This window comes from Oncorhynchus clarkii, chromosome 10, assembly GCF_045791955.1.
Source record: "Oncorhynchus clarkii lewisi isolate Uvic-CL-2024 chromosome 10, UVic_Ocla_1.0, whole genome shotgun sequence".
In the NCBI taxonomy this organism is placed as follows: domain Eukaryota; kingdom Metazoa; phylum Chordata; class Actinopteri; order Salmoniformes; family Salmonidae; genus Oncorhynchus; species Oncorhynchus clarkii.
This window is the reverse complement of record NC_092156.1, coordinates 60,497,586-60,633,950: the sequence shown is the minus strand read 5'-3', so window position 1 is coordinate 60,633,950 and position 136,365 is coordinate 60,497,586. Positions and strand designations below refer to the sequence as shown.

The 136,365-nt window shown below is 43.4% G+C and overlaps 10 protein-coding genes across 16 annotated transcripts in view; 5 read left to right on the top strand and 5 right to left on the bottom strand.

Moving 5' to 3' along the window:
- LOC139419696 (T-cell surface glycoprotein CD5-like) overlaps positions 1-4,024 on the bottom strand; it is a 4,898-nt gene extending 874 nt beyond the window's left edge. The window contains exons 1-4 of the mRNA XM_071169681.1: positions 3,894-4,024; positions 963-1,391; positions 557-673; positions 1-50 (exon numbers count right to left, since the gene is read on the bottom strand). The exon at positions 1-50 is cut by the window's left edge and continues 1 nt beyond it. Coding sequence (XP_071025782.1) covers positions 1-50; positions 557-673; positions 963-1,391; positions 3,894-3,945 — 648 coding nt within the window. The 5' untranslated portion in view covers positions 3,946-4,024. The remainder of the gene's footprint in view (positions 51-556; positions 674-962; positions 1,392-3,893) is intronic.
- A 3,655-nt stretch (positions 4,025-7,679) lies between these two features.
- Positions 7,680-17,247, bottom strand: LOC139418878 (vacuolar protein sorting-associated protein 37C-like). Of its 4 annotated transcripts, none has more exons than XM_071168644.1 (5): positions 17,193-17,247; positions 15,143-15,251; positions 13,621-13,792; positions 10,924-11,006; positions 7,680-10,621 (listed from the first exon to the last, which is right to left on the bottom strand). In XM_071168644.1, the coding sequence occupies exons 2-5, from the start codon at positions 15,233-15,235 to the stop codon at positions 9,914-9,916; spliced, it is 1,056 nt and encodes a 351-aa protein (XP_071024745.1). In that variant the 5' UTR covers positions 15,236-15,251; positions 17,193-17,247; the 3' UTR covers positions 7,680-9,913. The 4 variants fall into 4 exon arrangements, with proteins under 4 accessions (XP_071024745.1, XP_071024744.1, XP_071024743.1 ...); XM_071168643.1 differs by lacking the exon at positions 17,193-17,247 and adding an exon at positions 16,837-17,079; XM_071168642.1 differs by lacking the exon at positions 17,193-17,247 and adding an exon at positions 16,860-17,077.
- A 14,027-nt stretch (positions 17,248-31,274) lies between these two features.
- Positions 31,275-40,813, top strand: LOC139418879 (transmembrane protein 176). The gene is made up of 7 exons (XM_071168645.1): positions 31,275-31,512; positions 31,688-31,838; positions 32,307-32,417; positions 32,636-32,692; positions 36,373-36,543; positions 39,155-39,271; positions 40,470-40,813. Exons 2-7 carry the CDS (start codon positions 31,713-31,715, stop codon positions 40,527-40,529), a joined length of 642 nt encoding a protein of 213 aa, XP_071024746.1. The 5' UTR covers positions 31,275-31,512; positions 31,688-31,712; the 3' UTR covers positions 40,530-40,813.
- Positions 40,814-43,239: 2,426 nt separating this feature from the next.
- LOC139419305 (L-asparaginase) lies at positions 43,240-44,371 on the top strand. Its single transcript, XM_071169251.1, has 3 exons — positions 43,240-43,447; positions 43,628-43,790; positions 44,219-44,371. The coding sequence occupies exons 1-3, from the start codon at positions 43,311-43,313 to the stop codon at positions 44,369-44,371; spliced, it is 453 nt and encodes a 150-aa protein (XP_071025352.1). The 5' UTR covers positions 43,240-43,310.
- A 1,633-nt stretch (positions 44,372-46,004) lies between these two features.
- On the top strand, positions 46,005-48,966 carry LOC139419695 (transmembrane protein 109). The gene is made up of 3 exons (XM_071169680.1): positions 46,005-46,416; positions 46,634-46,736; positions 47,506-48,966. The coding sequence occupies exons 1-3, from the start codon at positions 46,216-46,218 to the stop codon at positions 47,880-47,882; spliced, it is 681 nt and encodes a 226-aa protein (XP_071025781.1). The 5' UTR covers positions 46,005-46,215; the 3' UTR covers positions 47,883-48,966.
- Positions 48,967-56,888: 7,922 nt separating this feature from the next.
- On the top strand, positions 56,889-64,029 carry LOC139419694 (pre-mRNA-processing factor 19-like). The gene is made up of 16 exons (XM_071169678.1): positions 56,889-57,116; positions 57,440-57,589; positions 57,806-57,882; positions 57,971-58,112; positions 58,403-58,473; positions 58,707-58,775; positions 58,977-59,018; positions 59,274-59,348; positions 59,555-59,630; positions 59,862-59,971; positions 60,125-60,280; positions 60,427-60,496; positions 61,201-61,374; positions 62,300-62,382; positions 62,737-62,842; positions 63,117-64,029. The coding sequence occupies exons 1-16, from the start codon at positions 57,098-57,100 to the stop codon at positions 63,212-63,214; spliced, it is 1,518 nt and encodes a 505-aa protein (XP_071025779.1). The 5' UTR covers positions 56,889-57,097; the 3' UTR covers positions 63,215-64,029.
- A 5,986-nt stretch (positions 64,030-70,015) lies between these two features.
- LOC139419304 (T cell immune regulator 1, ATPase H+ transporting V0 subunit a3a) lies at positions 70,016-77,155 on the top strand. Its single transcript, XM_071169250.1, is given in 13 exon segments — positions 70,016-70,132; positions 70,766-70,844; positions 71,091-71,239; positions 71,458-71,553; positions 72,139-72,203; positions 72,377-72,434; positions 73,897-73,976; positions 74,130-74,226; positions 74,577-74,783; positions 76,388-76,541; positions 76,649-76,788; positions 76,996-77,129; positions 77,131-77,155. Coding segments are annotated over 13 exon segments (1,401 nt in total).
- A 1,312-nt stretch (positions 77,156-78,467) lies between these two features.
- On the bottom strand, positions 78,468-99,077 carry LOC139418877 (lysine-specific demethylase 2A-like). Of its 4 annotated transcripts, none has more exons than XM_071168637.1 (22): positions 98,925-99,077; positions 93,375-93,513; positions 93,082-93,160; positions 92,895-92,941; positions 89,897-90,075; positions 89,622-89,728; positions 89,368-89,461; positions 89,082-89,235; positions 88,771-88,886; positions 88,488-88,614; positions 87,918-88,150; positions 87,670-87,747; positions 85,490-85,741; positions 85,064-85,198; positions 84,509-84,592; positions 84,120-84,419; positions 83,614-83,646; positions 82,275-83,452; positions 81,403-81,566; positions 81,035-81,181; positions 80,554-80,769; positions 78,468-80,384 (listed from the first exon to the last, which is right to left on the bottom strand). In XM_071168637.1, exons 1-22 carry the CDS (start codon positions 99,075-99,077, stop codon positions 80,203-80,205), a joined length of 4,197 nt encoding a protein of 1,398 aa, XP_071024738.1. In that variant the 3' UTR covers positions 78,468-80,202. The 4 variants fall into 4 exon arrangements, with proteins under 4 accessions (XP_071024738.1, XP_071024739.1, XP_071024740.1 ...); XM_071168638.1 differs by lacking the exon at positions 98,925-99,077 and adding an exon at positions 97,524-98,513; XM_071168639.1 differs by lacking the exons at positions 84,120-84,419; positions 98,925-99,077 and adding an exon at positions 97,524-98,539.
- A 201-nt stretch (positions 99,078-99,278) lies between these two features.
- On the bottom strand, positions 99,279-105,146 carry LOC139419693 (syntaxin-3-like). Its single transcript, XM_071169677.1, has 10 exons — positions 104,851-105,146; positions 104,147-104,221; positions 103,966-104,065; positions 103,708-103,782; positions 103,404-103,474; positions 103,128-103,236; positions 102,561-102,634; positions 101,824-101,958; positions 101,594-101,704; positions 99,279-101,037 (listed from the first exon to the last, which is right to left on the bottom strand). Exons 1-10 carry the CDS (start codon positions 104,878-104,880, stop codon positions 100,960-100,962), a joined length of 858 nt encoding a protein of 285 aa, XP_071025778.1. The 5' UTR covers positions 104,881-105,146; the 3' UTR covers positions 99,279-100,959.
- A 4,627-nt stretch (positions 105,147-109,773) lies between these two features.
- Positions 109,774-119,241, bottom strand: LOC139419692 (GTP-binding nuclear protein Ran-like). The gene is made up of 7 exons (XM_071169676.1): positions 118,993-119,241; positions 117,319-117,377; positions 114,174-114,258; positions 113,459-113,584; positions 113,065-113,252; positions 110,314-110,484; positions 109,774-110,099 (listed from the first exon to the last, which is right to left on the bottom strand). The coding sequence occupies exons 2-7, from the start codon at positions 117,343-117,345 to the stop codon at positions 110,055-110,057; spliced, it is 642 nt and encodes a 213-aa protein (XP_071025777.1). The 5' UTR covers positions 117,346-117,377; positions 118,993-119,241; the 3' UTR covers positions 109,774-110,054.
- Positions 119,242-136,365: the final 17,124 nt, after the last annotated feature.

The following is a 136,365-nucleotide window of genomic DNA, read 5'->3' as shown; positions in this document are numbered from 1 at the left end:
ACTTTGGCTCTGCGTAGGTCCGATCCACCGACTCTGTCTCTTGTCTGACACTGAATCACAGACATTAACATGTTGATTAAAGATCATTTTATAATGTTATATTACCAACACACAACACCAAGATAACATGTCTCAATGACACAGTTGTGACAAAAAAAAAACTTGATCCATAACTAACTTAATATGAATAAAATAAATGCCACATGCCACAATAACAATAACAACCCTGGTATCAATATCCTTTTCTTTTCTGAAATGACCTTCTGAGACATTATTTGATCAAACGCTATTGGACTGGTCCAAGTACTGGGGACTTTTGTCTTTAAGTACTTTATTGCAGTAATTGAAGTACTTTGTTGTCATCCTAAATGTGCGTTCATGTGTTTCGTGTTTAGATCTGGGCCCATTACCACACAGCGTCTCAGAGTAGATGTGCTGATCTAGGATCAGTTTGGCCTTTTAGATCATCGTGTATATGAGTATATGGACAAGTCCTAGATCAGCAGTCCTACTCTGCGGCCCTTTGTGGATACAGGCCCAGGTCTCTAGGACTCACATCTCTTACGGAGGGCCTTGAGGGAGGGCTGCCCGAAACGCACCATCAGCACCACCAGCACCAGAAAACACAGCAGTCCAGTCACCACCTTATAGCCTACTAACTGATCTGGGACGACTGGAGTGGAGAGGAGATGAGATTCAAATTTAACCACGACTTTACTAGGCTGGTCCCAGATCTGTTTTTTTCTTCTGTCTTACCAACTCTTATGGTCATTTGGCAAGACAGCCTAAACATGGAAACCAGGCTATTGTTTTATAGCACCTTATAAAACATTTACAAAAATATATAAAAAGTGTATTTACAAAGACATTCATGTACTTGTATGCATGTGTGGCATTTCAACCCACGGTCAGTCACTTAGAGGAATATATACAGGAAGAACGCACAAACATACAGGACTCACCTTCGCATTGGATCCTCAGTGTTGTACAGGAGTTATTGGTAACCCTTCCATCCCTATCGATCTGGTAACCCTCAGAGCTAGCAGGGGTCTTAGTCCACTTTGCGGAGCCCCCGCAGCCCTTCCTCTCACACGATTCTGCCAGTTCAAGGCTAAGATTGGCCCAACTGTTAAAGCAGAGTGGTAAGGAATGGGTGGAGAGACAGGTGTCTCCACCCAAGAGGAGACACAGGTGTATGTCCCCCTTACAGGACTTTGCTTGCCATTTGATCTTGACAACGGCCAGCGCAGGTGGCGGAGACTCGGGCTTGGTCGGAGGGGAACAGGAAGTGGAGATATTACACACACAGGAAGTGGTGGGAGCGGGGGTAGCAGGAGTGGAGTCGGATGGTGTGAGAGGTTGGGAGGTGGATGTCGTGTTTTCAAAGGTTACTGTATGAGAGAGAGAGAGAGAGAGAGAGAGAGAGAGAGAGAGAGAGAGAGAGAGAGAGAGGAGAGAGAGAGAGAGAGAGAGAGGGGGGATGCGTCATACCACGGAAACAGCAGCAGATAAAGTAAATTGGTATCTTGGAATCTATATTTACCAAAAATATTTTATTTGATTTTTTAAAATCAATATTACATGTCATGCGGTAGTCACTAATCACAGAGGCAGTTTTTCAAAAGACTAACGGTCAATGTTTGGCCGCCTGCAGTGAGGACTAAAACTGGCCTGGATTAGATTAAACCCTCTCTAATCTAACAATTAATCCAACACATTAAGGAAACAGAAATGCTCACCCTCTACCGAGAGAGGAGGTCATAAGGGTAATTATCAGATCAATGGATGATATTCAAAGGTTGATCACAGTTGTTAGTACTACTACTACTACTACTACTACTACTACTACTACTACTACTACTACTACTACTACTACTACTACTACTACTACTACTACTACTACTACTACTACTACTACTACTACTACTACAACAAATAGTATCCTATTCCTTATAGTGAACTACCTTTAAGCAGGGCCCATAGGGAACAGGGATGGGCAAAAATGACAAAATACAATAAAAAAAAATACCATAAACATCAATGTATCAAAATAAACTGCAAAATACTTGTGTTTTGAAAAAGTATTTCATTAAAATACACGTGCTTTGTATTTTAAAATACAGAAATACATTTGCAAGTAGCCGGCATGAACAGTAACAGCATGAACAGTAACAGTTACAGAAATGTTTTACGTGACTGTGATCCTGTTGCCTATTCACTCTACCTGTATGTACGTAGTTACAGTGCATACGGAAAGTATTCAGACCCTTTCCCTTTATCCACATTTTGCTACGTTTACAGCCCTATTCTAAAATGGATTAAATAAATGAAAATCCTCATCAATCTACACACAATATTCCATAATGACAAAGCGAAAACAGTTTTTTTAGAAATGTTTGCAAATGTAGGGACTGGGAGACTAGTCAGGATCGAGGGAAAGATGAACGAGGGAAAGAATGATCCTTGATTAAAAACCTGCTCCAGAGCCCTCAGGACCTCAGGACCGTTCTGTTGGAAGGTTCATCTTCCAACAGAACAACGACCCTAAACACACAGCCAAGACAACGCAGGAGTGGTTCAGGACAAGTCCCCGAATGTCCTTGAGCGGCCTAGCCAAAGCCCAGACTTGATCCCGATTGAAGATCTATGGAGAGACCTGAAAATAGCTGTGCAGCAACGCTCTCCATTCAACCTGACAGCGCTTGAGAGGATCTTCAGGGAAGAATGTGAGAAACCCCCCCAAATACAGGTGTGCCAAGCTTGTAGCGTCATACCCAAGAAGACTTGAGGCTGTAATCACTGCCAAATGTGCTTCGACAAAGTACTGAGTAAAGGGTCTGAATACTTATGTAAACGTGATATTTGTGTGTAGATTGATGGGGGGAAAAATATTTTTACGCCATTTTAGAATAAGGCTGTAACGTAACAACATTAAAAGTCAAGGGGTCTGAATAGTTTCCGAATGCTCTGTTTCTCAACTGCCTCGTACCACCTGCACATCGACTCAGTACTGGTACTCCCTGTATGTAGCCACGATAAAAAAAAATTACTTGTTATTGTTATTCATTATTCACTGTGTACATATTCCTCGTGTCACTCTTTATATTTTTTATTTATATATATTTTTCATCTTTAACTCTGCCTTGTCGGAAAAGGACCCGTAAGTAAGCATTTCACTGTTAGTCTACACCTGATTGTTTACGAAGCGTGACAAATACACATTTATTTCCTTTGATATGTTGCCGTTTATCTACTTTAGTTGAATGTACTGACTGTAAGTCACTCTGTATAAGGGTGTCTGCTCAATTACCAAACTATAAATACATGTGTGAAAATTAACATAACAAAATGACCTGCAAAGTACACCTGGTATTATTATTGGCCTTGTTTTGGGTTGGACTTCATTATAATAATACTCAGCATCCTTTGCAATTGTACAATTTTACATGTATATTTAATTAATCTAGCAGATGCTCTTAGTACACCATAGTGCCATCAATCTTCTGATACCAATGCAGGGAGAAAGGGGGGCAAAAAATGATGTACCGCTAAATATAAATCAAATTGTATCCAAAAGTATTTCAAGAATACAAATTACAGCTCTCGAAAGTATCTTGTTAGAAAACACATTGGAGTTTAGCCCAGTGTAATACCATTTTTTTTTTTTTTTAACTCAGAAGTAATTGAAATGCGTATTTCAAATACATGTAACAGAAATACTGCCCCTCTCTGAGAGGGAATAGGGAGTCATTTTTGGACGCAACAAATGACTACAATTCTGCTGCTTCAAGTTCAACTGTCGTTGTCAGTAAAGCATATCAGAACATGAGAACATTGTGTATCGTAATGGACTCGCTCGAAAAACACCGGACTGCATTTAAATCAAGACTTACCAACATTCTTGACACACAGGACCAGGATGGTAAGAACTAGCCTTCCATCCATTCTGGAGATGAACAGGTTGAGAAAAACTGGGGAGAGAAGAAGAGAAGAGAGACAACGCGCGCAAAGAAAAACCGGCAGAAAGACTGAAGAGAGAGGAAACGGTACAGAAGTCTAAACTCCTCGCTCTCCTTTCTCCCCACCCTCTCTTGTTCTATCCATACAGCCTTCTCTTCATCTTTGGCGTTTGCTGCTTTCTGTCTGCAAGAGCTTCTGCAAACTTCCTCACTTCAAAGACAGTTACAAAAAGAGTGAGAGAGAAAAATAAAAGAAAGAAGTGAAATGAAATGAAGAAGAGTGGAGGATAAGTGGGAGGGAGAGGCGGAAAGAAAAATTTGAATCTTTCATATTTAAACATTTTGGTTGAGTCAATCATGAGCCTGATTTTCACACACCTTCCAACAGTGAAGTGTGTGTTTGTGTGCCTGTGTGTGTGTGTGTGTGTGCTTTCACGTCCGTGTGTTTTTGCGCGCTTGTGTGTATGTGTTCTCCAATAGGTCATGGTACACACCACTGCCAGGTACACCAGTTGTTTGCAGCAAGATCCCTATTATGAGTTGGATTCCTGTATAGGCCTCATCTACAGGTAACTGCCAAAATGAAGGAAACACCAACATAAAGGGTTAATAGGGCGTTGGGCCACCACGAGCCGGCAGAACAGCTTCAACGCACCTTGGCATAGATTCTGTCTGGAACTGGAGGGATGCGACACCATCCTTAGACCATAAATTCCATCATTCTGTGTTTTGTTGATGGTGGTGGAAAATGCTGTCTCAGGCACCGCGCCAGAATCTCCCATAAGTGTTCAATTGGGTTGAGATCTGGTGAGTGACTGACACACACACACTTTCAACCCCCTACAGCATGCTTCTTTGAGACCCCTCTTTTTCAAAGTCACGGAGATCTATTCTTCTAGCCATGGTAGCCAAAATATTTGGGCAACTGGGCATTTTAATAAATGACGCTAAGCATGATAGGATGTTAACTGCTTATAATACTCAGGAAGCATCCTGCGTGGAAGCACCTGCTTTCAATATGCTTTGTATTCCCTCATTTACTCAAGTGTTTCCTTTAATTTGGCAGTTACCCGTACACTATGTATTAATTATTGCTTGGGAATTTAGAGAATTTAAGGGGGATATTATAAATCTGTTGTTAGTTTGTGGATATTGTTGTGTACAACCTTACTTTTTAACTGTAACTTCATACATTGGCTGTGGATTAAAGCGTCTGCTAAATGACCATATTATCTTACTTAATATTCTATTTAATAACCATATTATTATTATTATTATTATTATTATTATTATATTGTTTATTATCCTACAGTGCCTTCAGAAAGTATTTATACCCCTTGACTTGTTTCGCATTTTGTTGTGTTACCTCAGAAATTCTAAGCTGATGACTTTTCAGCCATCTACACAAAATACCCTATACGGACAAAGTGAGAATTTTTGGGTTTGAAATTGTTGCTAATTTATTGAAAATTAAATACAAAAATGCACATAAAATTCACACCCCTGAGTCAATACTTTGTAAAAAGCACATTTGGCAGCGATTACAGCTGAGAGTCTTTCTGGGTAAGTCTCTAAGAGCTTTCCACACCTTGTTTGTGAAACCTTTGCCCATTATTCTTTTCAAAATTCTTCAAGCTGTCTACTTGGTTGTTGATCATTGCTAGACAACCGTTTTCAGGTCGTGCCATAGATTTTCAAGTAGATTTAAGTGAAAACTGTAACGGTCACTCAGGAACATTCACTGTCTTCTTGGTAAAACGACTCTAGTGTAGATTTGGCCTTGTGTTTTTAGGTTATTGTCCTGATGAAAGGGGAATTCATCTCCCAGTGTCTGGTGGAAAGCAGACTGAATCAGGTTTTCCTCTAGGATTTTGCCTGTGCTTAGCTCCATTCCGTTTATTTTTTATCCTGAAAAACTCCCCAGTCCTTAACAATTACAAGCATACCCATAATACGATGCAGCCACCACTATGCTTGAAAATATGGGGAGTGGTACTCAGTAATGTGTTGTACTGACTTTGTATTCAGGACAAAAAGTGAATTGCTTTGCCATTCTTCTTTTTTCAATATTACTTTAGTGCCTTGTTGCAAACAGGATGTATGTTTTGAACTATTTGTATTCTGTAGAGGCTTCCTTCTTTTCACTCTGTCAATTAAGTTAGTATTGTGGAGCAACTACAAGGTTAATCCATCATCAGTTTTCACCTATCACCGACATTCAACCCTGTAACTGAGTTAGGAAGAACGCCTGTATCTGTGTAGTGACTCAGTGTGTTGATACACCATCCAAAGTGTAATTAATAACTTCACCCTGCTCAAAGGGATATTCCGTGTCTGCTTTTAATTATATATTTTTTACCCATCTACCAACAGGTACCCTGCTTTGCAAGGCATTGGAATACCTCCCTGGTCTTTGTGGTCGAATATGTGTTTGAAATTCACTGCCCGATAATTGAATGTGTGGGGGACAGAGATTAAGTAGTAATTCAAAAATCATGTCAAAGACTATTATTGCACACAGAGTGAGTCAGTGCAACCCATGTGACTTGCTAAGAGCATTTTTACTCCTGAACTTGTTTAACTTGTTGGTCATAACAAAGGGGTTGAATATTTATTGACACAAGACATTTCAGATTTTTATTTTTTTTTTTTACTAATTGCCCCCCCCCAAAAGAAAAACATTATTCTATTTTTACATTATGGGGTATTGTGTGTAGGCTAGTGACAAAAAAAGTCAAAAATGTTATCCATTTACATTTCTGTCTGTAACACAAAAAAAATGAGGAAAAAGTAATGGGGTTATGAGTACTTTCTGGAGGCGCTGTACTTAATTCATGTTTACTTTTCTTTTCTTAATTCAACCATTACTCAACTTTTCTGTTCGTTCACTCACACCCGTCCACTCCCACCCTCTATCGCTCTCGTTTTCTCTCATCTTTAGTATCTGGTTTACCGAGCCGTAGATGTGTAGAAAGCCCCGTAAAAATGATCCTCCACCCCCTTTCTCTCTCTATGAGACACTTCTCTCCGTACTTTGAATATACGAAGCAACTTAGGACCATCCCGCTTTCCCCGCACAACCAGTTGTTTGACACAAAAAAATATATAAATTCTCAAATTGTATAAACCGTTCTGTTAACAGTATGGATTTGAGATTATATGTATTCTTCATTTGTCTATCAGTAACTGTACCATTAAGCCTACATGCACCTACTGTACTGTTTGGTAGATTAGTGACTACTACACTTTAACTGACTTCACATACATTATAGGCTACAGAAATCGTTCCACAACAATTGATTGATCAAAATAATCACTGAGGTGGAATATTTGATAGGTTATGTGGGAGTTTTTCCTCCAGTGCCCTCCTTCCCCCCAGGGGTCCGTCGCTCTCTCTTCTGTGTCATCTCCCTGGTTCGGTCTTCTCGGCCCACATCAGAAAAAGATAATCACAATCAGAGAGCGAGAAGGAAGACCTGATAGTAAGCTCTGTTTGAGACAACACAAAGCAAAGCCCACACCTTTCAGATCAAATCAATTAAACTCAATCAAGTTCTATCCGACTTGAATCGTCCTTGATGCAATTGGAGTAAGAACAGTCAAAACTAACTGTAGCATGAGACAGCTACCGTGGTATTTTTATTTTCTCCCGACACGAGAGAAAATAAAAAAGACAAGTAGACAAGTAAATATTTCTAATTACGAGTCAGAACATAGCTCTTAGATCAAGTTCAGTGTTTAATAATATTCACACAAAAAAATAAGAAACTTAAAACAAGCTCCAAGCTTGTGTTTTTATTTCCCCCTTATTAATGCTGCGTATCTCCGTTGGGCTTCTAAATTTCTGACTCATCTTTTCCTTCTTTTAGTCACGTCCCAAACAGAACCATATTCCCTGCCCATAGGGCTCTGGTCAAAAGTAGTGCATTCAGTAGGGGGTAGGGTGCCATTTGGAACAGTAGTAGTGTGATAATACCAGTAAGACACTGCCCCCTGGTCGTAGACCAGTCATTCCAACCAGTTAACCTGATGAAGAGGCCCTACATAGGCGCTACATAACGCCTTCATAGAGCATGATGGCAACCAATGTAGTAACACTCAGTTTAAGACCACTGACTAGGGTTGAAGAGCTCATGACTAAGATGACATAAGTGTCTATGAATGCTGTATGAGCTGTCATGAAGGCGGTATGAATCGCTGTAGTACCCCCGTCACAGCTCTCTCATCCTGTGCTTTCTGAGCTAAAGCAGGCAGATCAGTCACAAATGGCACCCACTCCCCCTATATAGTGCACTACTTTTGACCAGAGGCCTAAGGGAATAGGCTTCCATTTTGGGTGCAGACCATTAGTCCCTTGTTATCAACAACATCTCTTTAATCATTTATACAAATCACATATTCTCACTGGAAGTGAACTTACAGAAATAAACAATTTCCTCATTTGCAATCATTGTCAAGCATCAATCAGTTCATGTCAACAGGCAGATGTTGGAGAAGGAGGGAGAGGGTGAAAGAGAGAGAGTTGAGAGGGAAGGAGAGAAAGACGAGAGGTGAGTTTAACGCCAAGTCAGCCCTCAGGGACGGGGGACGAAACGGAGTGTGAAGTTGTAGCGTGTGGGAGGGAAAGAAAAACGGAGATACCAGAGAAACAGGCATGATCCTCGTCAGAGAATACAGATATGATTCTGTAAACAACGACATCATTGTCAATAGGCATCACAATACCTAAACAACCAACCAAAACATTCTGCCAAGAAAGAAAAGACTTGGAAGCTAAACTTGTAGGACATACAGATGTAGGATCTTAATTTGATCACCCTGCACAGCAGAAAATGCAAACTTGTAGTGTATTCAAGGTTGAAAAAATAATTTTAAAGTTTGTAACTTCAGACTTGATTCGCCCTGACAATTTTTTATATTTTAAAAAAAATCAACCCTTAAAAAAAACCTCCATGAATTATAATCCACGCAATAATTCACATCCTTTTGCTGCAGGATTATTTTCCTGCTGTGAAAAACTGGTCAGATTAAGATCCTCCACCTGTAAAGATGTCCAGATTTGGCTAAGAAACAAACATCATACATGCACAGCCAGGTGAATAAGAAAGAAGACAGGGTTATTGAAGTCTCCAAAAGGACCACTGATCAGGGCCCGCATTCATAAAGCCTCTCAGACTAAGAGTGCTGATATTGGAACAGTTTAGCCTTTTAGATCATAATGAATACAATTACATGGTCAGATCCTAGAGTAGCTATGACTTCCTAGGATTTTCCTTCTTTAGTATTGTCTTAAGTACTTTCTAACCAGAACGAAGAGCAAGAAAGAGTTTACAGAACAGAATTCCTGAACAAAACTTTGGGTGGGTATTAAGTTATCATCATATACGAACGAATATGATCAACACATGTAATCTGACATCGGTGTAGAATGATATGGGTGTTAGAACAAGTCAAATGTACTCTAATGCATATACCGAACACAGTGCCACAATGGACTTGTGCTACAGGGTGAAACCATTGATAAGGAATACATGATGTGTAGATATATTTTATGTAAAACATGGCTCTCTGACATGTCGAATAAAGAGTCACGTCAGCTCCATTTCTATCTGAAACGTACATGGCCAAGGTCTTTTTGATTGGCTCAGTATTCCACAAAGGGAGGGAGAAGAGTAAAAAGGCTGACAGCCAATAGGAGGAGAGAGGAGAGCGAGAGAGAGACAGAGAAGGGGCCGACAGCCAATGGGAGAGTGTTTCTAACACATTGGAGCACAAGGGGAGGTCCTGAGACAGTTATGCACTTGGAAGAGAGAAAGAGAGAGAAAGAGAGAAAGAGAAAGAGAAAGAGAGAGAGAGAGAGAGAGAGAGAGAGAGAGAGAGAGAGAGAGAGAGAGAGAGAGAGACTGGAGAATGTGTGGTGGGAGAGGAGTGATGGGGTGAGAGCAGAGGGAGGTTCAGGAGTAGGGCTGTGGCACTCCAAACCCGGGCCTGTACTGCGGCCTGCCTGTGGGGGACTGAGAGTTGGGCAGAGCAGGGCCCGTGGGGTAGCTATACCCCCCAACCCCACCGTAGGTGTACGCAGAGGGGTAGGGGGCGGTGTTAGGGGCACTGTATTGCCCGAAAGCAGACCCTGAGCCGGGGACACCAGGGAACGTTGGCTGGGTGGGGTATGGGCAGGCAGTGGCCGGAGGCCCAAAAGCAGGACGGGCTGAGTAGCCCGCCGCTGAGGTGAAAGGTGAGCCGGGACTGGGGTAGGGTGGAAATTGACCTGGGGGAATGGACGGGACTGGGCCTGATACTGCAGAGGTGGCTGTCGGGTTAGGAGGGGAGACGGGGTAAGGGGTGTAAGGTAGGGTGGAACCGGGGCCGTTTTGGAAACCAGCGTGGTTGTTGGGATTGGAATTCTGCTGCGGTTGTTGTTGCTGAGGATGATGATTCCATGGCGATGACTGTGTCGTCGCCGGGTCTTGATTGGCGCTCGTTTGTGACGTCACGGAGCCGGCGGAGGCGTCGCCCGCGGCGGTCTCCTTCTTCTGCCGCAGGATGTCCTGCAGTTTCTCTATCCGCACCCGTCTCTTGTGAGCGAGGGAGCGGAGGGAGAGGAAACGGTCGAGGAACGAGTCCAGAGACAGCCGGCCGTCCAGAAACTCATCTGCCAGAGACTGACGGAGAGAGAGATGGAAGAGAGAGAAAGAGAGACAGAGCGAGAGTTAAAGAAGGGGAGAGAGGGATGTGGGTAAATACGGACACACTTTATTGACAACACATTATTTATTTATTATCATCGTCTTATTTCCAACTGCTGGTCCTCTGTACGGCGTTGAATAGAGTAAGAGACGAGTTGATCATTTTGTCGTCGTCGGTCCTGTGTTTTTAGGACGGATACACATCTCCCATACTCGTCCTCAATATCATCCGTCGGTTTCATTGTCCGCCTGAGAAGTGTGTCGCCGCGGCCTCTCACCTCTGACTCCGTCTCCGTGCTGGCGCCCTCTGTCTGAAGCCTGGAGAACAACCCCTCCGGTGATGCCTGCCCCATGATGCCATCTGGGGGGGGAAGTGAGGCAGAGAATGAAAGAGAGGGAGAGCAAGAGAATGAAAGAGGGGGCAGAAATAAACACCTCCCACACGCCAATGTCACGCCAAGCTTCTAAGTCCCAGTAGACACCGACAGCACAATGCTTCACGCCTGTTATTAAACACTAGGCTTGGGCGGTATACTGTATGGGTCTGACGTACACCGGGCTATTTGGAGAAAAAAAAATTATATATTTTTTTTATACCATGAAAACTATGTATTTTATGTTTTTTTTTAAGTAAATACCTGCAGTCAACTTGTGCAATACGTTAGGAGATAAAGCTGACTGCGTTCTTCATTTCACCTGTCACCTTATTTTACATTATGAAGTTTACCGTAGTTCCCCAGAACTGTGTAGCCAGTCACGTGTTTGTTTATATATAGCACAATGGGAGAAAGCGAGCTAGTGAGTCCGTAGCGTTCGTTATCTATAGGCGAATCTCAGTTATGTGGCACACAAGAGGTGAGGAAGTTACAATTGTACGCAATTCATGACTAAATGTTTGACATTTCTTTCCCCCGTGTGCTTCCTACTATAGTTTTTCCTTGTCCTCTGCTCTTCTCCCATCTACTCCATGTACACATGCTGCTCTTCCATCAGAAAAGCATGCAGCGCAACTTGGTCCATTTGAACAATTTCTCTCATAAAATGTCCACACTCTCCAAAAAAACGACATTCGATAGTTACCAACTACGCTTGTATAACTTTATGAGCTGGATTTGCAACAAGGTTTGCCGTTAGCTTGTTAGCATTTAGCTAACAGCGTCTATGTGATTTCACTATTAGTTTGTGCTCGTTTTGTTAGCATTCCGGTAATTGCGTTCTTAGCGCCCCCTTCTGTGCCATGCAGGTAACACCGTAAATCCCAGGACGAGATAAGGATGGTATGAAAATCTGGATACCGCCCAAGCCTATTAAACACATTTAAAAATGAGAACAAAGTAATCTCATGAAGCTCAGCCATGAAGCTCAATGTTGGATAAACATGGATACACACGCAACAGGACAATCTACTTTCAAGCATCTTCAAATACCTCTGGTAGACTTCTCATTGAAGGCAAGCTCCCACAATTATGCTGGTTGAGTAAAGGTTAATACCCAGTAAAGGTGAATCACTAGGACTGATTTAGGGGTGAAATAACAATGCATTTCATATTACCGTAATTTCCGGACTATAAGCCGCTACTTTTTTCCCACGCGTTGAAATTTGCGGTTTATACAATGACGCGGCTAATTTATGGATTTTTCCCGCTTTCACAAGATTCATGCCGACAAAAAACTGAGCACCGTCACATAATGTGACGTAAATCGAGCGCGCTCAAACGTCTCATCATTCTGATTACGGTAGTCATTTTGTCACCCTAATCATGGCAAAGACACGGAGAAATGCAGCTTTCAAGTTGAAGGCAATCGATCTGGCTGTTGGAAAAGGAAATAGAGCTGCTGACAGCGTGGAGCATTGTCAAAAAATCCACTATCATCAACGGGTTTCGAAAGGCTGGACTGCTGCGTGTTGAAGAGGGCAGCGATCCAACATCGGATGAAGCAATTCTGAGGCTATTCAACTCCGACACCGAAGGAGATGACTTCAGTGGTTTCAGTGCACAGGAGGAGGAAGATAGTGACCAATGACTTTCTTGGTACTGTTTAATCTTTGTTACAAGCCGTGTTTCGTTAAAGCCTATTTATTTTTGTTACAAGCCGTGTTTCGTTTAAAGGCTGTGTAAAGTTAATTTGTTTCAATGTTCCGGTAGGCACCTGCGGCTTATAGACATGTGCGGCTTATTTATGTACAAAATACATATTTTTTAATAATTCAGTGGGTGCGGTTTATATTCAGGTGCGCTTAATAGTCCAGCAATTACGGTACCTAATCACCTTCAGGAAAAACACATGACATAACTATAATAGCAGACTTTACAACAGGTGCGCACATTCAAACAGACACCAACTCCAGCCCTGCAAACGGAGACCATCACAAACACAGTTTCTCATGAAAAGCGTACAAAACAAGGCTGCAGGAGCACATGTACACAGATCACACGGCCTGTTCTACTTCCTGACAAAGCGCTGACGGCAGTGGAATGGGAGCTGATGCGATGGTATCCAGGGAGACCCTGGCAGAGACAGACAGACACACAGGCCAGATCTGGAAGCCTGGAGGGGGGGGGGCTCTGTCTGTCTGTCTGTCTGACCAGTAGAGACCAAGTCTTAGTACCAAATGGCACCCTATACTACCTAAGTAGTGCACTATATAGGTGAGAGAGCGCTTTTGGGACACAGACAGTGTTTGACTAGTAGAGACCAACTGAGTGTCCAGGATCTGAACAGGCCACACGACATCTACCCATACACTACAAACTCCCTCTCCAAAATCTGTTCCTGCCACATCTGCCATCTGTCTGTGTCTCCCTCCCTCTCATCTCTCCATCTTGTTATTTCTATTTCCATATCCTCTCGCTCTCTTCCTCTATTAGGTTGCTTTTCTTCATCTGTCGCTCTATTATCCATCAATAACCTCCCATCTCATCCCTGGTCACAAGTGTTGTCTGTAGGTCTCTATGACTCCCTCCATCCCTCACCTTTCTGGTCACAGTGTTGTCTGTAGGTATCTCTGACTCCCTCCAGTTCAGAGTATCTCTCCACTAGATGTTCTCTCTGTCTCTCCAGGCGAGGCTTCATGTCCAGGTTCTGTTCTGCCAGGTTACGGTTGGAGGCCAGTGCCATCTCCCTCTCCAGCTGGATGTTCTGAATCTATAGACGAGGAAGAAGAGGAGTCAATAATACATCATTTTTTTCATTTTTATGTATTTTTGACCGTGACCACGAACAACAGATATTGTAGTGACCGGACGTTAACTTACATAGCTAGCTAATTCTCATAACAACCTTAGCCTTGATCAGCATGTTAAGATCTTTGGTATAACGCTATTAGGATTGTGGATAGTGCGTTCGTCTTGGGGTCAGGAGACCTGGGTTCAAGTCCTGCTTAGGGCACTACTCTCTCCTCCTCTACGTGACTCTATGATTGGTATATCATGGCAATACGTATCAGTCTGTGTTTGACAGAAGCTGCCAGGTCCTCCCTTCTGAGACCAGTGTCCCGGCCATGCTAACGTAACGGAGATCAGAACGTGCCGTGAGCTGAATCCGCAGCTAGCTTGAAATGTTGCCGACAGTGCTATCCAATTGGATCCTTCTCTATAGCTCGACTGGTTCGTACGTTGTCAAGCTGGCGTTCACGTGTGTTGGCGAGGGAGAGGTTCAAGCCCAGTCAGAGGGTAGTGCAGGGAGGCAACGCTATATGCTAAGCTAGCACACAGACAGCGTTTACACTACGATAAGGACAGGTTCGCCTGTTGATGCGTTTCTCTCTATCAATGCTTTTTCTTTCAACTTTACTTAACAAGGAAGTCTCCTGCTTGAGATAAGGTGTCTTTTTAAAAAAAATTTAGGCAGACCTGGCTAGCCAAGACAGCAGCAAATGAACACGGCTTAACTAACAAGACGAGTTGGCCAGGAACAGGTCATTTTTGCATCTAGCGAACATAACTCCCCACGTGAAGAGTGAAGACAAACAAATGAACCTCAATGGTTAGTGTTTTGGACCTATGGACAAAGGTAGAAGAGAAGTGAGTCAATATGACCTTGTAAAAAAAACAACTGCTGATGGCAGGATGAGCCTGGACATTGCTACTGGTCAGAGTGAGATGAGACCTAGATGTCCATCCTCAAATCAATCATTAATCTACGGCTTACATTGAGTAATAGCCAAGTCGTGTGACCTGACAGAAAAAGCCAGGTCTCAGCTCAGAGATAGGCCTATAGACAAGCTTGGCTATTCATTATCCCATTACTCAGGTACAAAACACACGAGGCATTTCCGTAAGAGCGGCGCATCTCGACTAGCCTGGTCCCAGATCGGTTTTTAATGCCGTCTTGCAAACTCCTGTGGTGAGTGTCATTCCTAACATGGCGTATGACAATAATAAATGACAACAGAAGTTGGTTAGAGCACAAACAGATCTGGGACCAGGCTACATCTCAATCTAGATAAGACACAATAGACAGACAATGAGACAAAGCAAAGACGTGATTGCTTACCTCATCAGATTCCAATGCCATGGACTCCACCCGCTCTGTATTGTCCAGCAAATCCTCCAACTCGGATTGGCTGAGGTCCTGAAGCTTGTCCATTGATTTGCCAGGACCGCTGTCAATCATATGGAGGGAAAAGTGAGCTGTCAATGTCAAATGTCATCAGTTTACTGACCATAGATCATTTGAGAAAAAAATGTACTTGAAACTGACAGGATACAAAATAGATCCACACAAAATGATAAATGAACAGGCAGGCTGATCAAATATTAAATGGGAAATCATTTTCTAGACTATAATCTAGCGTTATCATACAAGACAGAATTGACAGTTATATGTGAGCACTAACATCGCATTGTTCCGCCATGATAATACATACTAGATCTGGGGACAAAAATCCATATCGCAATAAATTGCCTGAATTGATGCGATAACGATGAATAGAACAATAAGTTTATAACATTGTGCACCACAGTTTTTATTTAAAAAACTATCCTTTCAACTACTACTAGTTCAATGATTGTAGCAAATCAATTGTCCCATTATATTAAGCCATATTAGCAAACGTATGTAATTTCAAACGTCACATTCCTCTAGAATAGGCTACTTATCGTAATGAACGGTATCAGCAAAATGCCTGCGATAAGTGATCGGTACGGCCGGTGTTAAACTGTGATATGTCTCGGATTATTGGCCGAGGTCTACTACATACATTTTAGGCTTTGATACACCAGACTCGAGCTAAATTCCGATCAGGCCTAAATTACTTCAGCTGCTTGCTATCTTGGCTACATCTTTGCCTAGTCATTAAACATGGGCCACATTCAGTAGGCAAACGTTGTGGAACGTTGCAGTTAGAAATATCAATAGATCTATTCATTTTTTAAACATTTTAGTCATTTTGCAGATGCTCTTATCCAGAGAGACTTACAATTATCTTAAGATAGTTAGGTGAGACAACACACCACAGTCATAGTAAGTACATTTTCCCTCAATAAAGTAGTTATAAAACAAAGTCAGTGCTAGTAGAAAAAGACTATTGCAGGGAATTGTTTTCTTATTTAAGATACTCTTGATGAGGTAGGGTTTCAAATAAATGTAAAAAAAAATGGGCAGGGACTCCGCTGTCCTGACATTAGGGGGAAGCTTGTTCCACCAGTGTGGTCCCAGGACAGAGAGAGCTTTGACTGGGCTGAGTGGGAGCTGACCCCCTGTTGATATCTGTCGTCGGGGTTCCTTATTCTACATGTCAGAGAGGCATGTTTGTAACGTTCCACAACATTGTGCCCTGCTGAACGAACCCTGGCTATCTTGATTGATGGCTTGCCATCAGCTAACCAACACTAATACTGTTGTCAACCAGCTATAGTTAGCCACAGCACGCAGACTGGCTATCACATTATAAAGCAAGTTAGCGGGCAAAATTAATTACGTTATGCTGCTAGCAAATCAAGAAATTCGTTGCGACACTGCACACAACATTGACGGGCATCAACCTATGTGTGGATGACGTAAAACGGGCACGGGAGCCCTGACCCCAATATACAAACAAGGCAATCTGGTTGAGTGAAAACAGCCGGTAAAAGAAGAATCCAACGTAATTTTACGGGCTGGCTAGCCTTAACGGGTTGTTCAAGTTCCGTGTAGAGATGACAACAACAATCGTTATGATCACATTCAATGAAAGGCACTCTTGCTACCGTCAACTTTGAGGAAAGCCCACCGTTCGCGATCTCCAAATCCTCAAAAAATAAACGTCATTCGATCGTGTTGCTTGGCGTCGGGTACAGCAGTAGTCCAACAACAATTTCTTCAATATCTGTTCGACGATAATCCTCAAAATGGATTAAAGAATAGCTATGTTTATCGGCAATATTTGGAAAGTTTCACTTCACACTACCAGAAACCGCTGCCATTTTTGGAATTACCCATTTTCTGCTTCCGTGGGGGGGTTAGTAAATGCAGTGTCAATAATTGAATGACCTTTCTAACTAAAGAAAATGAAAATATATTGTGATCGAGCTGCTTTCACAAGAGACATTTGAATTTCTTGAACCTGAAAGCAAATCTTTAGATAGCATGAACAGTTTTCTTTGACAGTTGATCCACTTCTTGGGGCAATGGTTTCATCCAGCGCGCATCTGATTTGAAGGGAAACCCATACGTGACACGATTATTCCATGAATGCCAGCAGGGACAGGCCGACAGGGAGGTACCCAGTAAAGTACACGAAGTCTGGTTGGAAAAAGTGGAACATTATGTCAATGGCCAATATCTGTCCTCATGACTCTCACTATAAACGCTTACTAATAAAACATATTGGCAGCACTATATGTAGCCAAAAGTAATGACTAACCACAAGTGAAACAGTACGGAAAGAATATGTTGTTCCTGATATTTATAGGTTATTATGAAAAGCCAGCAGTGACCTTACACTGAACACACAACACTCAATCTAAATAAGCCTCAGAAGTCCAGAGTTTATACAAATTATTTTATTAGGTTTATCAAAAAATGGTAAGCCTGTAAAGCTGGAAAGGAATAAACAAACCCATGAAAAAAACAAACATGAACTTGAACAAGTTAAAGGAAATGTGGTCTCTGATAAAAATATGATAAAACAGATTAATATTTTTCTAAAATAGGTTTTTCAACTAGCATCAATTGGTTAATCAGTTTGACTAATTGATCATTCGGCACAGTCCCACTCTGAGTCCCTTGAGTGCAGACAAAGAGAGGAGAGAGTGGAGGATAAGAGCCCCCAGGTCATAAACGATGAGTAGGACTGTGACACTCCTGAAGAACCCCTGGGACCGAGAAAAAGACAAGGAAGGATAAACAACAACACACAAAAAAAACAGTGCCACACACAATACAGGGCACTAAAATAGCATAGCGGCAAACAAGACAAACTGTCCACAGACACACCCACACTCATCAACCACCCACAAATCAGTCCTTACCTCCAGGTACTCTCCTGGGCACTTTTGTGCAGCCCCTGCATACAGGTCGATGCTTGGCAGAGTGCAGGGTTCAGCAGTGCCCTGGACGGAGTGTAGGGAGACACTGTACATACACAGAGCCAGTAGGCCCGCCAACAGGCTGGCCACGTTAGTGTAGGCACAGCCCGTCAGCTGGGGAGAAAGACACAACATGGAAGATAGAGTAAGTAGAGACAGGAAAATCTCCTGGCCCCAAAGATGAAACTGTTCCTAAGAGAAAAAAGGTCTTGGACCTGAATGTTGCTATATAATGGATGTACAGTGCCTTGCGAAAGTATTCGGCCCCCTTGAACTTTGCGACCTTTTGCCACATTTCAGGCTTCAAACATAAAGATATAAAACTGTATTTTTTTGTGAAGAATCAACAACAAGTGGGACACAATCATGAAGTGGAACTTATTGGATATTTCAAACTTTTTTAACAAATCAAAAACTGAAAAATTGGGCGTGCAAAATTATTCAGCCCCCTTAAGTTAATACTTTGTAGCGCCACCTTTTGCTGCGATTACAGCTGTAAGTCGCTTGGGGTATGTCTATCAGTTTTGCACATCGAGAGACTGAAATTTTTTCCCATTCCTCCTTGCAAAACAGCTCGAGCTCAGGGAGGTTGGATGGAGAGCATTTGTGAACAGCAGTTTTCAGTTCTTTCCACAGATTCTCGATTGGATTCAGGTCTGGACTTTGACTTGGCCATTCTAACACCTGGATATGTTTATTTTTGAACCATTCCATTGTAGATTTTGCTTTATGTTTTGGATCATTGTCTTGTTGGAAGACAAATCTCTGTCCCAGTCTCAGGTGTTTTGCAGACTGCATCAGGTTTTCTTCCAGAATGGTCCTGTATTTGGCTCCATCCATCTTCCCATCAATTTTAACCATCTTCCCTGTCCCTGCTGAAGAAAAGCAGGCCCAAACCATGATGCTGCCACCACCATGTTTGACAGTGGGGATGGTGTGTTCAGCTGTGTTGCTTTTACGCCAAACATAACGTTTTGCATTGTTGCCAAAAAGTTCAATTTTGGTTTCATCTGACCAGAGCACCTTCTTCCACATGTTTGGTGTGTCTCCCAGGTGGCTTGTGGCAAACTTTAAACAACACTTTTTATGGATATCTTTAAGAAATGGCTTTCTTGCCACTCTTCCATAAAGGCCAGATTTGTGCAATATACAACTGATTGTTGTCCTATGGACAGAGTCTCCCACCTCAGCTGTAGATCTCTGCAGTTCATCCAGAGTGATCATGGGCCTCTTGGCTGCATCTCTGATCAGTCTTCTCCTTGTATGAGCTGAAAGTTTAGAGGGACGGCCAGGTCTTGGTAGATTTGCAGTGGTCTGATACTCCTTCCATTTCAATATTATCGCTTGCACAGTGCTCCTTGGGACGTTTAAAGCTTGGGAAATCTTTTTGTTTCCAAATCCGGCTTTAAACTTCTTCACAACAGTATCTCGGACCAGCCTGGTGTGTTCCTTGTTCTTCATGATGCTCTCTACGCTTTTAACGGACCTCTGAGACTATCACAGTGCAGGTGCATTTATACGGAGACTTGATTACACACAGGTGGATTGTATTTATCATCATTAGTCATTTAGGTCAACATTGGATCATTCAGAGATCCTCACTGAACTTCTGGAGAGAGTTTGCTGCACTGAAAGTAAAGGGGCTGAATAATTTTGCACGCCCAATTTTTCAGTTTTTGATTTGTTTTTCAATGTCGTTCCACTTCATGATTGTGTCCCACTTGTTGTTGATTCTTCACAAAAAAATACAGTTTTATATCTTTATGTTTGAAGCCTGAAATGTGGCAAAAGGTCGCAAAGTTCAAGGGGGCCGAATACTTTCGCAAGGCACTGTATCTTCTCATGCACGCAATAGGGTATATACATTGCACAGTAGCCCATGGGCAACATGTTCAGCCCAATATGTGGACTACTGTACAGGTAGACCCAGGTGGACATTTGAATAATGGAATCGATTACACCCGTTTGTTTAGAGCAGTGTATATTCCAATGCAACACGTGACTGTTGTAATGTCTTACTAGCTGTCTGCTGGGAGACTTCTCACAGGCGAAGGCGAACGACCCTGCAGTCACAAACTTTAAAAGAAAGTAGAAACAATATCTGTTGTTTCAATTGCTACAGATGTGAAAAAAGAAAACCAAACCCTCCAATGATGCACACAATATAACATATGTGCATATATGCATATAAACAGAAGCCAGAGGAAGCTTGGACACCTTAATTGGGGAGGATGGGTTCATGGTAATGGCTGGAGCAGAATTGGTAGAATGGTATCAAATATATCAAACACATGGTCACCCTTCAATGTTGTGATGCAAAAATATTGGCTAAATGTATTGCTGATAGAATAAACAAGGTCCAACTGGACATTATTCATCACAATCAGACAGGATTGTTAAAGGAAGATATATTGGAGACAACATTAGGCAACTACTAGAAATAATGGAAAACAAAAAAAAAAAATGGAAAACTAAAACGATCATTTTAGCAATTTTGAGAAAGCATCTGATAACAGTCCCTGGATTTTTTAACTCTCTCATAGGATGGGTAAAAGTCATGCATAACAATCCTTTATGTGAAATAATAAATAACAGTTACTTCTCTGAGAACTTTGGATTGTCAAGAGGTGTAAAACAAGGTTGCCCTCTGTCACCATACCTCTTTATTATGGCCATTGAATGGAACATAATATTTTGTGTAATTTTGGAGTCACTTTTATATTGTAAATAATAATATAATATGTTTCTAAACACTTATGCATTAATGTCGATGCTATCATAATTATGGATAATCCTGAATTAATCGTGAATAATGATGAGTGGGGAAGTTACAAAAGCACAAATATCATTCCCCCCCAAAAGTACTAACCTCCCATGTCTTGGGGTTATTATATTTGTACATCTGTAACATTAATGTAGAAGTGTTCAGAAACATGTTCTATTCTTATTTACAATATACATTATTTACCATTCATTTATATTGGGCACAAACAAATCTGAAACAGAACCAAAAACAAACTGCAAATATATCCAACAAATTTGTAGTCACAAGCTTGATGTAGTCATTACGTGCTATGAATAATTGGACCAATGACTTTTTACTACTTTAATACATACAGTGGGGGAAAAAACATATTTAGTCAGCCACCAATTGTGCAAGTTCACCCACTTAAGAAGATGAGAGAGGCCTGTAATTTTCATCATAGGTACACTTCAAATATGACAGACAAAACGAGAAAAAAAATCCAGAAAATCACATTGTAGGACTTTTAATGAATTTATTTGCAAATTATGGTGGAAAATAGGTATTTGGTCACCTACAAACAAGCAAGATTTCTGGCTCTCACAGACCTGTAACTTCTTCTTTAAGAGGCTCCTCTGTCCTCCACTCGTTACCTGTATTAATGGCACCTGTTTGAACTTGTTATCAGTATAAAAGACACCTGTCCACAACCTCCAACAGTCACACTCCAAACTCCACTATGGCCAAGACCAAAGAGCTGTCAAAGGACACCAGAAACAAAATTGTAAACCTGCACCAGGCTGGGAAGACTGAATCTGCAATAGGTAAGCAGCTTGGTTTGAAGAAATCAACTGTGGGAGCAATTATTAGGAAATGGAAGACATACAAGACCACTGATAATCTCCCTCGATCTGGGGCTCCACGCAAGATCTCACCCCGTGTGGTCAAAATGATCACAAGAACGGTGAGCAAAAATCCCAAACCACACGGGGGGACCTAGTGAATGACCTGCAGAGAGCTGGGACCAAAGTAACAAAGCCTACCATCAGCAAGGGCATTGAAGATGAAACGTGGCTGGGTCTTTCAGCATGACAATGATCCCAAACACACCACCCGGGCAACGAAGGAGTGGCTTCGTAAGAAGCATTTCAAGGTCCTGGAGTGGCCTATCCAGTCTCCAGATCTCAACCCCGTAGAAAATCTTTGGAGGGAGTTGAAAGTCCGTGTTGCCCAGCAACAGCCCCAAAACATCACTGCTCTAGAGGAGATCTGCATGGAGGAATGGGCCAAAATACCAGCAACAGTGTGTGAAAAACTTGTGAAGACTTACAGAAAACGTTTGACCTCTGTCATTGCCAACAAAGGGTATATAACAAAGTATTGAGATAAACTTTTGTTATTGACCAAATACTTATTTTCCACCATAATTTGCAAATAAATTCATTAAAAATCCTACAATGTGATTTTCTGGATTTTTCCCCCCTCATTTTTCTGTCATAGTTGAAGTGTACCTATGATGAAAATTACAGGCCTCTCTCATCTTTTTAAGTGGGAGAACTTGCACAATTGGTGGCTGACTAAATACTTTTTTGCCCCACTGTATGTATGCGAGAGCTGTGTATGCATCTCTGTGTGTGCGTCTCTGTGTTCCTCAAGAAAAGAGGTAAAACAGAAAGCTTGCCTGAATTAAAGTTCCTGGCCACTAGGAGCACCGCTTCTTGATGAGCATTTTCTTGTTTGCGGTCTTAGTGCCAGCATCGGTTTGTGGTGGTAAATAGACGGCTACGAATAATATAGATTATAACTCTCTTGGTAGATAGTGTGGTCTACAGCTTATCATAAAGTACTCTACCTCAGGCGAGCAGTACCTTGAGACTTCTTTAATATTAGACATCGCACACCAGCTGTTATTGACAAATAAACACCCACCCCATTCTCTGTAAATGCCGATGCATGGAAAATACCACCAGCTCTATATTATCCGTGTTGTCGTTCAACCACGACTCGGTGAAACATAAGATATTACAGTTTTTAACGTCACGTTAGTATGGTAGTCTTGATTGTATATCATCCATTTTGTTTTCCAATGATTGCACGTTGGCAAATAGAACAGATGGTAGTGGGGGTTTACTCACTCGCCTACGAATTCCCAGAAGGCAGCCCGACCTCCGCCCCCTTTTTCTCTGTCTTTTCTTCACGCAAATGACGGGGATTTGGGCTCATTCCCGAGGAAGCAGTATATCCTTTGCATTGGACTCGTTAAAGAAAAAATCTTTGCCCAGTTTGAGGTGAGTAATCGCTGTTCTGATGTCCAGAAGTTATTTTCGGTCATAAGAGATGGTAGGAGCAACATTATGTACAAAATAAGTTAAAATATAAGTTACAAACAATGCGCAAAAACAAACAAAATAGCACAGTTGGTTAGGAGCCCGTAAAACAGCAACCCTCCGGCGCTATTCAAAGCTGTCATCAAGGCAAAGGGTGGCTACTTTTAAGAATCTCAAATATAAAATATATTTTGATTTGTTTGACACTTTTTTGGTTACTGCATGATTCCCTATGTGTTATTTTATAGTTTCGTCATTGTGTCACTTCTAATCCAAAGTGCTGGAGTACAGAGCCAAAACAACAACAAAAATATGTCACCGCCCCAATACTTTTGGAGCTCACTGTATTGCCTAATTAAATAAAGGTTAAATTAAAAAATGTAAAAAATAAAACCACAATTGACACATCATTCCCTTCACTTCAATTTAAGCTATTATATAAATACTTGCTACAAAATGAATGCTCAATACAGTATATGGGGCATTGAACAGTCAGCCTTGTTCAGATTCTGCCACGAGGAAACAGAATCAATAGAATATATTTTCTGGTACTGTCCATCGTGGCTCACTTTTTTAATCAGGTCCAGGAATGGTTGTTATGTCATAATATCAGGGTTCAGATGGAACTACAAAATGTACTGTTATGGGATCTGAAAAAAACGATCAGTCAATGGGAAATATCATTATACTCTTGAGCAAAGCATGTATTTTTAGGGCAATATCGGTAGAAATGTAACAAATAGATAGGTTCAGGACCCTCGTAAGACCCTCATAGTCAAATGGAGGGATGTATTGCAAAAGAAAATAGCAAAATGGAATTATACTGAGAAAGATGGGTTAATCTGTGGATATCGGAAGGTATGAGTTAAGATCAGAATGAATGGTGGATTGGCCAATGTGAGTGAAAATCCAGCACTTGAACAAATGTGGAATATGTGTATCATTTTTCAACTACAGGTACTGTAAATGTGAGTGAAATAGCTTTAAGTAGCAGTAGAACTATTGTTGTCCATTAGTTTACTCCAATTAGAGTAGAGATGGTATGGCAAGGGGGAAAAAGTATAGAGAAAAATAAAACAACATGGTTTCCATGTCTTTGATGCCATTCCATTTGCTCCGTTCCAGACATTATTATGAACTGTCTTCCCCTCAGCAGCCTCCTGTGACAGAAACAAAGTTATTTATGGCTTTATTAAATTAGGATCTTACCAAGAAGCCTATAAATAAAGGGAGCATAAGTTGTAGTTTGGGTAAGCCAATGTCCATGTAGTACAGAGGCACAGCCAACAGCACCTGGAATAGACCCAGCAGTATCGCCACCACCTGGTGGAGAAAAGAGAGAAATGCATCTAAAGGAACTGTGACGATGATTACATAACTCAGCTCTGTGGTCCGATTCTAGCCTTCTCCCAGTTCCATTCATTCTTGCTCATGAGAAATGACTAGTGCAAAAAGTATGATGAGGACAATCGGTCCTTCTAGCCCTTGCTTTCACCAGTCCAATGCGTTTAAGTCCATGAGGAGGAAGTAAGCAAGTGCGTACTCCGTGGAGCAAGTGTCTGATGCATGGTGACAAGATAGATATATGAATTCCACTATTAAAAGACAATTGAATGGTACAATAAGGAGGGAAAGAGCAGTCTGGTAGATGTATTGACTATCTATATGTATGAGTGTTTAGTAATCATTCAATTCATGTCCATTACTCATTCAATTATCTTACCGCTACAACCTCTGGGTCAAACTTGATGAAGAGGCGATGTAGTTTAGGACCACCTGTTCCTGACTCAGTGGATGACATCATCCTGAATTAAAGGGTTTGGTCCAGGAGAGAGGAGAGGAAAGAGAAAAGAGAGAGAAAGAAAATGAAGAGGAGAGAAGAGAAAGGAGAGAGGAGAGGAGACATGCTTATCAGAATCAATCACAAAATGTAACCAATGCAAGGCCCTAAAAATTGTACATTGACTCTGCACCGGTACCCCGCCCTGTATATAGTCTCGCTATTGTTATTTTACTGTTGCTCTTTAATTACTTGTCACTTTTATTTCTTCTTCGTATCTGTCTTTCTTAAAACTGCATTGGTGGTTAGGGGCTCGTAAAGTAAGCATTTCACCTGTAAGGTCTACGACCTGTTGTATTTGGCGCATGTGACTAATAACATTTGATTTGATTTGACAAACACAAAATGTAATCACAGGCACTGGAACGCAGATAAACGGTAGAATGCATGTTTGCAATTTTGGGTTCTCAAAGGTTTGATTGGTGATTCACACAGAGTTCTATGCTTCCAGCATGATATTTGAACTCTGCTTAAATAAAGGGATACTTCGGGATTTTGGCAACGAGTACCTCTTTTGATTGATTTAATTTATTTGGCAATTTGTTAAATCAATACATAGCTGGTGACGCCTCCACATACAATTTAAGAAAATCATCAAGGATGACACAATAAAGCTTAACAGCCTATTTCCAGTGTGGTCCTTTTGAAGAGGTAAAGGGGAAGTGGGAATACCACTAGGTTAGGCAGCGATTGTAATGACAACAGACAATGACAGACACAATTGTTGTTTGTTTCACAACATCCGATAATTAATGACATTTCCGTTCCAAATAAACAACTATGGACAGGTACATCTTCCTTGTCTCACATACCCTTAATATACAGTGCCTTGCGAAAGTATTCGGCCCCCTTGAACTTTGCGACCTTTTGCCACATTTCAGGCTTCAAACATAAAGATATAAAACTGTATTTTTTTGTGAAGAATCAACAACAAGCGGGACACAATCATGAAGTGGAACGACATTTATTGGATATTTCAAACTTTTTTAACAAATCAAAAACTGAAAAATTGGGCGTGCAAAATTATTCAGCCCCCTTAAGTTAATACTTTGTAGCGCCACCTTTTGCTGCGATTACAGCTGTAAGTCGCTTGGGGTATGTCTCTATCAGTTTTGCACATCGAGAGACTGAAATTTTTTCCCATTCCTCCTTGCAAAACAGCTCGAGCTCAGTGAGGTTGGATGGAGAGCATTTGTGAACAGCAGTTTTCAGTTCTTTCCACATATTCTCGATTGGATTCAGGTCTGGACTTTGACTTGGCCATTCTAACACCTGGATATGTTTATTTTTGAACCATTCCATTGTAGATTTTGCTTTATGTTTTGGATCATTGTCTTGTTGGAAGACAAATCTCTGTCCCAGTCTCAGGTCTTTTGCAGACTCCATGTTTTCTTCCAGAATGGTCCTGTATTTGGCTCCATCCATCTTCCCATCAATTTTAACCATCTTCCCTGTCCCTGCTGAAGAAAATCAGGCCCAAACCATGATGCTGCCACCACCATGTTTGACAGTGGGGATGGTGTGTTCAGCTGTGTTGCTTTTACGCCAAACATAACGTTTTGCATTGTTGCCAAAAAGTTCAATTTTGGTTTCATCTGACCAGAGCACCTTCTTCCACATGTTTGGTGTGTCTCCCAGGTGGCTTGTGGCAAACTTTAAACAACACTTTTTATGGATATCTTTAAGAAATGGCTTTCTTCTTGCCACTCTTCCATAAAGGCCAGATTTGTGCAATATACGACTGATTGTTGTCCTATGGACAGAGTCTCCCACCTCATCTGTAGATCTCTGCAGTTCATCCAGAGTGATCATGGGCCTCTTGGCTGCATCTCTGATCAGTCTTCTCCTTGTATGAGCTGAAAGTTTAGAGGGACGGCCAGGTCTTGGTAGATTTGCAGTGGTCTGATACTCCTTCCATTTCAATATTATCGCTTGCACAGTGCTCCTTGGGACGTTTAAAGCTTGGGAAATCTTTTTGTTTCCAAATCCGGCTTTAAACTTCTTCACAACAGTATCTCGGCCCAGCCTGGTGTGTTCCTTGTTCTTCATGATGCTCTCTGCGCTTTTAACGGACCTCTGAGACTATCACAGTGCAGGTGCATTTATACGGAGACTTGATTACACACAGGTGGATTGTATTTATCATCATTAGTCATTTAGGTCAACATTGGATCATTCAGAGATCCTCACTGAACTTCTGGAGAGAGTTTGCTGCACTGAAAGTAAAGGGGCTGAATAATTTTGCACGCCCAATTTTTCAGCTTTTGATTTGTTAAAAAAGTTTGAAATATCCAATAAATGTCGTTCCACTTCATGATTGTGTCCCACTTGTTGTTGATTCTTCACAAAAAAATACAGTTTTATATCTTTATGTTTGAAGCCTGAAATGTGGCAAAAGGTCGCAAAGTTCAAGGGGGCCGAATACTTTCGCAAGGCACTGTATAATCAATCAATCCCAAATATATATATATACATACACACACACACACACACACACACACACACACACACACACACACACACACACACACACACACACAAGACACAAGACAATCACAACATAATTAACAACACTTTTGAGACATGCTACTATTTAGCCATTTTTTTCAGTGAGAACTTGAAACTACCTATGGAGGTTGTACGTTTCCAATTCTTTGGAAGATTATTCCAAATAATGGCAGCCGAGTATACAAATGTTTTCTTTCCCCATACCACTATTACATCTAAAAGGAACAGTGTCAGTTTCACTCCTTCTCGTTGAATAGTTATGGTTATCCCTTACTAAGTTAAAGTAGTTGCATAAGTATCTGGGGACCAGACTGTGGACAATCGGATGTACAAGACACAATTTTATCTCTCCTCCACTTTAAGCCATCGAAGGCTTTCAAAGTGGGAAGAGTCGAGATGCTGGAAAGTTTAAGAATCATCCTGATTCATTTTGTTCTGAGATGTCTGCAATGTATTTTGCAATATCCTGGGGGCACTACTGTAACAGGAAGAGCATGCATAGTCGAAGTGTCACTGAACAAGAGCCCCTGCCAATGTCCCCATTGCATTCTTATCCAGATATTTGGAGGTTCTAGCCAGGAATCTAATTTGATGGTTCACTTCGGCGATAACATTTCGTGCCATGCTCCCTTTTAGATCTAGCACACATCCAAGATACTTAACAGAGGATTTTGCTGCGACTACATGTCACTTACTTCCACCTTCAAATCTGGGGATTTCCTCAGTTTCACTTTGTACCCGAACAACATGGACTCTGTTTTTCCAAGGTGAAGTGACAGCTTATTGTCACATAGCCATTTACCGAGGGCTTTCTCAACCACATTTTTTGTCTTTGTGGGAAAACAACAGTGCAGAATCATCTGCATACAGTGGGGCAAAAAAGTATTTAGTCAGTATAAGTATAAAAGACACCTGTCCACAACCTCCAACAGTCACACTCCAAACTCCACTATGGCCAAGACCAAAGAGCTGTCAAAGGACACCAGAAACAAAATTGTAAACATGCACCAGGCTGGGAAGACTGAATCTGCAATAGGTAAGCAGCTTGGTTTGAAGAAATCAACTGTGGGAGCAATTATTAGGAAATGGAAGACATACAAGACCACTGATAATCTCCCTCGATCTGGGGCTCCACGCAAGATCTCACCCCGTGTGGTCAAAATGATCACAAGAACGGTGAGCAAAAATCCCAAAACCACACGGGGGGACCTAGTGAATGACCTGCAGAGAGCTGGAACCAAAGTAACAAAGCCTACCATCAGCAAGGGCATTGAAGATGAAACGTGGCTGGGTCTTTCAGCATGACAATGATCCCAAACACACCGCCCGGGCAACGAAGGAGTGGCTTCGTAAGAAGCATTTCAAGGTCCTGGAGTGGCCTAGCCAGTCTCCAGATCTCAACCCCATAGAAAATCTTTGGAGGGAGTTGAAAGTCCATGTTGCCCAGCAACAGCCCCAAAACATCACTGCTCTAGAGGAGATCTGCATGGAGGAATGGGCCAAAATACCAGCAACAGTGTGTGAAAACCTTGTGAAGACTTACAGAAAACGTTTGACCTCTGTCAAGTATTGAGATAAACTTTTGTTATTGACCAAATACTTATTTTCCACCATAATTTGCAAATAAATTCATTAAAAATCCTACAATGTGATTTTCTGGATTATTTCCCTCATTTCGTCTGTCATAGTTGAAGTGTACCTATGATGAAAATTACAGGCCTCTCTCATCTTTTTAAGTGGGAGAACTTGCACAATTGGTGGCTGACTAAATACTTTTTTGCCCCACTGTATAGGAAAAGGTCACAGGTATGGGTAGATTTCAGATCATTTATATGCAATAAAAATAAAAGTGGACCCTGCACACTCCCTTGGGGTACTCTGCAGTTCAACATTTTGGGTTTAGACAGGGTCTCATCCACATCCACCATCTGTTTTCTTTCTTGCAGGTAAGAGCTGACCCATTTTACTGCTAAGTTGTTAAAGCCCATGGCTCTTAGTTTGATTAACAGAATCTCATGATTCACTGTATCGAACGCCTTTTGTAGATCTAACATGACCATAACACAAAATGTCCCTCCGTCTACTTCCTTCCTTATGCTGTGAGTCAGATATAGTAGGCAGGTGGTCAGTGGAATGGGATTTCATAAAGCCAGATTGGAGCTCATAGAATAGGTTATGTAAAGAAATATAACTGTCAATCTGCTTGAACATAATCTTTTCCATGACCTCCGAATAAAGCCCACAGGATTGAGAGAGGCCGATAGTTTCCATGATCTAACTTATTCCCTTTTTTTATATACAGGAATGACCCTTGCAAATTTTAGTCCACTGGGAAAACAGCCTAGTTCAATAAACAGATTCACAATGTGAGTTACACAGGGGGTGATAATTACCGCAGCATCCTATAGAAATATAGGATATAGCACAGTTGACTCAGACACCTTTTCAAATGAAAAATCATCTTCATGAATCCCCTGCTGTGAGTAAAACATCTGGACCTGACTCTCCCCATAGCAACCTTCCTCGAATGTCCAAGCTAAGAGGATCTACTTCACCGGAGTCATTGCCAAAATCCCGAAGTATCCCTTTAAGCATGTGCATGTTTATGTTGAGCTGTAACTGCAAGAGGGGCGAGGTTCATTTGACCTAGCAAGGACTTGGATTGTGGTGATGAGTTGTGTGAATGACTGGATGAGAGAGAGCGAGAGAGAGAGAGAGAGAAAAAAAAATAAGAGGGAGGGAGGGAGGGAAGGTGGAGAGGGAAAGAAGCACGGAGGGAGGGGGAGAGAGAGTCCGAGAGAGAATAAGATAAAAAAGGAGAGGGGAGAGAGGCAGGGGGGGGTCTGACAGAGAGAATGAAAACCACATGTCTGAGTTGGCCTAGTCCCTATTGGATATAGTGGAATGTTGCTGCTCGATGAAAAACAGATGTGCACAGTGGGCTTAGGGAGAGACGGGGGCGGGGGGAGATGTATTACAATGAAATCAAGATATGGGGCATGGGAACATTTCATTTCCAGACCAGCTTCACCAAACATTATTCTAGAGCGTAGAACGCTGTTCAAACACAGACCTCACTGCATGCACTATGCACTCTACTGTATTCGAAGTGGGGAAGGGTTTGCTTGTTTAGGCCAGCAAACGAAATAAGAGGAGGGGAGAGAGGGAAGAAAACAAAACAGGGGAAAGAGCAATGAACTACGGTACATTACCACGGTCCAGCCGACTGGTCTGAACTGTATTGACGCAACATGAAGTTCAAGGACAAGTGAATGTGAGGGGGGCTTGGGCAGAGCACCATGCACACATATCCGCCATAATAGAAAGATAGTCTTCTTTTATTTATTTAATTAGCCTACATTTTATTAAACCTTTATTTAAAGATACAGGTCAGTTAAAAACAAATCTAGAACGCCTATTTACCATTCTTATTTCTCAATCATCTTGTTCTGTTGCCTACACATCAGGACTAAACTGCCATGTTCTCTCGATTCCCCCTGAAGATCAGCGCAACTTCATCCACCATTTATGTAAATAAATAAAAATTAAACGGACTTTTTTTTTAAAAACGGACTTACCTTGAGGAAAACCGCCCCTGTTGTATGCACACGGTCCTTTATTTTGTTGCAAAATGACCGTGTAGGTCCAGGCTGTCACAAAAACGGTTGCTACGAATGTTTATATTGACTATTGTATCACTGTCTACCAAGACGAGGGGGTGACAGTGGGCTATGGGTGGAGGCTTCGCACCAGTGAAAGTAAGCTAATCCTACTCATGTTTCGTTCGTGCCAAGAACGGGCGGAGACACAAAAAGTTAAGGGAACGGACTCGGACTGGCTATGTTGCGAAATCAATTTTTCTAATTCGTGGATTCGGCAACAAGAAGTTGAGTTTGTGGAATTAGGCATACTAGTGATTTTGTATCTGAAAGGAAAAGGTAAGATGCGTCGATTGTCCTAATAGGTATTTTGATTGTTTAACGGTACACCCTGGAGGTTTCACTATTGTTGTATAATTAATCATAATTTAAATAAAAGTGTTGGTAAAGTGAATCTCTTTAATAGCATAACAATTGAACACACATTGCGTGTGTCCTTTTCCTGGACCCCCAGTGCCAAAGGACTCCAGAGCGCAAGGATGGCTGTGTCGGTCTCAAGGGACCTGTCAGTGAGCGTGACCACGGACATCAACTCGGATAAACTGACCGACAAACAGCAGGCTCTGCGCGAGAGCATCCAGAAAGGCGAGCCGAAGGCTTTGGGGGTGAGCGTCAGATGTCAAAGACTATTTTTACTTATTTTTTTTTATAGATGGAGATGCTACAATAGGGGTGGTTATTATTGCATGTTGTGTTCAGCCCTGTGCATTTAATGTCCTGTTTTTATTTTTTTTCTCATTATGTTTGACTGATGCATTTAAGAATGAAATACAGTATGTATTTGTACATGACTCATTATATTTACTGTCTCTATAAAGATGTCAGACATTGATTTGTGGTGAACGCCTGGAACCTAATGTGTTTGTGTCAATAAGACAATCATATTATAAAACCCTTTTTACATCAGCAGTTCCCACCAAGTGCATTTACAGTAAACCGGCCTGTATGTGTGTGCTTGCATCTGTCTGTGTGTGTGATTGTGTGTTCTATCTATCTATCTATCTATCTATCTATCTATCTATCTATCTATCTATCTATCTATCTATCTATCTATCTATCTATCTATCTGTCAGGTGTCCCAGATAATGATTGGGTTGATGGTGATGTCCTACTCCATCCCCCTCCTCTCCACTGAGTTCACAGAGGTCGTGACCTTTGGGGTGCCCTGGTGGAGTGGCCTATCGGTAACCTAGTAACCTAACCTTCACTCATACTCACTCTCTGTACTGAATGGTTACATAAGTTATTCTATCAAATTTGTTATTGTGATTACCAGTTGTTTTTTTTTAAGTGTTGCCATTCAATTTCATTATTGTTTTATCAGCTAATGCACTCATTCTTTTAATCATTGTTTATGATATTTGATTGACAATTGGGAGTTGTTTAAATCTGCTGTGTCTAGTTCATAGCAGCAGGAGTCGTTGCCATAGTGATGGAGAAACACAGCAGTATGAAATCGGTGAGTATGAATACCATCACACGGTATGCTTGCGTACACACACTCACACTAGTGATCTCATAACCCGCAATCCCCATGGTTATATCCGCGGGCCGTCCAGGTTTAGGGCAATGATGTATATAAACTCTGGATTGCTAATTCTATGTATTGGCCAATGAGAGGCTTTGAAGCCACTGGTCGGCAATATTAGCACTCCCCAGAAAATCAGTCCTCCATAGAGAGAAATAGTAATGGCGTCTTTTTGTAGGCACTAACTCCGCCATGGTTCATTGGACAAAGCCTATTGGGAAAATGAATGGCGTTTTTGTAGTTTTTTTTGTTTAAAACCTCTTAAGGGTTGCAGCCTTTTTTTTCCAATTTCCACCTAAAATGAAATCTAATTGCCTGTAGCTCAAGACCTGAAGCAAGGATATGTATATTCTTGATAGTTTTTGAATGGAAACACTTTGAAGTTTGTGGAAATATGAAATGAATGTAGGAGAATATAACACATTAGATCTGGTAAAAGATAACAGAAATAAAAAACAAGAGGTTTCTCAAAAATAATTGTTGCATCATCTTTGAAATGCAAGAGAAGGCCAAGACAGTGAAGTAGGATTCTAGGTGTCATTTAGACGTTGTCCACAAGATGGCAGCAGTTTGTGTGCAACGTTTCAGACTGATCCAGTGAACAATTACATCACTACACAATATTTTGTATTAATTCTGTCAGGAGTTTGCCCAAATGTGCCGAATTGGTCAATTTAAGGATGTTCAAGTACATTCAACCTTTATTTAACTAAGCAAGTCAGTTAAGAACAAATTCTTATTTTACAATGAAAGAGTACCACGGCCAAACCCTCCCCTAACCCGGATGACGCTGGGCCAATTGTGCGCCGCCCTATGGGACTCCCGATCACAGCCGGGTGTGATACAGCCCGGGATCGAACCAGGGTCTGTAATGACACCTCTAGCACTGAGATGCAGTGCCTTAGACCGCTGCACAACTCAGGAGCCTAACATTACCTTACATAACTATAGAGAACATACAAAAATCCTATGGCAATAAAACATTTAAGTTTACACACTGCCAGAAATGTCATATATGATGGATCATTAGCTTCCCCACAGAAAAGACAGCAGGTGTGGGGTGTGTCAAACTGTAGAACCCAGTTCCTACATTTGAATATAAAAATGGATTTTATCAAACAAAACTACGCAGCATTTTATGGGACCCTTAGGATGACAAATCAGATAAAGATTACTGAGTGTAAGTACATTATTTACCTTCAGAGGTGAATGTATCAAACCATGTTCTGTGATAGAAGTGTTTTGTTGTTGTGCACTATCCTCAAACAATAGCATGGTATTTTTTCACTGTAATAACTACTGTAAATTGGACACTGTGGTTAGATTAACAATAAGACATGTCTATGTCCTAGAAAGTTGGCTGTTGTTTACAACGTCATTTTAGTCACATTATCGCATATTGAGCAACAATTGTCCCGATTTAGGGACACCGATCCCATAGAGGTTATTAAACGCCCAAAATAAGGTTTGTAGTAAACACAGGCTTAGGAGATCTTATACGTTTAGTTCTATGAGATAATCTTCATCAGCTAACATCACCTTTTGTGAATTTTGAAGAATTTATGTAATTAAAAAAAGCACATTAAGCACTTCATAATAAAGGCTTCATAATTCATAAAGGTCATGTTAACTGACTCCTATCATCTCATAGAACAAAACTTATAAGATCTCCTAAACCTGTGTTAACCTCTGACCTTATTGTGGGTGTTCATTTTTCGCATAGGGATGGCTGAATGAACCAGCGGTAACTGATTTCCGGGTTTTAGGGCTACAAGCTGGCAAGTTCTATAGGATTGAATGGAATTCGACATTATTTCATTTAAATGTTTCAAGGACAAAATTGGATGTATTTAAGTATTTTTGTTGTTTTAGTGGGGACAGTAACATTAATACTTTCAAAAAATTATACTTTAAGGAAAATGTTTTTAGGTATTGCTTTATTTGTATGTTTAGCTCATATCGTATCATTTAAAAGTATGCATTAAGGTGTCTGTAATAGAATAAACATGGCAATAGCTTCCAAAATATATATTTTTTTACAATGGTGTTGCGGTGCCAAGATGGAGGCACGGTGGGTTCAAAACAGTGCCCCCTATCATCTAGTGTTTATATATACATCATTGGTTTAGGATTATGAAATATTATGCAAATGAAGGGCGGGTAGGTGGCAGTTGGGTTGAATAAAGAGAAAATAATACATACAAAAATCTATACATGTATCATTGTTGTGCAATTTATATCTAGGCCTATAGACTACATTTAGGGTTTTCTTTAATGTTTTTTGCATTAGTGCGAAAGCCTAAACTTTGGGGCCTAACTTTACGCGCGCCAACACCAAACGCTTTTGGGAAACACACATCGAACCACTGAGGCAAAAAGGACAATACCGGAGTTTAATTCAATAAGAAAAAGCTGCGAAATAGAGAGTTGAAAATACAGAGACGGGAGGGCCATAAAAGTAATGTTGGGAAAGATTTGGTGAAGTGGTAAAAGAGGATGATAACAGTGCATATATTATGTGTGAAGATTACGAATAAGCTATACGACAGTCACAAGATGGGGACTTCAAATAGGCCTGTGACACGTCAAGGGAACTGTAGCCTACTGTTCAGGTGGGTTTAATTGAAACTGAAATCTGGACACTAACCTCTCACATAGCCTTAATATGAACTCCTGCAGAATTAAGCATTTCTAGGGTAAAATTATACACCAAATGTACATTTTGACTCGGGAACAGGAGTAGAGAAATATTATTTATTTCAGAATCTTGAGAGAATGTGAATGCACAGTTAGGGACCGGCTGTAGAGCTGCGATCTATCAGCGTCATAAAAGCTGATAGTATTTCAACCGCATAAATACGCATCCAAGCCAAACTCAAATCTTATCAGAAACATGTTGGGTCATTTTCACAGCTTTCAATTTCCTTACAACTGGTCAAACAGATTCTGGTGAGCAAGGGTTTATTTCGTTTTCTAGGAAACATATAATGACAGAAGAGAAGCTGCATGTATCCAATAATAGACAAGTTGACTCACAAATAGCCTAGCAAAATTATAAGCAGAAACATATCTAAAATAGACACACACAAAAAATCCAGCACCCCCTGTCAAAAGAAATTCTGCCATCTCTGACTCTAGCCTACAGCGCATTTATTTATTTATTTGTAGGTCGGGTGCGAGCCTCAGATTTTCACTTTATCACAGATATACACACACACACACACACACACACACACACACACACACACACACACACACACACACACACACACACACACACACACACACACACACACACACACACCCTACATTATAAAAATGTACACTATAATCAATGAGGTCTGGCCCCTGACTCCCACCCCTATCAATTCAATTCAAGGGGATTTATTGGCATGGGAAACATGTGTTAACATTGCCAAAGCATTTGAGGTAGATAATATACAGAAGTGAAATAAACAAAAATGAACAGCAAACATGACACATACAGAAGTTTCAAAACAATAAAGACATTACAAATGTCATATTACGTATATATACAGTGTTGTAACGATGTACAAATCTCTTCCTCCCTCTCTCTCTCTCTCTCTTTCTCTCTTCCTCTGTCCCTCTAGCTGAGTGTGTGTATGGTGGTGACACTGGTGGCCATTTTGGTTTCTCTCCTGGCCCTCATCATCTACTTCATTGATCTCCACAACAACCCAGAGGCACCGTGTAACCACCCCCTGGCCCCCACAACACAGGACAGGCAGGAGTATGAATGTAACCACCAGCACTATGCCACTGTTAGTACCTCTTTCATCATTGGTCTGTTTGTGTGTGTGTGTGTGTGTGTGTGTGTGTGTGTGTGTGTGTGTGTGTGTGTGTGTGTGTGCGTGCGTGCGTGCGTGCGTGTGTCGCCAGTATCCAGTATCAGTCAAAAGTTTGGACACACCTACTCGTTCAAGGGTTTTTCTTTATTTTTACTATTTTCTACATTGTAGAATAATAGTGAAGACATCAAAACTATGAAATCACACATATGGATTCATGTAGTAACCAAAAAAGTGTTAAACAAATCAAAATATATTTGAGATTCTTCAAAGTAGCCACCCTTTTCCTTGTTGACAGCTTTGCACACTCTTGGCATTCTCTCAACCAACTTCATGAGGTAGTCACCTGGAATGCTTTTAAATTAACAGGCGAGCCTTGTTAAAAGTTAATTTGCAGAATTTCTTTCCTTCTTAATGTGTTTGAGCCAATCAGTTGTGTTGTGATAAGGTAGGATTGGTATACAAAAGATAACCCTATTTGGTAAAATACCAATTCCATATTATGGCAAGAACAGCTCAAATAAGCAAAGAGAAATAACATTCCATCATTACTTTAAGACATGAAGGTCAGTCAATACAGAACATTTATTCAAGTTCAGTCGCAAAAACCATCAAGCGCTATGAAGAAATTGGCTCTCATGAGGACCGCCACAGGAAAGGAAGACTCAGAGTTACCTCTGCTGCAGAGGTAATAAAAAGAAGAGACTTGTTTCAGTCAAAGCTTAAAGCTTGGTCGCAAATGGGTCTTGCAAATGGAAAGTGACCCCAAGCATACTTCCAAAGTTGTGGCAAAATGGCTTCTGGACAACAAAGTCAAGGTATTGGAGTGGCCATCACAAAGCCCTGACCTCAATCCTATGGAACATTTGTGGGCAGAACTGAATAAGTGTGTGCGAGCAAGGAGGCCTACAAACCTGACTCAGTTACACCAGCTCTGTGAGGAAGAATGGGCTAAAATCCACCCAAACGTATTGTGGGAAGGTTGTGGAAGGCTACCCGAAACGTTTGACCCAAGTTAAACAATTTAAAGGCAATGATAGCTACCAAATACTAATTGAGTGTATGTAAACTTCTGACCCACCGTGAATGTGATTAAATAAATAAAAGCTGAAATAAATCATTCTCTCTAATATTATTCTGACATTTCACATTCTTAAAATAAAGTGGTGATCCTAACTGACCTAAGACAGGGAATTTTTACTAGTATTAAATGTCAGGAATTGTGAAAAACTGAATTTAAATGTATTTGTCTAAGGTGTATGTAAACTTCCGACTTCAACTGTATATACTGTATTCTATTCTATTCTACTGTATCTTAGTCTATGCCGCTCTGACATTGCTCATCCATATATTTATATATATTCTTAATTACATTCCTTTACTTAGATTTGTGTGTATCGGATATAAGTTGTGACATTTTTAGATATTACTTGTTAGATATTACTGCACTGTTGTAGTAGAAACACAAGCATTTCGCTACACCCGCAATAACATCTGCTAAACACATGTATGTGACCAATAAAATTTGATGTGATGGTCGAATTTCTGCAAAGAAAACATTAATAGTCAGAATAATAATAATAAGAAGAGACTTGCTTGGGCCAAGAAACACGAGCAATGGACATTATACCGGTTGAAATCTGTCCTTTGGTCTGATGAGTCCAAATTTGAGATTTTTGGTTCCAATCGCCTTGTCTTTGTGAGACGCAGAGTAGGTGAACAAATGATCTCCACATGTGTGGTTCCCACAGTGAAGCATGGAGGAGGAGGTGTGATGGTGATTTGCGGGTGACACTGTCTGTGATTTATTTAGAATTCAAGGCACACTTACCCAGCATGGCTACCACAGCATTCTGCAGCAATATGCCATCTCATATGGTTTGCGCTTAGTGGGACTATCATTTGTTTTTCAACAGGACAATGACCCAACACACCTCCAGGCTATGTAACGGCTATTTGACCAAGAAGGAGAGTGATGGAATGCTGCATCAGATGACCTGACCTCCACAATCACCTGACCTCAACCCAATTGAGATGGTTTGGGATGAGTTGGACTGCAGAGTGAAGGAAAAGCAGCCAACAAGTGCTCAGCATATGTGGGAACTCCTTCAAGACTGTTGGAAAAGCATTCCTCATGAAGCTGGTTGAGAGAATGCCAACAGTGTGCAAAGCTGTTATCAAGGCAAAGGGTGGCTACTTTGAAGAATCTAGAATATAAAATATATTTCGATTTGTTTAACCCTTTTTTGGTTACTAGATGATTCCATATGTGTTAGTGCATAGTTTTGATGTCTTCACTATTATTCTACAATGTAGAAAATAGTAAAAAATTAAGAAAAACCCTTGAATGAGTAGGCGTGTCCAAACTTTTAACTGGTACTGTACGTTGTTACCCCAACGTGTTTGTAATGCATCATGTCTAAGACTCATTGAGAAATTATATTTAATCTGAAATGATAAATCTCTCATATTCAAATGATCTGTTTCGTCACAATGCAATATCACAAACGATGTGTGACAAATGTTCTTACAAATGACTTGCTCTCAGTTTAACTTTAGCTCTCTCTCTCTCTCTTTACCTCAGGTGTTCAGTTATGGAGTAAAGTCGTCCCTCCTTCTCTTCACCATCATCCAGATCACCATCTCCTCAACGCTCTCTTACATCATGTACAAAAAGAGGAGGAGTTTTGGACCATACTCAGTAAGACAGACAGGAAAATACATTAAAGGGGAACTTTAGTATTTGATTCAATTAACAGTTGTATATTACAAGATTACCATGAACATTATATATTTAGTATTTATTAGGATCCCCATTCTGCAGCTACTCTTCCTGGGGTCCAAACAGGGTTTAAACAATTACATCACAGTAAAACACAACAGCCTACATCATAAATAAAACAATACATCATAAAATACATTATTACTCTATTATTGCAAATGTACAATATAAAGTCCACACTACCACAACATTACAATGTGTATGTGTGTGTGTAGAGTACATGCAGATTACAGATTACAGTGTCTCCTGGCCCATAGACTACTTTCCGGGTTAGGAACCATCGAACCATCTAGGCCGTCATTGTAAATAAGAATTTGTTAGTAACTGACTTGCCTAGTTAAATAAAGGTTGAATAAAATAAAATTTAAAAAATGGTAAAATACTTCCCCTTTAATATTTTGTTTATCACTGTAATATTCGTTATTATCTGGGGTATTATTGCTGAATTACCATGATCATATTCATGATAGGATGTGGTGGGAATAGATATTTACATTTTTTAACTTGGATTTATTTGCGGGTATGTTCAGTCTAAATGTTATTATTATATGTCTATTGTTTATGATCACAACATATGCTTGCCATATTGAAAACAAGAGTGCTGGCAATGAGGAATACTATTTCAAGACAGAATCCAAACAAAATGAAAGGGGGATAAAAACAACGCCTATTTTTTCAGAGAGATTTTTACCGTACAAATAAAATATTTACAAGATTGTGTAAATACACAGGGCAATAGAGTAGTGACAATAGAGTAGTGGCAATAGAGTAGTGACAATAGAGTAGTGGCAATAGAGTAGTGGCAATAGAGTAGTGACAATAGAGTAGTGACAATAGAGTAGTGGCAATAGAGTAGTGGCAATAGAGTAGTGGCAATTGAGTAGTGGCAATAGAGTAGTGACAATAGAGTAGTGACAATAGAGTAGTGGCAATAGAGTAGCGGCAATAGAGTAGTGGCAATAGAGTAGTGACAATAGAGTAGTGACAATAGAGTAGTGACAATAGAGTAGTGCCGTGAAAATTACCGCCAGGGACACCTGAAGTCAATGTAAAATGTTCCTTCACATTAGTTAATCTATTTTTCTACTCTCCCTTTTTCTTTCTTTCTCTCTTCCAGTCTCTCAATCAAGATGTTCCCACGACTCCCATACTGGTCACTGCCCCCGACTTCAACTGACCAATCACATCTCCAGACAGATTTCCACCAATTCCCCTGTTATGATACTGATGATTTGTCTGCCACTGATGGTTTGTTTAAGTTTCTACCATTGTGGCTTTATGTTATGTCTTTGAATGTGTAACGTGAAGCTGTGGAATTGATTTGGGTGTGATTCCATAGTATGCAGTGTTTTACTACCATGCAGTGTTAAATAATGGTTTCATTTTCCCTAAATTCCTCATTTGTTTTGTATATTATCACCTAAATAAAATCATTTGTATCAAAAATACTGTTCTTCAAAATGCATTTGAAAAAATGACCTCCATCTGTTCTGATATTAAGTCCCGCTCATCTTCTCTCCGGATAGTCAGGACAAAGTGTTCTCTCTCTCTAGAACACAAGTAAGCCTTGTCCGAGCCAGAACGGCCCATAGGGGCTGGAGCCTATCGCCTGTTTCTGCAGCGTGAGGCAGCGTGATGTACAAGTACACCTCATGGACAGGACGCTAGAATGCCTAGAATGACAGAACAACATGAAGAAGATTTAGTCAGCAATGTCATCAAAAATGTCCTCTTAAGATTCTCCAGGAAGTGTTTCTGTCACTAGGTTATGGATGTGCTCTGGGAGCCAGATTAAACCTCCAGTGAATGGATGGAACTGAATGGAACCATTTGGAACAGTTGACTTCATTTTGGTTGGCTCCCATGTACAGTACACTTCCTGGTATCGTTCGAATCAAAGCCTTTTCTCCCATTCTAGGCACTAGGCCAGAGAGATTCCACTCTCGTCTCTATCCATTCAAAACACACACACACACACACACACACACACACACACACACACACACACACACACACACACACACAATGTGACTGGGCCGTCCAGCTGCCGACCTCCTGACCTCCCTCATCTCTTCCTGTTCTGTTCCCTCACAGTCTCTCCTTTCAGAGACATGGAATGTGGCCCAAATGGCACCCTATTCACTATATAGTGCACTACTGGTCAAAAGTAGTGCACTGTATAGGGTATAGGGTGCCATTTGGGAGGGAGGCAGGGTTACAGGGTAGTGGAGTGGCTGAGCCGTTCACTGCTTTGATGGAGTCTTGACTCCAGATTATTCAAAAAACTCATTGTTTTGTTTATTTCTGGCCCCCTCTTCCATTCCATCCCACACTCTCCCTCCCACACACAATCCACCCCTCTCTTTTTCCATCCACCCTCCTCACCTCCTTTTTTTCTATATCCTTCTTTCTCGCTCTTTACATTTACTTATTCACTGCATTATTACATTTGTTTTTTATTTACGAGGGACATATTAAATATTAAAAGCTCTTTATAAATAAATATACATGATTATTTTCTCTCCCTCCCTATTTTTCCCTCTCTCTGAACATCTCCCTGGTATCAGAAGGGAAGACGTCTTTATTTGTAATTTGAGTAGCCTAGTTACATATCTCTGTTCTTTCTGCCAAGGAATTTTCAGTACACGGAAGACTTCTGTCCAACGGCCACAAATATCCCATTGCTTTCACTGACAATTGACAGCAACAGGGTGTACTTTTCTTTTCTTGCCTAAACAACCCAAGATCTTTACAAATAGTGAATTGAATCTACTGTATCTGGTCGAAGAACAAGTGTATGCACATTTGTCATTTTGCGCCACCAAAAGAGGTTCGTATTTAGATCAATATATGGCTTTGCTACCACCTAGTGGACATGACCAGTTGTAAAACAAAAGCAACAAAATAACCTGGCCATTCATTTCGCGCGCCCTCCAACGGTTGTGTTGGTTTGTTGACAAGCTCTAATACCTTAATGAGCAAACTAGTTTGCTTACATGAACTAACTGATCAATGTTTGTAAAGTAACGTGATACTATAGAAAGGTAGTAAGCTACTTTAGTTAGTTCACCACTTCAATGTGCAGGAGAGAGAAGATAGCTAAGTGCTGCAATTAGCTAGCTACCTGAACTTGATGTGCTAGCTAGCTACTAGTAACGTTAGCAGAGTAGCTAGATAGCTCGGTAGCTTTGATATTTGACCCATTCTGCGTGTTTATCTATCGTAACACACACCACATGCTCTTTGTCACAGCTATGGAGAAAACCCAAGCGAGGGATCTCAGCCTAAAACCGATCGTGATTGCAGGCCCTGTGATCAGGGACAAGAAGTTTCTGCAATGGCTGGGCAAGGTCCTAGAGCTCAGCTGGCTGCGGAACAAGGACATAGAGGCAAGGCCATATGAGTTCACCTATAATTTGGATAGGCCCATTTGTCCATTTATTAGTGATGTTACACCTGACTTGCACACCTACTCCATGATGATAAATACCTGGTTCAACTCTTTGTGTTTCCTTCAGGAGCGCAAGGGGCTGTTGGGAGAGTTGCTTCCCTCCTTCGCTAACGGAGCTGTCGAGAGCAACGACTTCCTCTCCCTCCAGGAGATCCTAGAAAATGTCTGCAGTAGTGTGTGTGTGTCTGTGTTTTCTTTATTTGGGTACAGTTTCTTCTCTCTCACACACACACGTGTCTTGCATATACCCCCCCCAGATGGATGTGAACTGTGGGGACTATGACGGCACCAAACCACTGCTGAAGGCCTGTGAGATCGGTAACCTGGACATGGTCAAGTACCTGCTGGCCAAAGGAGCCTCCCAGCATTTGAAAGACCGCTTCGGAAACACACCCCTACGCCTGGCCATTATCAACAGGTAGCCCACTAACCCTGCTCTGCTTTGTCAAAGCGTCGTTGTAAGTAGCCTACCTGGAATAAGTCTAGAAGTGGACTAATAAAGCAACAATGAAAGCACACACACTAAAGCCAGATAATGGTGGCTCACATTTGCATGTCAGGCATTATGACGTCATCAAGTTCCTGAGGATGAGAGAGGGGTCACTGGCTATGCCCGCAGTGAGGATCAGCGTGGAGCTGCTGCAGTGAGTAACTGCTTATTCATTAACATGAATCATTTTGAGTCGTGCTTTCATTATTCAAAAATAAGATGCCACTCTTGTTATAGAAATATTGACCCACGTCTCTCTCTCCCCCTCCTCCCATTTCCCACCATCTCCCTCCCTCTCCCACCCCCCTCCCTCCCCCACCCCCCTCCCTCTCAGGGCGGTGGCCAAGAAAGACTACCAGCTGCTTCATGCCTGGGCGCTGTCTGGAGTGGACATGGACTCTAAGGACTACAATGGACGCACGGCCATGCACCTGGCTGTCAAGATGAGGGACACAGTCATGGTCCGCAGGCTGCTGGAGTATGGGGCAACCCCGCTGGTAAGAACTAGGGTCATGTTCACTCACTTGGCACTAAACGGAAGCAAACAGGCTGAAACAGGGAGGTAGTATCTAAACTTGTCCTTTAAGAAACACGTTTTCCGTTGCACAATGTTTTGAAAGGTTTTGCTACAGTGCGACCCTGCTCATCTCAGGGTGGAGTAGGAGAGGTAAAAGAGGGTAGTAGTTTAATCTTCACCAAAGTAGCAACTGGGCCGTTATGCCACCTAAGTGTTTTTACTCTACAGTTAGAGTTTCAGCAGCATCCTCAACATACCACCACTACATCTGACAATTGAAATGAATGTCTTTTTTCCAAATTCACCTTCGAAGTCCGATCCACTCCCCCACCTTACCTCACCTCTCTTCTCGTGTCCTTTCCTCTCCTGCCCTTCCTCCTCTCTTTCCTCTCCTCCCCTCCCACCCAGGAGATAGATATCTGGGGCCAGACTCCGGTGGACGAGGCCCGTAAAGGCAACATGTTGAGGATCATGCTGGCGTTCCACCCCCTCTTCACTGAGCAGCTCACCACCAAGCTGGCCTACCTGACCTGCAAGGCCCAAGCCCAGAGGAACAAGTAATGGAAGAAGACCCTGAAATGTGTCCCACTCTATTGCCTATATAGTGCACTACTTTTGACCAGGACCATAGGGAATAAAATAAACACCGGGGCCCATGATAACACTTTAAGAAATAAACTTTAATTTGACTTATTTTGGTCAGACTTTTATTTTAGCTATTTTGTGTATAGTACTACTACATATTTTTAATTGGTCGAGCAAATAGACAACAACAGGAGATGAGGGTATGAAAATAAAGGTTGGTATAAAATAAAATACATTTGGGGCCGTCAACTGCCAAACGTTGTCGAACGTTGCAGATAGAAATGACATGAACAGAGCTAATGTGAATCCTTATGATTCATGTCAGAGGAGCATGTCTGCTCTACATGGCCTATTTCAATCGGGAACGTTCTAAAAACGTTGCGACCTGCAGGGTAAGCTATTTAATGTCGACTTGACAGTAGGTGGCGAGCGTGCCCTGCTTCCTTTTTTTCTACCAGGGGGGCAGGTTTTACGGCGTCTACGTTTCAGGAATTCCATCCAGTCTACGCAAATCCTAATTTAAATTGCAAATAGAAGGCTAGGGAAGGTTAACTTGATTTTAGCCTGATCGAAGAAAAATCAACAGTGGTGTGAAGAATATAATGAGGGAATAATAGTCGATCAATATTAGTAATCAGTTGTATTATTGTATTGCAGTGTATACAGATGGTTCAAAGGATACGATGAATGGGAAGACGGGGAGCAAGTGTATTTATTCTTGAGTTCGATGTTAATCTATGCAAGTCTAACAAATTATTTGTCTGTATATTCAACAGAAATGTTTGCGATAATTGTTGGATTGCAATGGATAGAGGAGGTGCAACCAAGAAGAGTAGTAATATGTTCGAACTCTGCATCGGTTTTATGTAGTTTAAGATCTGGAAAGTCAGAACGCGATGATTTATGGTTAGAAGTAATGATGCAGGTATTGGGATTACAAAGAAATTACATTGACATTTAGTTCGGTTGGATTCCGGCTCATGCAGGAGTTTATGGAAATAATATAGTAGATATAACAGCAAAAGGAGCAGTGAAAAGCACTATTGTGGATATACAGGTGCAGTTGGGTAGAGGAGAATTTAAAACATTCATTCGAAAAAATGGGTTAGATTGCTGGCAGAGACAATGGGATGAAAGTAGGAAGGGCAGACATTTGTATAGTACAAGGACATCTTTACGGGAGATAGTGTCATTGAATGAGAACAGAAGGAAACTAGATTAGGGCATACGGGATTGAATTCATCTTTGAAATTGATAGGAAACATGGTACTAGAATGTGTAATGGCTGTATGGTAGAGGAAACGATTGAACGTGTATTATTATTTTGTGAAATGTGTGTAGAAAGGGAGAGGTTGTTTGACAGGGTCAGAGGTTGGACGGGAGTGGGTGGGGATGATGTGAGTGGTGAGGTTTGCACGGAGTTATTTTATTTTATTAGAAATCCAGGGTTAGTCAAGAGAATATACTGTAGTGGTATAGATAGGTCGTCACACTCCAGTACAGTAGGTGGCGGTGTATGCACTTGTCAGTTGATTGCGATTTGCCAATTAAACTTAAAGATGAAGAAGGGCAACGCAACTACTGTAGTACATTTTGTGTTGGCCTGCCTACTTTCTATATCCTGGAAACTGTAGTTAGACGATGTTTTTTTTTCTTTCCATATGTAAGACATAGGCTACACTGTAGCCAATATGTTTCTGTCTGTAGAGTGACCAGTTTAGATTGTTGTAGCATATGGTTATGCAGTGAAACCATATTCAACTAAATCTAAAGACGTTGGATGTTTTAATCTTTTGACTTTACATAAGGCGTCTGAAACAATGAAAGTGTGTTTCGTCTTGTGTGTGCTGAGCACCGTGGTAGTTTCTTGTTCGGGAGAATATAGTCGCTTCGAGAAGTCATTTAACAATTCCCCGGGAATGATGCAAGTCCTCCGGGAGACGCTCACGGATTTGTCCCAGGAGGCGCACAGTTACCTGGTCCACCTTGTTGGGGCGCGGTCTGTTGAAACTGCACAGAAGGTGAGGCACAAAGAATAGCCTGCTCTAAATTCAATTTAACAGTAGTATGTATCATAAAATCTTAGTCTAATGATGTCAGTTCTTTTGTCGAATTAGGTAGGTGCGAGTAGCAACAAGTCGGCCTGTACGGGAACCCTTGCTTGTTTTATTTCCGTATTTAGTGACCCGTGTGTTTGCCTCAAACATAACCCTATATCAACTCTCTCTCTCCTGTCAGTGTTTCTTTCGGTTGGTCAAGTATCTGGCTGCGGTAGCGGCCAGTGGCGCAAATGTGGTTATGAAGTACCTCACCCAGTTCCTGAGGGCAGCAGGAGTTGATGGTAAACACCTGCTCTAGGATCATTCATTATTTATCATTTTAATATTAAAGGCAACACTGATGCTAAATCAGCACTCCTATTCCCACTTTATGAATATCAGGCCCAGAAAGCTAATGCAATACTCCAGTCAGTCACCGATACTGTTCCCAGAGAGCTAAAGCATGTCATGTGCAGGACTTTTGTTTCAGCCCAGCACTAACACACCTAATCAATGTCTTGATGAGCAGTTGACTAGTTGGATCTGGTATGTTAGAGCTGGGCTGGAGCAAAAACAAACTGTACAACCTGTAGCTCTCCAGGACCAGGGCTGATAACCATTCAATAATGGAACAGACAGTTGTCAATACAAAAATAATAATTTCAAGTAAATCATTCTTATGTCATCTGTTGATTGATCCCATATTGTGCAACATCTCAACACACAACCCATGTACAGTACTAGACACTCTCACATTGTAATTTACTGTCATTGTTCTCTGTAGACACACACACACACACAACACAACACAACTGGATGAAAGTCTCACCTGCCAAGGGAGCCCTTTATCCACTGACAGACATGCCCTGGATTAGGTGTGTGTGCCAGAAGAACAAACCTCTTTTTCCACAATGCCAAAAGTAACCTACCGGTACAATAATTACATAGCAACACACTGCTAAGACTATGTTTTTGCCACATCTTAGAATGGAGACAAGGAAGTATTTTTAAGAATACTAGGCCAGAAAATGCACTAAGATCATGTTGTATCTCTCTCTTTCTCTCCTCCAGTTCAAATGCCTGTTAACAGTATCACCCCAGATGCTGTGGTCTATATCGGTCAGTGGCTTCTGCTGGCTCTCATTGGCTACTGGCTGCTGTCCCTGGCCTTCCGCTTGGTGGCATCCACTTTGAGGCGGGTCCTGTGGCTACTGAAGCTGGGTGTGGTTTTAGGACTGTTTGGCCTGATCCTAAGTGACCGCAGCGCTGAAACAGAGACTACGGCGCTGCGATTGGCCGGCCTGGTGAGCGTCTGCGTCCTATTGGGTATAGGGCATTCTGGCACCGGCGGCAACAAAACCGACCTGGAGGATCAAGTGAGGGTGCTAGAGAGACAAGTGAGAGAAATGGAGAGGAGGAGGAGTGAGGGATGGATGGATGGGAATTGAAAGGCCTTGTTTTGAACATAATCTAGGTCTAGGATCGTAATCACGACATTGTACATAATGTTTTGTTTGCAAATGTTTTGGTATCGTTTTGCAATAATAAAGCATTTGCCTTTTTTCTTAAAGATCCTATAGTTATTTTGCGTGTGAAACAGAACTGACAGCTGATTAGCTTGTTTTCAAGGAGACAGACAACGTAATTTCTGTTTATTAAGGTGGATATGTGCATTTCCCACTATTCTGCTATAAATGCTATTGATATTTGTAGAATAGAAACATTCCATAAGGTCTGACGATATGGCGTTGGAAATCATTTTCTTCCTCACTCCTCTCCAGTTATGGCGGCACACAACACAAACAAGTTCTCTAATAAAACAAATACATACTTCCTATTATCTACATTACAGATCTGTCCATTCCTTTAAAGTGTGTGTGTCATGGGATGAGACGGTGAGAAAAGCAGTTCTGGAAAAACGTTTTAAAAGTGACTCCAAGAGCTTGAGCTTGAGCTTGATCAAGTGGCATCTGACCTTCTCCAATTGAGATTCTCCCCTTGACCAACTAGGGCCAGGAGTTTTTCCAATTCTGCTTACATGGTCTGGAAATGCCCTGTCCCTGAATATAATCATGTAGAATTAATTTTCCTCACCCCTTGACCCGACCAGGGGTACATTCATTAGGAACCTAAAGGAAGCAACCAGGTTGAAATGGGTAGGGACTAACTGAATTTGTCCCCAAAATAAACGTTTGCTTCATTGTGCACTTATGAATACACCCCCAGGACAATCTCCCTTTGGTAGAGGAGATGAAGGCACCGGGTGCGTTTGCGCGGTGAGGCTTAAGCAAATGACTAGATGAAATCCGAGGAGTGAAATCGGGGGAGGAGCAACTGCGAAAGCCAAAAGTTGGACACGTGGTTTTACAACAAATAGCAGTGTGCCATTGTTATAAAAGTATTTCTTTGTCTCCAACTCTCATATCACACAATCATAATTTGTAATCAAATGTGTGTACTTTGTACAAACAATGAGAGAGACATATCACATTCATTTTGTATATATCCACTGTATATATAAATCGAGGCAAAGTTGGTTCCTGTTTCAGTCATGTCTTTGGTCATGTTCGTGTGGGTCAAACAAAAACAGCCTAATGATTGGTGGACAACAGAGCCTCCCGCAATGCAGGTGATGGCTGCAGGGTGAAGAGCAAGTGCAGAAACGTGCAGTCAAAACTTCACAACCTTTGATCACATGGTTTTTGTAAAGTTCACGCAGTCGGCATGTCGGCACAAGTGGGATCATTTGTGTCCCCATATTTCAACGTACTTTGAAAGGTGACCAACGACGGTCACCGACTTGACAAAAGTGATCCGCTCGAATGGGTCCCACTGTCTGTAAAACCTTCAGGAGTGCATCATTATATAAAAGACATTAAATATGATAAATAGGATTTTATGCAGACGATTCAACATCTTAATAAAATAGAACCCTTCCAATGTATTAATAAGCTGCCTAAAAGTTATTTAACTCTACAAACCCTGTTGAAATGACATTAGTTTCATATGTAGTACTAAAATGGTGCACCATGCATATAATAACAAGCAGCTATACTTTGGCATGGAAAGGCATTTCTGTTCATATTTGCATATATACTGTATACACTGTTTAAATATACACAACAGGAAGTAGCTACCGGCAATTAGCTACCTACCCGACAGGCGGAGAGGTTTGCTTGGTCTATCTTGAGGGGATGATGAGTTTTCCTAGTGGCTTCTGATTGTATGATTAGGTGTGATGTGGGTTCTGATTGGATAATGAAAATCTAAGGGAAAAAAAATGATTCCAAGAAGGTTCTTTAGCTGTCTCCATTTTTGGTTCCAGGTAGAGCCCTGAAAGGCAGTTATCGGTTGTGTTCCTCTCCTCAGACGTTGCTGACGAATGCCAGTTCTTACAACTCTTGGATAGCTATTTTACGTATCAGCTAACCCTATGTTATAGCTATCGGGTGCCCGACGGCAGTCGCTGACGTGCCACGCAACCATTGGTTGATGCATGCAACGTCTCAGCAGGGGAACACGACCAGAGTGTTTGATCGATACCATCTTCACCGTTGAGTTTGAAAAAAGACACGTTACAAAACTGTAAGGCCACACCATAGAGAGAGAGGACTCATCTTTGTATATGTGCCATTCGAGCATCCGTGACAGCATGGGCTGCGCCATTGAGGCAATTCCATTTTGAAGTAGTCAGTTCTATTCTTCACGATTGGCTGAATTACAAACAGGCCCCGTGGTTTAACAGGGGTAATCTAACTACGGCCTTGTAAAAGGTACAATACAATGTCTTATGTCAGAAAAATAAACAGTGGATAGGTGATCTGAGGGGCAATGTCATCTAGCTCACAGCTACATCAACAACATACTGCTTCCTCTCCAACCCATATAACAGCCACTGAGCCGTACCGGCCCGGAGCCGTGGCTACATTAACCGATTGGACCGATTCTACAGGAAGTTGGCGGGGGAGTTTTTTTCCTGTGTCCATGTTGAACAGGAAGGCTCCGTCTGTGGAGTGCAGGGCGTCAGAGGCGGGCGGGGAGACGGGCGCGATGGGCGATGAGGCCTGGGGGGGGAGGAGGGAGGAACAATGTCAGAGGGTGTGCATATATGTGTGTGAGAGGGTGTGTGTGTGTGTGTATGAGAGGGTGAGTGAGGACTGACCTAGGGTGGTGGACGGGCAAGGAGGGGGATCAGCTTGAAACATGTTCTCCACCTCCTTCCCGGAGGGGGCGCTGTACATCACTGGAGCATACCCCTCACACACACACACCCTTTCTGCAGAGGGTTGTACATGGAACGCAAAAGGGTTCTACCTGAAACCAAAAAGGGCTCTCGTATAGGGACCTTCAAAGAACCCTTTTGGAACCCATTTTTCTAAGAGTGTAGAGTAGGGTAGAATAGAGTAGAGAAGAGTATAAAGCCCTACCATCCGAGGAGCCCCAGGAATGTACTGGCTGGTTGGGCGGGGGGGCCACTCCACTGTGGGGGCTGAAGCACTGAAACAAAACACTGTCACACACTTCTCTTCCTTGTTTCTTCTCCTGAGGATTTCCACACCTGACAGGAGGACTACGAGGGTTTCCTAACAAGAACCATACCAGACACCGATATAATGAACAGAAGGAGAGAGAGAGAGATACAGTGGGGCAAAAAAGTATTTAGTCAGCCACCAATTGTGCAAGTTCTCCCACTTAAAAAGATGAGAGAGGCCTGTAATTTTCATCATAGATACACTTCAACTATGACTATGATAAATTCATTAAAAATCCTACAATGTGATTTTCAGAATTTCTTTTCTCATTTTGTCTGTCAGGCCTCTCTCATCTTTTTAAGTGGGAGAACTTGCACAATTGGTGGCTGACTAAATACTTTTTTTCCCCCACTGTATACACACACACACACACACACACACACACACACACACACACACACAGAATCGCTATTGACTCCAATTACATACAAAACACAAGGCATGCAAAAACCAACACACCACAGTATGTAGTTAAATTAATAATAATAAATGGTTAATATACCATGATAGAACGTCTGCAATAACCACAGAAAAACACGTCACGTTATCACCGTTCAACTACAAAACAGGCATCAGCGCAACAATGTCATTATTATAGTAGTACAGCATGGGAGACAGATTAGAGGGGGGAACCTAAAGGCAACTTCTACAAGGGATTTGTCCCAAATGGCACCATATTCCCAAGTGAACTCGTTTTGACCAAAGACCTACAGAATAGCGAGAATCGGGTGCCATTTGGTAGCCAAGCCACCATCTAACTATCCCTCACCGGGACACCAGGTCCAGGGGACACCCCTCCTCCGGGCATGTTGTAGCCTGGAGGGGGGTGCAGAGTCTCGGGGTTGTCCAGTTAGATATCGGTGGTGTTGGGGATTTGTTCTTGAAGATCTCCTTCCGGCAACAGAAGCAGACACTGGCAGGGATACCGAGCATGAGGAGGAGGGCCAGGAGGGGTTTGCCTGCTTCATTCTCATGTTTGTCTGGAGGGGGATAGGGGGACGAGGAGGCGACAGAGGGAGGTGGAGAGGAGAAAGAGGGAGGCGAGGGAGTTCATTTGGGAGAGATTGCAGAGCAATAAGGGGAACAGGAGGGGGTGATTGACAGATGACATGTGTTTCACTCTTAGCATGTTGTGTTCTATCCCCCCTAACATCCCTCTCACCCCACCCCCCTCCTTCCCACAGCTTACTGAGCAGCCCTGTAGTCCTACAAATATCCAACTAATTAGTGACAAACAGAGACGTATGAGCCGCGAGTCAAACACGGTGTGTCCCAATGGCACCCTATTCCCCAATGGGCCCGAGTCAAAAGTAGTGCACTATATAGGGAATAGGGTGCCATTTGGAACAAAGGGCCGGTAAACCAACCCGCTGGGAAGGGATCCTGATGCTGTGTCTATTTCCATGACGTACTCACACTTCAACATGACCTAACAGAGGTAACTGAATTATATACAGCCAACACCACTTCTCTATGCAGCACCATATTGTATCTCTGACTACTTACAAGGTGTTACTACTATGTACTAAGCATACTTGGATATTTATGGTCTATGTTTTGACCAGAGCCCAGTGTACTAAATAGGGTGTTTATTAGATATGCTGCGGCTACTGTTAATAATCTATCCTGTTGCCTAGTCACTTTATCCCTACCTATACGTATTTAGACCATTTTACTTTTTCCACATTTTGTTACGTTACAGTCTTAGTCTAAAAATGATTCAATTGTCCCCCCATCAATCTACACACAATTCCCTATAATGACAAAGCAAAACAGGTTATTTGAAATTTGTGCAATTTTTTAAATGTATTTTTTATTTTTTACAAATATCTGAAATATCAGATTTACATAAGTATTCAGACCCTTTACTCAGTACTTTGTTGAAACACCTTTAGCAGCAATTACAGCCTTAAGTCTTCTTGGGTATGATGCTACATGTTTGGCACACCTGTATTTGGGGAGTTTCTCCCATTCTTCTCTGCAGATCCTCTCAAGCTCTGTCAGATTGGATGGGGAGCATCGCTGCACAGCTATTTTCAGGTCTCTCCAGAGATGTTCAATCGGGTTCAAGTCCGGGCTCTGGCTGGGCTACTCAAGGACATTCAGAGACTTGTCTCGAGCTACTGCGTTGTATTTGCTGTGTGCTTAGGGTCATTGTCATTGTTGGAGGTGAACCTTAGCCTCAGTGTGGTCCTGAGCACTCTGTTGCAGGTTTTCATTAAGGAATTCTCTCTTGCTCCGTTCATCTTTCCTTCGATCCTGACTAGCCTCCCAGTCGTGGCCAAAAGTTGAGAATGACACAAAAATACATTTTCACAAAGTTTGCTGCCTCAGTTTGTATGATGGCAATTTGCATATACTCCAGAATGTTATGAAGAGTGATCAGATGAATTGCAATTAATTGCAAAGTCCCTCTTTGCCATGCAAAGGAACTGAATCCCCAAAAAACATTTCCACTGCATTTCAGCCCTGCCACAAAAGCACCAGCTGACTTCATGTCAGTGATTCCCTCGTTAACACAGGTGTGAGTGTTAATGAGGACAAGGCTGGTGATCACTCTGTCATGCTGATTGAGTTCGAATAACAGACTTGAAGCTTCAAAAGGAGGGGGGTGCTTGGAATCATTGTTCTTCCTCTGTCAAACATGGTTACCTGCAAGGAAACATGTGCCGTCATCATTGCTTTGCACAAAAAAAGGGCTTCACAGGCAAGGATATTGCTGCCAGTAAGATTGCACCTAAATCAACCATTTATCGGATCATCAAGAACTTCAAGGAGAGCGGTTCAATTGTTGTGAAGAAGGCTGCAGGGCGACCAAGAAAGTCCAGCAAGCGCCAGGACTGTCTTCTAAAGTTGATTATAGAGGTCGACCGATTATGATTTTTCAACGCCGATACCGATACCAATTATTGGAGGACCAAAAAAGCCGATACCGATTAATCGGCCGATTTTTTTAATATATTTTTTTATTTGAAATAATGACAATTACAACAATACTGAATTAACACTTATTTTAACTTAATATAAAACATCAATAAAATCAATTTAGCCTTAAATAAATAATGAAACATGTTCAATTTGATTTAAATAATGCAAAATAATGCAAAAACAAAGTGTTGGAGAAGGAGGTGTCAGTGTAATAGTCCGGTGGCCATTTGATTAATTGTTCAGCAGTCTTGGGGGTAGAAGCTGTTAAGGAGCCTTTTGGTCTTAGACTTGCCGCTCCGGTACTGCTTGCCGTGCGGTATCAGAGAAAACAGTCTATGACTTGGGTGACTGGAGTCTCTGACAATTTTATGGGCTTTCCTCTGACACTGCCTATTATATAGGTCCTGGATTGCAGGAAGCTTGGCCCCAGTGATGTACTGGGCCGTACGCACTGTAGCGCCTTACGGTCAGATGCTGAGCAGTTGCCATACCAGGCGGTGATGCAACCGGTCAGGATGCTCTCGATGGTGCAGCTGTTGAACTTTTTGAGGATCTGGGGACCCATGCCAAATCTTTTCAGTCTCCTGAGGGGGAAAAGGTTTTGTCGTGCCCTCTGGGGGCCTGTTCGGCTCACATTTTCCTGTAGTCCATGATCAGCTCCTTTGTCTTGCTCTCATTGAGGGAGAAGTTGTTGTCCTGGCACCACACTGCCAGTTCTCTGACCTCCTCCCTATAGGCCGTCTCATTGTTGTCGGTGATCAGGCTGTTGTGTCGTCAGCAAACTTAATGATGGTGTTGGAGTTGTGTTTTGCCACGCAGTCGTGGATGAACAGGGAGTGCAGGAGGGGACTAAGTACACACAGTACCCAGTGTTGAGGATCAGCGTGGAAGACGTGTTGTTGCCTACCCTTACCATCTGGGGGCAGCCCGTCAGGAAGTCCTGTATCCAGATGCAGAGGGAGGTATTTAGTCCCAGGGCCCTTAGCTTAGTGATGAGCTTCGTGGGTGCTATGGTGTTGAACGCTGAGCTGTAATCAATAAACAGCATTCTAACATAGGTGTTCCTTTTGTCCAGGTGGGAAAGGGCAGTGTGGAGTGCGATTGAGATTGTGTCATCTGTGGATCTGTTGGGGCAGTATGCGAATTGGAGTGGGTCTAGGGTATCTGGGATGATGCTGTTGATGTGAGCCATGACCAGCCTTTCAAAGCTCTTCATGGCTACCGACATGAGTACTAAGGGGCGGTAATCATTTAGGCAGGTTACCTTCGCTTCCTTGGGCACAGGGACTATGGTGGTCTGCTTGAAACATGTAGGTATTACAGACTCAGTCAGGGAGAGGTTGAAAATGTCAGTGAAGACACTTGCCAGTTGGTCTGCGCATGCTTTGAGTACACGTTCTGGTAATCCATCTGGCCCCGTGGATTTGTGAATGTGTAAAGGTCTTGCTCAGGTCGGCTACCGAGAGCGTTTTCACACAGTCATCCGGAACAGCTGGTGCTCTCATGCATGCTCTCGTGCATGCTTCAGTGTTGCTTGCCTCGAAGCGAGCATAAAAGGCATTTAGCCGTCTGGTAGGCTCGCGTCACTGGGCAGCTCGAGTCTGGGTTTCCCTTTGTAGTCCGTAATAGTTTTCAAGCCCTGCCACATCCGACGAGCATCAGAGCCGGTGTAGTAGGATTCAATCTAAATCCTGTATTGACGCTTTGCTTGTTTGATGTTTCGTCTGAGGGCATAGCAGGATTTCTTATAGGCGTCCGGATTAGTGTCCCGCTAGCCTTTAGCTCGATGTTGCCTGTAATCCATGGCTTCTGGTTGGGATATGTAGGTATGGTCACTGTGGGGACGACGTCATTGATGCACTTATTGATTAAGCCGATGACTGAGGTGGTATACTCCTCAATGTCATTGAATGAATACCGGAACATATTCCAGTCTGTGCTAGCAAAACAGTCCTGTAGCGTAGCATCCGTGCCATCTGACCACTTCCGCATTGAGCGAGTCACTGGTATTTCCTGCTTTAGTTTTTGCTTGTAAGCAGGAATGAGGAGTATAGAATTATGGTCAGATTTGCCAAATGGAGGGCGGGGGAGAGCTTTGTATGCATCTCTGTGTGTGGAGTAAAGGTGGTCTATAGAGTTTTTTCCCCCTCTGGCTGCACATGTGACATGCTGGTAAAACTGATTTAAGTTGGCCATTAAAGTCCCCGGCCACTAGGAGCGCTGCTTCTGGGTAAGCATTTTCTTGTTTGCTTATGGTCTTATGGAGTTGGTTGAGTGCCAGCATCGGTCTGTGGTGATAAATAGACGGCTACAAATAATATAGATGAGAACTGTCTCGGTAGATAGTGTGGTCTACAGCTTATCATAAGGTACTCTACCTCAGGCGAGCAATACCTCAAGACTTCTTTAATATTAGGCATTGCGCACCAGCCGTTATTGACAAGAAGACACGTACCAGGTTTTGATGCAGCTCGACAATATGCTCTTGATGGTGCTCCTGTAGAACACTGTGAGGGCCCTCGAGAACAGGCCAAATTTCTTCAGTCTCCTGAGGTTGAAGAGTTTCTGTCGTGACTTCTTCACCACGGTGTCCGTGCTGTTTGACCGTTTCAGCTCATCGGAGTGCTGAGGAACATTATGTTTTTGACCGTCTCCATGGCAGACCTGTTGATGAGGAAGGGGGTGTGCCCAACCTGGTTTTATTTAAAGTACTAGCCTTCTTGTCTAGACTATAAGTCTACTTCTTCTGAGTTGCCATGAATGGTGAAAGCAGATTCACACACGTTTCAGCGCTGCCTTTGACACATCTCTTGTTGGTCCTTGTTATCCGGGATCTTTGGGGTGCCCTTACCCCCATTGAAGTTGACATTCAAAATGGTTAAGGTTTAGGGTACGAGTGTCCCAAGGATTTTGAATAGCACTATAGTTTGTTGGGGACCTCAGACTAGGGGCGGGGTCGGAGGACTCATGCTATCCCAGCATGCAATAGACGGAGCTTCACCCGAAACGCGCAGCCGCGGACCAACGTGCGTGAATCCGGAAAGAAAAATTAACAAATGAAAATGTAATTTAGCCGGATTATTATTGTATTACAATCAACACAAAAATAAGCAACAGTTGGATCCGAAGAACATTAATTTATCTGTACTGATACGGTGATCTTGGAGGGAACGAACGACCGAGAGTTTAGCTAGCTACTGAAAATGTCCCTGGTTTGTGCAAGTAAGTTCAAATGAATGAATGAATGAGTCGAGTTGCCCTTCCGGAACGTTAGCGGTACACAGACCGAAAATATCACGTATGTTTGTGTATAATAATGTCTCTAGAACCTTCCCTTATTATTTTTAGCATATGCATGTTATGCATTTCAATTAGCAAGCAACCCTTTTCAAGCATTGTGGATCAGCTTGACATCGGTGTTATATCTGCAGAGTACAGTTAAACGGTAATGTGTCCTTCCATCTTCTGACTAGAGTTGCGTTTGCCGTATTTATATTGTAATTGCGGGCATGCACATTTACTCTCTCGCTCTACCGTCCATCCAGTATCAAATGAGGTCCCGGAGCACCCGTGTGTGTCGCCGGTGTCTAACCAGGTGTTCGAGCGGCGGCTGATTGAGAAGTACATAGCTGAGAATGGAGCAGACCCTATGAATGGGCAGCCTCTGTCAGAGGAACAGCTGATAGACATTAAAGGTGAGGGATACATGGAGGAGAGTGTGTTCAGATCTGATGCTGAGCTGAAGTCAACACAGTAAGGGTAATCCATATGATTTGACTTCCAACTATTCCTGCATGGTGCCTGGTAATCTCTAGGCTAGAGTGTATTCTGCCACTTCAACAACAATGGTAACCCCACTAGTCAGGGGATATCTCACTACATTAAGCTATCTTTGTCTCCTCCTGCCTCAGTCTCTCACCCCATCAGACCCAAAGCTCCCTCATCCACTAGCATCCCAGCCATCCTCAAAGCTCTGCAGGACGAGTGGGTGAGTCCATGTATACTCAGCTACACTCCCCTTCGCTGTGTCTGAACTGAGACACACACACACTCTTCTAAAACGATCTCTCTCTTAGGATGCGGTGATGCTCCACAGTTTCACCTTGAGGCAGCAGCTGCAGACAACGCGTCAAGAACTAAGCCACGCCCTCTACCAGCACGACGCCGCCTGCAGGGTCATCGCCCGTCTCACCAAGGAGGTCACTGCCGCCAGAGAGGGTGAGAGATATATACATACGTACACACACACATTCTGCACTTATATACACACGCTTGTGCACACACACACACACACATTATGCACTTACATACACACACATGCTTGTACACTCAACACATGATTATACATTCTAACACACACACACACACAGTATTATAGACAGACACACAGGCAAGCATACTTGCACACACTCTTATGTTAATCTGGAAACAGCTTTGGATGTTAGTGGCCATGGGGCGTCACTTCTCATTTCTCCTCTGCTATGTTTTACCCTTCTCTCTCCCTGTAGCTCTGGCCACTCTGAAGCCACAGGCAGGATTGGTGGTGGCTCAGGCAGTCGCTTCCCAGCCCCATGTCACGGTCAGTGATTGGCTCAAAGCCCTCAGTCAATATTTTTAAATTGATAGTTAACTGGTTCGCATGAGCTCAAAGTCTGTTTCTTGATTGAAGTCTTCGGTCTAAGTGAGACCTGTGAAGTTGTAGTATCTATATGTTCATATAAAAATGATTTTTAACAGCTGATGCAAATACACATTTTCTAATAAGGAATGTACAATTCTCGTTTGTTATTGATTCTGTGTTTATTCTCGCAGGCTGGAGGTGCAGGAGAGCCCATGGAGGTCAGTGAGCAGGTGGGAATGATACCAGAGATCATACAGAAGGTAAGAGATGTCCTCACATACATTCACATCCACAGTACAAGAGGAATGATACCACCCTGTTTTACTAGACTATCATGTGCGTTCATTGCAAATAGTACCATATAAGGCTGCGATGTATCAAACCTTGAAATAACCAATCAACTATGCTGTCACACTATACAGCACAGTGTCCTATACTAAGATGTCCACCTCTCTCCACAGCTGCAAGACAAGGCCACGGTCCTGACCACGGAGAGAAAGAAGGTAACTATTCAAACGCCAAAGAAGTCCCTATCAAGCAACCTCCCTGTTGTTATTCATAGAAGAACCTACCTAATGTCCAACCAGTTGTCAGCTTAGTATAGGCTATGGGCTGTGTCTCCAATGGAGTACAATGGCGCCCTACTCCCTACATAGGGCACTACTTTTGAACGGGGGCCATAGGGTGACATTTGGGACATAGCCATGCTAGGATACATTTTTGTCCACACTTCACCTCTACCGTCTTTCTTCCCACAGAGAGGAAAGACAGTTCCAGAAGAGCTGGTCCGAACGGAGGACCTCAGCAAGTACAGACAAGTCGCTACCCATGCTGTGAGTACGTGTGTGTGTGTGTGTGTGTGACCTCTAGCTATGGCTGGTGTTGGAACACTTTATTCTTCAAACCTTGGGCAAGTTCAGAAAGGTTCCTCCCTGTTTCAGATCATTTTTCTTCCATTTCATTCCTACTGAACACAGCCCTAAATTATGTTTATGTATCTGTCTCTCTCTTTCTGTCTCTCTGTGTGTCTGTCTGTCAGGGTCTCCACAGTGCCAGTGTGCCTGGGATCCTGTCTCTGGACCTGTGTCCCTCCGACACCAACAAAGTGCTCACTGGTGAGTCACACACACACACAGTCTACGGCCCATTGTAGATATAGACACACATTGTTTCTGTGTGAATTCCATCAAAATGCTTCCTCCCTCCCTTGAGGAAACAAAAAATACTATGGCACACCCTACATTTTCCTATATAGTGCACTGCTCTTGACCAGAAGGCTGACGTTTGGGACGCAGACCCTGGCCAGACCAAGATACAACCCCTAACCTCTCTGTCTCCCTCTACAGGCGGGGCTGATAAGAACGTGGTGGTGTTTGATAAGAAGGAGGAGCAGATCATCGCAACCCTGAAAGGACATACCAAGAAGGTCACCTCTGTCATCTACCACCCCTCTCAGGTGAGACGCACACACTTCCTTTCCTTTTCTCTCCGTTGACATAGTCCGCAGCAATGTCTTGCACTGGAATTACTCTAACTCTAATATCCCTTACCTCAACAATTTCTCTCTCTCCCCTTTCCCTCTCTGCGCACTCTCCTCCTCTCCCTCCAGTCGGTAGTGTTCTCAGCCTCTCCAGACAGCACTATCCGCGTGTGGTCCATTACCGGGGGCAACTGTGTCCAGGTGGTGCGGGCTCACGAGGCGAGCGTCACCGGGCTCTCCCTCCACGCCACCGGAGACTACCTGCTCAGCTCCTCCGAGGATCAGGTAACACACACACACACACACACACACAAAACATATGTACTCACACATGGATTTGGATGTCAAGAACATTATGTAAAGACTATTTTTATCTACTGTCTCCCCCTCTTTCTCTACTTTCTATCGCTTCCCTTTTCTCTCTCCGTCAGTACTGGGCCTTCTCTGACATCCAAACAGGTCGTGTTCTCACCAAGGTCACTGATGAGGCTGCAGGATGTGGTGAGTGCTTCTCTCTCCCGCTCTTTATTATTTTTATTGAGGAGATCGGAGTAAGTAAGTAGCCTTGTCCAAGCCAGTACAGCCCATAGGGCAGGAGCATATATCCTGTTTCTGTGGTGTGAGACAGCTTGATGTATAGGTGCACCCCCTAGACAGGACACTAGTCTACCACAGGTTGGGAGGGGGGAGTGAAAGGGCAGTGGACTGGATTCGAACCATGGCGATTGTGGCAGCTCTAATCGCTGGACCACACTGTTGGACCTCTCTCTCTCTCTCTTTGTCTTCCCAGACATTTTATTGACCACATGTTGCTAGGGACAATACATTTTATTGACCACATGTTGCTAGGGACAATACATTTTATTGACCACATGTTGCTAGGGACAAGACGTTTTATTGACCACATGTTGCTAGGGACCAGCTTCCTCTAATAGTCTGTCAGTATCCAAAAGTAGCATTTCCTAACTGTGGGGTCAGCCCACCAAATAGTTTCCCACAAAGCAAGCCCCTTAAATGCCAGGTTGTCTTTCCTAAAACAATAACATTTAATCAATCTCCCCCCCCTGTGAATTGACGGACCTAGTACCTAACTGGAGTAACTGAAATAAAATACAGTATTTCCAACCACCCCGTCCCCTGTACTCTCTGAAAGCACACGGATACATTGCAAATACATGTTCTTTACACGTCCTGTACCCCTCCAGCTCTGACCTGTGCCCAGTTCCACCCTGACGGTCTGATCTTCGGGACGGGGACGGCCGACTCTCAGATCAAGATCTGGGACCTGAAGGAGCGCACCAACGTGGCCAACTTCCCTGGCCACATCGGCCCTGTCACCTCCATCGCCTTCTCTGAGAACGGATACTACCTGGCTACAGGTGAGATTGCTGTGTGTTTGTGAGAGAGAGGACTCTGTGTGTGTGTGTATATGTGTGAGCGCACACGTGAGAGAGAAGATTAGCTTTGTGTGTGTGTCAGTCTCTGTTACACTCTTTGTGATTGAGTGACTGTGTGTGAAGTTGTCTTTATTCCTTTGTGTAAACACTGTTAGACATTACTGCTCACCTCCAGTGGTGATTTTAGCATGTAAATCTTGGTGGGGCAAACTCCCCCTCATTTTTTGGGATGCAGGCCAGAGAAGCCACAAAACAACACTAAACAATACATTAAGTGCACTTTTGCGGTGACAAAATCTGCCCACAAACGGTTAGGGCCTGCATAAATCTGTCTCAACAGCTGAGCTTTCTGTTCAGCACCATGGAGGGAATCCTTACCACCGCTACACCTGTCTATTAGCAGAGCCTTGTCTGGCAGCAAAACTGCCTTTAAAAAAAAACTGATATGGGTGACTTGCTTAAACAAATGTGGTTACTACTGACAATTGAGATGTACAAACTATGGCATAAGGGGACGACGAGCGGATAAGAGGCCATCCGTAATGTAGATTAAGACATTAATGAGCGAGCTAGGACGGACGTAGTCAATATAACTATTTGTTCAGCACTTCTGAAATGTACACATTTTGGTTAAGACTCTGGTCACAAATAAAATGTAACAATATACCACTACTTCTTACTAGTCCTACATTTATTGTTTTTTTAGAAACATTACAAAGCATGCTCATCTGTTTTTTTTTCATGTTTTGTTGGTGTAATTATTGCGAACCAAGATATTTTGGCTGGTTAAAAAAAAATCTAGTGGCTGGTAGGTTTTTTTTTTTTTATCTACTTGACACAGTGGCTGGTGGATCAAAAAGTACATGTTTGGCCCTGCTCACCTCACCCTCCTCTCTCATGTCTCCAGGTGCACAGGACAGCTCAGTGAAGCTCTGGGATCTGAGGAAGCTGAAGAATTTCAAAACCATCACCCTGGACAACAACTATGAGGTAAGTAGTGCACGTCTGTAATGACCTCTATTCCCTACACTACTTTTGGCCAGAGCCAAGTGCACTATCTAAGAAATCCGCTGCTATTTGAGAGACAGTCGTTGTAGACTGTACACTGGACATTCAGAAGCTAGTCGTGCTACAATCTAGCCTGGTCCCACATCTGTTTGTGCTCTTGCCATCTCCATTTCCGTCACTGGCATGAAAATTCCATAAGGAGTTTGCAAGAGACCAGAAACCGACTGGCACCCAGGCTAACAACGGTCTGCTCTGTATGAATACTGTAATCTCCTGGTACTGAACTACCCTGTAAATTTAGATAAATGATACGTGAGTCTCTTTCCACTACCTCAGGTGAAGTCCCTGGTGTTTGACCAGAGTGGGACGTACCTGGCTGTGGGTGGCACTGACATCAGGGTCTACATCTGTAAGCAGTGGTCCGAGGTCCTCAACTTCACAGGTAAGAGAATGCACTGTGTGTGTCATACTGCTAGAGATGCAATGGCGAGTGGTGATGAGTTAGCTTGGGACAGAAACAGATGTCTAGAGGTGGGTCTTCAAAGTGCCTGGCTGGATGACTATAATAGCAAGTGTGTATATAGAGTACCCTATGAAATATATATTTCAGGTTTACTATTTTGTTTATCAGCACCTCCCCAACTTTATTTGGTGTGCGTCAACTCATTCTTTTGAGTTGATTTCAAGTCAAAACATTTTTGTTTTTCTTTACCCAGAACACACTGGGGTGGTGACAGGCGTGGCTTTCGGGGAGCACGCCCAGTTCCTCACCTCCACTGGAATGGACAGGAGCCTCAAGTTCTACAGCCTGTAACAACACGGATCATATGAGCAGAGTGATGGATGTCTCTGATTGGCTGGCCTCTCTGAGGTCACGCTGAGGATGTATGCATGGGAAGAGACTTTGGCTGTGTCCCAAATGGCACCCTAGGGAAAAGGATTCCATCTGGGGGGGGACAGACCCTGCAGCAGTTGATCAGAAGGGACATGCAGCTTGATTGGATAATAAACTGAGGCTAGAATGTTAGAATGGATTTTTAACTGATATGCTCTTAATAATAAGGATCGGACCCTTTTCAATTTTCGCCTCAAATTACCTCCCTAAATCTAACTGCCTGTAGTTCAGGAACTGAAGCAAGGATATGCATATTCTTGATACCATTTGAAAGGAAACACTTGAAGTTTATGGAAATGTGAAATTAATGTAAGAGAATATAACACATTAGATTTACAAAAGAATACCAAAAAAAACATCAGCTTTGAAATGCAAGAGAAAGGCCACAATGTATTATTGCAGTTTAGGTGCAATTTAGATTTTGGAGTGTATGTGCAAAGTTTTAGACTGATCCAATGAACCATTGCATTAATGTTCAAAATGTTGTATGAAGTCTGCCCAAATGTGTCTAGTTGGTCTATTGATACATTTTCGGTACATAACTGTGCACTCTCCTAAAACAATAGCATGGTATTCTTAGCTACTGTAAATTGGACAGTGCAGTTAGATTAACAACCTGCCCAGGGACTGCAGTTGAAAATTAGCTGGCTGGCTAAAACCGGCACTTATACTGAAACGTTGATTATTGTGCACTGTCCTTGTAAAAAAATAAATAAACTCAAACAAGAATTCAAGCTTTCTGCCCATATCAGATATGTCTTTGTCCTGGGAAATGTTCTTGTTACTTACAAACTCATGCTAATCGCATTAGCGCGCCCGTCCCGTGGGGAGGGACACCAATCCCGTAGAGGTTTTAACAATGGTGAAACGGAGCATATCAGTTTGGATTCCACCCAAAATATGTCATACAGCAATCCTATTGTATATGGCTCATACTATGTTATTGTTGTATTTTACCTTTAACTAAATCAAAGTTTATTTGTCACGTGCGCCGAACACAACAGGTGTAGACCTGACAGTGAAATGCTTACTTACAGGCTCTAACCAATAGTGTGAAAAAAAAGTGTGTGTGTAGGTAAAGAAATAAAACGACAGTAAAACGACATTTGAAAATAAGAGGAGCAAGGCTATATACAGACACCAGTTAGTCAGGCTTATTGAGGTAGTGTGTACATGTAGGTATGGTTAAAGTGACTATGCATATATGATGAACAGAGAGTAGCAGTAGCGTAAAAAGGGGTTGGCGGGTGGTGGGACACATTGCAGATAGCCCAGTTAGCCAATGTGCGGGAGCACTGGTTGGTCGGGCCAATTGAGGTAGTGTGTACATGAACGTATAGTTAAAGTGACTAGGCAAGTCAGTTAAGAACAAACTCTTATTTACAATGACGGCCTAGGAACAGTGGGTTAACTGCCTTGTTCAGGGGCAGAACGACAGATTTTTACCTTGTCAGCTCCGGGGATTCGATCTAGCAATCTTTCGGTTATTGGCCCAACACTCTAACCACTGGGCCGAGAGCCATGGTATGTGTCCCAAATGACACCTTATTCCCTATATAGTGCTGCACTACTTTTGAAAGGGGCCCTGGTCGAAGGTTGTACACAATAAAGGGAATAGGGTGCCATTCAGGACTTGGGCATTGACTGAATCACACCAAGAGCCATACAAGCATATTGTAGACCATGTCCTTTCATCAATGTGTATATAGTACCTTGTAAGACCACCCATACCACACACACAAGGGAGCACAAACACAGAGGTGACTTCAGAGTGAACATTGTTGTTGTAGATATATACACTGCTCAAAACAAAGGGAACACTAAAATAACACATCCTAGATCTGAATGAATGAAATATTCTTATTAAATACTTTTTTCTTTACATAGTTGAATGTGCTGACAATGAAATCACACAAAAATGATCAATGGAAATCAAATGTATCAACCCATGGAGGTCTGGATTTGGAGTGACACTCAAAATTAAAGTGGAAAACCACACTACAGGCTGATCCAACTTTGATGTAATGTCCTTAAATTAAGTCAAAATGAGGCTCAGTAGTGTGTGTGGCCTCCACGTGCCTGTATGACCTCCCTACACCGCCTGGGCATGCTCCTGATGAGGTGGCGGATGGTCTCCTGAGGGATCTCCTCCCAGACCTGGACTAAAGCATCCGCCAACTCCTGGACAGTCTGTGGTTCAACGTGGCGTTGGTGGATGGAGCGAGACATGATGTCCCAGATGTGCTCAATTGGATTCAGGACTGGGGAATGGGCGGGCCAGTCCATAGCATCAATGCCTTCCTCTTGCAGTAACTGCTGACACACTCCAGCCACATGAGGTCTAGCACGTGCTCAGTGTGAACCTGCTTTCATCTGTGAAGAGCACAGGGCGCCAGTGGCGAATTTGCCAATCTTGGTGTTCTCTGGCAAATGCCAAACGTCCTGCACGGTGTTGGGCTGTAAGCACAACCCCCACCTGTGGACGTCGGGCCCTCATGCCACCCTCATGGAGTCTGTTTCTGACCGTTTGAGCAGACACATGCACATTTGTGGCCTGCTGGAGGTCATTTTGCAGGGCTCTGGCAGTGCTCCTCCTGCTCCTTGAACAAAGGCGGAGGTTGCGGTCCTGCTGCTGGGTTGTTGCCCTCCTACGGCTTCCTCCACGTCTCCTGATGTACTGGCCTGTCTCCTGGTAGCGCCTCCATGCTCTGGACACTAGAGAAGTGGTCTGTGATTACCACCTGCAGAACCACTCCTTTATTGGGGGTGTCTTGCTAATTGCCTATAATTTCCACCTGTTGTCTATTCTTTGTCAATCAGTGTTGCTTCCTAAGTGGACAGTTTGATTTCACAGAAGTGTTCCCTTTATTTTTTTGAGCAGTGTATATATTTTTGAAACTCAGTGCCATCTTATTTTGATTAATATCGTAACAGTATCAGAATGTGGTCTTAGTCTTTACAGCTTGTGGATTTCATGTTGATTTCATGCCTTCTATTCTCCATTTCCGCGTTTAAAAAAAAACGCGGAAATGTTTATTGTACAATGTGAATGATTTTGATTAGTTGGTAAGTGATGCCATTGATTTGATGAAATTCTAATATTTGTACATTTTTAAACCCTAGGTTCCATTTCACAGTTTTTTCCCTTATCTTTATTTCCTTATCCTATTGTCCTTAATTTCTCTCTTCATGAAATTCCTGTTTTATGCATTTTTCTTTTACACATCTTTTGCCAGGTGAAGACTTTGTTTGTTTTTTGGATCATCAATCAATAAACATCAAAATAATCCAATCCGCTCTCATTGTGTGGTCTGTTACATGCTTATTACACATGCCCTCTTGTTATACAACTCAATTACCGGTGTGTGAGAACACCTGTCCCAAATAGGACGACAGTTCCAGAACGGTTGGAGACGTCACGTGAGTTTGATAGTGGAACAGTGTGACACAGAAGACAATGGAAAAAAACGACCTCAAATAGTTTCAGCCATCTTAACTTCGTTATCTAGCGTGCATCTGTACTGTAGTCCCTTTGTTTACATCTCTGCAGAGTGCACGTTGCACCATCCCAATTGCTAGAGGGAGAAATGCTGGGATAACGTTCCCCACAGCTAACAGATCGCTATCCGGCGAGCTAGCTAGATAACGGTAAATTACAGAAGTTCATTTTCGTTTCACGTAGCTAGCTATCACCCTACGATGAAGACATGTCGATGAAATCTCCATTTGATGGGCATGTATACAGTTATGCTAGCCAACGTCAGCTAGCTTCTCTTTATTAGCTAGGTTATTGCTAGATGTTTTGATGCTGATGACAGCTAGCCAGCTTAGCGTCTCCTACAGCAACGATTCGGGACATTGCTGCATGACTCAAAAGAGAGTAGTTAGCGAAATTGCCTTGTGGTGAGTAATTGTATCCTCCTAGCATCGTATCCCAGCTAGCTATGCTGAATCCGGTTAAACTTAAACTAGCTCATCACTGGCCCTAGGATTTCAGAGCTCTAGAGTCTAGTCCCAGCTTTGATGCACATGCCCTGTCTCTGCCATCTAGATGGTAGCAAGGTGAACAGGCCATGGCTCGGGTGGCTGAGGTCCTTGATGATCTTCTTGGCCTTCCTGTGACACCGGGTGCTGTAGATGTCCTGGAGGGCAGGCAGTGCGCCCCAGCTTCTGGAGAGCCCTGCTGTTGTGGGCGGTGCAATTGCTGTACCAGGCGGTGATATAGCCCTACAGGATGCACTCACTGGTGCATCTGTAGAAGTTTATGAGGGCCTTAGGGGCCAAACCTAATTCCTTCAGCCTCCTGAGGTTGAAGAGGCACTGTGCGCCTTCACCACGCTATCTGTGTGAAGGGACTATATCAAATCAAATTGTGTTTGTCACATACGCCGAACACACCAGGTGTAGACTTTACCGTGAAATGCTTAATTAAGAACCCTTTCCCAACAATGCAGAGTTAAAAAAGAAAGAAAATCACCACACAAAAAAAATAGTAAAACAATAACAATAAACCTGGCTATATACAAGGAGTACCTGTACCTGTCAATGTGCAGGGGTACGAGGTAGTTAAGGTAATATGTACATGTAGGTAGGGGTAAAAGTGACTAGGCAGGATAGATAATAAAGTGTAGTAGGAGCGTATGTGAAGAATGTGAAAGTGTGTGCGTGTGTTTTGTGTGTGTGAGCATATGTAAGTGTGCGTGTGTGTGTTGGAGTGTCAGTATATGTATATGTGAGTGTGTGGGTAGAGTCCAGTGAGTGGGCATAGAGTCAATGATAGTGGAACAAAAAGGGTAAATGAAATTTCAGGTAGTCATTTGATTAACTGTTCAGCAGTCTTATGGCTTGGGGGTAGAAGCTTTACAGGATCCTTTTGGTCCCACACTTGCTGTGCAGTAGCAGAGAGAACAGTCTATAGCTTCGGTGGCAGATTTGTTTGACAATTTCACAGGCATTCCTCTGGATGGCAGGGAGCTTGGCCCCAGTGATGTACTGGGCCATCCGCACTACCCTCTGTAGCGCCTTGCAGTCTGATGCCAAGCAGTTGCCATACCAAGCCGTGATGCAGCCAGTCAAGATGCTCTCAGTTGTAAAGCTGTAGAGCTTGTTGAGGATCTGAGGGCCCATGCCATTTCAGGTTGTCAGTGACGTGAACACAGAGGAACTTGAAACTTTTGACCCTCTCCACTGCGGCCTGTCAATGTGGATGGAGGCGTCCTCTCTCTGCTGTCTCCTGTAGTACACGATCAGCTCCTATGTTGTGTTGAGGGAGAGGTTATTTTCCTGGCACCACTCCGACCAGGGCTCTCACCTCCTCCCCGAAGGCTGCCTCGTCGCTGTTGGTAGTCAGACCTACCACTGTTGTGTCGTCAGCAAACTTGATGATTGAGTTGGAGATATGCGCCACGCAGTCATGGGTGAACAGGGAGTACAGGAGAGAGCTGAGCACGCACCCCTGTGGGGCCCCCGTGTTGAGGATCAGCATGACGGAGGTGTAGTTTCCGACAGTCAGGAAGTCCAGGACCCAGTTGCACAGGGAGGGCTTCAGACCCAGGGCCCTGAGCTTAGTGATGAGCTTGGAGGGCACTATGGCGTTGAAAGCAGAGCTGTAGTCGATGAACAGCATTCTTACATATGTATTTCTCATGCCCAGGTGGGATAGGGCAGTGTGCAGAGCAATGGCGATTGTATCGTTCGTGGATCTGATATGCAAACTGAAGTGGGTCTAGGGTGGCATGATCCTTGGTGATATGATCCTTGACTAGCCTCTCAAAGCACTTCATGATGACAGAAGTGAGTTCTACGGGGCGATAGTCGTTTAGTTAAGTCACCTTTGCTTTCTTGGGTACAGGAACAATGGTGGCCATCTTGACGCAAGTAGGGACAACAGACTGAAATATGGAGAGATGGAATATGTCCGTAAACACTCCAGCCAGCTGGTCTGCACATGCTCTGAAGACGCGGCTTGGGATGCCGTCCGAGCCGGCAGCCTTGCGAGGGTTTACACGCTAAACTACTTACTCACGTCGTCCACAGGGAACGACAGCACACAGTCCTCGTGAGCGTCCATCACTATTTAATACAGCCAATGTATCTTTGCTTTGTCTCCCTCTATGTAGGTCTGAATACTTCATTATAACAATGTAATTAGATGCTATATTAGTAGTGATAGTACTTCCATATATACTAAAGTGTACTGCAGCTCTCTGATTTCCTTTTCTTATTTGCAGTACATACTGACTTTGATTTAGGTTTGAGTGACTGTAGTATTTTATCAGTCTCTCTCTCTCTCTCTCTCTCTCTCTCATTACCATCTCTCACACACTCATCCTGTTCTCTTCCCCTCGTCCTAAACTCATTTACTGTCAGGCCATCCGTCCCGGAGTCACATATCGAGAACTGAACTTTTCTGTGTTCAGTAGCTCGCTACACCTAGCCCTCCTTTCTCTCCATCTTTCCATCTTTCTCTTGATGCTTACAATGCTCTCCGGACTGTCTGTATTAGCTAGGTAAAATGGAGAAGATACACCTTTTCTTTTTAGCCTGGTCCCAGATCTGTTTGTGCTCTTGCGAACTCCATTGCTGTCAGTGTCAAGCCAAACATGACACTCATGCTATTCTCTTTTTACAATAATGAATCTATCTGAAATTTTTAACAGGTAATTTCTAATATCTTTTAAAAGTTGATTGTTTATTTGACACTCATATCTACAGGTCGCCATGGGCGCGTTCTTTCGGAGCGAGGAGGTGTGTCTTGTGCAGCTCTTTCTCCAATCAGGGTCAGCCTACAACTGCGTCAGCGAGCTTGGAGAGCTGGGTCTGGTCGAATTCAGAGACGTGAGTTGTTCACTTTGACATTTTAGTATTGAACATCTATTGTAATGCTGATAATAGACTAAATAGACAATAAGCTTACTTGGCTCATAAATGTATAATTAAAGTCCATACCATAGATATCCTATTAAATTACTAGAGGGCCTATGCCATCAATCCTCAAAGTTCTAGAATGGGGTGAAAATGGCGGCCATTGTGGTCAGGGAGAAATCCAAGCCAGTCAAATTGGAATGAATGGTAGTAAATGCATAGGTGATGCATTTCCTGCTTCTACTTAAGGCATGTAGAATAACATAAATTGTCTAAGTCCTAGCATTAACTGATTTCAGCCAGTGTATGGCTGTGGATGGACTGCATTGTTTGAATGGACTGTTGGCATATTGGCAGTTAATTTGAAAAAACAATGGAATCATTCCTCTTAGACTGTATGGTTAGCTAGCTAACAAACATACAGGGCAGATAATCTTCACATTCATTGTTTTACACAATTATCTTATTACATCACTGGCAAACTATGGTTGGCCAATGCCCTTACCAACATGGCTGACCGTTTAATCTGTCATAAGAAGCTTCACATTCATTCTAGTATTCTAATTCTTCTCCTCTTCCTCCTTCCTCTCTTCCTCTCCACTCCAGTTGAACCCCAATGTCAACTCGTTCCAGAGGAAGTTTGTGAACGAGGTGCGGCGCTGTGAGGAGATGGAGAAGTCCTTCAGTGAGTCTCTGACCTCTGACCTTCACACCATACGATCAGAGAGCACTCTCATATGGGATATTCATCAAGCCTCCTCCTCTACACATCTCCTCTACACATACAAATCTGCATCTGATATCCACTTGCTCCCTCATTCCTCTTCCACTCTCCTTTCCTGCACATCTTCTATTCCTTCGCAATCCCTTCACCCACCCTTCGTTCATCTCCCCACCTCACCTTTCCTTCTCTTCATCCCCCTCTCCCCAGCGTACCTGGAGCAGGAGATTGGCCGGTCCCTGTTCCCCCCGCTGGCGGGTCCTCTCCCCACCCCCAGCCCTGTGCCCTCCGCTCCCCAGCCCAGAGAACTCATGGCCATCGAGGAGGAGAGCGAGAGGCTGGCCAGGGAGCTACGAGAGGTGAAGACGGGGAGGTAGAGAAGCGAGGAGGGGGAAGGAAACGGGAGAGGAGTGAGGGGGAGAGAAGAGGGAAAGATACTGAGAAGGGGAGAGGCACTGTTTTTGCAATTTACACTACAGGACCATATACAACTGTATTCCAGGCTGTTTGTATTCCTTTCATTGTCTGGGCTATTCATACTCTGACCACTGTTCTGCTGTGCTGCTGTCTGATCCAGGTGTCCAGGAACAGAGACAGCCTGATGAACCAGCTGATCCAGCTCAGCCAATACAGAGGGGTTTTGATCCAGACACAGTCCCTCACAGTCTCACAGGTATGAACTACAGATCCCACCATGGTCTCTAACCACCTCACAGCTATGAACTACAGATCCCGGCATGGTCTCAAACCAAGTCACAGGTATGAACTACAGATCCCGGCATGGTCTCAAACCACCTCACAGGTATGAACTACATATCCCAGTATTCTCTCTGCTGCTCTGGGGTCGGCCATTGTTGCACTCACACGCTCTTGGAATTATGAGTTTCCAATGTCAAAAACAATTCAAGTAAACCTCTTAAGTTATTTTCAAACGGGATGGGCTAAGTTTCCTAGGAACTCATGAACACAGCAGATGTGTATGGAAAAGCATGGATTTCTTTACCTGAAGCTTTCATTCTGATGAAGGCCATTGACGGCCGAAACATCAGGATTTTACCTCGAATTAGATAAAGGATAAAGATTTGAATTTTAAGCGAGTGTTGCACCTATTCCTTCCAAACGTTCTTATAATTTTTGGTTGTACTTAGTCTCTCATTGGTTGAGCGCCTTGTACTTAGTCTCATTGGTTGAGCGCCTTGACTTAGTCTCTCATTGGTTGAGCGCCTTCTACTCTTCTCCTATCGCCCTCTCCCGTCAGGCTCCGCCTCCCTCTTCTCTGGAGACTGCTGCCTTACTGGACAACAGACAAGACATCAGGCTGAGGTGACAGGTGACATGTATATCAGAGGAGGCTGGTGGGATGAGCTATAGGAGGACAGGCTCATTGTAAAGACTGGAATTGAATTAATTGAACGGTATCAAACATATGGAAACCACGTTTGACTCCGTTCCTTGAATTCCATTCCAGCCATTACAATGAGTCCGTCCTCATATAGCTCCTCTCACCAGCCTTCTCTGATATCAATGGCTTCATTGTCAATGGCCGCGTCTCAAGTAGCACCCTGTTTCCTATACAGTGGTCTGGCTCTGGTCACAAGTAATGCACTATAAAGGCAATTGGGGGCCATAGGGTGCCATTTAGGAAGAACACAATATCAATGGACTTTCCCTACTGGCATGACAAGCAGATGTCATATAGTTTGCATTGCAATATATAAAAGAGAATATGTGATAAGCGATAGTGGTTGCGTCCCAAGTGGCATCCTATTCCCTAAGGGCCCTGGTCAAAACAAGTACACTATATACTGGGGCGGCAGGTAGTCTAGTGGTTAGAGCGTTGGACTAGTAACTGAAAGGTTGCTAGATCGAATCCCTAAGCTGACAAGTAACCGTTGGACTAGTAACCGAAAGGTCGCTAGATCGAATCCCTGAGCTGACAAGGTAAAAATCTGTCGTTCTGCCCCTGAACAAGGCAGTTAACCCACTGTTCCCTGTTTTTTTACATTTTAATTTAACCAGGTAGGCTAGTTGAGAACAAGTTCTCATTTGCAACTGCGACCTGGCCAAGATAAAGCATAGCAATTCGACACATACAACAACACAGAGTTACACATGGAATAAACATAACATAGTCAATAATACAGTAGAACAAAAGAAAACAAAAAGTATATATACAGAGAGTGCAAATGAGGTAAAATAAGGGAGTTAAGGCAATAAATCGGCCATGGTGGCGAAGTAATTACAATATAGCAATTAAACATTGGAATGGTAGATGTGCAGAAGATGAATGTGCAAGTAGGGATACTGGGGTGCAAAGTAGCAAGATAAATAAATAAATACAGTATGGGGATGAGGTAGGTAGATAGATGGGCTGTTTACAGATGGGCTATGTACAGGTGCAGTGATCTGTGAGCTGCTCTGACAGCTGGTTCTTAAAGCTAGTGAGGGAGACATGAGTCTCCAGCTTCAGAGATTTTTGCAATTCGTCCCAGTCATGGGCTGCAGAGAACTGGAAGGAAAGACGACCAAAGGAGGAATTGGCTTTGGGGGTGACCAGTGAGATATACCTGCTGGAGCGCGTGCTACAAGTGGGTGCTGTTATGGTAACCAGTGAGCTGAGATAAGGCGGGGCTTTACCTAGCAGAGACTTGTAGATAACCTGTAGCCAGTGGGTTTGGCGACGAGTATGAAGCGAGGGCCAACCAACGAGAGCGTACAGGTCGCAATGGTGGATAGTGTATGAGGCTTTGGTGACAAAACGGATGGCACTGTGATAGACTGCATCCATTTGTTGAGTAGAGTGTTTGAGGCTATTTTATACATGACATCAACGAAGTCGAGGATCGGTAGGATGGCCAGTTTTACGAGGGTATGTTTGAGTGAAGGATGCTTTTTATTATGAGTGTTCTGTTATGAAGATTGGATGTATTTCCCTTGCCTGACAATAAGCAAAAATATGTTTTTTTCCCCCTTCTAAATCCCACTTCTTTACTTCATTCTTTGCGATCAATCACAGGGCGAGATGGTCCAGTGGACAGTCTTCCTCATCTCTTTCTGGGGCAAGCAGATTGGACAGAAAGTCAAGAAGATCTGTGATTGGTTAGTGAGAGCAGGTCCAAAGTTTAACAATTTTCAGTTCCATGTTGTTGGAATGTTGAATCTAATCTAATGATTCTTGGTCTCCTTTTTTTTCTTACCCCTTCTTTATCGCTCTCTTTCTTTCTTTCTCTCTTTCTTTCCTCTCCCTCTCTGTTTCCACACCCACACCTTTGACTACCCAGAGGGCACGACGGAGAGAGAGAAGATTCTGCACGGGCTGCAGGGAAGGATAGTAGACATCAAAACGGTAAGAAAAGGGAGAGATGGAGAGATTGAGAGAGAGAGAGATGGACAGAGACTAACAGATCATTTTGAGCTGGAACAGTCATTATCTCTCAGTTTTCCGTGTCTCCGTCAGTCGTCAACAATGTTGGGTGGATATCAGGCTACACCTGCTCTATCTGTTCTACTTCTATGGCACCACCCAGGTTTGTTAACCCCTTTCTTCTCTCCATGATTTATTTCAGGTCTCCCAGACAGGAGGTTCTGCCCCAGTGGAAGGTGTTCTGTCCATATCACTAGAATGGTTCTCGTTCTATGAATTCTATGTATACTGTGTTTATTAAACCCCTTCCTTCCCTCCATGGTTTCCCTCAGGTCCTCTCCCAGACGGAACATTACCTGCAGCAGCTGCTGTGTCGCTCGGTGGCCCTGCTGCCCCAGTGGAAGGTGCGGGTCCAGAAGTGTAAGGCCGTCCAGGCCGTGCTCAACCTCTGCAGCCCCTCCGTCACTGACAAGTGTCTGATCGCTGAGGCCTGGTGTCCCGTCAGCAAGCTGCTACTGAGTGCCCTAATAGAGGGAACGGTGAGAGAGGAGGAGGAGGGAGGGGAGGAGATAGAGAAGCCACCAGTTGCCCCTCCCTACTCTCTCTTTCTCCTTTTCTTTCTTTTGTAGGCCCTTGGATCAATTTCCAAAAACTTTTTTTTTTTTAGGAACTCAGTCTGGGTCTCAACTTACTGTTGCGAGTTAGAATAGTAGAATATACAAGGTGCAATTTCTAAATTTGATTATGCATCCGCAGTTTTTCTCTTCTTATTTCAGTCACTGACAGTCACTCAATTATTCATGTCAGCTCATAATTTTGGCTGCATACCGACTGCGCACGCAGGGCACTTGCCCAGGGGCCCTGACTTCAAGGGGGCCCACATAGATTTTGTTTGTCCCTCTCACTCAGATATCATATTAAGTCATGTCATAAGTCATGTCAAAATGTGCAGAATTGCACGAAAATTGCTTAAAACTGCACAAATGTATCTCCACTCCATTGCAAAATGGGTAGAATTGTATGAAATCGGTTATAGAATTGCTACATTTTCTCTCCACCCCATGGCAAAATTTGTAAAATTGCAGAAAACTTGCTTTAAAACTGCAACATTTGCTAAATGTGTAGAACTTTAAAATGTAAATTTCTCTCTCCACTGTCAAAACCAAATCTCGCTTAGGGCCCACAAAAGGCTAGGGCCAGCCCTGATTAATGGTAAAATGTTTTTAGTTAGGATAATTAAGTATACTGACCAAAAATATGTGTGGGTCCCAATTTTCTTGAGCTGAAATAAAAAAAATCCAGAAATGTTCGATACACACAAAAATCTTATTTCTCGAAAATTGGTTTATATCCCTGTTAGTGAGCATTTCTCATTGCCAAGATAATCCATCCACCTGACAGGTGTGGCATATCAAGAAGATGATTAAATAGCATGATCATTACACAGGTGCACCTTGTGCTGGGGGACAATAAATTACCACTCTTAAATGTGCAGATTTGTCACACAACACAATGCCACAGATGTCTCAAGTTTTGAGGGAGCGTGCAATTGGTATGCTGACTACAGGAATGTCCAGCACAGCTGTTGCCAGAGAATTTAATGTTAATTTCTCTACCATAAGCCACCTCCAATGTGCTCATCGTCCTCACCAGGGTCTTGACCTGACTGCAGTTTGGCATTGTAACCGACTCCAGCGTGAAAATGCTCACCTTCGATAGCCACTGGCACGCTGGGGAAGTGTGGTCTTCACCGATGAATCCCGGTGGCATCGTGTGCGAGAGCAATTTGCTGATGTCAACGTTGTGAACAGAGTGCCCCATGTTGGCGGTGGGGTTATGGTATGGGAAGGCATAAGCTACGGACAACGAACACAATTGCATTTTACAAATGGTTATTTGAATGCACAGCGATACCATGACGAGATACTGAGACCCATTGTCGTGCCATTCATCCTCCATCACCTCATGTTTCAGCATGATAATGCATGGCCCCATGTTGCAAGGATCTGTACACAATTCCTGGAAGCTAAAAATGTTGACCCCGCTGACCCTGGTGCTAGAGGGGTTACCCAGCTGGATGTTGAAACGTTTGGGAACCACTGCTTTAGGCAATAACAGGTATAATTCTCTCTCTCTCCCCCAGAGGAAGAACGATAGTGGTGTGGACTCATTCTATAACCGCCTCCCGGACCCAAGCACCCCTCCTCCCACCCTCTTCCACACCAACTCCTTCACAGCCGGCTTCCAGAGCATCGTAGACGCATACGGTGTTGCCAGATACAGAGAGGTCAACCCAGGTATACACACACACCAGCAAACTAAACAGGCATCCCCCAACTCTGTCAACCCTAACTATTTCTCTGTATGATTTTTGTGTTTGTCCCTCCCGTGTCTCCGTCCGTAGCGGTGTACACCATTATCACCTTCCCCTTCCTGTTTGCGGTGATGTTTGGGGACGTGGGCCACGGCCTCCTCATGACCATGGCCGCTCTCTGGATGGTGCTGCAGGAGAGAGACCTCAAACTCAGGACCAACGACAACGAGGTACACACACCTTACCACTCTCCTCGTGGATGGTACTACAGGAGAAAGACCAGAGGACTGGAGCTGATGCTAGAGCCTCTTCCCGGGAAGAGGAAATTAGTGAAATGTGTGTTGGAAAATTAAGTATTTCAACTGGCCCAGCCACACACTGTACCCCTCTTGACCTCATCCAATTGAAGAGCATCTCTCTCCCCCCTCCTCTCCCAGATCTGCCAGATGATGTTTGGTGGTCGGTATCGGATTCTGCTGATGGGTCTTTTCTCTATCTACACTGGAGCTGTGTACAACGAGTGTTTCAGTAGAGGCCTCAGCCCCTTCCCCTCGGGATGGTGCCTGCAACCTGTTCCAACACTACAACTGGAGGTAAATGGATACACACACCTACAGTACCAGTCAAACGTTTGGACACCAACTCATTCCAGGGTTTTTCTTTACTTGTACTATTTTCTACATTGTGGAATAATAGTGACGACGTCAGAACGATGACATTACACATATGGGATCATGTAGTAACCAAAAAAGTGTTAAACAAATCAAACTATATTTTATATTAGAAGTAGCCACCCTTTGCCTTGATGACAGCTTTGCACACTCTTGGCATTCTCTCAACCAGTTTCATGAGGTAGTCACCTGGAATGCACTTCAATTAACGTGTGCCTTGTTCATTTGTGGCATTTCTTTCCTTAATGCGTTTGAGCCAATCAGTAGTGTTGTGACATGGTAGGGATGGTATACAGAAGATAGTCCTATTTGGTAAAAGACCAAGTCCATATTATGGCAAGAACAGCTTAAATAAGCAAAGAGGTCGGCCAATCCGGAAAATTTGAAGAACTTTGGAAGTTTCTTCAAGTGCAGTCGCAAAAACCATCAAGCGCTATGATGAAACTGGCTCTCATGAGGACCGCCACAGGAAAGGAAGACCCAGAGTTACCTCTGCTGCAGAGGATAAGTTCATTTGAGTTACCAGCCTCAGAAATTGCAGCCCAAATAAATGCTTCAGAGTTCAAGTAACAGACACATTTCAACATTAACTGTTCAGAGGAGACTGTGTGAATCAGGCCTTAATGGTCAAATTGCTGCAAAGAAACCACTACTAAAGGACACCAATAATAAGAAGAGACTTGCTTGGACCAAGAAGCACGAGCAATGGACATTAGACCGGTGGAAATCTGTCCTTTGGTCTGATGAGTCCAAGTTTGAGATTTTTGGTTCCAACCGCCGTGTCTTTGTGAGACGCAGTGTAGGTGAACGGATGATCTCAGCATGTGTGATTCCCACTGTGAAGCATGGAGGTGGTGGTGTGATGGTGTTTTGCTGCTGACATGGGCAGTGATTTATTTAGAATTCAAGACACACTTAACCAGCATGGCTACCACAGCATTCTACAGCGATATCCCATCTGGTTTGTGCTTAGTGCGACTATCATTTGTTTTTCAACAGGACAATGACCCAACACACCTCCAGGCTGTGTAAGGGTTTTATTATTTATTTTGATTTGTTTAACACTTTTTTGGTTACTACATGATTCCATGTGTCACGTCTTCACTATTATTCTACATTGTAGAAAATAGTAAAAATTAAGAAAAACCCTTGAATTAGTAGGTGTGTCCAAACTTTTGACTGGCACTGTACTTGGCAACTGACCTCAACATAATTTCAATCAAGACGTGCGCACACACTTCATTTCAGATTTTTGTTTTAATTTTCTTTTTCTTGTAAAAACCACAAATTAAGAGAATTTCTGCAAAACATTTCAGAAAATAATTATATAATTGATTGCAATGCTACAGGCACATTACAGTCCCATTGAGCAACTGCAGTAGGGCAACCAAAACAATTCACCAAGACCACGTCCCAAATGGTACCCTATTCCCTATATAATTTTCAAAAGTAGTGCACTATATTGGGTCTAGGGTGACATTTGCGACGCACCCAACCCAAGAGCCTTCCGGTTCAACATTATTAACAATAACATTATGGGGGACCGAGACGGAGGGATGAACAAAACATTACACCTGTAAAAAGACAGAAAGGAAAGACATTAAAATGATAGGAGGAAAATAGTCTCAAATGAGGGAATTCAAAGAAGAAAAGTTAAGACCTGTAGTGGCTGGTAGTGAGAAATGGAGTCAAGTAAAACTGAAGAGAAACAATGTATTCGTCCCAAATAGCACCCTATTCCATATATAGAGTACTACCTTTTGACCAGGGCTCTGTAGTAGTGTACTATGAGGAACAGGGTACCGTTTTGGATGTAACTAATGAGAGATACAGTACGTTTTTTATCCAACAAAACTCATGGCTGTAAGCGTAAGGAACAGAGGTGAGGATGGCGCGAAAAGAAGAGAGCTGAAACAATGAGAGCCGAAATGGGGGGGGGGGGGTTCCAGGAACCCGTTGGCACTAATTTGCATTTCATCATCATCAGTACCGACTCAGTTTCCCCAAGGAGTCCGTGGAAGTGTTGGACAGTGTGGCATAGAGTCTGGACCTAGTGGGACACACCAGTCATGTCTGGGTCTTCCCCAGTCCCCTTCCCTCTCAACCCCTCCTGAAACCTAAACCCTGATTCACTCCACTTCATGTAGACCATGTCGCACAAAAACCCACATTCAATCCATAGGGTTTCCATTTTCTTTGTTCAACCTTTTTTCTCCCCAATTCCGTGGTATCCAATTGGTAGTTTACAGTCTTGTCTCATCGCTGCAACTCCCGTACGGACTCGGGAGAGGCGAAGGTCGTGCGTCCTCAGAAACACAACCCAACCGCACTGCTTCTCGACACAATGCCCGCTTAACCCGGAAGCCAGCCGCACCAATGTGTCGGAGGAAACACCGTACACCTGGCGACCGTGTTAGCGTGCATTGTGCCCGGCCCGCCACAGGAGTCGCTAGTGCGTGATGGGACAAGGACATCATGGCCAAACCCTCCCCTAACCCGGACGACGCTGGGCCAATTTTGCGCCGCCTCATGGGTCTCCCGGTCACGTCCAGCTGCGACTGAGCCTGGACTTGAACCAGAATCTCTAGTGGCACGTCCAGTGCCTTAGACCATTGCACCACTCGGGAGGCCCAGGGTTCCCATTTTCAGCCCTGTTGCGTGAACAACACTAGCAAGTGTCTGTGCTATCCATATCATTCCTAAACCTCCTAATAAACATGATGCTGCAACAGCACATTCTCCCCTCTCCTTACACATCTCTTCATCCTCCCCTCTTCATCCTCCCCTCTCTTCCCAAGTGAGGAGTGGGAATGTCTTTTCGCTTTTGTTTTTAGCTCGCCCTCCTTTTTTTGGGGCGCTTGTTCTCCTTTTCGGGGGAGGGGTGTTGGCTGCTCCCCATCTCTCCCCCCTGCCTGGCTGGCTGGCACGGGGTCTCTACGTGCCCCTTGCGTAGGGGTAAGAACGCGGTGAGTTTTACGATATCCTCTGAATGAGTTTCTCCTCCGTCATACAGAACAGGACGCAGTGAGAGAGGTCCGAGATGAAGCCCTCACAGCCCCGCAGCGTCACACCTTTGCAGCCCCGCAGGTCCAGCAGCGCCAGGCCAGACGCCCTCTTCAGGTACGCCAGACAGCCGTCCGTCAGCTTGTTACAACCTGGGGGAGGAGGGGGAAGGAGGGCTGAGACAGAGGTGTACAACCTGTATGAAGGAAATGAGTGTGTGTGTGTACTTGCGAGGCTGATCTCAGCCATTGCAAATTCGCATGTGGGTTGTGTGTACCTTCAAGGTTCATCTCTACGCATTCCATGGGTGTGCGTGCCTACCTGCGAGGTTGATCTCCGTGAGCGTGTTGCGTGTGTTTGTGCCGGCGGCGGTGAGCAGGCAGATGGACTGGTCCGTGAGGTCCCTGCAGTGGGCCAGGTCCAGCCGCTCTAGCAGGGGCATGTGACGGAGAATCAGCCTCAGGGTGGAGTCACTGATGTCCAGGCCGGCTAGACGCAGCGCCACACAGCCACGCAGCCGAGACCGACTGTCACAACCTGCAGGGAGAGAGGGGTTAGATGCGTTCAGTACCGTCACACACCCACCCCATTCAATATAAAATACTTACTCACCAAACCCAACCACCTAAAAACGCTAGATTCATTCATCATAGGGGAGGTGAAGCAGCTACATAATTCCTCAAACTACTATAGTCAAACACACACGGCACCAGTGGCCTGCTGCAGTCATAACGGCCTGTAGGAAAAGGAGAGAGGTTTAACTCCCAACACCCCTGTTAGTCAGTCAGTATTGACGAGTGACCTGGTGGTATGACCAGGTCCCTGATCTGGGTGTCTTTGACCCCCTCTGCCCAGCGCAGGTCCAGGGTACGGAGGCACGGCAGGCTGGGGGTGGACAGGGCTGACATGGACGACCAGGAGCAGCCTGCTATCATCAACTCCTTCAGACCTGAGAGAAGAGACGGGGGTGGGGGGTAGAGAGAGAGGATGGAGAAGATTGTAATTCAATTGTGATGGTAAGGTGTGTGTGTGTAGACTGTTGTTGTGTCTGTGCAGTAGCTATATATATATATATATATATATATATATATATATATATATATATATATATATATATATATATATATATGTATGTATGTATGTATGTATGTATGTGTGTGTGTGTCCTACCTGGCAGGCGGTGTATGAGCAGGGTGATCTGTTTCTTGGACACGGGGGTCCAGGAAAGGTCCAGCGAGGTGGGCTGGCGTTTGATGATGCCCTGCACGGCCTGGGAGGAGAGGGAGGGACACCGCGATACATCCACACCACTCCACAGACGCTTGTCACAACTCCTACAGAGAGGAGGGAGAGGGAGGGAGGAGAGGGGTACAGAAACGAGGATAGTTAGGATGAGGATGTCAGATAAACGCAGCTTTAGTATTTTTCATCCATTAAAACTGACATGATTGTCTCCTGTCGCTGGTGTAAAAACCACACGCGTCGTGGAGAAGCCCCACAGAAAATGCCCTTTGGTCCACAGACTAAGGAGAGTGTCATGTGCCATTTTAAAAAGGAAGAAAATATCCTAAAGCTGCGTTGAACCAGAAACAGGAAATAAACTCCTTTGTCTATAGAAACAATAAGCAGGGCTGGTAATTGCCAGGGACCTCACGATATGATCGCGATACTTAGGTGCCGATACGATATGGATTGCGATTCTATAAGTAACGCGATTGGATACGGTCATTTTATTGCGATTCGATGTTCCAAACATATTGCTCACCATATAACAGCGTAACAGATGTCTGTTGAAGAGAGACAACAGAGCCATGAGAAACCAGTTTGGATCAGTCATGGAAATAAGTGCTGAAAACAAATTGGCTCCATTTTTAAAAAGATGGAGAACAAGCCAACTAGCAGAAAATATTGCGATATTGTTAATACTATATTTCGCCAAAAATAATATCCCAATATGCAACTGTGTAGATTTTTCCCCCCAATCACTAACTTATGGCTGTGAATTGGAATCTAATAAGACAGACAGACATTGTGTGACTCACCATTTGTACCAGGCCTTACAGACAGCCATACAGCTAGCCAGCTCGGCTCGGCTCAGGTAACGGAACACCGCCACCCACACCTCCTTCTCCCCTCCTTTCTCGTTTCCTACATCCTTAAAGGAGGGAAGCGACAGGAGCGAGGAAGGAGAGTGGGAGGAGTGGGGAGGAGGGGTGGGGGAGGCCGAGGAGTCAGAGTAGGAATGAGAGGCAGTGTCCCTCTCTCTTTCCCTGTCTGCTGTGTCGCCGTGGGGATTGTTGATACGGTGACGAGGCGGCCGGCCGACTGGATTCTTGGCGGGCTGGGCCAGGCCGTTGCCGGCGGCGACCGTGCCGTTTTTGTGCCGCGTCTTCCCGAGAGTTTTATGCTGGACGTAACCTGGACCGCCGCCGTGGGTTCTGGGAGACATGGCGGCCTCCAGCTTGGGCACGATGGAGCCGGGGTGGCGTTTGGCCCTGGGGGGGCGCTGTAGGGTCACTGTCAGGTATGAGCCGTTTAGGAGGTCGTCGTTAAGGTCAGACACCAGGAGGACAGGAGGCTCTGGTTCAGAGTCTGACCTGTTCTCACCGTCTTCCTCATCCTCATCTTCATCCGCCATGTCCTCATCCTCCCCCTCCAGGTCCCGGGCCGAGCTGTCTTCCTCATCATCGTCGCCGTCTTCCTCGTCGTCCGTTCTCCTCCGCCTGCGGTGTTGCCGGTGGTGATGCTGCCGATCTTCCTCGCTGTCGTCATCTTCCTCGTCGTCATCATCATCATCGTCATCCTCTGACTCGTCCCTGCGCCTCTGCATCCTGGTGCCTCCCCGGAGGCGCACTCTCCCGCCCCTCTCCCTACGCCCCCCCTCTCTATCCCCTCGGCCCGCCCCCAGCCCTCCTCTGCCGCGCCTCATCTTCAGGGAGGAGTGAGGGGCAAGCCCACTCCCGCGGCCTGCCCCTATGTGGGAGGAGCCTCTCCAAATGCCCCGCCTCCCAGTCCCATAGCCTCTCCGAGAGGCGGAGCCACTGCCGCGAGGGCGTGGCCCGGACATCTTCTGTCCCGCGCCTCCTCCTCCGCCCCTGGAGCCTTCATCATTATCATCATCATCATCGCTGCCCGAGTCGTCGTCGTCGTCTCGGCTGTGACCACGGCGACGGTAGATCTTGGCGATGCGGCCGTCGAGATACGAAGAAGACTTGCGTTTCTGGAAGGAAGGAGTAGGAAAGGAGAAAATGAAAGAGGGCAGAGGAAAGGAGCGAGGAAAGGAGAGATGAAAGAAGAGAGGGAGCGAAGTATCCTTTAGGGAAAGGGTGAAAAACTGTCTTCAGTTTAATTGAACACATTTTTATTGGCTGCCATACTTACCGCGTGTAACATTTTATTCTTGTCCTCCTTCACCTGAAATCAAAAAAAGAAAAACATCAATGCAACAGAAATTCACTGTTCATTGAATACTGCAACATTTCTGTTAACATAATGCCTGCTGCACTGAAGACAGACAAGCACATTCACATTCTCTCGCTCAACCTCCACATGCACTGGGCTTTCGTTCAGGCTACAAACACTTTCTGCTCCACAAATACCGTCTCACAAATACATGGACTAGGTTCAAATAGTTGAAGTCTTGAGTCTGCCTGGAGTGCCAGACTTTTCTATTGGTCCATTAAGCCAGGCAAGCTGAAAACCAGCACAGATAAAGTATCTGATATCAACTCTATAGCAAAGGGTTCTACATTCAGACAGTATTTGTGGAGCCCAAAGCCCCACGTTTACCCCAGCCCCTCCCCTCGTCAGTCAGAGCAGTGATAGGCGAGTGATGATGTAACGGGCGGGGGGGGGGGGAAGCACGGTGGCGGCGGTAGGCCTCTCACCCTCTTCCTACGCCCGCTTGCCCATCTCCCCGCCCGCTTGAGGCCGTGCTGCTCTAGTAGTAGCTGCCCAGGGGAGGGAAGGGGCGCCTCGGAGAACCAGGAGGAGGAGGGGGGTTTGGGAACCAGCCCTGGGTATAACAGTATCGCCCTGCCCCAGCCCTCGTCCCCCAACCCAGGAGCAGAGCCTGGCTCCATGGAGACCCCTAGAGGCCCCTGGGTGGAGGAGAGGGCGGTGGCGGAGAGGGGGCTCGCGCCGAGGCCAACGGACGCCCCACTGTCATCATCATCGGTGCCCGAAGACTGACACACAGCACAGGGAGAGAGTCACGGCCGTTAGCTAGCCGGGACACAGTGTGTGTGTTTGTGTGTGTAGATAGAGGAGGGTCTACCTCAGTGTCGGTGATTCCCAGAACACATTTGGGACACTCCCAGCAGCTGGGCAGATCTGTATTCACCACACCATCCCCTGTTACCTAGAGAGACAGAGGTGGTGGTAGAGAGACAGAGGTGGAGGGAGAGAGACAGAGGTGGAGGGAGAGAGACAGAGGTGGAGGGAGAGAGACAGAGATGGAGGGAGAGAGACAGAGGTGGAGGGAGAGAGACAGAGGTGGAGGGAGAGAGACAGAGGTGGAGGGAGAGAGACAGAGGTGGAGGGAGAGAGAGAGAGGTGGAGGGGGAGAGAGAGAGGTGGAGGGAGAGAGAGAGGTGGTCAGAGAAGTGTAGAGCATTTTGCTTGAGAACCAACAGAGCGAGATAGAGGGAGAGTTTAACCTCCATCTGTACTGATGTCAGACAACAACAAAAAGTGATGTCATGTGTGTTTTAATGCCGATTTGATTGCGAGAGCTCTGGTGAGTAAGATTTCAAACATGCATTTATTACATATGGCAAATCAAGCTGAAACTTGAAGGTAGGGTATAGTTTGAAGAGAGTGTCGGGGTTACCTTGAGGCAGGCGGGGTGGGCTATCTGGGCACAGTTGGAACACTCCATGAGGGTGAGGGTGAAGACTGGCCCCTCTCCTCCCTCCTGGTTCCCCTCTGCACAGATCTCACACACCACTGACAGGGGCAGACCCGGCTGGGGGAGAGAAAGGGAGGAGTTAATATACTGACAGACCAGTATATTCTGTCACAATGACTCAAAAACACACACTATACTAGCTGGGAAGAAGAGATACAGTAAGGACCCAGGCATCAAAGGCAAGCAGTAAGTGATACACACAGCTAGCAAAGAGAGGGAGACAGTGACAATGCTTCTACTGTTCGGGTGAAACATCTCACACACATCCAAACCCACACATGCCCTCCCCCCCACTCGCTCGCTCACACACCATCCTACTCGCTCTCACACACAGACGCTCGCTCTCACCGCCAGACACTGTCGGAGCACGCAGGTCTGTTTGAGTTTCCCTGGCCCGCCGAACTTCTTCATGTCCCTGCAGAAGTTACAGTCCCCGCACTCCGTCCTGACACACGCCTCGCAGCGCTTACACCGCACGCGCCGCCGCCGCAGCACGGACATGGAGGAGGCGGGCTTCTGGGGTCGCGGGGTCACCACCGTGGCAGACAGCTTGGGACGAGCCACCGGGGGAGGAGGGGGAGGGGGCTGGTACCACGACGGCTGGAAGAGTGGGGACGAGAATTATTGGGATAAAGGTGAATTCAAAGTTTTAAAATTTGTAAAAAAAAATTAAATCAATGGGGGAGACGAAGGCAACAGTCCAGCACTGGGCTGTCTGGAAAAGCATCCCTCTGTGGATTTAAGAGTCAGAAAAGTACATGGATTTAAAGAGAGGTATGTAGCAGTCTAAGAATGTGGCTTGACTTGCACTCCGTCTTATGACAATGTACAGTATGTGTGTAACACTTGTGGGGACAGGCCTATATGGACAGGGCTACAGGTTTCTTACAGAACAACTATTCAAAGCAACAGTTTGAACATGATGGAAAAATGATTCAACCAAAGTTGAGGACAACAGTTCACCTGACAAGATGGAATCCAAACATTTAAACTTGATTTCACGTTTACTGTAACCTGGATACTTTAAGGAACATTATAAAAATCTGAATTTCAATGCACTTTTATGTGAAGAGTCTTCAACTAAATATTTTTTTTTTAAACATTTTTTTTTTGAGCTCTCCTAGTTGTGCCGTTGAGGAACTAGAGCAAGCGGACTTGTAGTTGATTTGTTCGGGAACACAGCCCTGCACCGGGCGCCGTCACACGATTACTGTTGTGGTTCACGCTATCCAAAAACATCTCAATTAGAAACCGCAGTCTGGGTCAGGTGGGCATCATTTGAAAGCGTGTTCTATTTCCAACACGACTCACTACGCTCTAAAATACGATCTTACAGCGTTAGACTTTCACAGGACTTTTCAGAGAAACAGATTGGAATTTTAGTGAGCATAGAACAGAGTCAGGAGTGTGTGTTCGGCGGCAAAACAAATTCCACAACAAACAAACAAACAGGCTCATTCTGTTCAGAACAGGGTATGCCACCGTGTCCCCTTGTGACGTTGTCACTGTGTAGACATGAGTTTTACGATGCGGAAATCTTGCTTGTACGACATCAAAGCGGTATTTGTTGTCATCCCCAACCTTTCCATCGTTCAAAATACATCAAGAGTCCTTTACAGCATTTCCCCCAGTCAGACATCAACAAAAACATGCAAAAGGTGGCCCAATTAGCGGGAGGGATGAGGGGCCTTCTTGTCGCGTGTGGTGCTCAAGTTCAGAAAACGGCTGTCAGTCAAAACCCATCCAGCGCTGTGAAGCAGACAGACTGAGCTCCGACGTCAGATACATCAGGTTACTTACTGTACAGCCACTGAGTCCCAATTAAGGCACTTCTTGTTAACTCGAAATGACACAACGGCAAGGTTCCGGTTGAACAAAGTTTACTATATCGTATGAACACACTACCAGGTAGCCATTACACTCAAGGCTAGGTCCATCAACAACCAGACTCCCTGCGCAGGCGCACTCTGACTGAGTGATAGCCCCGTAATCACAGAAACATGGGGATAATTAAAACATGAACTTAACACTTATTGCCGTCCAAACCTGCCAATCTGATCCCGTATATGGGTAGGTGTGTGAAGGGCCAATCTGATCCCGTATATGATTAGGAGTGTGAAGGGCCAATCTGATCCCATATATGGGTAGGAGTGTGAAGGGCCAATCTGACCCCATATATGGGTAGGAGTGTAAAGGGCCAATCTGATCCCGTATATGGGTAGGAGTGTGAAGGGCCAATCTGATCCCGTATATGGGTAGGAGTGTGAAGGGCCAATCTGATCCCGTATATGGGTAGGAGTGTAAAGGGCCAATCTGATCCCGTATATGGGTAGGAGTGTGAAGGGCCAATCTGATCCCGTATATGGGTAGGAGTGTGAAGGGCCAATCTGATCCCGTATATGGGTAGGAGTGTGAAGGGCCAATCTGATCCCGTATATGGGTAGGAGTGTGAAGGGCCAATCTGATCCAGTATATGGGTAGGAGTGTGAAGGGCCAATGTGACTGAATGCGGTGTGTCTCCTCCTCACCCTCTTGGGCCACTTGACGATGGGCTTGCCAGTGTAGGACAGTTTGGGGATGTCATTAGCGTGCTTCTTCAGCAGGGCCTTACAGAGGACAAGAGAAGGTTGGTACATGAAAACACACACACAAAACCGTTATAATATACCCCATTTAGCAGACGGTTTTATCCACAGTGGCTTAGTCAGTCATGCGTATCCACTTTGATATGAGGATATTTCATTCTGTCAGACACACACATCCATCCCTCCCTCACCCTGATGTCATGCAGCAGAGCGGGAGCATTGTGTATGCCTGCCGGGACACAGTTCTTCTGTGAGGGCAACGACTCCAGCTTCCCCAGCAGGTTCCACAGCCCCTCCAGCTCAAAGGGCGTGAGGTGAACCTTCACCCCGGGCTTAGAGCCCCGGGTCGGGGGAGCCTCCTCTTCATCCTCCTCCTGGGTGTGCCCGTTGACTGACTCACAGGTGGAGGGGTCTCTGGTAAGACCTGGTGGGAGGGAGGGGCGGAGAGATTAAGAGGGGGAGTTGGAAAGAGAAAAGAAAATGCAGGGTTTGTAATCTAACGAAATACAGAGAATGCACGTCTCAAGTTATAGATCTCGTGCTGTCATTCAAACGTAACCACCTAATATAGAGTAATGCTGGTTAGAGAAGTGCTGAACTGCCTGCTGAAATAATAGAGGTGGAGTATAGAGAGAGAGGGAGAGAGAGCAGAGGGGGTAGAACAGAGAGAGAGAACAGAGAAACAGAGGGGTGGGGTGAGAGAACAGAGAGACAGAGACAAAGAGGGGGTAGTGATAGAGGGTAGTGTTGTTGGCACTGACCGATGCCCAGGGAGTGTTTCTGGAAGTCAGGCGTGAGGTAGGAGGTGTTGGTCAGACTGAAGAGGTATCTCTCCAGCACGTACCAACACATCTCATAATAGAACGGGTAACGGAACTTAGCTGGTACCTGCAGAGACACCAAGTTCAACTTTCAATTTATTAGTAACTTCCACTACATACATTGGAACGTCTCTTCTACGAGTGCTCAGGAACAAAAAAAAGATTCAGTACATTTAGGAGAAAGAGATGAAAGAGAGAGTGTGTGTGTGTGTATGTCTCCCACCCGTGTCCTGTCCTCGATGCTGTAGATGTTGAGTTGCATGGGGATGTTGAAGCTATGTAGGAAGTTTCCCCCAAACACCAGGGTGTCCACTGGAGTGTAGACCGCGTGGATCCAACCTGACAGGACACAAACAAAGGTAAACATTAGAAACAGGAACACTAAGTTTAAACGGTTAAATATCTGTGTGTGTGTGTGTGTGTGTGTGTGTGTTTATTATGGATCCCCATTAGCTACTCTTCCTGGAGTCCAGCGAAATTAAGGCAGTTCTACAATCCATTCACACCAAATTTCACAACATATTAAGTGGGTACCTGAGGGGATCATGAAGGTATAGCCCTGCTTCAGCTCGATCCTCTGACAGTCCTGGGCCTTGTCTCCCAGGAAGATGTCTCCCTGTTTCCCCGACAACACCCAGTCCTCATACAGCTCCAGGTTCTGAGGCGTGGGCGGGATCAGCCAGAACACCTGACAGGAAGTAAGCGCTCAAGAGGTAAGAAGTGAGAGGACACCAGAGTCACTCTTATTCGAGTCCCAAATAAAACGGGTCGAGACTCGTGTCCGAGTTGAACATTGTAAGATCAAGTAGTCTGTTGTTACCTTGCCTCCCCGCAGTATGTGGTACCAGACCGAGGAACCGCCGAAGTCTATGTGGAAGTCTGTGTAGCAGCCCTGCACACTCATTAGACAGTACCTGGAACAGAGGAGGAGAGAAAGAGGGAAGGAGAATGCAGTTGAGGGAGAGGGTCGCACTTCGGGGTACTGCATATCTGTGATGGAGTTGACGGGGCCTACGGGCCATGGTCAGGTTGTGCACTATATAGGGTGCAATTTGGGACACAGATGAGCCTTACTTCTGCACTTTGGGGTATTGCATGTCTGTGATGGAGTTGGTGGAGTCTATCTGTCTCTCCTTCAGGTGCCGAGGCCACATGTTGTCCACCCAGTCTATGATGTCCACCTGATAGGATACAAAGGAGGCGGTAAGAACAGACAGGAGGGTGTGTGTGCCGATAGGTGTGTCCGCGCACGTCTCAGACTGACCAACATGGGCCTCCGGACCAGGTCGGTCAGTTTGGTGTGTGAGCGTGTATGTATGTATGTATGTATGTATGTATCTCAGACTGACCGATGCAGGCCTCTGGACCAGGTTCTCCAGCTTGGTGTGGCTAAACTCCAGGCTGATGACGTTGTAGAGTTTGTCCCTCTGGGAGGGGGGCGTCTCGTAGTAACGTCTCCACTGGGCCATAGACATCTCTATACCCTTCTGAGTACTGACATCCATCACATCCATCATACGCCTGCTGCCTGGGGGAGACAAGGAAGGGGAGAGGGGTACAGACAGAGAGGTGATACAGTGAGGGAGGAACAAAGGAGAGAGACAGAAAAGGTGAGAGGAGGAAAAGGGAAGGTAAGAGAGTATTTGGTGTTCTATTGGGATCCCCATTAACTGTTGCTGAAGCAGAAGCTACTCTTCCAGAACATGAAACATGACATAAGAACATCAAGACAAGAACAGCTCAAGGACTGAACTACACCAATTAAAATGGGAACAAAAAAAAGGTCCTACTGACAGTTACCCACACATACGTACGGTGCATTCGAAAAGTATTCAGGCACGCTGCCCTTTTCCACATTTTGTTACATTACAGCCTTATTCTAAAATTGATTAAATAAATAAAAATCTCAATCTACACACAATACTCCATAATGGTAAGCAAAAACTGTTTTTAAATTTTCCATTGATCATCTTTGAGATGTTTCTACAACAACAACATTAATTCCATTAATTTGGAAAGGTCCCACAATTGACACAGCATGTCAGAGCAAAAATCAAGCCAAGAGGTTGAAAGAATTGTCCGTAGAGCTCCGAGACAGGATTGCGTCAAGGCACAGATCTGGGGAAGGGTACCAAAACATTACTGCAGCATTGCAGGTCCTCAAGAACACACTGGCCTCTATCATTCTTAAATGGAAGAAGTTTAGAACCACCAAGACTCTTCCTAGAGCTGGCCACCCGGCCAACTGACCAAGGGAGGTGACCAAGAACCTGATGGTCACTCTGAAAGAGCTCCAGAATTCCTCTGTGGAGATGGGAGAACCTTCCAGAAGGGCAACCATCTCTGCACCACTCCACCAAATCAGGCCTTTATGGTAGAGTGGCCAGATGGAAACCACTCCTCAGTAAAAGGCACATGACAAGCCAGCTTGGAGTTTGCCAAAGGGCACGGCACCTAAAGGACTCTCAGACCATGAGAAATAAGATTCTCTGGTCTGATGAAACCAAGATTGAACTCTTTGGCCTGAATGCCAAGTGTCACGTCTGGAGGAAACCTGGCACCATCCCTACAGTGAAGCATGGTGGTGACAGCATCATGCTGTGGGGATGTTTTTCAGCGGCAGGCAGGGACTGGGAGACTGGTCAGGATCAAGGCAAAGATGAGCAAAGTACAGAGAGGTCTTTTAAAAATATATATATTTCCAATATTTACCCCCTTTTTCTCCCCAATTTCGTGGTATCCAATTGTTAGTAGCTACTATCTTGTCTCATCGCTACAACTCCCATAAGGGCTCGGGAGAGACGAAGGTCGAAAGTCATGCGTCCTCCGATACACAACCCAACCAAGCCACACTGCTTCTTAACACAGCGCGCATCCAACCCGTAAGCCAGCCGCACCAATGTGTCGGAGGAAACACCGTGCACCTGGCGACCTTGGTTAGTGTGCACTGCGCCCGGCTCGCCACAGGAGTCGCTGGTGCGCAATGAGACAAGGATATCCCTACCGGCCAAACCCTCCCTAACCCGGACAACGCTAGGCCAATTGTGTGTCACCCCACGGACATCCCGGTCGCAGCCAGTTGCGACAGAGCCTGGGCGCAAACCCTGAGTCTCTGGTGGCCCTTAACCACTGCGCCACCCGGGAGGCCAGAGAGATCCTTGATGAAAACCTGCTACAGAGTGCTCAGGTCCTCAGACTGGGGCGAAGGTTCACCTTCCAACAGGACAACGACCCTAAACACACAACCAAGACAACGCAAGAGTGGCTTCAGGACAAGTCTCAGAATGTCCTTGAGTGACCCAGAACATCTCTGGAGAGACTTGAAAATAGCTGTGCAGAGACGCTCCCCATCCAACCTGACAGAGCTTGAGAGGATCTGTAGAGAAGAATGGGAGAAACTCCCCAAATACAGGTGTGCCAAGCTTGTAGCATCATACCCAAGAAGACTCGAGGCTGTAAACGCTGCCAAAGGTGCTTCAACAAAGTACTGAGTAAAGGGTCTGAATGCATATCTTTTTGTTTGTTTGTTTTTTGCAAAAATGTCCAAAAACCTGTTTTTGCTTTGTAAATATGGGGTATTGTGTTTAGATTGATGAAAAAAACATAATAGTTTAATCCATTTTAGATTAAGGCTGTAACATGACAAAATGTGGAAAAGGTGAAGGGGTCTGAATACTTTGAATGCCCTGCACATAATGGCTATCAGTTAATTTGGTCAGATGGGGAGAGGCAATGTTCTGTGAGGTGTTGTTTTGAAGCTCATTTTTTGCGGTTTGCTTGAGTCATTTGAGATGGAAGGGTGTTCCATGTGATAGCGGCTCTATAGAATACTGTGTGTTGCCTTGAATCCGTTCTTGATTTGGGGACTGTGAAGAGCCCCCTGGTGGCATGTCTGGTGGGTAAGCATGCCTATCAGAGCTATTTATACAGACTATTTGGAAATTAACACAATATTTCTCAGAAAAACAAGAATTGATGCAGTCAAACCTCTCCTGTACTTTGAGCCAAGAGAGACTGACATGCATACTGTTGACATTAGCCCTCTTGTGTGCATTGAAGGGCAACACTTGCAGCTCTGTTCTGGGCCAGCTGCAGCTTTTCTAGGTCCTTCTTTGCAGCACTTCATATCACCGGGCAATACGGTCAAGATCAGATCAAACTGGAGCCTGCAGGGCTTGTTTGGTCGACTGTGGTGTTAACAATGCGAGCGAGGAAAGGAGAGAAGTAAAGGAGATGTAAATGAGGGAGTGTTATGATGGAGAAAGAGAAATAGAGTGAAGTGGGTTAAGGAGAGGAACTGGAAAAGGCGTGTTTGGATAGAAGCACTGGAGGAGGAGGGAATCTTACCGACAAATATCTTGACGTCGTTCACACTGAAGTCTGGATCTGGCATCCTTTAGAAAGCACGACAAACCAGGGTTACATGTCACTCAGAGACTTATAAACTCAACGCAAGTTCAGCTATTCTAATCGCCCCAGAGAGAATACAGTGAATGTGTTTCCAACAGAGTTGAGGGGGGAAAGCAGGACGTACTTGATGCCCAGTCCGTCTGGCTTCTCAAAGATGATCGGGTCCCTCAACCCACCTCTTTGGATGTACTCAAATGTGAGGTCTGGAAAAACAAACCACAATAAGCCATAAACTAAACAGGAATCCTCAAAGCTACTCAAGTTGCTAAGCAACACCCAAATGAGACCCTATTCCCTTCCCTATAGTGCACTACTACTGTCAGAAGTGCATTTCATATAGGGAATAGGGTGCAATTTCAGACACAGACAATGTCTCAAACCCTCCGTCATTCTACTGCAATGACACCCAACGCTGACCTTTCCCCTCCATGCGTTTGACCCTGTCCGAGGTGAACCTCTCGCTCGTCAGCTTCTCCTCCAGGTCAAAGGTCCTCTTCCCCTCGATCTCGTCGTCCGAGATACCATCGTCATGGTAGCGCCGCCGCGTGCCCGACCGCTGGAGAGAGGGGGAAAGAGGAAGAGGGAATAGGGATGAGGAATGTGAGGAGGAAGAAGGAAAAGGATTAAATAACATATTTACCTCAATGTGTTCAGCAGCTGTATACCCTTCAAATCCCATCGCACTATTTTAGGGTATTTACAGTATTTCTGTAATAGTTAGGTTTAATACTTCTCCCAGATTCTTTAAGGTATTTCAGTAACATGTAATGCTACTAAACGACCGCAGAGTTTGGCTGTGTAAACAACGCTCCCACACACAGTACATTACCTGCTCCTCCCTCCTACAAAAAGTCTCTGTATTACAACACACACTGGGGCAAGGAGGAAAGAACATACCCACACAAACCCATATCAACACAGAACACACAATACATCAATGTTCAGGCCAGAGTATCAATTCTCTCTAATGTAGCCTATCATTAATCTCCCTCACACTGACTTTCCATACTCTCAGGGATGGGGGGGATAAAGAGGAAGAGGGGGGGTACCTGTAGACCTTTTTACCCAGTGCTTCCATTCCCCCTGCTCAATATTGTCCCCCATCCCCACTACTTATTCACCAGCTCTATCTGTCAACTGGAGGCTTGATGCTTCATTGATGGTGGTGTAGCGCTCATGTGATTTCAGAGTTTGCAAAACAAATGGCCATTGGATTGATGCAAATAATCATGATATCATTCCGCCAGAAAGGCAGAGGCTACTTTTTAGACAACATTTAACTGAGAAGGTTTTTTGGGAAAGCCTTTCCGTCTACCAGCTGACGGTTATCATTAGCACGATCGCTAACAGCTACACAAAGTGGACCAGGGAGTGGACCAGGGTTGCCATAGCAATGCACCAGCTGACCCAGGGAGGGGGTCCAGCAGCCCAGAGCTCAGGGACAACAATAAGAGGTGTCTGAGAATGCACTCTCTCCGCCCGTCTCACACACCTCTAAAATATCCTCAGCCAGCCCTGAACACACACACACGCCTCCTTGCAAACACCACACAATGTGAAACAACCTCACTGTACTGTCCACCAGTCAGCCACAAGCCAATGACACTATACAGCGAGACATTAAACAGCACTAGTATCCAACGCTGTAGCAGCCAAATCAGTGCCATGAGATGCAGAATGAGGCACCAGTACCAGCCCTACCTCCAACATCTCACTGCAATCCTCCTTGGCTCCGAGTGGCCCAGCCCTTCAAGAAGACAACCCTGTCCCAGTAAATTCAAAATCCATTATCCATCTGTAAGCCAGGGTTGACGAGAGATCTTTGTTCCATTCAGGTGGTTTGGTATAGGAGAAGGACACAACGGCATTGCAGCGAGTGGTGTAACGCAGTGCGCCAGTCGGGTCTGTGCTCCCCTGGGCCGCTGCCCAGTACAGTGGAGTGGCTGCGCGTACCAAATGGCTCTCTAGATAGTGCACTGTGTAGGGTGCCATTTGAGACACAAGCATACCGTCTCTCAGTGACGCACTACGTTGCTACAGCACCCGGCGGAACCAACAACCTTTAACTGAGACATCACACAGACCAGCTGCTGGTCACGCACACCGCAGTTACCAGCTCCACCTAGTATTCCCAAGGCTGGAATTCTGCTTGTGTGACAAGACTCTAGAGAGAGAAACAGTCTGGATTGGAGCACCATGCCAGGGACATGGGAGCGGGAGGGAGTGGATCCATCTGGGAGACGTCTTGGCTGGGGAACGACAGACAGCCAGCTCCTCCGGTCTAGATCACATCCTGGGTCTCCCGGCCGCTCACTCACTCAGCTACTCAAGAAACAATAGACGACCCGGAGCAGCACAATTGCGCCACGACGCCTGAGCAACTAGAGTGGGTAAGGGCACACGACAGACGTTAAGTTTAAAAAGTCCATGTTTATTATCAAAGATCGTCGCCAAGAGACGGTGGGTCTCGGAGCCAGTACCAGCAGGGTTACAGATGTTCTCTCTCCCTCCCTCACTGTAGCAATCCAGTATCCTCTCCATCATATTTATCTTGCCCTTTCCCTCTCCTGCAGTGCACCTTGGGGAATCCTGTGGGATGGAGACTCTACACACCTCGCACCTTCAGTGTCACCACTCCATCCCTCCTCCTCTCTTTATCTTTCTTCCTCCTCCTTTCTTCTCACATCCCTGGCGTAGTGCAGCAGCATCTCTCCTTCGTTCACCATCCTCCACACCCCCACTCCTTTTCAGAGAGAAAAAGAGGCCTGCGGTCTATCCAGCTCTGTCATTCTTCCGCCTCTGCAGTGCCCCCCCCCATCTCCGTGTTTTCCGCATTTCTGCTCACATGGCCAGTCAGACAGCCAGCCTCTCCAGTAACTTCTCCTCTTGCTTCACACAGAGCAGACAGCGTGCTTTCGCCACAGTGTCCTCTCCACTCACACACATCCCTCCTTCCAATTCTCTTCTCTCGCTCTTCTCCCGTTTCATCACTGGCACTGTTGTATTGCAATATGCCTTCTGGAGATGCATGGCTCAAAGAACAGGCAAAGAAAAATAACTCCCTCACAGACCAGAGACTAAGAGACATAGACCTGACCACCACTGCCTAAATCTCAGCCTATTCATAATTGATAAAACGTTATCTCTGCATGATGCTGCCTGGCTACTACTCTGAGAGACACAAACGTGACTATCATTTAAAACTCAACTTTAACAAATCACAACACACACACATACCTCCATTGTACAGTATAAACATCAGGTCTATGGTCCATTGCCTAGTAACAGCCTTTTTTTGTTTCACCTCACCTGTAAACATCCAGATTCTACAGTCAGGTAGACTGCAGACCCTAGTCACCATACTAAACAGGTTCAAATTCTCTCAACGTGCAGAAAAATGAAGAACTCACCTCAAACACATCAATCAATAATCTTATCTGACCCTCAATTAAAAGATGTACCATGTAGCCTCCTGGGTGGTGCTGTGGTCTAAGGCACTGCACTGCAGTATTAGCTGTGCCACCAGAGATACTGGGTTCGAGTCCAGGCTCTGTCGCAGCCGGCCGCGACCGGGAGGCCCATGGGGTGGCGCACAATTGGCCCAGAGTCTTCCAGGTTTGTCCCATCGTGCACTAGCGACTCCTGTGGCAGGCCGGGCGCAGTGCACGCTGGTGCGGCTGGCTTCCGAGTTGGATGGGCATTGTGTCAAGAAGCAGTGTGGTTGGGTTGTGTTTCTGAGGACGCATGGCTCTCGACCTTCACCTCTCCCGAGTCCGTACGGGAGTTGCAGAGATGAGACAAGACTAACTACTACCAATTGGACACCATGAAATTGGGGAAGTACCATGTAACAAAATATTGTACACAATATTCCTTTCCAAGGATTTAGCTAGCTCTCACACTAATCCCAGCCACAGCCCAACCTAACCCTGTGTTCACTCCTCCAGGCATGGTTGATCCGGTCCTCTTTAACTACTCTTCCGCTCTGTTTGCTTTTACAATGTTTTGGAGCGACTGTGACATGATGCACACTCCTGGCACTGTTTAACCCCCAAGCGATGAACTCATGAACCTGGCTCGTCTTAGAAAAATGCACCATATTCCATTTATAAGGCACTACTTTTGACCAAAGAGCCTTGTTTATCATACTTTCTCAAGTTACAGTGGACAATCTAGACTACATGATGCCATCAAGCAAGACAAATCGGAGACATAAGCTTCTCAGCTATTTGGTATCGGAAATAAATAGTTACTTAGGGGGAAAAACACGAGTTATTCCCATAACCTAAACTATGAGGTACAAGTCTTGGTGCAAGTCATGGAATTGAACCGCAGACTAGTAACATAACTCACCTCCTCTGTCTTTATAATTCCAACATCTCAATCCATATGGACAGTTTTAGAACACACTAAAATATCCATACTACGCCAATTTCATTATAGTTAGTAACTAGCGGTAGTCCATGCCATTTCAGATAGTTCATCACCATAAACGTCTAAAGTAACGTTTAGCGATGGATTTTTACTACAGACGTTGAAATAACGCTGGGCCAACTAGTTACTTACCAACCGCTTGCTGAATCTTGGTCGACGCTTATCTTCCATGTTTTATGACTGTCACTTGAGACAGTGGACTGCTTTGGTAGGCGGTTCGCCGATACACGTGGGTACCTGACTGCGCTGTCAAGCAGCTGAACACTACAACTAGCTCGTGATTGGAAATGTAGCTTAATTTATGTATTTAGTTCTAGTAGTGTAATGTGTCCACTGTCACTTGCGGGTAAAAAATAATAATAATTAAAAAAGCCTTTCAAATCTGACAAACTAAATCTAAAATACAGTCAGCAACGTAGCCAAGTTAATACATTTTGATTTGACTAAAACCACCGTATAAAATAAAGTACGAGCGTTTACACATTGCAACGTTATGTTATTTACAGCTAACGGCAGATAATTACCACTAGGACATAGCTAGTGAAATAGTAAAGTAGAGGCTAGCATCTTTGGCTAGCTATCCCCCACCAAAGGGAAGTATTGTTGTCGATCACCAAAACAAAACCCTACCGAGAGAATGGGATTAGCTAGCAAGCTTTAGTTTGTTGATAGCGCCAATATTGCATCTGGGATTGTAGTGTGGTTCATTATGTAAGAGTTAGCGTGTTATAGCTAACGTTAGCTATAGAGTAGCTTACTAATGATACAATTTAGACACTTGTCTGGCTAGTTTTAGGGGGTGAGGGGGGTTACCAGTCCTGGGTTATTTGCGGCATGTATTTTAAACACATTTTCTTATTATGCTGAACAAACTGTTCGCTGAACTAAAACGAACGTTAAGTTTAAAATGCAACAACAGACAGCGAGCAATCTATTTCCAAAGGAACTTTCCGCTTTGTCTTTTGGAAAACTCCAATCAACCAAAGAGTTTAGAAAATACTTAAAACCTGGTCATATTAAATGACATGACGTTCTGTTAAAATCGACAGAGAACGCTGGTTTATTAAATCGCAGTTTTATGTATAATATCCGATAAAGACGGCGGTCAGCCATCCGCCGCCATTTTCATCTCCTCACAAAACAACACTAGTTTCTCAAGACCCGCCTACAACAATAACATCGTCCAACGAGAGCAAAGCCGGCGAGGCGCTAAATGGTCGGTAATTATGTCACTCAGAAATACATTTTGTCGATAACGATTGAACACACATAAAACAAAGTGATACCGACACGTGAATGACCAATTAAATTGCGGGTTATTTGACGAATCGAACTCCAATTGGCAACCATTTTGCTACTATCTTCAAAGGAGAATAATAATTGGTCAACATACAAAAAGGGACAATAAAGCAGCCAATGAACTACCACGCAATTCAGACATCGTGTTTCCCAACTCAACCTCCTTACAATAATTGTCAGACCTACCATATAACTTATGAACCCATAAAATTAAAATGTATTTCCGTTACACACCACCATGATTGAGTAGGCCTGTTCAAGGACGGTCGACGGGGCCAGTCTGCCTCCTGGCTTCTGCTGTGTCTTGACTCCCTGAGCTTTGCATTGCTGAGACACGTTTTCTGGGTAGCTACTTTGGTCTTGGTTTGCTACAGTAAAGCCGCCCATTCATGGCAGTTGTAATCCGGAAGCGGCTGTCTATTGGTCCCACAGTTTGGTGGATGGCAACAATTGGAGGATTTATCCTGCCAATTAAACAATATACAGACGGCGAGAGATGTCAAAGGCAATTCGTTTTGTTGTATTCCTATTTTTCAAAACAGTTTAAAGTAGTTGAATAATGAAAACTTACAAATAAAAACACTTGGCAAATGGCGATTCTTTTTTATTTGTATTATTTGTCAACAGACGGGAAAAGCTACAAAAAACTGAAACCTGACCTTACATTTTGTTCAGATAACATTTTCCATATAAATGCCTACAAAATCACTACAAATGTATGTGACTGAAGACACAAACAGACACAGACATATTGGCTATTCACTTGATACTGCTTGCTTGCATCACAACAAAAATACTATCCTATCTATTATTAGAGGGGGTAGAGAGCAATGGCTTATATAAGTAAACCCTGGACTGCTGATGCTATGTATTGGCCACCGTGGCCATATTGGCACTCCCTAGAAGGAGTAGTCCTCCATAGTATTTCAAAGACAAAATTACATATTATTTAAGTATTTTTTTTGTAGTGGGGACAGTAACGTTAGTACTCTCCCCATTTAAAAAAAAAGTGTTTAGGCCACATAATAGAATTTAAAAGTATGCATTAAAGCGTCTAATAGAATAAACGTGTCAAAACGAATGTAGACATTAACAAATGCATTTCTATAGCTTCCAAAATCTTTTAACCATTGAGGAGGATTACCAAGATGGCTGCACGTTGGCTTCAATACAGGGTTTATACACATCATTTGTAGAGAGAGTGCAGGTGACAGTTTTATGACACAGGCATGATCCCTGGTGGTACATGCATTGACACACATGTAGGATAAAAATGACATGAGTGCAATATTAAGCAGTAACTTCAACACACAATAATAACATAAAAACGTGCCATTTTGGGGTCATTTTGATTACTAGCTGACAATAGGGCAGTGAATCATCGTTTTATCATATACATTTATTTACCAATATCTTTAGGTTACTTGACATGATTACACAGTGTTATCGTTGACCTGTCTTGGCTTAGATTATTAAGGAGCCACACTACCAAAGCTAATTGACACAAATCCTTGAAGTGGGAAAAGCAGCTGTGGGTAGAAGCATGCCTGAAAAGAGGAACGAGAGAGAGAGAGGGGAAAAGAGGGAGAGAGAGAGTGTGTGTGTGTGTGAGAGAGAGAGAAAGACAGAGAAAGAGACGAAAGGAAAGAGAGAGAGAGAAGACGAAAGGGTGGAAGGCCTTAAGCAAGACTGAAGTGTGTCTCCTCTGAGTAGCACTGTATGCATCTCTTGACAGAGTGACCACTGTTGATCCATCCACCCAGGTTAAACTGGGGGTAATCTGGGACACTCCTCTTCAACGTCCCCTGAGGCCAGAGTCATAAGTGATTATCACGTTAAGAGGACAATAATACAGCCTAAGTCTACATCCCAAATGGCACCCTATTTCCTATATACTACAAGGGGAATAGGGTGCCATGTGGGACACAGCCTAAGAATAACCTGGATCTAACGTTATCTAATCTGGTTCCGTATTCATAAAGCATCTCAGAGTAGGAGTGCTCATCTAGGATCCTGCCCCGCCTGTCCATGTAATCTTATTCATTGTGATCTAAAAGGTTCAACTGATCCCAGATCTGTACTCATACTCTGAAAGGCTTTATAAATCCAGGCCCTGATCAAACTTGACAGGGACAGGAATGGCGTTTGCAAGAGTACAAAGAGGTCTGTGACCAGGGTAACATCCTTCTGGATCAATACATGATTTAAAAAGTTTGGAGTTTTGAACACCTCTCAGTTTCACAACAAGTTTTCCCCCAGACGATATTTCCTATTTGATAAAGCTGTAGAGGAAGGACCCTCCGATGACACAGAGAATGACACAGCAGCACATGATCATCATCTGCTTCTAAAGGGCAGAAGAAGGAAAGAAAGAGGCAAAGAAAGACAGAGGATGCGAGAGAGCAAGAGAACACGGAGGAGGAAGAGGAGGAATAAATATAAAGAAACAATGAAGGGAAGGGAGAGAAGAAAGAGAACAAGAAAAAACTCAGAAAAGCAAAAGGGAAGATTGACCTGACCACAGAGAGAAATCATAACCCACAATAAATATTTAGAGACTCAATGTGCCATTGCAAGTTCTGAAGCTTTTAAGAGACTCTTTGCATCAGTGAGAATGCTGAACCCCCTGTAGCAAGACAGTATATTTAGGGTATGTCCCAAATGGCACCCTTTTCCCTGTACAGTTCAGTACTTTCAGGGTAACAGGGTGCCATTTGTGACGAAGCCAATGTATCCCTTCTCCTGTATGGACCAAGGTGATAGATAATAGGTCTAGGGTCCGGACTGAAGTGGACCTATAAACATTGCAGCCATATAAATAGAATGACCTATTATGGCATCATTGACCTGAATGTGGATGGCCATTCTACTCATTCTAATTCTATGGTTTCAGCCCCACTCACCCTACGGGCCTCCTGCTGAAATTTGGCTGCTTTCTTGGTGTCGGCAACAGCCCGCTCTACGAAGCCCACCGATTGGTCCATGTTGCTCTCAATCTTGTCAATCATACCGCCCTTTGAAGGGAGTGGGCGGAGTGTTGGGAGAGGCACACACAAACAGCGGTCAAAAGCAGTGCACTACGTAGGGAATAGGGTGCCATTTGGGATGCACACTCAAAGGAGTGAAGGGTTACCTGGTTCTCCACCAGCATAGCAATGTCCACAAACATGTCATGAAGCTCTTTGATGCTGCTCTCCAGCCTCACAATATCTTTATGCCGCGCTTCGATCTCATTCAACGCCTGCTTCGATATACCCGACTCCATGATCTACAAAACACATACGAGAAGATATACACAACGGTTTAACACCCACACATAGGAGAGGATATACACAAAGGTTTCACACCCACACTAGGAGAGGATATTCACAAAGGTTTAACACCCACACTAGGAGAGGATATACACAAAGGTTTCACACCCACACTAGGAGAGGATATTCACAAAGGTTTAACACCCACACTAGGAGAGGATATACACAACGTTTAACACCCACACTAGGAGAGGATATACACAAAGGTTTAACACCCACACTAGGAGAGGATATACACAACGGTTTAACACCCACACTAGGAGAGGATATACACAACGGTTTAACACCCACACTAGGAGAGGATATACACAACGGTTTAACACCCACACCTGGAGAGGATATACACAACGGTTTAACACCCACACCTGGAGAGGATATACACAACGGTTTAACACCCACACTAGGAGAGGATATACACAACGGTTTAACACCCACACTAGGAGAGGATATACACAATGGTTTAACATACACACTCACAAGCATTTTCGCTTGAACACACACACACACACATTCTCACTTGTACACATGAACACAAACGCACAAACACACACAGAATTACCCCTGCGGTGAAGACGGCTGCGTTCCCTCCTTCCAACATCTCCTCCAGCTCCTCGTCGGTTGTTGTTTTTCCCGCTGTGGAGTGGAGAGTTCACAGAAAGGGGTTAATAACATGTATGAAAGGCTTAATAACAAGTTAATAACCTATAACAATCCTGGCATAGAATATACTAATACACGCCATTAACAGCAGATCTGGGTTTCAAATACTTTATCTGTGTCTGTCTGAGCTTGCCTGGCTTAATAAACCAGAAAACAAAAGTGACAAAACTGCAACCCTGCCCAACTCCAGGCAGATTCAAGCAAACACTCAAAATATTGGGAAAGGATTTTCCAAGTATTTGAACTGGTAAAGAGCATTGTATTGGTTTGAGTCTGTCTGTGGTAGGCTGAAACATGCACTCCCGTTTACAATTTAATGTAACTTTGGGCCTGGATTTTTATCCTGACAATTGACTTGTCCAGGAACAAAAAACCCTGGCCCTAGATATACCAGGTATCGTGTCTCTACTACTGGTTATGACTTGGTTATCACATGGTTATGAAGGTTCCTAGACGTCAGACTCACTGATCTCCAGCTGCCGGGCAATGCGGCCTTTGCTCTTGTCTCTAAAATCTGTCTGAGCCTCGTTGTACTTGGTCATCACCTCCACAAACTTCTTGGCCAGGATGGCATGCTGGGAAAAGGTGGAGGTGGGTACAGAGGTTGTTATGGTAACTAGTGGGGATGGAACCCGAGTCTCCAACCCCAGTCTCCAACAAGAAAAATGACAGGGACATGATTGACACGCAAACCGATAGAGTTAAGGGTACGGTTGAGGTTAGTTTGTTTTTTAAGGGTTACCTGGGACTTCCGGATCCTCGTGTCTGCTGACGACCGTTCCTCTGTGTTTGTCTCAAGTTGCTTCTCAATACCTGCCAGGGACAGGAACATGCAACCGTTACCGTGACTACGGCCACCGACAACAACACAAAATGACTATGGCATCGGAGTCCACGGCGTTCAAAAACACTTTATCTTGACAGGAAAACTACGTTTATACAATTTGATGACTGTCGTGCTGGTCGTCAGAAAACGGTTGGTCGTCAGAAAGACGGTGGGGTAATATATGGTGCGTCTACTATTTAAAGGGTCAAGAAGGACTGACTCTTTAGTTTGTTGCGAGCGGTGCCGGCTGCTTTCTTGATGTCGTTGGTGACTGCCTCCAAATCATCCTGCGTCTCTGGTGAGCACAGAGAAAGAGAGAGAGAAAAAAAGAGCGATTGTAACATAGAAGTATCAACAAGCCACAAAGATGAACAATATGGAATGGAAAGAAAGTGGGCGAGATAACAAAGAGTGAGAGAGAGAGAGAGAGAGAGAGAGAGGGGGCAGAGAGAGAGTGGGATTGAATGATGATGTTTACTCTGCTCTGGCGTAGGGGCGGAGAGGATGGTCGAGTACAGCTTCTTTGCTTGCGCCACACTCTCATCTATCTTGTCGATGCTGCTGCGAATCTCCTCAATCTGAGACCGAGACAGGCAATGATGACACACTGGTGAACACACACACGTGCACACAAACATCAGGAGTATGGTCAGAAATACCTGGGCGAAGAAGTCATCCATAAAGGCTTGGTTCTCCACTGGAATCTCCACATCATCCGCAGCCACATCACTTTTCTGTTCCGACACACAGACAGACAGAGTTGCTGTGGTAGTGTGTTTGTGGTGAGATAAATCACACTCACAGGCTTTTTAGCGGTTCTTACATCAGTGTTTTGACGCCACTATAAAGTATTTTTTTTAACCAGACACAATAAGGATTGCAGCGCATACAAGCTACAATGAATAGCCTACATCGATGACATTGAGACATTGGAAGAAGTGCAGGAAATTAGAAAACAATCCTTCCTTAATCAACCCTTCTGATCCCCTTTCTGTATCCACCCCACTCCATTTGTAACGCACCACCAATAAACAAGTGTACAGCCTGAATATCATCACACCCCAATTAGGCCTACCTACTTCCTAGATTAAATTAATGCTCCAATGTTAATTAGCCCAATGTTCAACTAGGCTATTTCCGCTTTTCTAGGCCTGAAAATGGGATCAAACAGTTGGTCTAACGTTATAGCCAAACCGCTCATCCGGACCAACCGCATCTAGTGCGCAAAAACAAACGAGTAAATATGATACGTCCCCCCCATCCCTATTATATAATTATATATGATTGGCAACGGTTATATGTTAAGCTAATAGCAAGCAAGTCTATGAAAACATGAACAAGTGTATAAAAAGACGTAGCTTACCGCCTTCAACTGTTCCAATCGGTCTTTCATCTTCAAAACTGTGTTGTCACTGTCACAATCTCTAAACTATCAAAAAGCGTTATTCTAATCTACAACCACTAATTAAAAGGTTACCAAATTAGAAAATTACAATTTATTAGCCTACTGATTCATCCAGTGACCTGCCCGAAAATAAGTTTCAAAGTTAATTGTAAAAATATTTAGTAGGGTAAATGCTCATTAGAATATGGTCATCAAATTAAAAAAGAACTATCTTTTTTTACAAAATGTCAGTTCAATATGGCTGCAGCAGCGTCTCCAACCTGTAGTTTTACTAAGCCTATCCTCTCAAGGAGGATTAGAGCAACAGTTGTGCAGAGGGCGATTAATCTCTCTCTCTCTCTCTCTCTCTGATCAATGGCATGCGTAAAAACGCATGCAAAGTAAATATCACGCACGATCTCTGTTTTGGGCACACTACCCAAACAGGGCACCGAATGGAAAGGTAATAGGTTCAATTCTAAATCTGTAAAGTCAACCCAGTGGGTTGTCCATCTATAAATAAGAAGAGGCTGTATTTGAATTGTTATTTCTTGACCCCCATCTGCTTTCTAAATATAGCTAAATAAGGCCAGGTCAGCAAAATAAAGTGATGCAATGATTATTGATTTATGAAGATATTTTTTGTATTCCTTTTTTTATTTGCTAATAAAAAAAAAATGCATAATGTTTCATAGTACAAACACGTTAAGCAGCATTTTTTATCGACACCATTCCTCCTGAAAATACATTAGGTCACACTGTTTTCTGACAATAGGTCTAGATAGTATTCTCAAATGCAATGTGTCTAGAAGTTTCTAACACTATCAGTTGCTTCGTTAAATCTTACTTTGGGCTCACTTGACTGCTCATCTGTCATCTACTCTAAATGATAAACCTCTCACTCCCCTTTTCCACCACCCCCTCTTCTTCTACTCCTTCATTCATTTCCTCTCTTTCGTCAGGTTTGAAGGCACACAGAAAGTCATTGGTTTGGTTGCACTGCTTATCATTCCATTGAGAGATAAAAATGAAAAAAGTGAGTTTTATCCATTATTAATGCCTTTTAGAGAGTATTGAGCCATATAAGTAGCCTTGTCCAAGCCAGAACGGCATGAGCATATCTACTGTAGCGTGAGGCTTTTGATGAAGAGTTCAATACAAGTACACCCACTGGACACTAGTCTATCACAGGGCCTTACTCCCAATCATTTTCTTTAATGCCGAGTGACAAGCAGAGAGGAATCTGGCCCCTTTTGGTATGACTCGACCTGGGATCAAGCTCAGGACAGTCACTCTAACCACATGGCCACTGAGCTGGATAATACAAAACTTGTGAGATCTGTCATACTTTAAATCAAAAACCTCCCATTCCCTTTTCCACAATAGTTAACCCAATTCTGAATACATCAGCCCACTGGATTTGGTGCAGCTGGTAGCCTAGCTGTTAAGAGCGTAGGTTCAAATCCCAAATCTGCCCTTGAACAAGGGACTTAGCCCTAATTACTCCTGTAAGTCGCTCAGGATAAGAGCATCTGCTAAATGACTAAAATGTCAAATCAAAACAACAGAGAGAGAGAGAGAGAGAGAGAGAGATATCTTCAGTTGAGAGAATCTACATCAGTCACTGTGGTGTTAAGATGAGGGCAGGCTACTGTACCTGTGGAGTTTAGGCCATTGAGCACCATAGCAGACGGCCCAAGTAGCATCATGGGATCTTCACTTCTCTTCAGCTGTTGGGAAAATAGGAGACTGGGAGTTACAATCTGTGGGGTCACGCGACCGGCACACAATGTAAAATACAGAGAATGCAGAGACAAACGAGAAAGCAAACAGAAAGAGGTGGAATAACGTTGGAAAAGAGGTGCATTTTCTCATTACAAAACCAAACCTTTGGGTTTTACCCTGGTGTGTGTAAATGTCACCGCTTTTTTCCTCTATTCTTGCTTCTTCTCCTTGCCTCAGATGCTCTCTTTCACTCAGCTCTGCCTCCTTGTATACCTATTCCATACCTCCATCCTAATCTCCCATGTATTAACTCTTCTCGGATGTCTCAACCTCTTACACATAAAAGGTTGCAAACCCTCGGGTTTGTCTTGACACTATGTCACCCTTCACTCCAGTCTTTTTTATAACTTCTCCAGTTGAAAAAACGAAATTCCAAGTAGACCTACAGTGATGTATGACCAAATTAGGCATTCAAAGAAAATAACACCCTCCCTACAACCAATCATGCAAGAGTTTTTTGATAATACTGTGGGGCTGCTTTGCTGCCTCTGGTACTGGGGGCCTTGAACATGTGCAAGGCATCATGAAATCAGCAGATTATCAAGGAGTTTTGGAGTGCAGTGTTCAACCCAGATTCCAAAAACGAGGTCTCTGTCGAAGGTATCCAGCAGGACAACAACCTCAAGAACACATAAAGAAGCACCCAGGAATGGTTCAAGAAGAAACACTGGCAAAGAGTCCAGATCTGAGTCCCGTCAAAAACCTAAGGCGAGATCTGAAAACAGCAGTTGGTCAAAGGCAGCCATCAAACATTGAAGAATTGGGAGCAATTTACAGCTGAAGAATGGGCAAAGTTGCCAGTAGAAAAGTACAGCAAGCTCATTGAGGGCTGCAATTAGCGGCAGTTAGGCTGACCAAATGCTGTGCAACCAAGTACTAGTACTGGGTGCTAATCATTTTGTCAATAGTTATATTTTCTAAAATTGTATTTGGTTCTGCAATGTGGAAATTCAAACAAGTTATTTTCAATTTCAATTTTTTTTTGTCAGAATTATGAATTATTTAAGAAAGGTGCAAGGGTACCAATATCCTGTCTGCTGGTTGTTTCTGAAGAGAACAACTTGTCAAGACAACTTTTCATTATAGAACACATGTGGAGAAAAATACCTACAGTGCCTTCAGAAAGTATTCACATCCCTTGACTTTTTACCCATTTTGTTGTGTTACAGCCTGAATTTAAAATGGATTTAAATTGAGATTGTGTCACTGGCCTACACACAAACACCCGATAATGTCAACTCGGAATTATATTTGAGAAATGTTTACAAATTAATGAAAAAAGAAAAAGCTGAAATGTCTTGAGTCAGTAAGTTTTCAACGCCATTGTTATGACAAGCCTAAATAAGTTGAGCAAAAATGTGCTTAACATGTTACATTCCGTGGAGTCACTCTGTGTGCAATAATACTGTTTAACATGATTTTTGAATGACTACCTCATCTCTGTACTCCACACATACAGATAATCAAGGTCCCTCAGTAGAGCAATGAATTTCAAACACAGATTCAGCCAAAAACACCATTGAGGTTTTCCAATGCCTCATAAAAGGGCACCTTTTGGTAGATCGATAAAAAAATAAGAAAGCAGACATTGAATATATCCCTTTGAGCATGGTGAAGTTCACTGGAGGCTGCTGAGGGGAGGAAGGCGCATAATAATGTCTGGAAAGGAGCCACATGGAATGGTATCAAACACATGGAAACCATGTGCCTGATGCATTTGATACCATTCCACAGATTCCGCTCCAACCATCATCACAAGCCCGTCCTCCCCACTTTGAATGGTGGGTCAATACACTCAGTCACTACAAAAAGATACAGGTGTCCTTCCTAACAGTTCCCGGAGAGGAAGGAAACCACTCAGGGATTTCACCATGAGGCCGACGGGGACTTTTCAAAACAGTTAAGAGTTGAATGTCTGCGATAGATTAACATTGTAGTTACTCCACAAAACTAACCTAAATGACAGAGTGAAAAGGAAGAATGCACAGAATAAAAAATATTCCAAAACATGCATCCTTTTGCAATGCACTAAATTAAAATTGAAAAAAAAAAATGTGGCTAAGAAATTAACTTTATTTCCTAAATACAAAGCGTTATGTGAGGCAAATCCAACATCACTTAGTACCACTCTTCATATTTTCAAGCATTGTCATCGGCAAGGACTAGAGTTGTTTTTAGGATAAAACTAAATGGAATAGACCTAAGCACAGGTAAAATCCTAGAGGAAAACCTGGTTGTCTGCTTTCCAACAGACACTGGGAGACAAATCCACCTTTCAGCAGGGCAATAACCTAAAAAAAAAAAGAGGCCAAATTTACACTGGTTGCTTACCAAGACGACATTGAATGTTCTTGAGTGGTCTAGTTACAGTTGACTTAAATCCACTTAAATCTATGTCAAGACCTAAAAATAGCTGTCTAGGAATGATCAACAACCAACTTGACAGATATTGAAGAATTTAAATAACAAATGTGCAAATATTGTACAATCCAGGTGTGCAAAGCTCTTAGACTTACACTTATGAGTCTTTCTGGGTAATCACTGCCAAAAGTGATTCTAACATGACTCAGGGGTGTGAATACTTGTGTAAAAAATAAATTAGATATATTTTTTAAATAAAACATTTGTGTCACTTTGTAATTACGGGGTATTGTGGTTTTTTTTTACATTTATTGAACCTTTATTTAACTAGGCAAGTCTTATTTACAATGATGGCCTACACCTGCCAAACCCTTGACGCTGGGCCAATTGTGCGCCGCCCTATGGGACTCCCAACCATTGTCGGTTGTGATAAAGGGATGCGTGTAGATGGGTTTTTGTTGTTGATTTAACCAATTTTCAATTCAGGCTGCAACACAACATGTGGAATAAGTCAAGGTGTACAAAACCTTCTGAAGGCACTGTACAAATGGATTATTGTACACATGTATTTACTATTCAACTTTATGTTGTGGAGCTTGTACATGAATTATCAATCCCTGTCATCCACACCAGAGCCACCTCTGTAGAATAAAAGGCTGTCAAACATCAACCAGGTAGACCCAGAAGTGAAATGTGATTTTTGCTGAATTCCATTCACACGCCGATTCTGTTCACATGAATTGACACAGCAGCTAGTTTGTATTCAAATACTTTTTATTTAGTGTGATTTCATATCACCCTTAGTCAGTATAGTACAGCGAGCGTACAAAGTCTTTCATTTGTATGCGTGTGAGTAATGCCTACTTTGAGCAGTCTAAACTTCTACTCCTGTTGGTCTCTACTGAAATCTTCACGCAACCAGACACACATTCTCAGTTTGAAACACACAAAAAAAAACATTGGGGGAAGGCTTTTACAATTAAAAGGTCAGCAATAGGGTACGCTCCCAGAACACTGGAGGCCAGCGAGGTCACAGGTTAAAGGTCGTCGTCTTCATCTGGAAGCGCAGTTTCTGCGGCAACCTGGAGGCGTGAGGAAAAATTGTGTATTCATTATTTTTTATCACCTGTAAAATGAAATAGTTGTTTGCAAGTTCCTGATGTAAATAAAAACAATTAAAATAAATAACACCTCGAACACTGACCCAGCCTGTGTGTGTACGGTGTATAGCGTGTGCGATTTCTGCATGTGTGTGTGTTCTGCATGTGTGTACGATTTCTGCATGCGTGTACGCACTTTAAGGTCGTTCTCGTACTGCGCAGCCAGGGAGGCGTCCATGACGACTTCTGGGGGGGCGAGGGCTGGCATCTCCACAAACTCTAGGTTGGGGTCTCCTACCAGCTTCCTGGCCAGCCACAGGAAGGGCTTCTCAAAGTTGTAGTTACTCTTGGCTGAGATGTCATAGTACTGATGGGGAGGTGGAGTGTGTCAGTCAATTAGGTATGGTCTTCTCTATCCAGGCTCTCTCTCGCCCTCTCATTCACACACACAACAAGTCAAAGGTTTATAAACACCTACTCATTCAAGGGTTTCTTTATTTGTACTTTTTTCAACAATTTAGAGTAGTGAAGACATCAACACTATAAAATAACACATATGGAATCATGCAGTAACCCAAAAAATATATTTTACAGTCTTCAACGTAGCCACCCTTTTCCTTGATGACAGCTTGGCACACTTGTCATTCTCTCAACCAGCTTCATGAGGAAGTCACCTGGATGGCTTTTCCAACAGTCTTGAAGGAGTTCCCACATATTCTGAGCACTCGTTGGCTGCTTTTCCTTCACTCTGCAGTCCAACTCATACCAAACCATCTCAATTGGGTTGAGGTCAGGTGATTGTGATCTGCTTTGCTTATTTGAGCTGTTCTTGCCATAATATGGACTTGGTATTCCACATACCACACCTAGCTTGTCACAACACAACTGATTGGCTCAAATGCATTAAGGAAAATAATTCCATAAATGAACTTAACAAGGCACACCTGTTAATTGAAATGCATTCCAGGTGGCAACCTCATGAAGCTGGTGTGCAAAGTTGTCATCAAGGCAAAGAGTGGCTACTTTGAAGAATCTTTGGTTACTACATGATTCCATGTGTGTAATTTCATAGTTGTGATCTCTTCACTATTATTCTACAATGTAGAACATAGTAAAAAATAAAGAAAAACCCTTGAATGAGATGGGTGTCCAAACTATCTAATCAAATCTATTTTGACTAATTAAATGCTATTTTAGCTCTCCCACCAAAAAAAAAGGAACCAAGGAAGGGAGAAACACTGCAGACACCGCACTCCAGCTGAGGCATACAGTTGAAGTCGGAAGTTTACATACACCTTATCCAAATACATTTAAACTCAGTTTCACAATTCCTGACATTTAAGCCTAGTAAAAATGCCCTGTCTTAGGTCAGTTAGGACCACCACTTTATTTTAAGAATGTGAAATGTAAGAAATAAGCTGAAATAAATCATTATTCTGACATCACATTCCCAGTGGGTCAGAAGTTTACATACAGTCTATTAGTATTTGGTAGCATTGTCTTTAAAATTGATTAAGTTGGGTCAAACATTTTGGGTAGCCTTCCACAAGCTTCCCACAATAAGTTGGGTGAATTTTGGCCCATTCCTCCTGACAGAGCTGGTGTAACTGAGTCAGGTTTGTAGGCCTCCTTGCTCGAACACGCTTTTTCAGGTCTGTCCACAAATGTTCTATAGGATTGAGATCAGGACTTTGTGATGGCCACTCCAATACCTTGACCGCGTTGTCCTTATGCCATTTTGCCACAACTTTGGAAGTATGCTTGGGGTCATTGTACATTAGGAAGACCCATTTGCAACCAAGCTTTAACTTCCTGACTGATGTCTTGAGATGTTGCTTCAATATAGCCACATAATTTTCCTCCTTATGATGCCATCTATTTTGTGAAGTGCACCAGTCCCTCCTGCAGCAAAGCACCCCCACAAAATGATGCTGCCACCCCCGTACTCCACGGTTGGGTTGGTGTTCTTCGGCTTGCAAGTCTCCTCCTTTTTCCTCCAAACATAATGATGGTCGTTATTGGCAAACAGTTCTATTTGTGTTTCATCAGACCAGAGGACATTTCTCAAAAAAGTACAGTCTTTGTCCCCATGTGCAGTTGAATACCGTAGTCTGGCTTTTTTAATGGCGGTTTTGGAGCAGTGGCTTCTTCCTTGCTGAGAGGCCCTTTCAGGTTATGTTGATATAGGGCTCGTTTTACTGTGGATATAGATACTTTTGTACCCGTTTCCTCCAGCATCTTCACAAGGTCCTTTGCTGTTGTTCTGGGATTGATTTGCACTTTTCACACCAAAGTACATTAATTTCTAGGTGACAGAACGCATCTCCTTCCTGAGCGGTATGTTGGCTGCGTGGTCCCATGGTGTTTATACTTGCGTACTATTGTTTGTACAGATGAACGTGGTATCTTCAGGCATTTAGAAATTGCTCCCAAGAATGAACCAGATTTGTGAAGGTCTACAATTTTTTTTCTGAGGTCTTTACTGATTTCTTTTGATTTTCCCATAACGTCATGCAAAGAGGCACTGAGTTTGAAGGTAGGCCTTGAAATACATCCACAGGTATACCTCCAATTGAGTCAAATAATGTACATTTCCCTATCAGAAGCTTCTAAAGCCTCAACATACTTTTCTGGAATTTTCCAAGCTGTTTAAAGGCACAGTCAACTTAGTGTATGTCAACTTCTGACCCACTGGAATTGTGATACAGTGACTTAAGTGAAATAATCTGTCTGTAAACAATTGTTGGAAAAATTACTTGTGTCATGCACAAAGTTGACGTCTTAACCGACTTGCCAAAACTATAAAAAATGTGTGGAGTGGCTAAAAAGCGAGTTTTAATGACTCCAACCTAAGTGTATGTAAACTTCCGACTTCAACTGTATATACTTGTAGAGACAGTGACACACCTATCTAACATGTGCGTCGGGCTGGCGTTGCCACAGTTACCTGAAGGTTCTTCTTGCGGTGGAACACGATGCTCTTGGCTTTGACCTTCCTGTCCTTGATGTCCACCTTGTTTCCGCACAGCACTATGGGTATGTTCTCGCAGACGCGCACCAGGTCGCGGTGCCAGTTGGGCACGTTCTTGTAGGTGACGCGAGATGTGACGTCGAACATGATGATCGCACACTGGGCTGGAGAGAGATAGGGGAGAGAAGAGTGGAAGGGGGAGAGTAATCGAGTGTATCAGATAATCGTTAAATATGTGGAGTCCGTACCCATCCAAGTCATTTTGCACCAGAGGGTAAGATTGTGTAGAGATCTGAGGACAGGATGTGACCTACTCTGTTTCTACTACAATACAACACACGGACATGTGACCCACACAAATGTGACGTACCCTGTATGTAGTAGCCATCTCTGAGCCCCCCAAACTTCTCCTGGCCGGCTGTGTCCCAGACATTGTACTTGATGGTCCCTCGAGTGGTGTGGAAGACCAAGGGGTGCACCTCTACTCCCAGAGTCGCTACAGGGGGAAGAGAAGGGTGAGCGAGGGGCAGGTCAGCCATGGTTCAGGGATCTAGAATGGTTTATACTCTTTTATGGATTGCATTTTTTTTATTTATCACGCTACCCACCTAGCTAAAGTTAGCCACAATAAATTGTCATTCGTAACATAGAAGTAATTACATATATGAATTGTAATTCGTGACATATCATGCAAAATGGATGAGGGACATCCACAAATACATTTCCTTCCCTTAACATAGCCTACCAAAGGGAAGGAGACAAATGTGCATTTACTATGTTACGTCTACCCCAGAGTCCAGGTTGAAAAACAATGAAGCCTAGTATCCAAGACAGTCAGAAACGGCTTTTCCACGTTGGCTAGCTAAATTCATGTGTTTCTGCGCATCATTGCGTCTTTTTAAGTCTACAATTATAAAGTTTGCCTGCAAACTAAATTTCCCTCAGAAGAGAATTAAGTCTGATTATTGATTGAAGGTATGGTGGTGTTATGAAGGAGAATAAGTAGAAGACGAAAATGAAGAGGTACGTAAAAGCTGAGAGAGAGAAGGGGGGACAGAGGACCGTCTGGACTCGGAGAAACTCACCAACGTATTTCTTTTCAAACTCTCCCGTTAAATGCCTCTTCACGAAGGTGGTTTTTCCTGTGCCTCCATCTCCGCACAACACTAGCTGAAACACGGGTAGTAATTCAAAGAACACATTGGTCAAAAGGAATAGCAACTAAACACCAATGTAGCACTGGTTAGTGCTAGACGAAGGAGCAATTCCAAACCAAAGTGTGCATCCCAAATGACACCTATATACGGTGGCAAGAAAAAGTATGTGAACCCTTTGGAATTACCTGAATTTCTGCATAAATTGGTCATAACATTTGATCTGCTCTTCATCTAAGTCACAAAAATAGACAAACACATTTCCGCTGAACTAATAAGCGATTGTATGTTTTCATGTCTTTCTTGAACACACCGTGTAAACATTCACAGTGCATGGTGGGAAAAGTATGTGAACCCTTGGATTTAATAACTGGTTGACCATCCTGTGGCAGCAATAACCTCAACCAATCAGACCTGCACAATGGTCAGGAGGAATTTTGGACCATTCCTCTTTACAAAACTTTTTCAGTTCAGCAATATTCTTGGGATGTCTGGTGTGAACCACTCGAGGTCATGCCACAGCATCTCAATCGGGTTGAGGTCAGGACTATGACTGGGTCACTCCAGAAGGCGTATTTTCTTCTGTTGATTTATTTCTGTGTTTTGGGTCGTTGTCCTGTTGCATCACCCAACTTCTGTTGTTCTTCAATTGGCGGACAGGGCCTTACATTCTCCTACAAAATGTCTTGATTCCTTTTTCCGTCGATGATAGCAAGCTGTCCAAGCCCTGAGGTAGCAAAGCAGCCCCAAACCATGATGCTCCCTCCACCATATTTTACAGTTGGGATGAGGTGTTGATGTTGTTGTGGGAGTGCCTTTTTTTCTCCAGACAGTGTTGTGTATTCCTTCCTTCCAAACAACTGAACTTTAGTTTCAGCTGTCCACAGAATATTTTGCCAGTAGCATAGTAGAAAGAGGAGGAAGGGAAGCGCTACTAAGGTACACAATAGTACATTTTGGTAGATAGAAGGTGCTCTTTGGTAAAAAGGGTAAATTGGTCATCAAAAAGAAAGGAGGACCAAGGCACTCTTCATATAGTTAATTAAAATGCCTTTATTGGTATGGCATGTTCAATAGATTTTTTAAACGACGCATTTCAGCTGCATGGCCTTCGTCAGGGAGTACAAAAAAGAATACAATGTCCTCTTTTGAACAGCTTTTCCAATTACCCCTAATTGGAAGAGGGAGTGGTTGCAAAATTGATTAGACACACCTAGTAAGCAATACTATACACATTAAAAGATGAAATACTGTAGCTATGTTATCATAAAAATACAACTCCAAGCTAGAAGTATCTGAACACTTAGAAAGGTAGTTCTAAATAATGAATTTAATATAAAGATTGACCTATTTCGTTTCTACATCTGAAGGCCTGGTACAAGCAAAACATCTCTCCAACTACAGACGCCAGTGTCTCAGGTCAGGCAGTTTCTGTTCTCTCTAAAACACCTTTTAAGCCCAAGTCCACTTTTTGTTCCATCGTCCAGAATGCCACACTAAATACATTTGCCAAGAAAGTGAATTTTGATGTGGAGAATCTGTTTAAGGGTAAAATTGACTCCAACCAAACATGACGTAATCTTTCTAAGAGAGAGGGATGCAGTTGAATCATTGTCCAAAAATGAACGGATTGTGGTTTAAAAAGCCATAAGTCATAAGCTTTAAGAGATGTCCGACCCTAAATGACAAATTAGTCCACAGTTATCTTCCGGGTGACTCTCAAAAAAACTTGGCTTGACCACAAACCCAAGGGCTCTTTTAAAATGTAACCATTGCAACCATTGCAGAAATATTGCACAGAAGAAGTATTTTGTTGACACAGCTTCCTAAATGGAGTATTACGTCAAGCATTTCATTAACTGCAAAACCACTCATGTCATCTACAGATTGGAATGTCCACAGTGCAAGGTGTTCTACATTGGACGGACAAAGAGACGCCTTCAAGACCGCTTAGCGGAACACAAGTATGCCATACGGGTAGGCAATGAAGACTACCCCATGGCAAGGCACTAGAAGTCCTTACACCATGGCAACCCTGCCTCCCTACAAGCTAAGGGTATTGATCATATTCCGGCCTCTATTAGAAAAGGGGACCGTCTTAAACAGTTAAACCAAAGGGAAAGTTTTATGATTTACAAACTACAGGCCACTAAATACCCTGGTTTAAATGAAGATATGGATTTCGCACCCTTCCTGTAGGGTCGTGATAGGTCCATTTGCGGTCATCTAGTGGACATTTTGCTCAATTGCCCTCAGCTATGTTTAGACTGTTGTTGTTGTTGATGTTTTTCTGTGTACTATGGAATATATTGTTTTCTTATTCTTGACACTTCTCCCAGTCACATTTAAGGTTAGAACTACCTTTCTAAGTGTTCTGATCCTTCTAGCTTGGAGTTGTATTTTTATGATAACATAGCTACAGTATTTCACCTTTTAATGTGTGTAGTATTGCTTACTAGGTGTGTCTAATCAATTTTGCAACCACTCCCTCTTCCAATTAGGGCTAATTGGAAAAGCTGTTCAAAAGAGGACATTGTATTCTTTTTTTTGGTACTCCCTGGTGAAGGCCATGCAGCCGAAACGTGTCGGTTTAAAAAAAAACTTTGTTTCTATTGAACATGCCATACCATTTTAATTAATTATATGAAGAGTGCCTTGGTCCTCCTTTCTTTTTGATGACAGATGTTAGCATCTTCCAGAGATTTCTGTAAGTCCTTAGCTAACACTCAAGGATTCTTCCTAACCTCATTAAGCATTCTGCGCTGTGCTCTTGCAGTCATCTTTGTAGGACGGCCATTCCTAGGGAAAGTAGCAACAGTGCTGAACTTTCTCTATTTATAGACAATTTGTCCAACCATGGATTGATGAATATCAAGGCTTTTAGAGATACTTTTGTAACCCTTTCCAGCTTTATCCATGTCATCAATTATTAATCTTAGGTCTTATGAGATCTCTTTTCTTCAAGGAATAGTTCACATCAGGCAATGCTTAATGGGGCCAAAGCCCTATGGGCCCTAGTCAAAAGTTGTGCACTATATAGGGAGTAGGGTCCCATAAGACACAGTCAAAGACTCACCTTAAATTGTACATCTGGTTCTGCCATAGCAGTATGTTCTCTGTGTTGGTGATTATACGCTGAAATAACAAGAGGAGAAAAACAGGTTAATAATGGGCAGTGTTTGTGTCTCAAATGGCACCCTTTCAACTTTACAGTGCACTACTTTTGACAAGAGACCATAGAGCTCTGCTCAAAATACAGTATCAATCATCAATAGAAGAAGCCACAAGAGGTGCTGCTGGTGTGATGTGGCTTCAGAACAATACCTGCCAAAAGTGACTAGGCTGAAAAACCAGCCTGGTCTCAGACTACGCGTAACATAGTAAAAATAAATCCAGGACACTCAAATTAGTGTGATATGTTACGTTTGGCATGGTTAATAAGACAAAGTTACTTATGGCAAACACGAAAGGAGGTTGGTTGGTCGGGGTGGATGGGTAGGCGCATAACGTAAAAGTCTAGCAACCCAAAAGTTGAGCTTTCGAATCTCATCGCGGACAAATGTAGCATTTTAGGAAACTTTCTACTTTGCATGTTATAGCTAAACCTTACGCCTAAACTTAACCCTAACCATAAACCCCTAACCTAACTAATGTTAGCCATCTAACTAACGTTAGCCACCTAGATAAAGTTAGCCATAATACATTGCAATTTGTAGGATATACGTATTGCAAATTAAATATACAAATTGTAATTTATAACATATCATGTGAAATGGATGACGGACATCCACAAATTAAATTCCTTCCCTTACGAAATGTAACATATCCTACCACAGGGAAGGAGACAAATGTACATTTACTATGTTACGTCTACCCCAGAGTCCAGGTTGCAAAACAATGACGAAGCCGAGTATCCAAGACAGTCAGAAACTGCTTTTCCAATAGAAATCCCAGATGACGCTTTTAAGCGATGTCATGGCGACGTTGGCTAGCTAAACTCACGTGCAGAAACACGTCATCGTGTCTTTTTGTCAACAATTATAGTTCACATAGAGAATATACTTTACAAAAATATAAACGCAACATACAAGAATGTCAACGATTTTACTGAGTTACAGTTCATAGAAGTAAATCAGTCAATGTGTATAACACCTTGACCCCACCAATACAGAAATGTTGTTTGACGTGTGGATCTCTCTTTATACGAATACAAATGTTGTCGATATTTAGAAAATATCCATTATATCTACCGTTTCCACTACATGTTGCAATTACTTTATTTGCGACATTGTGTTGTATTGCTGCAGTTATAGCGTGCTATAGTTTCAGCACATGTGCAAAGCAATTGGAAGTCCAGTCAACCCCCATATTTAACGAGATACAGCACTTTTTCCATGAGGCTTCGCGTTACACATGGTCCAGTAGCTAATAATTTATTTGTACGAAAATGTACCAAAACAAAAAAGTGTTGCATTTACAACTCTGCATGGACACACTGAAATTGCAGCTCGAGTGTAACAAGTTGATATGCTAGCTCTCTCGCGCCACTGGGAACCAATGTCTTCCTACTATGCTAACAAGCTATCAAACGTTAGCTAGCTAATATTAGACATCTAAACTTTGTTTAGAACGAGGCATGTGTCAACACAATACCTATAATCCCTGTATTCAGATATTTGAATATATGTCTGTGTTTTGACATGGCAGAGTAAATGGATCATATTTTCTAAACTCTTAAATCCACACTTACCCCCACGGTGTCGGATGGAATAGCTAGCTAGGCGCTAAAGGTGCTTTGGGCCTTCAAGCACCTTCGATGAATTTGGTTAATGTATGTGACGTTTTTTGGTTGTTGCCTGTATCACGTGATCTCTGACATGGTTGCGAGAAAAGGTTGTTGAGGTTTTTTATCAAAGACAGTACAATATGAATATAGAAACTGCTTCTCCAATAGACGGGTTGGTTTGTTTAGCAACAAAACTGACAGGTGCACGACTATGGGGCAAAACAGACGGGGTTGGGTTAGATTGAGGACAACATATAAACTACACCGAGTGAGTGTACAAAACATCCAGAACACCTCTTCCGATTACAGACTATCCAGGTGAACGCTATGATCCCTTATTGATGTCACCTGTTAAATCCACTTCAATCAGTGTAGATGAAAGGAAGGAGGGCAGGTTAAACATGGATTGTGTCTGTGTGCCATTCAGAGTGTGAATGTGCAATACAAAATATTTAAGTGTCTTTGAACAGGGTATGGTAGTAGGTGCCAGGCACACTGGTTTGAGTATGTCAAGAACTGCAATGCTGCTGGATTTTCACGCTCAAACAGCTTCCTGTGTGTATTGAGAACGCTCCACCACCCGATGGAGATCCAGCCAATTTGACACAACTGTGGGAATTATTGGAGTCAACATCGGCCAACATCTCTGTGGAAAGCTTTCGACACCTTGTAGAGTCCATGCCCAATGAATTGAGGCTGTTCTGAGGGCAAAGGGGGTCAAACTCATAAGGAAGGTGTTCCTAATATTTTGTACACTATATTCAATGAGCACTGGTCTCTCAAATACATCATTATTTTTTGAAAAAAATACATTTTTATTTAACCTTTATTTAACCAGGTTGGCAAGTTGAGAACAAGTTCTCATTTATAACGGCGACCTGGCCAAGATAAAGCAAAGCGGTGCAACATAAACAACAACAGAGTTACACAAGGGATAAACAAACATACAGTCAAGTAGAGCTACTGGGGTGAAAAAAAATAAATAACAGTATTGGGATGAGGTAGTTGGGTGTGCTATTTACAGATGGCCTGTGTACATGTACAGTGATTGGTAAGCTGCTCTGACAGCTGATGCTTAAAGTTAGTGAGGGAGATTATAAATCTCCAGCTTCAGTAATTTTTGCAATTCATTCCAGTCATTGGCAGCAGAGAACTGGAAGGAAAGGCGGCCAAACGAGGTGTTGGCTTTGGGGAGATATACCTGTTGGAGCGTGTGCTACGGGTGGGTGTTGCTATAGTGACCAGTGAGCTGAGATAAGGTGGGGCTTTACCTAGTGTCAGGATTCACCTAGGGGTCATGATTTGGGGCTGTACAAATGTTTGATGTATTAGAATAATTGATTATGCTTATGTTAAATGCATAGAAGGGGAGGGGTTATAAGACCCCTCCCTCCTTACATTTATAGTGTCCTAGACTACAGATTTACAATATATATATTCATTATATCGTTTTAGAATTGTTCCACAGTTGTTTGCGCACTCTCTCTCTCTCTCTCTCTCTCTCTCTCTCTCTCTCATAAAGAAGACCCCTCTTAGAAATGTGTGACTGAGAAAAAACTCTGCAGGGGAGTGTGGGAGATAAGAGACTAGTCATACATTCCATAATAAATCAACTTTGGGGAGTGGACATTTATTGCCTAGCTTTTTAGATATCACTGAAACTGTATGTTTGTATAGCTATGGATGCAGGGTTTTGGTTTCAAGAGTAAAAAGGTAATGACGTAGTCAGTGACAACACTAAGGCGGGACTTCGGTTTAATAAAACAACTTGAGACCTTTTGTTTGATGCAGAACTTACTCGAAAACATGCGTGCTATGTTCCTGATTGTCAACTTCTTTCTGAAATTGCATTAATAAAAGTTTTTGAATGATTTAATTAAAGATATTGTCATAATGCTAATTTCACCAATGATTGACAAGGACGAAGTAGGAACGAACCCTAACATTTGGCGAGTTTGCCAGGAGTGAGTGTTACCCCGGTTGGTAGAGATTCCACACCATGTTGCCAGAGCTCAAAATTAAACAAGGTAAGCAGACACCCGTTTAATCTAAGTCTGTAATTAAATGGCATTTACTGGTGTGGTTTCCCTCTAACAAGTAAGCGGCACATCACTCAATCTAAATGAAAGACATACGCATTGAATATGACATCGTTAGATTTTAGTTTGGAGAAATTACGTATCGGACTATTGGTGAAATGCATGATGTCAATATAGGATGAATGAAATTAAAGTTTGAAGATTTTAATTTTATTTGTTAAAGTAATTCAGGCGACAATTACTCATACTAGTTATTTGTTTATTTGTTAGAGACAATTCAGAGCGACAATTGTCCGGTTTTCATATTATTTGTTATTTGGGTTGAAACACTGGCGACAATTCTAGTTATTTTTATTTTGAGTTTAATAAAAAGTTTATTTTGTAGAGGTACCCAATGAATGAGTTGAGTTGGTTATGAAAGGTGCGTTTGTATGTTTTTCATTGTTTGTCTGTCTGTGGATTATGGCGGGAGTTATTGGGTAATGGTCCAATGGTGGAATAAAAAGTTAGAAATTATTTGAATAAAAGTTGAACGTATTTGTTGGTGACACTTTCCTACCATAGGACAGTATTGGAAACATTTTCATTCAAAAACGTTACTTTGTATCACCACCAGAGGGCACTGGTGTATACCATATTACTGTTACTCTACACAATTAAGATAAAACAGAAATTAAAGTCGTTTGGCATGCGGGTTTCTTTGTGAGGCCCGTGTGGGAATTATATTTGAGTTTAGTAGAACCAATTACTATAGCCTGGATTAAGTGAGACTGCAATCCTAATTCTACTCTCAACCACTGTTATTTAACACACTGAAAGGAGATAGAGAGGAATTTTTATAGGCATATTCCTACACATTACACCCACTTTAGGATACCCATAGAGGTTAGAGGACACATTACACGCAGTCTCTCTAAATAAAAAACGGAGCATCATGGCACAGTCAAATCAGAATGAGGAGATTGGAGCAATGAAGCTTGTCACGCCTGTTGAATATATGCAAAATAAGTTTCCTGCTGTGGAATTTACAGACACTTAAGAAATGGCATGTATGGACTGAGATGGCGGGAGAAAGTAGATATCCAATAGCTGGTTCATTCAACAAGACGAGTTTGGATTTAGTCAAGGAGATAATTCAGATGGGAAGAATGGACAAGGAGAAGGGGATGAAGATGAAGTGCCCTTGTATCAGAAACTGATGATGGTGCTGGAAGGAAAAGGAGGCACAGTTCCTGGAGGGAGTTTTCCCTCTCCACCCCAACTCACTCTACAAACAGGAACAGACTGGAAGACAAAAAGACATCTGCTCAAGTTGTTTCTACAGGCTCACCACAGCCTGCAGCTCCCCCACAGTCACATCTGTCACATCTGTGAACCTGGTGCCTGAAGGGTATGTGCTTTTCACCACTCAACATTATGGTGACCACAAACATGGACTGGGAGAGGAGGTGGGCCCGCCAGAGCCCTTCGTGAATTGAACAACACTCAATGCTGGACCTGTGGGCAGTTTGGGCATGTGAGTTTGCAATGGGGAAAATGGAAGCGGTTACAACAGAGGCAGAGGAAAATTTAGGCCTGAAAGAGGACACTTTGCTAATGACAGAGGACAGCCATGGCCAATGGGAAATCAGAACACCAACAGTTCTCATTTCCTTTGGAATCAACAATGAAGGTGCCCGACTCCCCTGCTCCATTATGAATTCATTGATGGAAGAGAAGAGCCAATGGTTACTCTTAAATGTTAATGGACATGACCTACCATTTCTAATAGACACTGGAGCTCCCTGTTCCTGTTTAGACAAACCTGGACAAGTTGTTTGGGCTTCCCTGAGCAAATCATCAGTAACAGTAACAGGACATCTGGATAGCCCAGGAATGTGTACCGGACAAAGACTTGTTTGATGTACCTCTGCTTGACTCTGACATGGTGCTGTTCGTTGATGGTTCTGCCTATTTAGATCAAAGCACAGGGTAGACGCATGTAGGATTATCAGAAGTAGATGTGATATTGAGGTTATACGGTCCCTACCAGACCATTTATCAGCGCAACAGACAGCTTTATTAGCTCTGACCACAGCTTGTGAATTGGGGGAAGGCCTTTACTGGCTACTCAGACTAGCAAGAGAGTTTACTACTACCACTGGCACTCCTATTAAAAACAGACCTTTTGTTGAACAGTTGTTTGAAGCTATGTGAAAACCTAACACATTGGCTATTGTTAAGGTTGAGGCACACACGGGCTGGTGTGATAATGCTAGAATTGGTAACAGCATAGCTGATGAGGTGGCCAAATTGTCTGTTTTCCCTTTGTCAAACACATGCATTTGTATTTTTTTTTAAGTCGTTTGTATCATTTGAAACTACTGTTCTTAAGAAACAGCAGCAGGCTTGATATATCTTTTGAATGGCATGTCCTGTGTACCAACTACAATGTTCTTTAATATTTGCCGATTGGCTCATGGAGTGAGCCATTCGTCAAAAGGGGGATATGAGAGGAGAATGGAGGAGGAGAGTGTTTGAAGATTTGAATCCGCACGTTAAACAGTTCATTTATCGCTGCGCGACATGTTTGTTATGTAATATAGACAAGGGAACTCCACTGCAACCAGGGAAGTTCCCCCACTCCAAAAGGATCTTTTGTCAACATAGCTATGGATTTTATAGACATGCTAGAGCCAAAAGAAAGATGCTGCCTGGTGATAACTGACAGGTTTACCAGGCGGGTGGAAACATCCAATTGCGTTGCTCAAACAGTTGTTAAAATGGCTAGTTAGGAAAATGATACTCCGGTTCGGAGTGCCTGAGGTTTATCTGCAGACAATGGGACCCATCACATAAGAGATGTGGTTACCCAAATGGCCAAAAATGATGGGTGTTGACCAAAAGTTTGTGTTCATCTATCAACCGCGGCGTAACAAGAGTTACTGAGGACTAATAAGAACATGTTATTCTCCCTTGTCAAACTATGCCATTCCACAGGAATGACATGGGTAGAGGGATTACCTCTTGTCCTCATGAAAATGCGCAGCAGCCTTAACAAAGGTATTGAGTGTACACCTTGTGAAATGTTAGCGAGACGGCCAATGAACACCCCAGGGGTGAGACCTATGACCGACTGATAGACATAACTGAGACATAGTGTGACCATCTTGAGTACATGAAGGAACTACCTTCTGTTGTAAATTTTCTCCACACTAGGAAAGCAGCAGAACCAATCCCAGGTGAAGACCCTGACCAGCTACCCATAAACGTTGGAGAATGAGTAAAACCCGGGGTCCAAAAGCGAAAATGGAACCAACCACGATGGATGGGTGTGTACCAGGTAACCGTGGTAACACCAACGGTCCTGCGGGCAACGCAACGGAGCGGTCCGGCTGGCATCATCTCTCCCACTGCAAGCACCTCCCAGAGTGGAAGCCATGGATGAGCGACTGGAGGGAGGGAGAGCAGGGCCCCGAGAACATCTGAAGGAGGAAGAAGGTCCCGAGACATAGGACAGAAGAACCAACAAGGTTCAGCCACAGAACCCGAAGAGTCATCAGATGTCGAGGAAACCATCATACACACACTATGGTTGGTGAAACAAGAAAATCGCAACCATGAAAACACATGCAGGGTGCTCTCCAAATCTTACCCGTTCCCTTGGTGGACGGGGATGTGGAGAATAATACATGGGTGAAAGCAGTGACATACATAGGATTACAGGGGAGGGGGAACACATCTGGCACACGGGTAATTATTTTCCAGAAACCCACCTCCACAGCATTTCGGTGGGGAACCCAGGCAGTACCAATTGGAAAGAATGATTTTGGATGTAGATTACTCCATTTTATGAAAAGGAACCATACTCGGTCTCGACAAAGAAAAAGCTATTATACTATTCTGATGTTGGTCAAAGGGGTGAGAAAGCAGCATGGGAAGTTGTAGTAATGGGTATATGGATTCATAATTTGACATACTCCATGCAGGCCCTTACTAATTTGATAAAACAGGGTTTTACTCAGTTGTCACTAAATGTGCAGAATTTGAAGGCAGTAGTGACCAGAGACGAAATGGCACATATTGGCTAAAGACAAGTCCCTTGGAATAAATGATGAGGATTACTGTGTCATGTTACTTCCTGACTCCTCTGACAACATGGCAGCTATTATTAATGATCTGGCTAAGTTAGGAGGTGCTCTGTGAAAAGCTGACAACCCCATCTTTGACCAAATTGGACACTGGTTTAATGGTGTATTTGGAAACCGTGATGGGTAAGGTAATGATGTCCAGGACTGCCATGATTGTTCCGCTCCTGGTAGGACTACTGTGTTTTGCTTTTGATTGATGTATAATAAAGTGCTTGGCTAGAAAGACTGTTGAACATTTGGGGGTTATGGGACACATGTATGTTGGGGTGGTCACAAGAAGGGAGCAAACTTACCTAATGTGGTAGAGGGAAGATATGGGAGATACTAGTGCTTGTCATGAATATATGGGTCAACTGAGAGAAGAGTATAGTGATAGGAAAAACTATGCTAAAGGGGATTTTAGTGTGTTAGACTTACAGTAACAGGTGACAGGTGTAAACATTTCCAGGATAGGGGAAGGCATGGGAGCACCTTTTGGATGGATGTGGGTATGCAGTGACAAGGGGTATCTCACCCGGGAGGTATCAGAAATGTACATGTTAAGAATTCTGGTCACTGATCTTTTCAATGAAACGGGTAAAACCAACTCTGGGCTACTGAAGCGTGCCAAATGACTCATCCCAGACATTCAGGAAGCCTATGGTCATGTCCTACACCCGGGTGAGATTTTTGGTATGTCAATCATACCCTCCTGGGGTGTGGCTGTCCTAGGAAAGTGGTAAACAATTTAACCTACTCTTTACAGGCCCATATGAATTTAACGATCTGAGAATTTGGCCAACTCATTAGATGTCCAAAATCTGAAAGCAGTCGTCAGCCGCCATGAGTTGTCTTTTGGCGAAGGAAGGAGGACACTGTAACGTACTAGGTATTATTGATCCTGAAAATTGTTATGCTCCTCCCTGACTCTTAAGAATATGACAAATTATGGATAAGATTGCTGATCTTAGTGAAACTCTCTCAAAATCTGAAAAATCAGTTTTTGACTGATACTTAAAGGGAATTAGCCACAATTTCACATTTCCAACCTCATAGTGTGGAAATATATATAAAATACAGGATAATAAATTGTTTTACTGCACTAGCCCTTTAAAAGAAGACACCGCAGGCACTGCATTTCAGTGTAAGATGCATCACTACAGTCCCTGGTTTGAATCCAGGCTGAATCACACCAGGCTGTGATTGGGAGTTCCATAGGGTGGCGCACAATTGGCCCAGTGCTGTCTGGGTTTGGCCGGAGTAGGCCATCATTGTAAATAAGTTGTTCTTAACTGACATGCCTAGTTAAATAAAGGTAAAATACAAATAGTCAACCCTGCACCTTAGAGGCTGCTGCCCTATGTACATAGACATGGAATCACTGGTCACTTTAATAATGTTTACATACTGATCTACTCATTTAATATGTATATACTGTGCATTCTAATCAATTCCACTCCGACATTGCTCAACCTAATATTTGTTTCTTAATTCCATTCTTTTAATTTTTGATTTGTGTGTTGTTAGATACTACTGCACTGTTGGAGCTAGCAACACAAGCATTTCACTACACCCGCAATAACATCTTCTAAATACGTGTATGTGACTACCACAACTTTTATTTGATTTGTCTGTGTGGACGCACACGAGCCAGCCAGCCTTTATTGTACAATAAAGAACGTATCTCCTCGTTGTAACAATAGCTATGTTACCGTTAACTTGTCCTGTGATTCTGTTGACATTTAGAACGTTTGCATATTCGACGAATATGTATTCAATGCAAACGTTCGAATAAATTGGCGACAGCCTGTAAGCCCCTCCCACCTGCAGTGCCTTCAGAAAGAATTCACACCCTTTGAAATTGTGGTACAGTCTGAATTTTGAATTGATTCAATTCAGATTTTGTGTCACTGGGCTACACAATACCCCATAGCATCTAAGTGGAATGATGTTTTATTATTATTATTATTATTATTATTATTATTTTATTTTTTTTACAAATGAATACAAAATGAAAAGCTGAAATCACTTGAGTCAATAAGTATTCAACCCATTTGTTATGGCAAGCCTAAGTAAGTTCAGGAGTAAAAATGTACTTGACAAGTCACATATAATACGTTGCATGGACTCACTCTGTGTGCAATAATAGTGTTTAATATGACTACCTGTAAGGTTCCTCAGTCGAGCAGTGAATTTCAAACACAGACTCAACCACAAAGGCCAGGAAGGTTTTCCAATGCCTCGTAAAGAAGGGCACCTATTGGTATTAAATATAACTAGGCAAGTCAGTTAAATCTTTGGGCTGAGATCCCGCTTATGGGATCGATATGACAACAGCCAGTGAAAGTGCAGGGCGCCAAATTCAAAAAAACAGAAATCCCATAATTAAAATTCCTCAAACATACAAGTATTTTACACCGTTTTAAAGATACACTTCTTGTTAATCCCACCACAGTGTCAGATTTCAAAAAGGCTTTACGACGAAAGCAAACCAAACGGTTATGTTAGGTCAGAGCCAAGTCACAGAAAAACACAGCCAAAGAGAGGAGTCACAAAAAGCAGAAATATAGATAAATTAATCACTACCCTTTGATGATCTTCATCAGATGACACTCATAGGACTTCATGTTACACAATACATGTATGTTTTGTTTTGTTCGATAAAGTTCATATTTATATTAAACAATCTCAGTATACATTGGCGCGTTACGTTCAGTAGTTCCAAAACATCCGGTGATTTTGCAGAGAGCCACATCAATTTACAGAAATACTCATAACAAATATTGATAAAAGATACAACTGTTATGCACGGAATTATAGATACGCTTCTCCTTAATGCAACCGCTGTGTCAGATTTCAAAAAGCTTTACCGAAAAAGCACACCATGTATAATCTGAGTACAGCGCTCAGAGACCAAAACAACCCAAACAGATATCCGGCATGTTGTGTAGTCAACAGAAGTCAGAAATAACATTATAAATATTCACTTACCTTTGATTTTCATCAGAATGCACTCCCAGGAATCCCAGTTCCACAATACATTTTTGTTTATTAATTATTAATGTCCATCATTTATGTCCAAATACCTCCTTTTTGTTTGCGCGTTTAGCCCAGTAATCCAAATTCATGACGCGCAGACGAAAAGTAAAAAAATTCCGTTACAGTCCGTAGAAACATGTCAAACGATGTATAGAATCAATCTTTAGGATGTTTTTAACATAACTCTTCAATAATGTTGCAACCGGAGAATTCCTTTGTCTTCAGAAATGGAACTCAAGCTAACTCTCACGTGAACGCGTGTGGCCAGCTCGTGGCTCTCTGGCAGACCTCTGACTCATTCCCCTCTCATTCGCCCCCATTTCACAGTAGAAGCATCAAACAAGGTTCTAAAGACTGACATCTAGTGGAAGCCTTAGGAAGCGCAATTTGCCCCCATAGACACTGTGCATTCGATAGGGAATGAGTTGAAAAACTACAAACCTCAGATTTCCCACTTCCTGGTTGGATTTTTTCCTAGGTTTTTGCCTGCCATATGAGTTATGTTATACTCACAGACATCATTCAAACAGTTTTAGAAACTTCGGAGTGTTTTCTATCCAAATATGCATATATTAGCAACTGGGCCTGAGTAGCAGACAGTTTACTCTGGGCACCTTATTCATCCAAGCTACTCAATACTGCCCACAGCCATAACAAGTTAAGAACAAATTCCTATTTACAATGACGACCTAGGAACAGTGGGTTAGCTGCCTTGTTCAGGGGAAGACAGATTTGTACCTTATGGCCAGTCGTGTATAGCCGTAACGGAAATTTTGGTGACCTTATTTGACCTTTTCTGCTGCTTTTGAGATACGGTTCGATCCCTCCTTGGGGCACTACTTGATTGAGTAAATAAACAATCACAGTACAGTAACTATTGGTCACTCTTATGTATTATTCTAATATGTATTCATTAAAATTGTGTCAGTTATTAATGATAAATCTTTAAACTGCACTCTTCCTCCCCTCCCTCTATATCTCTCCCCATCTCTCTATTTTTAAGCCCCAGATGTGTCACGTTCTGACCTGTCTTTATTTTAGTTGGTCAGTGCGTGAGTTGAAGTGGGCATTCTGTTGTTTTTCTAGGTTTTGTTCTGTTGTTATATTTCTATGTGTTTGGCCTAGTATGGTTCTCAATCAGAGACAGGTGTCAGTCGTTGTCTCTGATTGGGAGCCATATTTAGGTAGCCTGTTTTCTATTGTGTTTTGTGGGTGGTTGTATACTGTGTTAGTGGTTTCACCATACGGGACTGTTTTGGTTGTTTGTACTTTTGTTCAGTTGATTTATTAAATATATCATTATGGACACTTACCACGCTGCACATTGGTCTGATCCTTGCTACTCCTCCTCTGAAGAAGAGGAATTCCGTTACAAGATGACAAAACCTACACACAGTCCAAGGGTTGCAGGTCTGCCAACTTCCTTCTGGTCACACATTGTATTCAGAGAAATATCTAATAAACCAAAGACATTGCTTTAACTGTCAAATAAAATGGAGCATACATAAAATAAACAAGTTATTACAACTGATTTGCATTGTGGATAATGTGTGTGAGTGCAGGTTTTATTTTCCCTTGCCAGCCCCCCATCTCTGCTTTGTCAGTCCTGATAGGCCCAGTGTATGTACTTCTGGGTGAGGCAGTGGCAGTGGTGGTGAAGTGCATGGCAGACCTGAAAGAGAGATGCACAAAGTGACAGTAAGTAAACGGCTCAACAACATATCTGTGTGTACATGTGTGGTGTGAGTGAGCATATGCAAATATAATTCTGAATTACCTGTATCCATGTGGGAATCCTCAAAGGGGGGAGGGGGGGGGGCAGATCTAAAAGACAGAGGCACAATTTTCTTAACGGACAATAATCATACAACTAAATACACTGAATGAGTGTAAGGCCTAGATTCAATCGGATAAAGTGTTAACCGGCGATAGCCGACTCCCGCAAAGCTGATGTTTTGGGGATGTCTGACGTGTAACTGCGTGGGATCTGTCAAATCATTGTCACAAAACTACACCCGCCCTACTCTCGTTACCAGTTCCGAACAAGAAAGTGTAGGTTATATAGAAATAACGTAGCTCAAATTCAAAATCATTCAACTAAATAATGAGGATTTCTATCAGCCTAATCGAGGTGTAGATTGCATCTCAAACTGCTGTGTTCTAACTTGTAAACAGGGCTGCATGAGATTTCTGTTAATGCGACTCCGTGCAGCCAATGGCAATGTCCGCTTTAGGTATAATGCCAGGAGCAGCTTGTGGATTTGCCAGCTCTAACACAGTTCCACCTCAGACACCGCCAAAACAACCGCTATGTGGACGTCGGCTAAAGCGGACGTGATTGAATACAGCCCCAAGTGAGGGTGAGTGTGCATGTGTGTACACGTGCATGTGATAATTACCTGTATCACGTGTCGTGGCCGGTGTAGCAGATGCAGGGGCAGGAGCCTACAGCTGTGAAGACTGTGGTTGAGCTAATAGGGGTGTCAGATCTAAAAGAGAGAGGAACAATTTTCTTAAGTTGAAATAATTATACAACGAAACAGAATGATTGATTGATTGAGTGAGTGTGTATACCTGTGTGTGATAAATACCTGGACCACATCACACTGCTTCAGGTCTACACGACTCTGGAAGTTCCAGCCTGCCACTCCAGGCCTGGAACAGCTTGGTGGAAAGACGGTTACCTGTCACACGCCGAGCCGGTTGGCAGATCTGAAAAATGGGCACAATATAATTTTAATGACTACACACTAACCTAAACAAAACAGACTATGGGAGGCGCACAGTACAGCCATGACTACATGGAACTCTATTCCACATCAAGTAACTCACGCAAGCAGTAACATTTGATTTAAAAAACAGATCAAAATAAACCTTATGTAACAGCGGGGACTGTGAAGAGACACATGCACACACAAGGATTTTGTGTTGTAGACATGTGGTAGTAGAGTAGTGGCCCAAGGGCACACGCTTAATGTTTGCCAGCTCAGTAACAGGTGATGCACCTATTCCTGTTTACAGAGTGTGCCTCTCTCCTTGGTCCCACGACCTGCACGGATAAGCACCACTGAGTCAACATGTGGCCAGAATTACACTGCTCAAAAAAATAAAGGGAACATTTAAACAACACAATGTCCATCACACTTCTGTGAAATCAAACTGTCCACTTAGGAAGCAACACTGATTGACAATACATTTCACATGCTGTTGTGCAAATGGAATAGACAACAGGTGGAAATTATAGGCAATTAGCAAGACACTCCTGATAAAGGAGTGGTTCTGCAGGTGGTGACCACAGACCACTTCTCAGTTCCTATGCTTTGCTGGCTGATGTTTTGGTCACTTTTGAATGCTGGCGGTGCTTTCACTCTAGTGGTAGCATGAGACAGAGTCTACAACCCACACAAGTGGCTCAGGTAGTTCAGCTCATCCAGGATGGCACCTCAATGTGAGCTGTGGCAAGAAGGTTTGCTGTGTCTGTCAGCGTAGTGTCCAGAGCATGGAGGCGCTACCAGGAGACATGCCAGTACATCAGGAGACGTGGAGGAGGCCGTAGAAGGGCAACAACCCAGCAGCAGGACCGCTACCTCCGCCTTTGCAAGGAGGAGCAGGAGGAGCACTGCCAGAGCCCTGCAAAATGACCTCAAGCAGGCCACAAATGTGCATGTGTCTGCTCAAACGGTCAGAAACAGACTCCATGAGGGTGGTAATGAGGGCCAGACGTCCACAGGTGGAGGTGTGCTTACAGCCCAACACCGTGCAGGACATTTGGCATTTGCCAGAGAACACCAAGATTGGCAAATTCGCCACTGGCAGATGAAAGCAGGTTCACACTGAGCACATGTGACAGAGTCTGGAGACGCCGTGGAGAACGTTCTGCTGCCTGCAACATCCTCCAGCATGACCGGTTTGGCGGTGGGTCAGTCATGGTGTGGGGTGGCATTTCTTTGGGGGGCCGCACAGCCCTCCATGTGCTTGCCAGAGGTAGCCTGACTGCCATTAGATACCGAGATGAGATCCTCAGACCCCTTGTGAGACCATATGCTGGTGCGGTTGGCCCTGGGTTCCTCCTAATGCAAGACAATGCTAGACCTCATGTGATTGGAGTGTGTCAGCAGTTCCTGCAAGAGGAAGGCATTGATGCTATGGACTGGCCCGCCCGTTCCCCAGACCTGAATCCAATTGAGCACATCTGGGACATCATGTCTCGCTCCATCCACCAACGCCACGTTGCACCACAGACTGTCCAGGACTTGGCGGATGCTTTAGTCCAGGTCTGGTATGAGATCTCTCAGGAGACCATCCGCCACCTCATCAGGAGCATGCCCAGGCATTGTAGGGAGGTCATACAGGCATGTGGAGGCAACACACACTACTGAGCCTCATTTTGACTTGTTTTAAGGACATTACATCAACATTGGATCAGCCTGTAGTGTGGTTTTCCACTTTAAATTTGAGTGTGACTCCAAATCCAGACCTCCATGGGTTGATAAATTTGATTTCCATTGATAATTTCTGTGTGATTTTGTTGTCAGCACATTCAACTATGTAAAGAAAAAAGTATTTAATAAGAATATTTCATTCATTCAGATCTAGGATGTGTTATTTTAGTGTTCCCTTTATTTTTTTGAGCAGTGTATATTACATCCAGGTTGGTTTACAAACCCCATTGACTATATGGGAAACTGTTCAGGGACGTTTAGCAAAGCTCAGGGATTTGATGTAGCAACCTTTTGCTTACTGGCCCAACACTGTAAACACTAGGCTACCTGGTAGATGGGAAAATAAAAACAGACATTGAATATCCCTTTGAGGATGGTGAAGTTATTAATTACCAGTGGTGGAAAAAGTACCCAATTTTCATACTTGAGTAAAAGTAAAGATACCTTTAAAGAAAATGACTCAAGTAAAAGTGAAAGTCACCCAGTAAAATACTACTTGAGTAAAAATCTAAAACTATTTGGTTTTAAATGTACTTAAGTATCAAAAGTAGTAGTATAAATAATTTCAAATGTCTTGTATTAAGCAAACCAGACGACATGATTTTCTTGTTTTTTAATTTACGGATAGCCATGGACACAGATCAAGACATAATTTACAAATGAAGCATTTGTGTTTAGTGAGTCTGCTAGATCAGAGACAGTAGGGATGACCAGGGATGTTCTCTTGATAAGTGCATGAAGCAGACAATGTTCCTGTCCTGCTAAGCATTCAAAATGTAACGAGTACTTTTGGGTTTCAGGGAAAATGTAAGAAGTAAAAAATGACATAATTATCTTTAGGAATGTAGTGGAGTAAAAGTTGTCAAAAATATAAGTAGTACAGTATAGACACCCCCAAAAAACCAACTTAAGTGGTACTGTTAATTACACTTTTGGTGGTGTATCAATACACCCAGTCACTACACAGGCGTCCTTCCTAACTAATTTGCCGATGAGGAATGAACCACCTTAGGGATTTCACCATGAAGCCAATGGTGACTTAAAAAAGTTAGAGTTTAATGGCTGTGATAGGAAGAAACTGAGGATGGATAAACATCATTGTAGTTACTTCACAATACTAAACGGTTAGGTTCTGAACAAACAGAGTAAAAACTCAACCGGAGCATCTTGATTGCAAAATAGTTAGTCTGTGTAGACATTTGGTTAACTATTTAACTATCTGCATTGACCCTTTTTGTACTAACTTTGTCTCATCACATATGCTGCCGCTAATGTTTATTATCGGTCACTTTATTCCTAGTTATATGTACAGTTGAAGTCGGAAGTTTACATACACCTTATCCAAATACATTTAAACTCAGTTTTTGACAATTCCTGACATTTAATCCTAGTAAAAAATCCCTGTTTTAGGTCAGTTAGGATCACCACTTTATTTTAAGAATGTGAAATGTCAGAATAATAGTAGAGAGAATAATTTATTTCAGCTTTAATTTCTTTCATCACATTCCCAGTGGGTCAGAAGTTTACATACACTCAATTGGTATCTGGTAGCAATGCCTTTAAATTGTTTAATATGGACAAACGTTTTGGATAACCTTCCACAAGTTTCCCACAATAAGTTGGGTGAATTGTGGCCCATTCCTCCTGACCAGAGCTGGTGTAACTGAGTCAGGTTTGTAGGCCTCCTTGCTTGCACACACTTTTTCAGCTCTGCCCACAAATGTTCTATAGGATTGAGGTCAGGGCTTTGTGATGGCCACTCCAATACCTTGACTTTGTTGTCCTTAAGCCATTTTGCCACAACTTTGGAAGTATGCTTGGGGTCATTGTTCATTTGGAAGACCCATTTGCGACTTTAGCTTTAACTTCCTGACTGATGTCTTGAGATGTTGCTTTAATATATTCACATAATTTTCCTTCCTTATGGTGCCATCTATTTTGTGAAGTGCACCAATCCCTCCTGAAGCAAAGTACCCCCACAACATGATGCTGCCACCCCCGTGCTGCACGGTTAGGATGGTGTTCTTCGGCTTGCAAGCATCCTCTTTTTCCTTCAAACATAACGATGGTCATTATGGCCAAACAGTTCTATTTGTGTTTCATCAGACCCGAGGACATTTCTCCAAAAAGTACGGTCTTTGTCCCCATGTGCAGTTGCAAACCATAGTCTGGCTTTTTTATGGCGGTTTTGGAGCAGTGGCTTCTTCCTTGCTGAGCGGCCTTTCAGGTTATGTCGATATAGGACTCGTTTTACTGTGGATATAGTTACTTTTGTACCTGTTTCCTCAAGCATCTTCACAAGGTCCTTTTCTGCTGTTTTGGGATTGATTTACACTTTTCGCACCAAAGTACATTCATCTCTAGGAGACAGAACGAGTCTACTTCCTGAGTGGTATGACAGCAGCGTGGTCCCATGGTGTTTATACTTGCGTACTATTGTTTGTACAGATGAACGTGGTACCTTCAGGCATTTAGAAATCGCTCCCAATGATGAACCAGACTTGTGGAGGTCTACAATTTTTTTTGAGGTCTTGGCTGATTTCTTTTGATTTTCCCATGATGTCAAGCAACGAGGCACTGAGTTTGAAGGTAGGCCTTGAAATACATCCACAGGTACACCTCCAATTGACTCAAATTATGTAAATTAGCCTATCAGAAGCTTCTAAAGCCTCAACATAATTTTCTGGAATTTTTCAAGCTGTTTAAAGGCACAGTCAACTTAGTGTATGTCAACTTCTGACCCACTGGAATTGTGATACAGTGAATTATAAGTGAAATAAACAATTGTTGGAAAAATGACTTGTCATGCTCAAAGTAGATGTCCTAACCGACTTGCCAAAACTATAGTTTGTTAACAAGACTTAATGACTCCAACCTAAGTGTAAGTAAACTTCCGACTTCAACTGTATGTAGGACACATGACATCCTGGCTACTTTAAGAAAAAACACTTTCTTTCGGAGTTGTCATTACAACCACAAAGTCACAGCCATAAAGTCATAAACCCTGTCTATTTCTACAATTCATCTTCTTAAAATGTGATTTTAAACCTAACTCGAACTTTACCCTCATACTAACCTTAAATTAAACCAAAAAGCTCATAATTGTTTTGTATGGTAATATCCTGGTTAGATCATAAAGGAAGAATAGTCCAGTCAGAGATTTGAGTTTACGAATTCATGGTTTATAAACCCAACTCCACACAGGCTACTGAAAGATATCCGTATAAAACAACCGTGACCGTCTCTTGTGAAAACCAGACGTAAGAGAGAGTACAATGAGAGAGAACAATGACATGGTCTTAACTTGCAATGCTCCATCCCCCTGCCACACCTTCTCCTTTTTCTACCCAATTTCGTGGTATCCAATTAGTAGTTAGTCTTGTCTCATCACTGCAACTCCAGTACGGACTCGGGAGAGGCGAAGGTCGAGAGCCGTGCGTCCTCGAAACATGACCCAGCGTCTTGACACAATGCCCGGAGGAAACACCGTACACCTAGCTACCGTGTCAGCATGGGACAAGGACGTCATGGCCGGCAAAACCCTCCCGGCCAATTGTGCACCGCCCCATGGGTCTCCCGGTCGCCACCGGCTGCGACAGAGCCTGGACTCAAACCAGGATCTCTAGTTGCACAGCTAGCACTGCGATGCAGTGGCTTAGACCACTGCGCCACTTGGGGGGCATCTTGACCATTTCTATTCCAATGTAT

What these genes read in the sequence shown, in the direction of transcription:
- LOC139418878 (XM_071168641.1), bottom strand. Translation starts at nt 15,262, where the DNA reads ATGATTGACAGCGGTCCTGGCAAATCAATGGACAAGCTTCAGGACCTC. An exon ending in TGGCATTGGAATCTGATGAG is followed by an intron (nt 13,793 to 15,142) that starts GTAAGCAATCAC and finishes CCTCGTCTATAG; the next exon opens with ATTCAGAACATCCAGCTGGA. An exon ending in GCACGGAGACGGAGTCAGAG is followed by an intron (nt 10,622 to 10,923) that starts GTGAGAGGCCGC and finishes TCTCTCCGTCAG; the next exon opens with TCTCTGGCAGATGAGTTTCT.
- LOC139418879 (XM_071168645.1), top strand. Translation starts at nt 31,713, where the DNA reads ATGGCTGTGTCGGTCTCAAGGGACCTGTCAGTGAGCGTGACCACGGAC. An exon ending in GCGAGCCGAAGGCTTTGGGG is followed by an intron (nt 31,839 to 32,306) that starts GTGAGCGTCAGA and finishes TCTATCTGTCAG; the next exon opens with GTGTCCCAGATAATGATTGG. An exon ending in GGAGTTTTGGACCATACTCA is followed by an intron (nt 39,272 to 40,469) that starts GTAAGACAGACA and finishes TCTCTCTTCCAG; the next exon opens with TCTCTCAATCAAGATGTTCC.
- LOC139419305 (XM_071169251.1), top strand. Translation starts at nt 43,311, where the DNA reads ATGAAAGCACACACACTAAAGCCAGATAATGGTGGCTCACATTTGCAT. An exon ending in ATCAGCGTGGAGCTGCTGCA is followed by an intron (nt 43,448 to 43,627) that starts GTGAGTAACTGC and finishes CCTCCCTCTCAG; the next exon opens with GGCGGTGGCCAAGAAAGACT. An exon ending in AGTATGGGGCAACCCCGCTG is followed by an intron (nt 43,791 to 44,218) that starts GTAAGAACTAGG and finishes CCTCCCACCCAG; the next exon opens with GAGATAGATATCTGGGGCCA.
- LOC139419695 (XM_071169680.1), top strand. Translation starts at nt 46,216, where the DNA reads ATGAAAGTGTGTTTCGTCTTGTGTGTGCTGAGCACCGTGGTAGTTTCT. An exon ending in CTGTTGAAACTGCACAGAAG is followed by an intron (nt 46,417 to 46,633) that starts GTGAGGCACAAA and finishes CTCTCCTGTCAG; the next exon opens with TGTTTCTTTCGGTTGGTCAA. An exon ending in GAGGGCAGCAGGAGTTGATG is followed by an intron (nt 46,737 to 47,505) that starts GTAAACACCTGC and finishes TCTCTCCTCCAG; the next exon opens with TTCAAATGCCTGTTAACAGT.
- LOC139419694 (XM_071169678.1), top strand. An exon ending in TCAGCTCCTCCGAGGATCAG is followed by an intron (nt 60,281 to 60,426) that starts GTAACACACACA and finishes TCTCTCCGTCAG; the next exon opens with TACTGGGCCTTCTCTGACAT. An exon ending in CGGATACTACCTGGCTACAG is followed by an intron (nt 61,375 to 62,299) that starts GTGAGATTGCTG and finishes TCATGTCTCCAG; the next exon opens with GTGCACAGGACAGCTCAGTG.
- LOC139418877 (XM_071168637.1), bottom strand. Translation starts at nt 99,077, where the DNA reads ATGGGCGGCTTTACTGTAGCAAACCAAGACCAAAGTAGCTACCCAGAA. An exon ending in CTCTGCTGCATGACATCAGG is followed by an intron (nt 87,748 to 87,917) that starts GTGAGGGAGGGA and finishes GTCCTCTGTAAG; the next exon opens with GCCCTGCTGAAGAAGCACGC. An exon ending in TCGTCAAGTGGCCCAAGAGG is followed by an intron (nt 85,742 to 87,669) that starts GTGAGGAGGAGA and finishes CCACTCTTCCAG; the next exon opens with CCGTCGTGGTACCAGCCCCC.
- LOC139419693 (XM_071169677.1), bottom strand. Translation starts at nt 104,880, where the DNA reads ATGAAAGACCGATTGGAACAGTTGAAGGCG. An exon ending in CGAGGATCCGGAAGTCCCAG is followed by an intron (nt 103,237 to 103,403) that starts GTAACCCTTAAA and finishes ACCTTTTCCCAG; the next exon opens with CATGCCATCCTGGCCAAGAA. An exon ending in CTATGCTGGTGGAGAACCAG is followed by an intron (nt 101,705 to 101,823) that starts GTAACCCTTCAC and finishes CTCCCTTCAAAG; the next exon opens with GGCGGTATGATTGACAAGAT.
- LOC139419692 (XM_071169676.1), bottom strand. Translation starts at nt 117,345, where the DNA reads ATGGCAGAACCAGATGTACAATTTAAG. An exon ending in AACCAGATGTACAATTTAAG is followed by an intron (nt 114,259 to 117,318) that starts GTGAGTCTTTGA and finishes CCCGTGTTTCAG; the next exon opens with CTAGTGTTGTGCGGAGATGG. An exon ending in GTTTGAAAAGAAATACGTTG is followed by an intron (nt 113,585 to 114,173) that starts GTGAGTTTCTCC and finishes TTCCCCCTGTAG; the next exon opens with CGACTCTGGGAGTAGAGGTG.